General features: G+C 43.3%; 1 protein-coding gene across 3 annotated transcripts; it reads left to right on the plus strand.

Annotated features, from left to right (window-relative positions):
* The first annotated feature begins 2,007 nt into the window (after positions 1-2,007).
* On the plus strand, positions 2,008-110,028 carry LOC139547835 (immunoglobulin superfamily member 11-like). Of its 3 annotated transcripts, XM_071356958.1 has the most exons (8): positions 2,008-2,525; positions 26,823-26,852; positions 94,014-94,177; positions 99,484-99,691; positions 100,126-100,281; positions 101,441-101,563; positions 103,237-103,384; positions 104,670-110,028. In XM_071356958.1, the coding sequence occupies exons 1-8, from the start codon at positions 2,465-2,467 to the stop codon at positions 105,193-105,195; spliced, it is 1,416 nt and encodes a 471-aa protein (XP_071213059.1). In that variant the 5' UTR covers positions 2,008-2,464; the 3' UTR covers positions 105,196-110,028. The 3 variants fall into 3 exon arrangements, with proteins under 3 accessions (XP_071213059.1, XP_071213060.1, XP_071213061.1); XM_071356959.1 differs by lacking the exon at positions 26,823-26,852; XM_071356960.1 differs by lacking the exons at positions 2,008-2,525; positions 26,823-26,852 and adding an exon at positions 64,808-65,050.
* Positions 110,029-144,179: the final 34,151 nt, after the last annotated feature.

Here is a 144,179-nt window from a genome sequence, read left to right on the forward strand (position 1 = left end):
GTACATAGCCCATCCAACTACCTCATCCCTCATACTGTTATTTATTTTGCTCCTTTGCACCCCAGTATCTCTATTTGCACACTCATCTTCTGGGAATCTATCACTCCAGTGTTTAATTGCTATATTGTAATTATTTTGACACTATGGCCTATTTATTACCTTACCTCTCTTATCCTACCTCATTTGCACACATTGTATATAGACTTTTTCTATTGTATTATTGACCATGTTTGTTTATTCCATGTGTAACTCTGTGTTGTTTGTGTCGCACGGCTTTGATTTATCTTGGCCAGGTCGCAGTTGTAAATGAGAACTTGTTCTCAACTAGCCTACCGGGTTAAATAAAGGTGAAAAAAAAGTTAGAAATCATATATATATATACCCACCCAAAGGTTTGCTCAACAGGCGATAGTGTTCAAAGTGGGACATAGGTATGTTCAGTACGAACATATTGTACTCTGACTATGCAGTGTGAAGATTAGACAAGGAATGGACTCCTAACCTGAATTGACCTAGTGAGCAGGTGCACTGGCCTGGAGTAAATTCATCCTACAAAAACTAGGAAAAGCAAAGCTGCACAAGATGAGACTGGGGTGCACAAAATGCATGACACAGCAAAAGCCAGGCAGTGTTTCCTTAACATGGCATCAATATTCAAGTGGACGTGAACTCTAACAGGGGTTGTCAGGAAAGAAGAATTAAAACATTTAACGTACATATCTTGCTCACATTCTTAATCTTTTATATCGTGCGGAAAAAGAAAAATGGAGCGATTGCAAAATGTATCAATAATAAATCCGTGTCTTTGGATGCTGCCATTTCTGTATGGTAACTCCTCTATCACACTTGGCTGTATCCCTGTTGGGATGCATAGGAGGGGCGATGAACAGATGGACTGTATATCGTTCTAGTGAACTTGTCAGCAGAACTGTATGGTCGCTTTTCATTTATGCTTTCATGGTTTATGAAATGGTATGCTCATATGTACGGTGTCGGCTACTGTATACATTGTCACACTTGTATTTAAGAATAACTTGAGTGTTACTGCTTTCTCAAATCAGAAGGTAGTGACCAGGGGTGCTTTAAGATCTAGTATTCATAATATCTGATAACATACGCCAGGGTTCAATAAAATGGCGCCAGTATGTCAGAAATCAAACAATCTGAATGGCCTCCGGTACAAGTAGCTACTCCTTACGTTGCTCAAGTCAGGAGTGACAGACATATTCTTTGGAAACCCCTGCCAACAACCCCAGGCAGGACGGAAGAGCTGGTTGAAGCGCTGGGCCTTGTCACGCCTTCTCATCTCCTCTCATACATTTTTAATTACTCAACAGTCAGAACAGTTGAATAAGGGAAAAAGTTTTCATCAAATGTTTGTCTACAAAACCTTGACAGATAAAAAAAAAGCTGTTTTTATATCTAGATTTGGCCCAGGAGTGCTCAGGCTTTATGCCTGCAGTGTTTTTAGTGAAACACGGGGAGTATTTTGTGCTGAGCTGTGGTAAGATCACATTTTGTTCAAGAGAACACATTGACAGTTGCCTCCCTTTTGAGAGCTGCTGTTGTGTGTTGCTGGCTTTCTAATATGGGTGGTGGTGACAGAAAACTGTCAGCTTGAAAAACTGAACTGTGTTGGTTTGCTGTTACAGGCATGAAGAAAACACATTTTTTGAAATTGAATTGGGCTTGTACTTTCTGAAAATCTTGTCACTTCTACAGAATTAAGATGTGCATGAAAGCTGGAGCAATCAATCAACCAAAACTTTCAATAAACCAGATAAATGGTAACCTGGCAAGTCCATAGTCTTTATCTACTTGATATCAGCTTTTACTCAGCACGTGCATTGCATGCATAATGCAGTACATCCGTATACATTGGAGCTGGCTTCAACCGTGCACTGCGGGATGCAGTTGCCCACCAAGCACATACAGTGGCTTTTTTTGTCACCAGAGGGGGGCATTACTACCTCTAGTCTAGACTGGCGTCACTGGTCTCCTGGCAACAGTACGGGCGAGTTCTCGATCAAGGTTCCAAATAGAATGCAGTATAGAAAAGGAGTGCATGTTTAGCATTGAGAAGCATGGGCCTGCCTTGTACAAGAAGAAACAATTGCCCTCTAAGAAATGATAATGTTTCATGTCTTCTGTGAATTTGTAGCTACTACAGCAAGACTGGCGACAATTTTCAGAACGTGCGTAATTGATTAAATGGAAAATACCAAGTGCTGTCAGCTGACAACATAGTGCGAGTGTGCGACCAACAAAAAAACAACACTGAAACGAAAAGAAAGGACGTCCAAGAAGAAGCAACGGTTTAGTGTGGTGTTAGACTATGATGAGATGCAACTCTATTCATGTATGTTGTTTCGAGAGACCGTTACTTTCCATAAAATAAACGGTGAAATAACGATTTATTCAATCAAGAAGCCACACAAAACGACTTGCCAAGTACTTACGAACCATGATTAAATTCCATAATTCGGACCTATGGATTGCTTGGCTGGTTTTATTTTGCATGGAAGGTAAGACATTTATTACTTTAAAAAGTTTGTAGGCCTAGCTACTTGTGTGACATTAAACTGTCCCTCTCACCGTAACACCACGAAGAAGAAAAAATAATTGACCATAATTGATTATTTTTAACAAATAAGATTGGCTTACCCAACCATTTTTACATGATGTGTTTTATTATATCAATGTGATCACGAGGAAATGATTGGGATACAATATTTCATTTGTGTAATCTATGATTGTAATATTGGTGAATTTGTGCCATGGAAGCAACCTCGCCAAGAGCGCATGCCATGCTTGATCCTTCCCTTAATATTTGAATCTCTCTGTAAACCCCCTCCATTCCAGCACAATCTAAAGCAATGATTTAGAATTACTTTGTTTAAATATGTTTTCCTATATCGCATAAAAATCACTTTTGATTGCTTTCATATGCACACGATGGGCGTTTTTGGAACATCGGACAGGGAGCGCAAATCTGTATTCTATTTTATAGTCAATGCCGTGGAAACGGACTGAAACATGTAGTGGAACATTCAGTGTTGGTCTGAGATAGAAACGAAGGTCCATCCAGACGGCAAAGGGGTGCAACCGATAATCCGCGCGATTAGGAAGAGCACTCGATTCCCTGTGACGACGCACCGTGGCCGCCTTTTTGTTGTAGCTGTTCAAGTACAACCTCATAAGAAGTTTTCAGAATATAGATGGGAACTAGGTGAGGGTAGACGACAATAATATACAAAGCTAATGATTCATATTTAAGTCATCTTTATATTACAACAAAGTATGTCCAGAGCAAGTTGAAATGGCCAATGTTTGTGGAATATTTTCCCAACATGAACCTGCACCCTCTGGATTCTGTCTCACATGTTTGTGTATCACAGAGAAGTGTCACTGTGAATTCTTGTTTGATCCAATTGAGTGCTAGTTATTGAGCATAACTACTATACTTTGGTATGTTGTCTGTGATGTTGTGTGTGATGTCTGCTGTCATCCTTATTCAATAGTGGACTGACAGAGCATCCTTCTCCCCATCCCTTCTAAGTCTACTCGTGTAATCAGTGTCTCACTTTATCTGCTCTGTGATCCAGTGGAAAATGCAAGAGTTCAAAGGATGAGGTGCAGCAGTTCTCCCTTGTACTCCAAAGAGATGACTGCAAGTGGTTCATACTGTACAATGTATCCAAAGAAGACGCATAACTGAACATAAATTGTCGATTTACTTTTGAAATATGTTCTCTATCGATCTAGGTGTTTGTCTCTATAAATACTGTAAACTGGCAATAGATTTCTTCTCTGATGTCTTCTTGTTTCTGCTGTATATTGATATTGACCTTCCCTGGGTGCAATGTGCATCTCAGGAATCATCACTCATTGATGTGAATTGATCCGATCAACTCATGATCAATTTCCTGAGTTACATCTCTAGTGTGGTAAAGCTAGGTCTGTTGATATGGTACTACTGGTTTGTTGGAGTAAAGTGTTGGGGTGAAGAGGAGAGATACAGTGCACTCTATTGGCCCGTGTTACTTAAGCGTCAATTTACACTGGGCACAAACTGGTTGAATCAATATTGTTTCCATGTCATTTCAATGTTGAACCAATGTGGAATAGACATTGAATTGACGTCTGTGTCCAGTGGGTTGCCTCCCTGTGCTGTGCTGTGGTCTCTCTTTAGCTGACTGTGGCCGTTAGTTTTCGCTAGAACTCCCCTGTGTCTGGAAGAATGCGTGTCACAAGGGAACTCTCTTCACACAAGTGATGCCGGACAGTCCCCTTTACACTGTCGAGTTCACTGAACGTCCCTTCAAACTGTCAGCCTTAGTTGGAAAAAAAGCCTGTTTTCAAGCAAAGCCTTCATACATAATGTTGCATTCCTGTCAATTAGCTAAGGCCAGGCAGACCAAGTACAGACATTTAGATACATGCAAAGCATAAAGTTATGCAGAAAAAGTTTGATGTTAAAAAATACTTTCCCAGAGCTGGTTCAAGGGACTTTTAAAAGGACAGAATAAATGGCGGATTGGTTCTGCTTGTGAAATGATGCCCAGGGCAATACCCACAGTGTGTCTCTCCGTGGCCGGCTCTAAAGATTTCACCAGATAGCTGGAGGGCTGGAGAACCAATCCGGCATGCTGATCAATTCTGCAAATTTAATGTATCTGAAGTTGTGTCCCTGAACTTTTCAACTAGTTGCCTTTTAAATTGCCTGGTTCCACCAGTGCCCCAATGTAGTGGCTTCTCGTTTGAAGTTCTCCACACCCCATGAGTTAAATGCTGTGTTGGGAAGATGAGGAGTCGGCCTAGGCGAAACATGCAATGAAAAAACTCATAATAGCAGTAAGGTACTTTTATTTGCATCAATTTAAACCAGATTTCTTGGCAAAAAGAGTTTCTCTGCAGGTACTGTAAGCTTTAACCATCCAGATATCAACAGGCTTTCTAAAATACCAGAACCCAAGCAAAAGTAGGGGTGTTAACCGGGTGTCTTGTCTGAATTCCCTAAGCTGCCATGGCCAGTTTACTCTACACTGTGACTCTTACCCAAGTCGCTGTGGTAAATTAGAATAAGTTCAATCAACTTACCTGCCAAAATCAAGGTAAACAAATACAACAGACCTGAGCAGAGAAATACGACTGACACGGCAGAGGTATCCCTGACAAGAAAAGCACTCAGGGGAGAGAGCTGGGAAAGCAGTGCTCAGTGATGCAAAACAAACTGTCTCTGTAATCATCTGTGATCCTTCATGGTGAGTCTCCCTTCTAAATGATATTGAATATATGATTTCAATAATCAAGTACGATTTATACTTTAAATATGTGCTCACATAATTTGTGTTCCTTTTTCCCCACTAAAAAGGAGCAGCTGGAATGTGTGTAGGACAGATGGACGTTTCCACCTCGATTATTTTAAAGCTAAAAATAGCTTCTCAAAAATTTAAAAGACCTTTGGGACTGCTTGAAAAGTTCATGTGCATGAGCGACAGAGACGAGCTAGGAGGACGAGCCTTCAAAAGAATGCTGTGATAGCTGGTTCTGGGGAAATGTATGAATTAATGATGGAGATATTTGAGAGAGAGAGAGAAAGCACTGGCAGACAGTTGCCTACTTAGGACTTTACTAACAGTACCCAAAAGAGAAGCTTGCGGCGGTTGAGCCGAGTTCATGCCCAAACACCTCGGTCCAATGTGTGGTCATGGCTGTTTGGGATTCGGGGGTTTGGTAGCCTAGCTGTTAAGAGCATTGGGCAAGTAACCGAAAGGTCGCTGGTTTGAATCCCCAAGCCGACAAGGTTAAAAATCTGTCGATGTGCCCTTGAGCAAGGCACTTAACTCTAATTGCTCCTGTAAGTCTTTCTGGATAAGAGCGTCTGCTAAATAACCAAAATGTAAATCTCATTAATGTCATCAAACCGAGCTGAGATTAAGAATTCCACTTCTATTGGCCAGATATAGATAGGAGAGAGTTTGTGTCAGAAAGGCAGTGGAATCGAACCCTTTCCCGAGACGGCATGTGTGTTCTGAAGGTTGCGGCTCTAACCACTAGGCTGCATGCGTACGGTATGAGCGTCCGTCCACAACTTCCTGTTTGGACACTGTTTTGGGAGTGAGGTGAGGGACGCGTTTGTGGTTCACACACTAACCTGTCTTTTAATGTGGATTCCCTGTCCCCGTGCGTTGCTCCCAGGGGTTATACATCTTTTAGGCAGATGTTGTCGTCCTGTACTAGCATCCAGAGAATGCCCTCAACTTTCCGTTTTAGATTTTCAGCTTCAGTGGCTTGAAATTTGATGGCATTGCAGGGGAGTGTTCGAGAAATGTCCCGTGTTCATCTATCTGCAGTACAGAGACAGTCTTGTGGCGTGCTTTGTATAGATTGCTATTTTAGTGCTGTACCTTGGTTCATCATTTCTAACACCAACGTAAAATCTAAAGCTTACATGCCAAGCATTTAAAGGCTATCATGAAACTTCCCAGGTGCATTTCTTATTCAGAACATTTAAACCTACAACACCCATAAGACACCTTGCCTCCTTGTGCGTTAGCCTATCATAATCCTCCAACAGTGTCTGATAGAGGATTGTTATGTATCAGGGCATTAGCAAGGATTGTTTGTTTAGAAACCGAGGGGTCAGGGGAATCAATGGGTCAGAAGGTTGAGTAGTGTGTAGTGTGCTCTAATTCCCTTGGCATGGCAGTGAGTAAGCATCCCAGAGGTTCAATGCTCTCCTGCCCTGGTATGACCACATAGCTGCTGTAATCCACCTCACATAATGGCCACCAACCAGCATCACTTTCTAAATGCATAGTGTCTGCATGTGAGCTTTTTCTCAGGTACAAGGACTCATTCAAACTCAAACGTGAGTTTATTCGAATACACATTGCTACCATGACATCCAAATCATCATAACCCTATAGACTAGAGGGAATAGAGACATGACCTCTTGAACCTGGTAGAGCTGACGATTGGAGGTTATGCCCCTGACCATAGTAATGGCTTCCAATTCCGAGAGGGATTTTATGTGGTTGAAGGCTATTCTGTCTGTGATAAAACCACTCAATATTACACGGCTCGAGTGGAAACAGGAAGACCAAGAAAGTGTCTTGACCAGATAATTGCCATTCTCAATACATGGAGGATAATTCATATTCTTCTGAATGTAATTTAGAAAAATTGCACATAGTTGCACCCAGCGTGTCGTCTGGCGCTCTGTGATGGTGACTTCCGCGTTTCATCCCTCGAGGTATGGTTACGGACCTCCGTTAATAGCTTTCATGTGCCTGGGAAATCTACTTTCACTTTAGTATATTCAGTGTGCCAGCGTGAGGTGTGCAAAATTCAAATGCTTTGAAAAGGGTTTTCTGTTTTATTGGCATTTCAATGTTAGAAGCTTTTAAATGTTAAGGGAGGTGGTGTGCTCTCACTGATGGCTGTTTGGCTGTATGTGATGCAGCCAGCGGCTAGTGTATGTTGTCTTTTTTCTCCAGAAAACCCAACTCAGGGGACACTGTAGGTCAACGTCAGTCAAGTGCCACTGCACTACAAAATGCCTTGTTTGTCAAGATAAAAATCCCTTTTAAACCTCTGGAACCGGTCGTTCTATTGCAATTTCATGATGTTCCTCTGACATTAAACACAATGAATAGATATTTATAGATTTCAAATTCGTATTAGATTAGATGAAACATAACACCAGTATTTTTTTAATTTTTTTAAAATGTTGCTGTGATTTTCTGATGCTTAGTTTGAAAGGAAATCTGTAAAGGAATCATCCAGAGAGATCTTCAGAGAAGCAGCAGAATATAGAGGCACTCTACTGCATTAAACATGCCACCAGCCTTTCACAGCCATAGGTAATTCATAACCTGACTGGGTGTTATGCCTCTCTCTCTGCTTAGCCCCATATCTTATGATAAGCCTTACGAATCAATGCATTTGTCAAAATAAATGGTGTAGCTTTGATGTAGTGCTTCATAAAGCCATCGATTCGCATGCTTCCGCCTAAGAAGATGTATGTTTCCTAACCTAGAACTGAAGAATATATCTTCAAAAGATCTCAGAATATGTATACAGCACAGGTTCAGTGTAGTTCTTCAAATTCAAACTAAACATGAATTAGGTTGTAGCTAAGTGATAGACAGCGACTAGCAACGGTATATTTAGCATGCTGTAGAAGTTTATTACATGATATTTTACTTCTCCACCAGAGGACAGCCAGGTTAATGTGTGCTGAGTGTCTGAATTGATCCCTAATGGTGTGTTGTCTACACAAAGTTTTCACAAGTTCCCTTTCCTCACCCACTTAAACACGAGCCAAAATGGCTTCCCTAGGCTGAGCAACATTACTAGAGTAGGAATGAACACGTCAGGTCTGATACGTGTTAGAACAGCGGAGTGATGCTCGTTCGTCAAATTTCTGCCCTGCTACAGCTGCCCCGGTCAACTGTAAGGGCTGTTATTGTGAAGTGGTAGGCCACAAAAGCTCACAGAACGGGACCGCAGAGTGCTGAAGCACGTAGTGTGTAAAAAATAATCTGTCCTCGGTTGCTACACTCATTACCGAGTTCCAAACTGCCTCAGGAAGCAACGTCAGCACAAGAATTGTTCATTGGGAGCTTCATGAAATGGGTTTCCATGTCCGAGCAGCCGCACACATGCCTAAGATCACAATACGCAATGCCAAGCGTTGGCTGGAGTGGTGTAAAGCTCGCCGCCATTGGAATCTGGAGGAGTGGAAGCATGTTCTCTGGAATGATGAATCACTCTTCACCATCTGGCAGTTCGATGGACAAATCTGGGTTTGGCTGTTGCCAGGAGAACGCTACCTGCCCCAATGTATAGTGCCAACTGTAAAGTTTGGTGGAGGAGTAATAATGTTCTGGGGCTGTTTTTCATGGTTCTGGCTAGGCTGCTTCGTTCCAGTGAAGGGAAATCTTAACGCTACAGCTTACAATGACATTCTAGACGATTCTGTGCTTCCAACTTTGTGGCAGCAGTTTGGGAAAGGACCTTTCCTGTTTCAGCATGACAATGCCCCCGTGCACAAAGTGAGGTCCATACAGAAATAGTTTGTCGAGATCGGTGTGGAAGAATTTGACTGGCCTGCACAGAGCCCTGACCACAACCTCATCAAGCACCTTTGACATGAATTGTAACGCCGACTGCGAGCCAGGCCTAATCACCCAACATCAGTGCCCGACCTAACTAATGCTCTTGTGGCTGAATGGAAGAAATTCCCCGCAGCAATGTTCCAACATCTAGTGGAAAGCCTTCCCAGAAGAGTGTAGGCTGTTATAGCAGCAAAGGGGGGACCAACTCCATATTAATGCCAATGAGTTTGGTATGAGGTGTCCACATACTCATGGTCATGTAGTGTATCTATCAGCTGTAATATTAGTTGTGTCACAAATCCCTGGTCCAGCGGCGTGTTACCTATTAGTGTGTGTTATCCCACAGCAGAAAGGATTTATATTCAGGCTATTTGAGGGGCTTTAAGCTAACGTGGGGCGTAATGGAATAGCCGCGGTGCGCAAGTAACACATGGTCGCAAGACAATGTGTAAAATATTAAAGTGCTCCTCTGTTTATTTGCCTCAAATCGTTCGCTAAGACAGGCTTTTCGGCAGATTACAACCCTCAGTTCCCCATGCAGTGATTTATAGATTATAGATAGCTTTGGGTTTATGTATTCACGAGACTCAGTGGACAGTAAGCCTCTTTGGCCCTACCTCACGTGAACTAATTATCACCTCTCTCTACCTCCCTTCTTGTTCTCCTCTTTCCCTCCATCTCTCATCTTTTCTCTCCAGCCTCTCATCATCCCTCGGTCTGCTCTGCCCTCATCCCACCACCATCATTTCTCTTTTTCCTCCCTCTATTGTCACCCTTCCCTCTCCTCCCTCTGAGCCATAGTTCACTCCTCTTCTGTGAATCCAGGGCAAAAATGCATCACAATGTTATGGCCGTGGGAATGAGCTAATGACTAGAGTTGAAAAGGTCTTTGGTTTGAATCCCTGGTCCTGCGTGCTGTCTGTATAGGTCCTCTGTGGTTATTTTTCAGTTGTCCAATATGCAATACACAGTGTGAACAATGCAATTAACATCAATCTAGTCAATTGGGGTAATTAGCCATGCACAATTAAGACTATCCCTGCATGTTATCACAACTGTAATTATCCCAAACCAACAATAACCATGCAATTACAATGTTGTCCCATCTTGCAATGTCAACACGGAGAGTCATTCCTCTGTTGATAGATATCGGAGGGAGTGTGTGTATCCCATCATGCATCATAACTGAGATGTCCCCTCTCCTTTTTAAAAGAGAACGGGTGTGCCCCAGTAATCTCTCCTTCTTCCTAGTGTGCACTCATTCACTACTACCCACAAACGTAAAAGCATTGGATTGGTGTTGGAATGAATATTCATATACCTGTCATTTCCTTTCAAATCTACAAAGGGAATTTAGCAATTATTCTACTTCATATTCATCATCTCCAGCACCACCCCTACTAATTGGTTGATGATGTCATTGGAAATGTATCTTCCTCTATCTTTTTTTACCACAAAACATAGAAACGCACCATTGTCACATATGTTGATGTTGGGGTGGTGCTGGAGATGGCGAATATGAAGTTGAACAATTTTGAAAGGTCCCTTTAAGTGCACAAGAAAGTACAGATTATTGGAACACAACCAACATCCTCATTTAGTACCTAGAGAGGAAGGCCTGTTCAGGTTCGTGGCCCATAATCAGTGAGTGAATAACAAGTGATCAATCAACCTCCCATGTGCGTACAAGGCTGACATTTTCCCTTTAAAAATAACATGGGTATTTCATTACACTCTCCTGATGTAAAAAATAAAAACATTGTTGAGTCAGAGGTTGTTCTGAGCAGGGTTTTCAATACATTGGAAGTTTGCGTCAGCTGTCCTATTGCAATTGCCTATTGACTTTTAGCTGTGACTAAAGCTTCAGGAGAGTGGTGGGTGCAGAAAGCGATGGCTTCGCTATTAGAGGGAACATAATAGAAAATTGAGTTCAGTTGAAAACGGCAGAGAGCCCCATTGAGCCAACCGTCATTTTACTCCCACAGCCACAAGAGATGCTATTTTCAATTGTTAAAAATGGCGCCAGGATAAAAGGGTAAACGCTCGTTCAACCCAGCTATAACTGATTATATGGCTAATGCGTGGCAAAATTACTGCAATTTTAATGAATCCTTGTTTAACAGTCGGATGAAAAATGCATTACACATTGGTATGCAGATGAGCTCGTGTGATACCGTGTTATAGTCATAGTTAATAAACCGTTAAAGGGGAGTTGGTTTTAGCTCAGGAATAAACTCCATACTTCCCTTTTGTTGTCTGACAGACACTCCTCAGGAGAGACCAGTTGATTGTAGATAGAGGTCAAAGTGAATCCTTTAGAAATGCATACATGGTTGAGTCACCCACCGAAGCACATTTCACACACGACTGCACAGCATGGTAAGGGCTGTACTGCCTCTCTGCCTCTATCTTGAGGAGAGTCAGTCAGTCAGTGTACTGGCACAGTGCAGCAGGATTACAAAGGAAGGAACTACAACACTTTGCTTGAGCTTCCTCTACCCACTCTACTTTCCTCCTTTGTGGTAACAGACTTGGGTTGAAATACTATCTGAAATAACTTCAAATACTTTAGCTGGGTGTCATTGAGCTTGCCTTTTTGCAAAGGAACCAATATAATAGCTTCGAAATGGCAAGCTCTGTGCCCATCTGTTACTCCAGGCAGGCTAAAGCAAACTCGAAACGTATTTGAATTATTTCAAATGGTGTTTGAACCCAGTTCTGCCGTGGTATTGGAAAAACAACTCTAAGTAAACATCTGGAGCATACCACCATGTGTTAAATCCTCTGCTCTAAGACCATTACCTCTCGTTTGCATGCTGTCAGCCGCCTCTGTAATTTTGGGCAGAGAGTTCCAATCCAAATGCTTGATTATTTTCTTGGCCAGGGGAGCAGTGGTAAATAATGAAAAGGCTTCTTTGTATCGACCCTGCCTACAGTACCGAGGACTCAGGTGGACTGTGCGTGTAAAAATAGAAACGAACAGCCGTGACGTGTTTGGAGAAAATCACACATGCCACAGATGATATTCAAAACAGCATTCCAATACAGCCCTTTACAGTAGGAAATATACCAAGGGTAGCTGTGTGTTTTTCTTTGCTGAAAGACAGTCCTCTGGAAAGCCTCAGTTCGTTAGAGCTTTGTGAAATCCTTAATACCCTCGCTGTCCCTTGGCACTGTCAGGGTCCCGTTCCAACTGGTCTCCTTGGCGATGGGTCTTTGAGAGAGGGCTAGCTGGTGCCAGGACACTGGGGGTTTTGATTGTCCTGCTGCATGGCTCATTATCATCTGAATACATCACTTTTCCTGCCACCATGGCACAGGAACAAGAGGCCCCCTGTTCCACTGGACAGAGCCTGGGTGAAGCCTGGACCCAGTGTGGTTGGTTGGTTTCTTGGCTGCTTGGCACTTTTTACCACACGTTTGTGAGCTGCTGCTGTTTCCCGTCTCCTCCAATATTCCAACCTGTAGATCTGGTGCACAATATTAAAGGGATGGTTTGCTGTTTTGAAGTTTCAGCTTTTTCAACTTTCCTGAAGGGAACTATCCTTTTAACCTGGCTCGGTGGTGTTTCTCTGCCAAAGTGATGGTGTAAGTGCTAAAACACTACACAACCTTAACTTAACCTTATTAACTGAACCTGCCCAGGGCCGGCTCCAGGAATAAGGTTCCCCGGCCCAAAGCGAACACTGTCTTTTTTTTAGGAACTCAGTCGGGGTTTCAACTTACTGTTGAATAGTAGAATGTGCAAAATGTAAGTTAGAAATGTGGTTGTGCATCAGCAGTTTTTCTCTTATGTCAGTCACTGACAATCACTCAATTAGTCATGTAAGCTAACAATTTTTAGATTGGTAAGTTAGTCTAGCCAGTTATCTAAACTTGTAGTAATAAGGGCACGTGCTCAGGGCCCCCATTGATTTTGTTAGTCACTCTCACTTAGATATCATTAACATGGCATAAGACATAGCAAAATGGGTAGAAAATTGCAGAAAATTTGCTTTAAAACTGCAAAACAATTTACCACCCAGTGGCAAAATGGATATAATGCAGGAAATTGGCTTTAAAACGGCAAAAATGTCTCTCTGTCCCATGGCAAAATGAGTAGAATTGCATAAAATATAGAGCTGGCCCTGATCGTGTCAACAGTGACTAGTTCTCCTATACATAAGACAAACCGCAAAAGGGGCCCCTGGGTACTGTGTGCATTCCCAGCCTCCATAGCACTGTTCTATACATGAGGCTGTGGATTTGTAGCAGATTGAAATGTTACACATGTCTGTCTACCATGGTATACCAGGTTGGATAGTGGTGAAGACCGTCTATCTTGCATGCAAGGCATACAGAGTAGGCCTAAGTACCTGGATGTGTTCGGTTATGTCCATGATACCAGGCAGATTTACTTCAAAATATCTTGCAGCTTTAATGCGGCAGAAAAGTTGTAGGTTCCGTACACTTAGGGAGCAAGTGGGTGGGCTTCATGTATAATTGAAAATTGTGTAGAATCATTTTATATTAACTGCAGATCTAGCACACAAGAGAGATGGTGCTGAAACCCAGAGACATAGGAGAGCCAGCAGGCACTGTGCATAATCATGCAGCATACACCACCCTGTGGGTTCCCTCTTTAAGCTTCATCTCCTGTGTCTGTGTGTGAGTGTGTGTGTTTGTCTGTGTATGCACATGCGTAGTTAAGTGCGTAAGGTTGTGTGCGCGTGCTTGTGTGTGTGTACAGACAAGGGATTTAAAACCCAAGGCTCCCTCATGTTCTGATCTCATCCTGTAATTAATGTTAACCTCTGATTAAGGCAAATGTAATCAGTCAGTCTGACTGCTATTGTGGGCTCCTCATCACCAGTCTTGGCAGATTACTTGTATCCCGTGTTTTCAATATTGTCCTGGCTGTGTCCAAGTCGGGGTCTCATCATTGACCTTTTGACATCCTTTTCCTTTTAGAGTCCTTGTTGCTGATGATCAAATCAAATGTTAAAATCAAACCGTATTAGTCACATGTGCCGAATAGAACAGGTGTAGACCTTACAGTGAAATACTTACTTACGAGCCCCTAACCAACAATGCAGTTAAAAAAAATACGGATAAGAATAAGAAATAAAAGTAACAAGTAATTAAAGAGCAGCAGTAAAATAACAATAGCTAGACTTTTCTGTACCGGGGGTACCGAGTCAATGTGCGGGGGCACCGGTTATTTGAGGTAATATGTACATGTGGGTGGAGTTATTAAAGTGACTATGCATAGATGATAACAACAAAGAGTAGCAGCGGTGTAAGAGAGGGGGAGGGGGAAATGCAAATAGTCTGGGTAGCTATGTGATTAGGTATTCAGGTGTCTTATGGCTTGGGGGTAGAAGCTGTTTAGAAGCCTCTTGGACCTAGACTTGGCGCTCCAGTACCGCTTGCCGTGCGGTAGCAGAGAGAACAGTCTATGACTAGGGTGGCTGGAGTCTTTGACAATTTTTAGGGCCTTCCTCTGACACCGCCTGGTGTAGAGGTCCTGGATGGCAGGAAGCTTGGCCAAAGGGATGTACTGGGCCGTTCATACTATCCTCTGTAGTGCCTTGCGGTCAGAGGCCGAGCAGTTGCCATACCAGGCGGTGATGCAACCAGTCAGGATGCTCTCGATGGTGCAGCTGTAGAACCTTTTGACGATCTAAGGACCCATGCCAAATCTTTTCAGTCTACTGAGGGGGAATAGGTTTTGTCGTGCCCTCTTCACGACTGTCTTGGTGTGTTTGGACCATGATAGTTTGTTGGCGATGTGGACACCAAGGAACATGAAGCTCTCGACCTGCTCCACTGCAGCCCCGTTGATGAGAATGGGGGCGTGCTCTGTTATTTTTTTCTTATAGTCCACAATCATCTCCTTTGTCTTGATCACGTTGAGGGAGAGGTTGTTGTCCTGGAACCACACGGCCAGGTCTCTGACCTCCTCCCTATAGGCTGTCTCGTCGTTGTCGGTGATCTGGCCTACCACTGTTGTGTCATCGGCAAACTTAATGATGGTGTTGGAGTCGTGCCTGGCCGTGCAGTCATGGGTAAACAGGGAGTACAGGAGGGGACTGAGCACGCACTCCTGAGGGGCCCCTGTTTTGAGGATCAGCGTGGCAGATGTGTTGTTACCACCTGGGGGTGGCCCGTCAGGAAGTCCAGGATCCAGTTGCAGAGGGAGGTGTTTAGTCCCAGGGTCCTTAGCTTATTGATGAGCTTTGAGGGAACTATGGGGTTGAACGCTGAGCTGTAGTCAATGAATAGCATTCTCACATAGGTGCTCCTTTTGTCCAGCTGGGAAATGGCAGTGTGGAGTGCAATAGAGATGGCATCATCTGTGGATCTGTTGGGGTGGTACGCAAATTGGAGTGGGTCTAGGGTTTCTGAGATAATGGTATTGATGTGTGCCATGACCAGCTTTTCAAAGCACTTCATGGCTACAGGCGTGAGTGCTACAGGTCGGGAGTCATTTAGGGAGGTGGTCTGCTTAAAACATGTTGGTATTACAGACTCGGACAGGGAGAGGTTGAAAATGTGAGTGAAGACACTTGCCAGTTGGTCAGCGCATGCTCGGAGTACACGTCCTGGTAATCCGTCTGGCCCAGCGTCCTTGTGAATGCTGACCTGTTTAACTTCTCTGCGCTACGGATCCCTTTTACGGGATCACTTTCCTAAACCACTGCTAGAATTGCAGGGCGCCAAATGCAAAAATATTACTAAAAATGTTTATAATCATGCAATCACAAGTGAAATATGCCAAAACACAGCTTAGCTTGTTGTTAATCCACCTATCGTGTCAGATTTTGAAAATATATTTTACAGCGAAAAGAATCCAAGCTTTTGTGAGTGTAGCTTTCAATGCTACAACAGTTATCCCCAAATTAGCATGGTCACGAAAGTCAGAAAAGCAATAAAATTAATCACTTACCTTTGATAATCTTCGGATGTTTCCACTCACGAGACGCCCAGTTACACAAGAAATGTTATTTTTGTTCGATAAATATTACTTTTATCACAAAAAAACGCGATTTGGGTTGCGCATTATGTTGAGAACCAAAGCCGTGTTCCGTTCGACAAATTCCAAAAAGTATCCGTAATGTTTTTTATAATCAATCCTCAGGTTGTTTTTAACAAACATAATCGATAATATTTCACCCGGACCATAACCTGTTCATTAAGAGACAAAAGGAAAATGGGGTGCCCCTCTCTCGCGCAGGAAATATTCAGAGGACACCTGACTACTTTTGAAAAAACTCGCTAATTTTTCAAAATAAAAGCCTGAAACTATGTCTATGCCTGGTCACAGCCTGAGGAAGCCATTGGAAAAAAAATCTGGTTTATACTCCTTTAAATGGAGGTTAGACGGGCCAGGAAACACAGTTAAGAAAAATAATAATATAACTTCCGGGTTACATTTTCTCAGGGTTTCGCTTGCAGAATAAGTATTGTTATACTCACAGACAATATTTTGACAGTTTTGGAAACTTTGGAGTGTTTTCTATCATAATCTGTAAATTATATGCATATTCTACGATCTGGGCCAGAGAAAATGTCCGTTTACGTTGGGCACGTTATTAAAAAAAAATAATAATAATCTGACCCGTAGCGCTAAGAGGTTTTAAAGGTCTTACTCACGTCGGCTGCGGAGAGCGTGATCACACAGTCATCCGAAACAGTTGGTTTTCTCATCCATGTTTCAGTGCTATTTGCCTCAAAGCAAGCATAGAAGTAGTTTAGCTCTTCTGGTAGGCTTGTGTCACTGGGCAGCTCTCGGCTGTGCTTCCCTTTGTAGTCTGTAATGGTTTGCAAGCCCTGCCACATCCGACGAGCTTCTGAGCCAGTGTAGTATGATTCGATCTTAGTCCTGTATTGATGCTTTGCATGTTTGATGATTCTTCGGAGGGCAGAGCGGGATTTCTTATAAGCTCCCGGGTTAGAGTCCTGCTCCTTGAAAGCAACAGCTCTAGCCTTTAGTTCAATGTGGATGTTGCCTGTAATCCATGGCTTCTGGTTGGGGTATGTACGTACGGTCACTGTGGGGACGACGTCATCGATGCACTTATTGATGAAGCCAATGACTGATGTGGTGTACTCCTCAATGCCATCAGAGGAATCCCGGGAACATATTCCAGTCTGTGCTCGCAAAACAGTCCTGTAGATTAGCATCTGCTTCATTTGTCCACTTTTTTATTGATGTAGTCACTTGTGCTTTTTTGTTTGTAAGCAGGAATCAGAAGGATGGAATTATGGTCAGATTTGCCAATGGAGGGCGAGGGAGAGCTTTGTATGCGTCTCTGTGTGTGGAGTAAAGGTGGTCCAGAGTTTTTTCTCCCTCCGGTTGTACATTTAAAATGCTGATAGAAATTTGGTAAAACGGATTTAAGTTTCCCTGCGTTAAAGTCCCCGGCAACTAGGAGTGCCGCCATTTTCTTGTTTGCTTATGGCGGAATACAGCTCATTCAATGCTGTCTTAGTGCCAGCCTCTGACTGTGGTGGTATGTAAACATCTATGACAAATACAGATGAAAAGTCTCTAGGTAGATAGTGTGGTCTACAGCTTATCATGAGATACTTTACCTCAGGCGAGCAATAGCTTGAGACTTCCTTAGATATCGTGCACCAGCTGTTATTCACAAAAATACATAATCCGCCGCCCCTTGTCTTACCAGACACCGCTGTTCTATCTTGCTGGTACAGCGTATAACCAGCCAGCTGTATGTTGATAGTGTCGTCGTTCAGCCACGACTCCGCGAAGCATAAAATATTACAGTTTTGAATGTCTTGTTGGTAGTTTAATCTTGTGCGTAGGTCATCGATTTTATTCTCCAAAGATTGCACGTTTGCTAGCAGAATGGAAGGAAGTGGAGGTTTATTCGTTCGCCTACGAATTCTCAGAAGGCAGCCTGCTCTCTGGCCCATTTTTCTCCACCTCCTCTTCACGCAAATCACAGGGATCTGGGCCTGTTCCAGAGAAAGCAGTATATTGTTTGCGTCGGGTTCGTCAGACTCATTAAAGGAAAAAAAGGATTCTGACAGTCTGTGGTGAGTAATCGCAGTCCTGATGTCCAGAAGTTATTTTCAGTCATAAGAGACGGTAGCGGCAACATTATGTACAAAATAAGTAAAAAAATAAGTTACAAACAACGCAAATAAAATTTTAAAAGCACAATCGGTTGGGGACACGTAAAACGTCTGCCTTCTTCTCCGGCACCATTTTTCAGATCAATATCTTTTGACATTGGCAGACGATATACAGGTATTTAATGGCAGTGATAAGGGGTAACACATGCTGTACAGTGATTTGTGTGTCTTTTGGTAGGCCTATGGATTTACCATATTTTGCTATTTCGGATGCTTTTTATATACTGAAACATTGGCATTATGATTTTGCAGGGAATACTAGTCTGGGTGAAAGTTAATTTGGGGTGTGTTTTGGATTAAATTATTGGTGGTGCTGCCTGTCCACACAAAAACAAATGAAAAATTGCACAGCATATTTTTGTTAAATATGTATGTGTTCATTTAGGTGCAAATGTATTATATTTCAGCAATATTCAAAGGTCTGATCATCAATGATTAATAGTCGTTGTGCTGTAATCTAGGTTAGGCCCCAAGAGGGAGTGAAGATGAAAAATAAAACAAACAAATCATTGTGTACAAAGAAAACAACATGTTTTACTATCCGGCCCAGATCCTGTTAATTATAAATAATAACATCACAATAATAAATGTATATTTAAATGACGAAATGATCAATAACATGTTTACTGAGGGTTTCTGCATCAGACGACGTCATTATTATTGTAAGACATGCTCGCACGCCAACACACACACATACATACACACATACACGCGCACAATTAAACAGTTAATACTTACTCCTGAAATAAACAGCTTAAATTTTGACTCCTTAAAGAAAATCAGGTGCAAACACCTTGAGTCATGAATTCAAGTGTGAATCTACAATCAAGTTTTTCTAGTCTTTGAACGCTGTTGTTATTCTAAAAATATCTCCTAAGATTACAGGGAAACTTAACACGCAGGACTGTGTTTTACAGGATTCCGAACAGAACTTGAAAAGAACTGGATGAATTAATGGCAGCATCCTACACAGTAACTAGCGGAGCATGACCCAATAGCCACTCATGCTCGTGAGACGATAGCTTTATAAACCAAACAAATGGGACGTGGTCATGTGCACCATATGGGATGTGCTTGCAGATGAGGGATGTGTGATCAGATCGGTTCCATTGAGAATGGTCTGTTTTTAGAAATGAAGTGTTCATTAACGAAGGGCATCAGGACAGGGCTATCAATTCTGTGTTAATGACCCGCTTTAAGCTTGCAGGTTATTATACAATCTGGTCTGGAAAAGACTAAGGAACTGACCCGATAGCATCATACTGAATCTATTTATATTACTGTACCACCACACTGAATCCTGCCACTGCAGTTGTAACATGTTGATGTCCACTGTCAAGCTAAGATTTCATTTAACATGGTTTACCTGGCGAGTCGACCAACAAACACCAGTAACCTTTAAACCAACTACCAAAGTACACTAAAGCCAGTGGCGTTCTCTACCTCTCAAATTATGTCTTTCTGTGCTGTCATTTGTTTACATTGTCTTGATTCATATGTTTTAATCTCCTTTTAAAACTTTACCTTGAGTACCTCTGTGAACCAAACAATCAGCAAGGGATCATTTGCAAACTGATACTTGTGCTACTAATTACAGGGTTGTTAAACATGAAAACAGATGCTCGAAATCAAAACAAACAATATCATCAGTTTTGACATTTCTTAATTTTTCTCAGTGCTTCGTACTTGTAATGTGGCGAGGAAGTTAGAGCCAGGGTTCTAGCAGCTGTCTCCATGGTAACTGACATTCTCTTTAAGGTGCTTGGCTGTTAGCTGCAAATTGTTTGCCTGGGTAATGGTTTGAAATTCTCACAAGTGCTTCAAAGGTCGGAATTAAATTCAAAAGGGAACTCCAATGAAAATGGCCTTTTTCGGTTTCTATTTAGAAGGGCTTGTGTTTCAGCCTGTGATTGTCAACTGTTTTCAAATGTTCATGATTGCAACCCCGTTCTTTAATGTCATTTTGACCACCAGAAAAAAGCACTTTTAGACATTCTACAGTACATTCACATTAGGCATAAGACTGACACACCTGCAATAGAACAGGTCTGATGATGTAAATGCTGGAATGAGATTTTGTGATCTAATTCTGTGAGTCATACGATCACATCTCTAAATATCCATTGAAAGCGATTTCTTATGTTTCATTGCAGTTATCATTCATGGTAGAAGACAGCGTAGCTATTTGCTTGATTTGCACCCAGTAATCTACCGAGATTCCCTCTTTCCCCAGTAGCCAATGCTCTTGAAGATAACCTATTTCAGTCAGAGCACTCTGGCCCAGCATGACAGATGATGAAATGATTGCCCCTTCGTCTCTGAAATGAGAGCACTTTAGCGATACAGCAGGTACTATTAAAAGCAGTGGTGATAGCCTGTGAATGTTCTCAGTATACGAGAAGCGAGGCAAAACGTCAGCTTTACAATTCGTTGCAGAAAGTATAGAAGATTATTAAAGGAGCCTGCTGTGCTTTAGGTGAATGTTCCACTCCTGGAGCCATGGGGGTTTCAAAATGCTCATTTACATCATATGGGGAATCTCTGACAGGCATCAATTGAACACTTGAAGATGCCCATGTCCAGAATATGATGCTCCAATCTTTATCCAATGGTTGACTATATTTCATTTCACATTGGGTGTGTAATGGCATTTGAAGTGAGCAGGGAGCTTACCTTGCGTTGGAAAACAATAACATTATCTCAAAGGCAGTGTATTATTTACATTGATACTGATTTCTTTGGTTGTCGACGTGGAAAAGGGGGGATGCGGAAGTCGTTTGTATGATGCTCCCTCCGTTACACAATACAATAGCTGAGAGTGGAACATTTCCCTTAAAAACCCACAATGGTGCTCTTAGGGATCTAAAACATGCAGTGTTTAGATGGAATGCCTAATGCGCTCTAGTGCTGTTATTGGTATGATGGGGCTCATTCCAGTTTCTAACGATTCCACTCTAGGACTGTGCGTTTCAGCTCGGCAGAGAATCAAAGGTTCTGTATACTGTCCCACAGAGCAGGGTTCAGGAAAGCCAGTGTTTCACATGATTCCGTTCACTTAATCCAGGCTGCCTGGGTTAGAGCCAACCAATGTAGATGCTGTGTGTTCTCCTGGGCCGTTGGATCTATGGGCACTGCGTGTGGGAGGGCACTTAGAGAGGTCCATTTAACACCAGTGGAGAGAGCAGTGAAGACGTCACCATATTGCAGTCTCTAGTTAGAAACATTCGAGTGTATCAGAGGAGAAGAGCCTGTTATTAGCCAGATGTATCAAGCAGCATGCAACCCTTTATGAACCACATGAGAGCTTTATCTCTCTCTTCAGCAGTTCCTGTAACTACAAGTAATATGCTGTTTGTTATAATTGTAACGCTCGTCGTTAGGAGAAAGAGAGGAGGACCAAATCGCAGCGTGGTACATTTCTATATTTATTGGAACACTTAATAAACACGAACAAAAACAATAAACAGAATGAAACCAACGACGCTACAGACCTGAACATGTGAACCTAGTGAAAACAAAGAACGCAATGAACAGGAAGAATCACCCACAAACTAACAGTGAACACAGCCTACCTAAATATGGTTCCCAATCAGAGACAATGTAAAACACCTGCCTCTGATTGAGAACCATATCAGGCCAATCAGACACACCTAAACCAATGAGACACAAAACATAGAATATACCCACCCAGCTCACGTCCTGACCAACTAAATAAAGGAAATAAGGTCAGGAACGTGACAGTACCCCCCCCCCCCCCAAGGTGCAGACTCCGGCCGCAAAACCTGAACCTATAGGGGAGGGTCTGGGTGGGCATCTGTCCACGGTGGCGGCTCTGGCGCTGGACGTAGCCCCCACCCCACCATAGCTAATCCCCGCTTCCGTGGCCTCCTCCTATTGACGACCCACCAACATAACCCCACTGTACTGATGGGCGCCTCTGGACAGAGGGGCAGCTCCGGACTGAGGGGCAGCTCCGGACTGAGGGGCAGCTCCGGACTGAGTGGCAGCTCCGGATTGAGGGGCAGCTCCGGACTGAGAGGCAGCTCCGGACTGAGGAGTAATTCCGGCATCGCCGGCGTGACAGGCAGCTCTGGCAGCTCCTGGCTGACTGAAGACTCTGGCAGGTCCCGGCTGAATGACGGCTCTGGCAGGTCCCGGCTGACTGACGGCTCTGGCAGGTCCTGGCTGGCTGACGGCTTTGGCAGGTCCTGGCTGGCTGACGGCTCTGGCAGCTCCTGGCTGGCTGACGGCTCTGGCAGCTCCTGGCCGGCTGACGGCTCTGGCAGCTCCTGACCGGCTGACGGCTCTGGCAGCTCCTGTCTGGCGGGCGGCTCTGGCAGCTCCTGTCTGGCGGGCGGCTTTCTGGCAGCTCCTGACTTGCGGGCGGCTCTGGCAGCTCCTGACTGGTGGGCGGCTCTGGCAGCTCCTGACTGGTGGGCGGCTCTGGCAGCTCCTGACTGGTGGGCGGCTCTGGCAGCTCCTGACTGGTGGGCGGCTCTGGCAGCTCCTGACTGGTGGGCGGCTCTGGCAGCTCCTGACTGATGGGCGGCTCTGGCAGCTCCTGACTGGCGGACGGCCCTAGCGGCTCCTGACTGACGGACGGCTCTAGCGGCTCCTGACTGACGGACGGCTCTGAAGGCTCAGGACAGACGGACGGCTCAGATGGCGCTGGGCAGATGGGCAGCGCAGGCGGCGCTGGGCAGACGAACAGCTCAGACGGCGCTGGGCAGACGGGCAGCGCAGGCGGCTCTGGGCAGACGGGTAGCTCAGTCGGCGCTGGGCAGACGGCAGACTCTGGCCTGCTGAGGCGCACAGTAGGCCTGGTGCGTGGTGCCGGAACTGGTGGCTTTGCAGCTTTGCTGCTGGAGGGACTTGTGCACTTCACAAAATAAATGGCATCATGAGGCAGGAAAATTATGTGTATATATTGAAGCAAAATCTCAAGACATCAGTCAGGAAGTTAAAGTTTGGTCGCAAATGGGTCTTCCAAATGGACAATGACCCCAAGCATACTTCCAAAGTTGTGGCAAAATGGCTTAAGGACAACAAAGTCAAGGTATTGGAGTGGCCAACACAAAGCCCTGACCTCAATCCTATAGAAAATTTGTGGGCAGAACTGAAAAAGCGTGTACGAGCAAGGAGGCCTACAAACCTGACTCAGATACACCAGCTCTGTCAGGAGGAATGGGCCAAAATTCACCCAACTTACTGTGGGAAGCTTGTGGAAGGCTACCCGACACGTTTGACCCAAGTTAAACAATTCAAAGGCAATACTACCAAATACTAGTTGAGTGTATGTCACGCCCTGACCTTAGAGAGCCTTTTATGTCTCTATTTGGTTTGGTCAGGGTGTGATTTGGGGTGGGTATTCTATGTTCTTTAGTTCTATTATTTGTATTTCTATGTTTTGGCCAGGTAGGGTTCTCAATCAGGGACAGCTGTCTATCGTTGTCTCTGAGAACCATACTTTGGATAGCCCTTTTTCGCACCTCTCTTTGTGGCAGGTTAACTTTGTTTGTGGCACTATAGCCCTTTAGCTTCACGGTCGTTTTTGTATGGTTTATTGTTTTTGTCGGCGTCATTCTTAAATAAAGGAATATGTACGCCCACCACGCTGCACCTTGGTCCAGTTCTTTCGACGGCCGTGACAGAACCTCCCACCACAAAAGGACCAAGCAGCGTGGTAAGGGGGACTCATGGACTTGGGAGGAAATCCTGGACGGTAAAGGACCATGGAGGCAGGCTGGGGAATATCGTCGTCCCAAGGAGGAGCTGGAGGCAGCAAAGGCGGAGCGGCATCGTTACGAGGGAACACAGCTAGCAAGGAAGCCCGAGAGGCAGACCCAATAATTTTTTTGGGGGGGCACATGGGGAGATTGGCAGAGTCGGGTTATAGACCTGAGCCAACTCCCCGTGCTTACCGTGGCGAGCGTCGTACTGGTCAGGCACCGTGTTATGCGGTGGAGCGCACAGTGTCTCCAGTGCGTGTTCACAGCCCGGTGCGATACATCCCAGCTCCCCGCATCTGCCGGGTCTAGGGTGAGCATCCAGCCAGGAGGGGTTATGCCAGCCCTGCTCTCCAGACCTCCAGTGCGCCTCCTCAGCCCAGTATATCCTGCGCCGACTCTGCGCACTGTGTCTCCGGTACGTCTGCACAGCCCAGTGCGTCCTGTGCCAGCGTCCCGCATTTGCAGGGTGTAGATAACCACCCAGCCAGGACGGGTTGTGCAGGCTCTAAGCTCGAGACCTCCAGTGCGCCTCCACGGCCCAGTGTGTCCGGTGCCTCTGCCAAGGACAAGGCCTCCTGTATGTCTCTCCAGCCTGGTGAGTCCTGTGCCTGCGCCCAGAACTAAGCCTCCTGTATGTCTCCCCAGCCTGGTGAGTCCTGTGCCTGCTGCCAGAACTAGGCCTCCTGTATGTCTCCCCAGCCTGGTGAGTCCTGTGGTAGCTCCACGTACCAGACTGCCCATACGTCTCCTCACTCCAGTGATGATCCATGGCAAGAAGCCTCCAGTGATGATCCATGGCACGAAGCCTCCAGTGATGATCCATGGCACGAAGCCTCCAGTGATGATCCATGGCAAGAAGCCTCCTGTGATGATCCATGGCAAGAAGCCTCCTGTGATGATCCATGGCAAGAAGCCTCCAGTGATGATCCATGGCAAGAAGCCTCCAGTGATGATCCATGGCACGAAGCCTCCAGTGAGGAGTCATGGCACGAAGCCTCCAGCGACGGTCTCCAGTCCGGAGCCTCCAGCGATGTTCTCCAGTTCAGAGCCCCCAGCGACGTTCGCCAGTCCAGAGCCCCCAGCGACGTTCGCCAGTCCGGGGCCCCCAGCGACGGTCTCCAGTCCGGGGCCCCCAGCGACGGTCTCCAGTCCGGGGCCCGCAACGAGGGTCCCCAGTCCGCGGCCCTCAACGAGGGTCCCCAGTCCGGGGTTGGCGACGAGGGTCCCCGCACCAGAGGTGCCACCAAAGTGGGGTGAGCCAGTGGTGGAGCGGGGTCTGCGTCCCGCACCTGAGCCGCCACCGCGGATAGATGCCCACCCAGACCCTCCCCTATAGGTTCAGGTTTTGCGGCCGCGTCCGCACCTTTGGGGGGGGTACTGTCACGCCCTGACCTTAGAGACCCTTTTTATGTCTCTATTTGGTTGGGTCAGGGTGTGATTTGGGGTGGGTATTCTATGTTCTTTAGTTCTATTATTTGTATTTCTATGTTTTGGCTGGGTAGGGTTCTCAATCAGGGACAGCTGTCTATCGTTGTCTCTGATTGAGAACCATACTTTGGTAGCCCTTTTTCCCACCTGTCTTTGTGGGAGGTTAACTTTGTTTGTGGCACTATAGCCATTTAGCTTCACGGTCGTTTTTGTATGGTTTGTTTTTGTTGGCGTCATTCTTAAATAAAGGAATATGTACGCTCACCACGCTGCACCTTGGTCCAGTTCTTTCGACGGCCGTGACAGTGTATGTGAACTTCTGACCCACTGGGATGTGATGAAAGAAATAAAAGCTGAAATAAATCATTCTCTCTACTATTATTCTGACATTTCACATTCTTAAAATAAAGTGGTGATCCTAACTGACCTAAGACATGGAATTTTTACTAGGATTAAATGTCAGGAATTGTGAAAAACTGAGTTTAAATGTATTTGGCTAAGGTGTATGTAAACTTCCAACTTCAACTGTAGGTGGTATTGCATTAGCTTGCATTCCTCTGCGATGCATATTAAATATGAATGTTCTAATTCCTATAGCATACATTATTAAACACTTATCAAAATGCAGATGCAATGCATGTAATAAATATTTGTTATCATGCACTTTGTATACACAAGCTGTGGGGTAGATATATATCAATAAGTATTATTATGATTATGAAAGCCCTCCAGTACTTATAGAAACTAGACTTAATTTCCCTGTATCATGACGCCTGACTTATGCCTGTAAGGTTAACTCACAATGTGGTCAATTGCAGCCAATCGTAATGGTGATGACACTGGTCATTGTATTGGCACATTGTGGAAAACCAGTCAGTGGTGCCATCGAGTTATTTTGATCTGTTTGGCATACGATTCACTCAGTAGTGCTTTTTCCCCATTTGCAATGTGAGCTCTGGGGATAATGGGGGTGATGGGGGGCAGATCTATGAACTGTAATTACATTACCTACTGTACCGGGAGACGTTTTTAATTAAGTATCCCATGTCAAACAGCATATGGAAAATAAATCTATGTATTCTGACGGCAACAAATAGAGCAGTGTGCATTGAGTTTGCCATCAATTAGTGTCCCTTTCTTTTTCCAGGGCTCTAAAATCTGACTCCCTTGACTGCATGAGCTCAATAGAACAAGAACAATTACACTTGACAAGGTGCCCCACCAGGAATTCACTGCAGACAGGGTTGCATTGCCTTATGAAAACCAACATCTGTTCGTGTTCTTGAAATACATATTTGCATTACTTTATCTTTACAATGTAAAGGCCTGAGCTCTTTTACATGCATGCTTGGGTTTGCTTCAATACTCATTACGTTATTTTCTTGTTATCTTTTCTCAGGTTCAAGATTTGATCTGCACACAGGAACAGGTACCTTTTTCAACACAGTTTTAGATTATTCTTGAATAAATACCATATATGATCATTGATTGTGCAGAATCCTTCCACTAAGAGTAGGGTGAAGTGGTGGAGACGCATTGGAATGCCAAGATGAGAACGTCGCTCGAATGTTCAGGTGTGACACTAATACTGTCAAAAGCACTGTTTGAGTTAAACCCTTTTTTAGGAATGGTAACTCATTAATTTGATTCGAAATTAGTCACATTCTTCCCCTATGTACTGTTAAAGCATTACACTTTATATAGCCAGGTCTATAATTATTGGCACTAAAAACAAAGATCAGCAAAAAATATTTTATAAATAAATACAAATATTGAGCTATATTGTATGCTGAACATTTTTGGGAAATTATACGATTGCAATTGCTCAGAGAAAGATAATTTGTTTAATAAGAAGCAAAACAATATCTGTTCCTGGGGGCCTTTTTAAGGTAAACGGCATCACAAACTTGACCTAGTATTAGGACATTTTACCCAGAAACCCGACGCTTGGTCATAAGTGGATCTCTTCCAACAAGACAATAACTCACGCACTAATCAAAATCCACAAAGAAATGGTTAATTGACCACAAAATCTACATTTTGCAATGACCATCTCAGTCCCCATTGAAAAGCTGTGGTTTGAATTGAAGAAGGAAGTCCAGAAGAGCAGACAAAGGAAATCAAGGATCTGGAAAGATTCTGTATGGAGGAATGGTCCAAGATCCTTCCCAATGTGTTCTTTCAATCTCATAACACACTTTAGAAAAAGGCTCAGTGTTGTTATCCTCACAAGGGGAGGGTGCTAGAGTATTGAAAACAGGGGAGCCAATCATTTTGACCTATCTTTTTGAGATTTGTTTTTATTACTTGTTAAACAAAATATCTTTCTCTGAGCAATTGTATTAATATAATATAATTTCCCTATTTTTTTTGTTGCATATAATATATCTCAGTATTTGTATTTATTTTATACAATCTTTTTTGCTCATGTTTATCAAGGGTGCCAATAATAAAGGACCCGCCTGCACATATTCAGTATGTAAACAGCCATAACCAGTTAATTCATATTGACTACAGAGTGTGAATCATGATGATGTTGGCTTTAGTATAGAGCTGGTCCTAATCTCAGTAAATGAAGAGTGTGTTTGTGTGCTCTAACATTTTGTATGGACAGTCATAATGAACTGTTGGGAATTCCCTTCCCCTCTCTGCTCTTTAGTTCCCCTGGGCACGGCTGTTATTTTCATATTATTACTATTAGTATTTATTGTCGTTAATGCCTAACAATCGTACGATTTATGTAGGTAATGAGGCAGCATGGATGGTGTGAGGCAAATAAAAATAATAAACAACAGGAATATCTATAGACGCGGAGGCACGCTAGTCGATTTAACAGTTCGTCCTGCTTTTATGGGTATTTGTAGCAGATGGAGTCTTGTTGCGATTTATGTCTCTGGCCTCCCTCAGTGGATCCCAGAGTATTTTAGTCCCGAATAATCCCCACCATCTGCTGTCTCCTGTACTATGTTTTAGCACCCCTCTCTCTCTCCCTCTCTCTTTCTCTCTTTCTCTATATACAGTTGAAGCCGGAAGTTTACATACACCGTAGCCAAATACATTTAAACTCAGTTTTTCACAATTCCTGACATTTAATCCTGGTAAAAATTCCCTGTCTTAGGTCAGTTAGGATCGCCACTTTATTTTAAGAATGTGAAACATCAGAGGGATCACGTGACCCCTGAACGAGATGGCCGCATGAACTAGGAGCTCCGCACAAGTAGTTTCCAATTCCTAATCTTACCTCCACTTCAAGTTTAAACTCATTTAGCTTTAGTCAAAAAGTCATGGCGGCTACAAAAGGCGACACTACAGGTGACATTTTTACCCGGACTCGAGCACTAGCGACGGAAAAAGCCTCCAAGAAGCAGCTAGCTTCAGAAAAAGCTAGCGCCATTAGCCAGGAGCAAGAGGACCCGTTCCCCCCCGAGGCCCAACGAAGGCCAACCTCGCACTCTGTCGAAGACATCTTTTCTGAGCTGAGATCCCAACGTACAGAACTCAACACTAAACTAGATGCCATTAACGCTCAGCTCAGTGCGATAGGGGGCAAGGTGACAATCCTGGAAAATGCTTTGCCTGACATAAACAACAAGATAACCATAAACGCGGGGCGCCTGGACGAGGCAGAGGGGCGAATCCTATCCACGGAAAACTTATTGACAGACGCCATGGAAACAATAGCATATGCTAAAAAAAAAATAGAGCAGCTGGAAGAGAAAACAGAGGACCTGGAAAACAGGGGGCGAAGGAATAATTGTGTTCTATTAAATCTGGGCGAAAAAGAAGAGGGAAACATGCCACTGATCCGCTACCTGCAAGACAAACTTCCCGAGTGGCTCCACCTGTCCACCGACAGACCCATAGAACTCGAGAGAGCTCACCGAGCACTGAGGCCCCCACCAGCAGCCAGACAACCACCGCGCCCAATCACCATACGTTTCTTGAGATTCACCGACAAGGAACGAGTCCTACAGGCGGCGAAAACCAACACCATTACAGTGGGAAACGCCAAACTCATCTTACATCAGGACCTGTCAGCTGGAATACGCCGAAAGCGCCGAGAGTTTGACGAGGTGAAGAAATGCTCCATTGACCGAGGCATCTTTAGGGGATTCAAATACCCAAACGAGCTCAGGATTCTTTACCAAGGAGCCCTGCGACACTTCAAAACTCCCGAAGAGGCAAAACGTTTTTTGAAAGACAACCCCGGTCAATGAGAAATGGACCAATGACTAAATGCGATTACTATTATTACTAAAGGAGGTAAGACAACATATAGCCGATATCCAAAGACCCACCCGCCCTGCTAAATGTCATTATAGCCGTCTAATCTATATTTATGTTCCTTTAGCTGAGAGGGATAGGCTCCATATTATAACCTAGGCCTACTATATGTAGGCTGGGCTATTGATTTTATTTTCTCCCATTTTTAATGTTGTCTGGACGGGGGCTACGTTGTCATTTACCCAATGCGGGGCGGAGAGGATGAGGCATTTCTTTGGTGGGGAGGGGGAGACGTTGTGCGTTGCTAACTGTTCCCGTTTTTTGTTGTTGTTGTTGTTGGAACACAGAATTGTGACTGAGCGGGGAGGTAATAGATCCAACGGGATATGTCGAGTTGTTTGGGAACTCGGCTGGGGTGTTCAGAGACTGTTATTTTATGTAAACCATTTATTTTCCTTTTATGTGAACGCAGCTGTAACTACTATCCACCTTTACCCAGAGATGACTTGCACTAAAGTTCGATTACTGTTCGATGACGATGACTAGTACCTTAAATCTATTGACATGGAACTGCCATGGTCTAGGTCATGCAATAAAACGGAAAAAGATACTATGTGCTCTAAAAAAGGAAAAAGCAGACATCGCGCTATTGCAAGAGACACACCTCTGTGATGCTGAACATGCCAAACTCCGCAGAGCTTGGGTGGGACAGGTGTATTTCTCATCTTTCAAATCCAACAGTAGAGGCACAGCCATACTTATCCATAAGAATGTTCCATTCATAATTGACAAAAACATATCTGATCCGGAGGGGAGATTTATTTTGATAACTGGGTCACTGTATGGGCAACCAATTACTCTCTTAAACATATACGCCCCTAACACAGATACTCCTGCTTTTATGTCGAAAATGATAACCCTGTTCAATGAGCATTGTGTTTCCTTTGGAGTGTTGGCCGGAGATTTTAATTGTACCCTGAACCCAACCCTAGACAAATCATCTCAAGTCCCCACCACAAATCCTAGATCTGCAAAGATGTTGAACTCTCTTACTAAAGAGATGGGACTGATAGATATCTGGAGAGAGACTAATAGCTCATCTATGGACTATACATACTACTCTAATGTCCATAACACCTACTCCCGTATAGATTACATTTTTATCCCAAAGAGTTTCATAAATTCAGCCACGTGTAGAATCGGACCCATAGCGCTTTCAGATCACGCCTTTGTCCACCTCCGCTTTGACCTCTGCAAAAACATCCCGAGGTCAAAGAGCTGGAAATTCAACACCTCCATGCTATCAAACGAAGCATTCCATACATTGGTAACTACATGGATAGACAACTACACACAAGACAACAAAGATTCTCCTGTTTCTCCGGCCACAATGTGGGACGCTGCTAAAGCCACACTAAGAGGTCATCTAATTGCATATGCTTCCTCTAAGAAAAAAGCAATGGAAGCACACAGGCTAGATCTGGAGAGGGAGCTGGAACGCTGTGAAAAAGTACATAAACAATCCACAGACAGCACCTCCTGGAGTCAACTTAAAGCAGCCAAAGCCAACTGAATTTGGACTATACTCGGGAGATTAAAAAAAAAGTTTTCTTTACTAAACAGAAATACCATGAGTATAGCAATAGGCCTAGTAGATTGCTTGCTTATCAATTAAAAAAAGAGCAGTCAGAGGGTACAATTATGGCTATCCGAACAGCAGAGGACGAGGTCACATATGACCCAAAAAAGATCAATTTAACTTTTCATGATTTTTACTGCAAACTATATACCTCTGAGAGAAAACACACGGAAGCAGAACTCCACTCCTTCCTAGAGGGAATCTCGCTACCTAAACTATCAGAGACTGACCAAGAAGATCTCAACTCCCCCTTCACTCCTGAGGAGATCCTGGAGGCAATTACCTCCATGCCACCTAACAAGTCCCCAGGCCCAGATGGATTCCCCAGAGAGTTCTACAAAGCTTTTTGGCCCCAGCTTAGCCCTATTTTCATGCCAATGCTGGAGGATTTTTGCAAAAACGGAGTTCTCCCAGACTCAATGCGCACAGCTCGCATTACAGTGTTGCTCAAAAAAGACAAGGACCCCCTATCCTGCTCCTCCTTCCGGCCCATAAGCTTGTTGGATTTCGACTACAAAATAATTACCAAATTGCTGGCCAAAAGACTAAACACTCTTCTTCCCAAAATAATAAAAGCGGACCAAACTGGATTTATTAGAGACAGATACTCTTCTGATAACATTCGCCGTCTTTTTGATATTATTGATCAAGTAAACGCACAGAAGACCCCTGTCCTGCTGGCTTCACTGGATGCTGAGAAGGCGTTCGACAGGATGGAGTGGAGCTTTTTGTTCTCAGTCTTAGAAAAGTTCAATATGGGCCCAAACTTTATTAAATGGATCAAATCACTATACTCTCATCCAAATGCCATGGTGACTACTAACGGACTGAACTCTGACAGATTCCCTTTGGGACGGGGCACAAGACAAGGGTGCTCGCTATCCCCCCTGCTCTACTTGTTGGGGGCGGAGCCTCTGGCAGAGTTGATAAGGAGCAATTCAAGTATTACAGGTGTTCCTGCAGGCGGCCTGCAGCACAAGATTTCGCTTTACGCGGAGGATGTCTTGCTCTACATATCCAACCCTGAGAAATCCCTTCCTCCAATTTTAGACACAATTGCTCAGTATGGCACGTTTTCAGGTTATAAGATAAATTTTAACAAATCCACTGTCTGCCCTCTCAATATTACACTCACCAGTTCTATGAAGACACTATGCCCATTCCAATGGAAGACACAGGGGTTTCAATACCTTGGGATATTCATAACACCAGATCTGAATAGGCTTTTCAAGGAGAATTATCTTCCACTCCTGGATCGAATCAAAAACAACCTCCAAACCTGGATCTCCCTCCCAATTAGCTTAGTAGGAAGAATTAATGTAATCCGTATGAACATCCTCCCTAGACTGAACTATTTATTTCAGATGCTCCCATGCTATCTCCCAGCTTCCTTTTTCAAAACAATTAACCAAAGCATCACCAAATTTATATGGGGCAATAAAAAACCTAGGATCAAGCTCTCCACTCTATCGAAACCTGAATCTAAGGGCGGTCTTGCCCTTCCCTCCCTTCAATTGTACTACTGGTCTGCCCAAATCCGCAACATGCTAACATGGATCACAAACAGACAAGAGTCAACGTGGATCCAGATAGAAGCCCAATCCTGTGGTTCATTGCCACTAAGCTCAACTATATTCATTAATAACTTTAGTGAAGTGGGCAACATAGCCAAAACATTTGTGATTTACAGCACCCTACTAGCGTGGAGGGACTGTAAGAAATACCTGGGCATCTCCTCCCAAATATGCTCTCACTCGCCTATAGTAGGCAACCCAGACTTGCCAAAAGCCCTGAGGGATGCCAACTTTAATCTTTGGCATACTCTAGGAATCAGGACCTTTTCAGACCTATTTCATCAGAAGACCACTACACTGAAATCCTTTCAAGAGCTCTGCAGTGAATTCAATGTGCCAAGATCCCATTTTTTAAAATATCTTCAAATTAGACATGTCATCTCCTCATTTACTTCCAAGAGGAGGTTTAGAACTCAGTTGAACGAAGTTGAAACCCTTCTTGTCACAGCACAATCCATTAAAGGCAAAATATCCTATATCTATAGACTCCTTTCTGAGAAAGGAGGCTCCTCCTTTACTCCTTTGAAAATAATCTGGGAAAAGGACCTTGGTCTGACTATCAGTGATAAGTTATGGGCGGAGGTTTGCGACAGGGTATACTGCTCCTCTACTAATGTAAAAATGAAAGAATCGAATTACAAATTTTTGTAAAAATTTTATTACACTCCCTTGAGACTCCATAAAATGAAAACAGACATTTCTCCTAACTGTAAAAGATGTACCTCTGAAAGTGGAACCTATATGCATGTATTTTGGAGCTGTAGAGAGATTGCCAGATTTTGGCAATCTATACATACTGCTGCACAGAAAATACTAGATGTACAGTTTGATATGACCCCGTGTCTCTATCTTCTTAATGCCCAGCAGGACTTTGTTCTTGATCCTGACAGAGAAAATTTGCTCATGACCATTACATACTTTGCTAAGAAATGTATCAATCAATCAATCAATTTTATTTTATATAGCCCTTCGTACATCAGCTAATATCTCGAAGTGCTGTACAGACACCCAGCCTAAAACCCCAAACAGCTAGTAATGCAGGTGTAGAAGCACGGTGGCTAGGAAAAACTCCCTAGAAAGGCCAAAACCTAGGAAGAAACCTAGAGAGGAACCAGGCTATGAGGGGTGGCCAGTCCTCTTCTGGCTGTGCCGGGTGGAGATTATAACAGAACTATGCCAAGATGTTCAAAAATGTTCATAAGTGACAAGCATGGTCAAATAATAATCATGAATAATTTTCAGTTGGCTTTTCATAGCCGATCATCAAGAGTTGAAAAACAACAGGTCTGGGACAGGTGGCGGTTCCATAACCGCAGGCAGAACAGCTGAAACTGGAATAGCAGCAAGGCCAGGCGGACTGGGGACAGCAAGGAGTCACCACGGGCGGCAGTCCCGACGCATGGTCCTAGGGCCCAGGTCCTCCGAGAGAAAGAAAGAGAGAAGGAGAAAATTAGAGAGAGCCAAGATTTTCAAAATTTTCATAAATGACAAGCATGGTCAAATAATAATCAGGAATAAATCTCAGTTGGCTTTTCATAGCCGATCATTAAGAGTTGAAAACAGCAGGTCTGGGACATGTAGGGGTTCCATAACCGCAGGCAGAACAGTTGAAACTGGAATAGCAGCAAGGCCAGGCGGACTGGGGAGAGCAAGGAGTCACCACGGCCGGTAGTCCCGACGTATGGTCCTAGGGCTCAGGTCCTCCGAGAGAAAGAAAGAGAGAAGGAGAAAATTAGAGAGAGCCAAGATTTTCAAAATGTTCATAAATGACAAGCATGGTCAAATAATAATCAGGAATAAATCTCAGTTGGCTTTTCATAGCCGATCATTAAGAGTTGAAAACAGCAGGTCTGGGACAGGTAGGGGTTCCGTAACCGCAGGCAGAACAGTTGAAACTGGAATAGCAGCAAGGCCAGGCGGACTGGGGACAGCAAGGTGTCATCATGCCCGGTAGTCCTGACGTATGGTCCTAGGGCTCAGGTTCTCAGAGAGAAAGAGAGAACGAGAGAATTAGAGAGAGCATACTTAAATTCACACAGGACACTGGATAAGACAGGAGAAGTACTCCAGGTAACCAACTGACCCTAGCCCCCCGACACAAACTACTGCAGCATAAATACTGGAGGCTGAGACAGGAGCGGTCAGGAGACACTGTGGCCCCATCCGAAGAAACCCCCGGACAGGGCCAAATAGGAAGGATATAACCCCACCCACTTTGCCAAAGCACAGCCCCCGCACCACTAGAGGGAAATCCTCAACCACCAACTTATAATCCTGAGACAAGGCCGAGTATAGCCCACAAAGGTCTCCACCACAGCACAAACCAAGGGGGGGCGCCAACCCAGACAGGAAGATCACGTCAGTAACTCAACCCACTCAAGTGACGCACCCCTCCTAGGGACGGCATGAAAGAGCACCAGCAAGCCAGTGACTCAGCCCCTGTAACAGGGTTAGAGGCAGAGAATCCCAGTGGAGAGAGGGGAACCGGCCTGGCAGAGACAGCAAGGGCGGTTCGTTGCTCCAGAGCCTTTCCGTTCACCTTCACACTCCTGGGCCAGACTACACTCAATCATATGACCTACTGAAGAGATAATGTATCCTTCTATTGTGGGCCTCTAGTACCTCTCCTACATTTAAAATGTGGATTGACCAGATTGTTGACTTTCTCCCTCTTGAAAAGCTCACTTATGACCTCCACAAGAGACAGCCCAAGTTTGATAGACTCTGGTCTCCACTACTCCACTATATCTCAAATTGGACAGAGTGAATGGGGGGATCGGGGAGGTGAGCAGATGCGTGTTGTGTAAGGTGCTGTAAAATCTAAAAACTAATCATTGGCTCGTCATCTCAGCTAAGGCTGGAAATAGCAAATAAGAACCTTGATAGTGCTGCTGCAAGTTCTACATTTTAAATTTTGTTATAATTATTATTTGTGTGTATGTGTGTATGTATGTATATGTAGGTATGTATATATGTATATATATATATATAACATTTTATTTTATTTTATTATTATTATTATTATTATTATTTTTTTTAAGTCTGTCACATCTGTGAATGTGGAATGTGTTTGGTTGGTTGTTTGAAAACTTAATAAAACTTTAAATTGAAAAAAAAAGAATGTGAAACATCAGAATAATAGTAGAGAGAATGATTTATTTCAGCTTTTATTTCCTTCATCACATTCCCAGTGAGTCAGAAGTTTACATACACTCAATTAGTATTTGGTAGCATTGCCTTTAAATTGTTTATCTTGGGTCAAACAATTCGGGTAGCCTTTCACAAGCTTCCCACAATAAGTTGGGTGAATTTTGGCCCATTCCACAGAGCTGGTGACAGAGCTGGTGTAACTGAGTCAGGTTTGTAGGCCTCCTTGATCGAACACGCTTTTTCAGTTCTGCCCACAAATGTTCTATTAGATTGAGGTCAGGACTTTGTGATGGCCACTCCAATACAACTTTGGAAGTCTGCTTGGGGTCATTGTCCATTTGGAAGACCCATTTGCGACCAAGCTTTAACTTCCTGACTAATGTCTTGTGATGTTGCAGCAATATATACACTTACTTTTCCTCCCTCATGATGCCATCTATTTTGTGACGTGCACCAGTTCCTCCTGCAGCAAAGCACCCCCACAACATGATGCTGCCACCCCCATGCTTCACGGTTGGGATGGTGTTCTTCGGCTTGCAAGCCTCCCCCTTTTTCCTCCAAACATGATGATGGTCATTATGGCCAAACAGTTCTATTTTTGTTTCATCAGACCAGGACATTTCTCCAAAAAGTATGATCTTTGTCCCCATATGCAGTTGCAAATCGTAGTCTGGCTGTTTTTATGGCGGTTTTGGAGCAGTGGCTTCTTCCTTGCTGAGTGGCCTTTCAGGTTATGTCGATATATGACTTGTTTTACTGTGGATATAGATACTTTTGTACCTGTTTCCTCCAGCATCTTCACACGGTCATTTGCTGTTGTTCTGGGATTGATTTGCACTTTTCGCACCAAAGTACGTTCTCTAGGAGACAGAACGCGTATCCTTCCGGAGCTGTATGACAGCTGCGTGGTCCCATGGTGTTTATACTTGCGTACTATTGTTTGTACAGATTTACGTGGTACCTTCAGGCATTTGGAAATTGCTCCCAAGGATGAACCAGACTTGTGGATGTCACATGGAATGACGCTCGAGAGACGAAGCAGGTACGGGGAGTCAAACATTTAATAAGGAACGGACATGGAACGAGACAGGAACAGCGTCAGAAAACGAGTAACACAAACAAAAAACAATTAATGCAGAAGCGGGGAAAAGCTGGGGAACTGACAAATATAGGGAAGGTAATAACAGGTGATTAGTGAGTCCAGGTGAGTCCAATATCGCTGATGCGTGTGACGAGGGAAGGCAGGTGTGCGTAATGGATGATAGGAGTGCGTGATGCAGGGCAGCTTGGTGCCCTCAAGCGCCAGGGGGGTGAGCGAGGGAGCAGACGTGACAGTACCCCCCCCCCCCTTAGGGGCGCCACCCGGCGTCCCACCTTGGCGAACCGGCCGAGACATGGGTGCTGGGCAAGCCGGTTGGGGCGTGGAAGCTCAACGAACCAGCAGGAGCTTGAGAGCCTGGCGAACCGGCTGAGGCATGGAAGCCCGACGATCCCGCTGCAGAGAGGGAGCCCGAAGATCCGGTGGAGTGTGACGTGGTATGGGAAGCAAGGAAACCTCGTGAGCCCGACGAGCTTGCCTAGGCACCCCTGGTTCCATCGGCGGCGGAATCAACCCCGACATCACCAAAAAATTTAAATAAACCTCATGGACCGGCTGGGCGAACAAGAACTGATGATCCGGCTGAGGTCCGACGTGGGATGGGCGCCATCCGAGCCAACCGGGGCAAGGAAACCTCTCGAGCCAGCTAGGGCGTGGAAGCGCGACGAGCTGGCTAGGCACCCCCGGTTCCATCGGTGGCGACCCAGAGTCGATGCCACCATACCAACCGGAACGCCAGTACTCCCCGATGCTTCGTGTGATGGCGTCTGCATTCTGTCACATGGAATGACGCTGGAGAGACGAAGCAGGAACGGGGAGTCAAACATTTAATAAGGAACGGACATGTAACGAGACAGGAACAGTGTCAGCAAAAGAGTAACAAAAACAATTAATGCAGAAGCGGGGAACAGAGCTGGGGAACTGACAAATATAGGGGAGGTAATAACAGGTGATGAGTGAGTCCAGGTGAGTCCAATATCGCTGATGCACGTGACGAGGGAAGTCAGGTGTGCGTAATGGATGATAGGAGTGCATGATGCAGGGCAGCCTGGCGATCTCAAGCGCCGGGGAGGGGGGGAGAGCGGGAGTGACAGTGGAGGTCTACCATTTTTCTTTCTGAGGTCTTACCTGATTTCTTTTGATTTTCCCATGATGTCAAGCAAAGAGGCACTGAGGTTGAAGGTAGGTCTTGAAATACATCCACAGGTACACCTCCAATTGACTCAAATGATGTCAATTAGCCTATCAGAAGCTTCTAAAGCCATGACATCATTTTCTGGAATTTTCCAAGCTGTTTAAAGGCACAGTCAACCATGTGTATGTAAACTTCTGACCTACTAGAATTGTGATACAGTGAATTATAAGTGAAATAATCTGTCTGTAAACAATTGTTGGAAAAATTACTTGTGTCATGCACAAATTAGATGTCCTAACCGACTTGTGAAAACTATAGTTTGTTAACAAGACATTTGTGGAGTGGTTGAAAAACGAGTTTTAATGACTCCAACCTTAGTGTATGTAAACTTCCAACTTCAACTGTATAAATATATATCTCTCTCTCTCCCTCCACCCCCATCCCATCCCATACTATTGGAGATCCAGTCTGGAAATATAATCTGGACTCTGGTCTGAGTATGGTTTCCTCCTGCCAAACCTGTAGGCCCCTTACTCTGGGCTACTGACCAGTAGCATATTATTGGGCCTGGTGCTTAAGCCTAACTAATGTCTGATGTATGTTACTGTTTTATCCAGTAGCTACATTTCCTTTCAGAATTTAATTTAATGTTGGCTTAGTAAGCGTTATATTTGCTACATTATCAAGTAAACATTGTTATGGCTGTCAGGGAGAAACAAAACAGTCAACAATATGACCTTATGTGTACTGATGCAGTGCGGTTTACGTAGGCTCAACATATCAAGAGTCTGTAACAAACGCCAGACAGCACTCTAGCATGAACGTATCATAAACAATGGCTGACCATGCACAGGATTTAGTATTGTGGATTTCAAACGACCAGGGATCCAGGCCTACTGTATACACGCAATACCTTACATGTTTGTCCGCCACGTTCATGCTCTATGGATTACCAATGGTTTTGAATGGATTATGGAGGAACGATCAAATAAACTAGGGGTGACTCTGTCACGACTTCCGCCGCAGTTGGTGCCTCTCCTTGTTTGGGCGGCGTTCGGTGGTCGTCGTCACCGGCTTTCTAGCTGCCACCGATCCACGTTTCTTGTTCCATTTGTTATGTCTTGATTTTACACACCTGGTTCCCATTACGTTATTATTATTTCCCTATTTAACCCTCTGGTTCTCATTATGTTTTGTGCGTGATTGTTCCTTGTCTAGTGTTATTAGTCTTCTGTGTTATGGTGTGTTTTCCCTGCGTGGAATTTATGGTTGATTATTTTCCGAGTAAAGTACGTTATTTTACTCAGTTCTGTGTTCTGCGCCTGACTCCGTACTCACCTCGGCATACTGGTACATGACAGACTCCTAGGTTGGGGGCATGTGAGTACTTGATAAAGCCATCTATACCTCAACAGAGATAGACGTGTCATCATCAGACACAGCTCTGCTAATGATAGATATCCACTCACAGGGAACAGTCTCTTTGCTCCATATCACAAGGGCTTTTCTCCGTGTAATTTGCTTTTTCCTGAAATTATATGATAAACCAGAGACCGTCAAAGAAAAACATAAACAAAAGCCTATAAGCTTTTGCAGTGTGGTGTGGATTGTGGATTCCAACTGCCTACAGTAGCTAGCTATCCAGCGAACCCATTGCAGTTTAACAAAGGCCAATATCCAAATGACGTAATTCCGCTTGACATACAGCAACCACGAGTTAATTATCCTTACAGTGATTTGAATGTCGGATTATTGTAATAGTCATTGGTTATTGAAAAATTCGCTCCTTATTGAATGCTGAAAGGCACTTTTGAGTAATCCGCTTTCAGCTTGGATATATTATAATGTGGAGGTTCTTAGTACAAGGAACCCATTAAATCTTTATTAGGACTCAATTCAACCACATTTAATTGTGCTAATCTGCAGGGACAATGGGCACTGCTGCCAAAGTGAAGCAGTGTTGCAGTAATGAGGTGATGAATCCTCTATTCCCAAAATTGAAGTCGGAGGTGTCAGACAGCCGGCTCCGCTTAACACATTGTCTGTCTGAGATTGAAACACGGCTGCAATAAGTTGCAAATTCTCTCTGTTATACAGTGTGTATAAGCACATTGGTAGAGAACAGGGGAAAGCTCCGCACAGGAGGATTTGATGATGGAAAATAAACTGTAGAAATCAGATGCTTCAAATCTACTAATAGTTTTCAGAGGAACTGTATGATAAAGGTTAATATGGCAACATTCGTAAGGATTTGTTCCTTGGTAGCTGAAAGCCCCGTACCGTATCTAAATTCCTTAGCACACCATAGGTTTGTGCTACAGTATAGTGTATTTGCTGCCATCTCCGGATGTGTCATTGGTAGTCTAGCAGACTGTTAGCAGAGGTGCTACTTGGCCGTGTCTCATACCACTCATTCCTCACAACTCTGACCCAGACTCTGGAGAGAATAAATGTAGAGCAAGACCGCTTGACCCAACCCGCAACACACTGTAGATCACAGATAGACTCGGACTCCTGGGAGACACTAAACAAAACGAACATACCACTCAACCAACCCAGCGCCAGATCCTACTGGAAGAGGTTACATACAGTAGAGAACACAACCTACATAGACAACAATGCAGTTCACCACTTCCTTTTTGATTACTACTAGTGGATACAAAGATCAGATACAAAGTTCAGATACAAAGTTCAGAGAGAAAATTGATACAGGATGTATGGTGTATGTTTAAAGGAATCACTATGGTGCTTTGTTCTCCCGGATCAATCGGTCATAGATCTCTGTTCTCTGGAGTATATGTCTGACTGGGACTTTACAGTGCATACTTTTACATTTTGCTTCATTAAGCAGACGCTCTTATCCAGAGTGACTTACAATCAGTGCATTCAGCTAAAGTAGGTAAAACAACCACATATATCACAATATGTGAAATGCATACCACTCATGCCACTTACAATTCAAATATTGAAGTTGTCTGATATCCCATGAAACCATAAATTGGCATCGCTAGCTAGCCATAGACCCTCTAGGCAGTGCTAGTTAGCCATCCTCTAGGCAGTGCTAGCTAGCCATAGACCCTCTAGGCAGTGCTAGCTAGCCATTGACCCTCTAGGCCAGGGGTGTCAAACTCATTTCGCATCGTGGGCCACATACGGCCTAGGGAGATGTCAAGTGGGCCGGACCATTAAAATTATACCATACTCTGCTATAAATAACCAAAATATCATGTCTTTCCTTTGTTTTGGTGTAAAGAAGCACAAGAACATTAGGAAAATATTGAAATTTAATGAACTATCCTTTTACAAAACATTTCATGAAACACCTCATATTTCCTTAGACAAATGTGCAATTTACTTTTTTATGTGCAATAAAGCTTGTCGCTTCTCGGGACATACAAGTTCAGCCGCCTTCATCATGCATCGTTTAACAAAGTCACCGTCGGAATACGGCTTCGATGCTAATGCTATTTCGCTAGCAATTAGGTAGCTGGCTTTTTACCGCTGCTTCACTGACTTCTCGGCTCTGGATGAAAGTTGACTGCTGTTTCCTCAGACCCGCCAGCAATTCGTTAATCTTATCTCTTCTCAGTTGTCCTTGCAAGCCGTCATATTTTTCGCTGTGATGAGTCTCGTAGTGGCGTCGAATATTATATTCCTTCAATACCGAAACTTGTTGCAAACACACCAAGCACGAAGGTTTTCCGTGCATCTCTGTAAATAAATAGGACGTGGTCCATTTTTCTTTGAAAATTCTACACTCCTTATCTACTTTTCTCCGTTTGGATAACGACATTTTGGCTAATGAGGGTGTAGCGGAGAGGTAGAGACCAAGGTATTAACAACGTCGTAACAAGCAGCAGATGGCGCATTGATACCGTCTGCTGTTTTCAGTCTCTCTCAGTGATGCAGCTTGTCTTCTACTCTGATGGAAAGAGTGCGCCCCTTAGCGGATAATCCATGAATTGCAGCGAATTAAAAATATTAATTCCATGTCTTTTATGCATTTTTTCCACTTTCAAATTATCCTGCGGGCCTGATCGAACCTCCTTGGGGGCCGGTTCCGGCCCGCGGGCCGTATGTTTGACACCCCTGCTCTAGGCAGTGCTAGCTAGCCATAGACCCTCTAGGCAGTGCTAGCTAGCCATAGACCCTCTAGGCAGTGCTAGCTAGCCATTGACCCTCTAGGCAGCGCTAGCTAGCCATAGACCCTCTAGGCAGTGCTAGTTAGCCATCCTCTAGGCAGTGCTACTTAGACCCTCTAGGCAGTGCTAATTAGCCACAGACCCTCTAGGCAGTGCTAGCTAGCCATAGACCCTCTAGGCAGTGCTAGCTAGCAATAGACCTTCTAGGCAGTGCTAATTAGTCATATACCCTCTAGGCAGTGCTAGCTAGCCATAGACCCTCATAGCGTGCTAGCTAGCCATAGACCCTCTAGGCAGTACTAATTAGCACAGGCAGAGCAGAACAAAAAAAATACTGATTCTCGTGAATCATAACACCTAAGTGTGTGTACCCACCCGGGTCAAACCCAAAGACCCGGGCCCCACTCATTAATGAAGTGTCACAACACATAATGTGCACTAAACATCTGAAATAAACATCTGTCTTCTGATGATTAGATGAGCAGTGGCTTCTTAAAAATCCACCTTTGTATTTGTTTTTTAGAAAACCAAATAGCAAGTAGGCCTATAATTGTGCTGTTAGATTTATTATGTACACTATATATACAAAAGTATGTGGACACTCCTTCAAATTAGTGGATTCGATCATTTCAGCCACACCCGTTGCTGACGGGTGTATAAAATCGAGCACACAGCCATGCAATCTCCATAGACAAACATTGGCAGTAGAATGGCCTTACTGAAGAGCTCAGTGACTTTCAACGTAGCACCGTCATAGGATGCCACCTTTCCAACAAGTCAGTTCGTCAAATTCCTGCCCTGCTAGAGATGCCCCGGTCAACTGTAAGTGCTGTTATTGTGAAGTGGAAACGTCTAGGAGCATCAACGGCTCAGCCGCGAAGTGGTAGGCCACACAAGCTCACAGAATGGGACCATTGAGTGCTGATGCGCACAACGCATAAAAATTGTCTGTCCTCGATTGCAACACTCACTACTGAGTTCCAAACTGCCTCAGGAAGCAACGTCAGCAGGATAGCTGTTCGTTGGAAGCTTCATGAAATTGGTTTCCATGGCCCAGAAGCCACACACAAGCCTAATATCACCATGCGCAAAGCCAAGTGTCGGCTGGAGTCATGTAAATCTCGCCGCCATTGGACTCTGGAGCAGTGGAAACGTGTTCTCTGGAGTGATTACTCATCTGGCAGTACGACAGACAAATCTGGGTTTGGCGGATACCAGTAGAACGCTACCTACCCGAATGCATAGTGCCAACTGTAAAGTTTGGTGGAGGAGTAATAATGGTCTGGGGCTGTTTTTCATGGTTCAGGCCCCTTAGTTCCAGTGAAGGGAAATCTTAACGCTACAGCATACAATGACATTCTAGACGATTCTGTGCTTCCAGCTTTGTGGCAACAGTTTAGTGTAGGCCCATTCCTGTTTCAGCATGACAATGCCCCCGTGCACAAAGCGAAGTCCATACACAAATGGTTTGTCAATATCGGTATGGAAGAACTTGACTGGCCTGCACAGAGCCCTGATCTCAACCCCATCAAAACACCTTTGGGATGAATTGGGACACCGACTGCGAGCCAGGCCTCCCTAATGCTCTTGTGGCTGAATGGAAGCAAGTTCCCACAGCAATGTTCCACCATCTAGAGGAAAGCCTTCCCAGAAGAGTGGAGGCTGTTATAGCAGCAAAGAGGGGACCAATTCCACATTAATGCCCATGACTTTGGAAAGAGATGGCCGACGAGCAGGTCTCCACATACTTTTGGTCATGTAGTGTACATTAGTATCAAATGATGACATAATGATGACATTATCAAAGAACCGGAGATGGGGTTGTGTCTGGCGTTCACTGGGGTGAAGGTGTACAGCTAACCATCCTGCTTACCCTCGCCCTCTTCCCTCCCCGCCTTCTCCCCCCTTACCCCTCCCCATCCTTCCCTTCTCCCCGTGGGCCCCACCTGCTGCTGGTGCTGGCGGTGAGGCATAACCTCACAGCCAGAGCTCAGAGACGATTAGCGTCGCGCTAAGGGACAGCTAATTTAGAGCCTGCCGCGTCAGAGTAATAGGATCTGTAAACAAACTGCCTCCACACGTCCCCGGACGGCAGCATTTAACTGGAGCACCTCCCCCCTCCTATCCAGAGATCTGGAGGCGCTGTCTCTGGTGCCTCTGTGGAGAGGCCTGGTAAGGGTGTGCTGCAGATCACAGCTCCTTTAGGAAGTTCCTAAGCGCCTCTTCCCCCTCAGGAGGTTGAAAAAGTTTGGCATGGGCCCTCAAAACCTCAAAAAGTTCTACAGCTGCACCATTGAGAGCATCTTGACAGCTTGGTATGGCAACAGCTCCACCCTTGATTGCATGCTGTTCAGCGGGTGGTGTGGACAGCCCAGTACATCACTGTGGCCGAGCTCCCTGCCATCCAGAACTTCTATATCAAGCGGTGTGAAAAGAAGGCCCAGAAAATCTTTAAAGACTCCAGCCACCCAAGCCATAGACTGTTCGCTCTGCTTCCACACGGCAAGCGGTACCGATGCATGAAGTCTGACACCAACAGGCTCCTGAACAGCTTTTGTCCCCAAGCCGAAATGACTGCTAAATAGCTAACAAAATGGCTACACAGACTATCTGAGTTAACCCTTGTATTCAGTTTTTATTTTTGCACTGTTTCTATGCACACTCACAGGACTCTACACACGTACGCACACTGACACTCCAACACACACATAACATGCACACATACTAACTCTACACACACGCACACACACTCACATACAATCTTAATTTAATCTGCTGATACTGGGGCGGCAGGGTAGCCTAGTGGTTAGAGTGTTGGGCTAGTAACCGAAAGGTTGCAAGTTCAAATCCCTGAGCTGACAAGGTAGAAATCTGTCGTTCTGCCCCTGAACAAGGCATTGTTCCTAGGCCATCACTGAAAATAGGAATTTGTTCTTAACTGACTTGCCTAGTAAAATAAATTCTCTGTATCCTGATGCCTATTCACCTTACCCCTATATACAGTTGAAGTCAGAAGTTTACATACACCTTAGCCAAATACATTTAAACTCAGTCTTTCACAATTCCTGACATTTAATCCTAGTAAAAATTCCCTGTTTTAGGTCAGTTAGGATTACCACTTTATTTTAAGAATGTGAAATGTCAGAATAATAGTAGAGAGAATGATGTATTTCAGCTTGTATTTCTTTCATCACATTCCCAGTGGGTCAAAAGTTTACATACACTCAATAGGTATTTGGTAGTATTGCCTTTAAATTGTTTAACTTGGGTCAAACATTTCGGGTAGCCTTCCATAAGTTTCCCACAATAAGTTGAGTGAATTTTGGCCAATTCCTCCTGACAGAGCTGGTGTAACGGAGTCAGGTTTGTAGGCCTCCTTGCTCGCACATGCTTTTTCAGTTCTGCCCACAAATTTTCTATGAGATTGAGGTCAGGGCTTTGTGATGGCCACTCCAATAACTTGACTCTGTTGTCCTTAAGCCATTTTGCACCACTTTGGAAGTATGCTTGGGGTCATTGTCCATTTGGAAGACCCATTTGCGACCAAGCTTTAACTTCTTGACTGGTATCTTGAGATGTTGCTTCAATATATTCACATACTTTTCCTGCCTCATGATGCCATCTATTTTGTGAAGTGCACCAGTCCCTCCTGCAGCAAAGCACCCCCACAACATGATGCTGCCACCCCCGTGCTTCACGGTTGGGATGGTGTTCATCGGCTTGCAAGCCTCCCCCTTTTTCTTCCAAACGTAACGATGGACATTATGGCCAAACAGTTCTATTTTTGTTTCATCAGACCAGAGGACATTTCTCCAAAAAGTATGATCTTTGTCCCCATCTGCGGTTGCAAACCGTAGTCTGGCTTTTTTATGGTGGTTTTGGAGCAGTGGCTTTTCAAGTTATGTCGATATAGGACTCGTTTTACTGTGGATAATAGATACTTTTGTACCTGTTTCCTCCAGCATCTTCACAGGGTCCTTTGCTGTTGTTCTGGGATTGATTTGCACTTTCCGCACCAAAGTACGTTCATCTCTAGGAGACAGAACGCGTCTCCTTCCTGAGCGGTATGATGGCTGCGTGGTCCCATGGTGTTTATACTTGCGTACTGTTGTTTGTACAGATGAACGTGGTACCTTCAGGCGTTTGGAAATTGCTCCCAAGGATGAACCATTTTTACATTTACATTTAAGTCATTTAGCAGACGCTCTTATCCAGAGCGACTTACAAATTGGTGCATTCACCTTATGATATCCAGTGGAACAACCACTTTACAATAGTGCATCTAACTCTTTTAAGGGGGGAGGGGGGGGGGGGTTAGAAGGATTACTTTATCCTATCCTAGGTATTCCTTAAAGAGGTGGAGTTTCAGGTGTCTCCGGAAAGTGGTGATTGACTCCGCTGACCTGGCGTCGTGAGGGAGTTTGTTCCACCATTGGGGTGCCAGAGCAGTGAACAGTTTTGACTGGGCTGAGCGGGAACTGTACTTCCTCAGAGGTAGGGAGGCGAGCAGGCCAGAGGTGGATGAACGCAGTGCCCTTGTTTGGGTGTAGGGCCTGATCAGAGCCTGAAGGTACGGAGGTGCCGTTCCCCTCACAGCTCCGTAGGCAAGCACCATGGTCTTGTAGCGAATGCGAGCTTCAACTGGAAGCCAGTGGAGAGAGCACAACCAGACTTGTGGAGGTCTACAGTTTTTTTTATGAGGTCTTGGCTGATTTCTATTGATTTTCCCATGATGTCAAGCAAAGAGGCACTGAGTTTGAAGGTAGGCCTTGGAATACATCCACAGGTACACCTCCAATTGACTGAAATTATGTCTATTAGCCTATCAGAAGCTTCTAAAGCCATGACATCATTTTCTGGACATTTCCAAGCTGTTTAAAGGCACAGTCAACTTAGTGAATGTAAACTTCTGACCCACTGGAATTGTGATACAGTGAATTATAAGTGAAATAATCTGTCTGTAAACAATTGTTGGAAAAATTACTTGTGTCATGCACAAAGTAGATGTCCTAACCGACTTGCCAAAACTATAGTTTGTTAACAAGAAATTTGTGGAGTGGTTGAAAAACGAGTCTTAATGACTCCAACCTAAGTGTAAGTAAACTTCCGACTTCAACTGTATATATCTACCTCTATCACTCCAGTATCCCTGCACGTTGTAAATATGGAATTGTTGAGTTTAGAACTTGCAAGAAAGGCATTTCACTGTTCTTGTGCACGTGACATTGCAACTTGAAACCTTGAAATGTTGATCAAACCGTAAACCGTAGACCCTTCTGGAATCGGAGAGCAGTTAGTGGTAAGCTAATAGCTGTGTTCTGTTACTAGGCAGGTGGCTTAGTCCCTGGTTGTCAATATCCGCGTGTTGGGGATGGATGTGAATCATAGGCCACTTTACAGAGGCTTGCGGCTGGAGATTGCTGTCAGATCAATTACAGGTGAATGGGGTTTTGGTAAACCTTGGGCCATTAAGTAAGACTTGTTCTTGTGTCAGGAAGACTCACTCAGCCTTGCATCTGAGTCAGTAAACTCACTAAATGTGCTTACACACACATCCACACGCGCGCACACACAAACAGGCTGCTCAGCGGAAGTACAGGAATAACATTTTTGCACTCCAATACATTCCTACAAATGTTTCATAAATCATATTATTCCAATCATTTGTATGCTTCGTACATTAATGTACAGGCCCCGAAAGAAACTCTGTAGTGCCACAGCATAAGTAAAACACACAGAAAGGTGGTGGTGGTGGTGCTGGTGGTGGTTGTGGTCTAGCCTGTTAAGTGCCTTGCTGTAATTTCAGAAACCCAGCCAGTAGCTTTGAGCCGCCATGTGCTTTAAGCCTCAAGTCATGGTCTGTCATATCTTATCTGGGAGGGAATGAGTAATGTCAGGCAACACATTGATATACTAAGTAATTATGAAGCAATTTGTTTTGGGGATGATTTGGACCACGCCATGCCATAGTGGAATCTGTGAATAATGCATGTCCTCTGCAGCACAGCAGGAGAAAAGCAATAAACATTTGTATTGTCTATTATTCTTGGTGGGAAATTAAAAAATATTCCCTTTGAAGCACAGACCCATGGATCATGTTTTCCAGTCCTTGTTTTTGATAATAGCTAAACATTTGCGCGCTTTAATATCTGCTCAAGGCAGGGATTGCATTTGTCAAAGTCTCTGTATAGCGAGAAAGCAACATTCTGTTTTAAACAAGACTATCCTCCTGTGGAATACAAATTGTACAGGAATGTGTTTTTATGGATTAGTTTGGATGTCACGATATGTGGAAATTCTCATTACTCAGCAAGGTAGTTCATGTTACATAAAAGCTTTTGGTTTTTTAGGTAAAGGCTACTGGACATGTTTTATTTAGTCCCCATGCATTATTCAAGCATTATTTCTAGATGGAAGCTGCTACCATCTTTGAATGTTATTCTGATCTTTCTCCTCTCTATGTGTTAGCCATGTGCCTTCAGGCTTGAACATTTCCAGTAATCGCACAGGGAATGTATCGAGAAAGATGGTGTGATTTAGTCACTTTAGTGTAGAAGGCTGATTTGGCTCTGTTGCTTTTCCTTTCCAGCAAAGCCCGAGCGGTGCCTTGGCGTCGCCAGCCTCTCTCTGTCACTCTTTACTCCCAAGTGTATGTGAACATTATGCGTGCATGCTCTCTCTCTCTTTCTCTTTCTTTCTTTCTCTCTCTCGTTCTCTCGGTTGCACTCTATTCATTTCTCTTTTCATTTCTCTACCCTCTTACTCTCTTTTCTGGCTTACCCATATTGAAACAATCTATCTCTGTCTCTCTCTCTTGATCATATTTTTCTTATTCTGTCTCTCACTCTCTTTTTCATCTCTCAATCCCCTCTTTCACCCCTCCTCTCTCTCTCTCCCTCCATGTTTCTCTATCTCTTTGATACCTCTCTCCACATTTCATTTCACTGAAGGCATGCAGATCTGACCACAGGACAAGCATCTGTCGAAGAAAAAAAGCGTTTACTAAAGTTGAAGTGTCTCCTCACTATCTTTTTTTGAGATTTCTGTGGACAAGGGGGTATATTTTCTGATCTGTATGCACGTGGCACAAACCTGTCAAATGCCTGCACTCAGCAGTATCCTCTTGAAAGTCATCTGACAGTGAGACCTCATGCACCAATGAGATCTCGTAGAAGGGCTGGTTGCTAGTTGTCGAGTAAGTGCAATTTTGCATAGCAAGTCTTAATTCAACATTTGCGGTGTAGCGTGGATATCGGAGCAATAGAGTTTGCCAAACTCCCTTTTATTGTGATACTAAAAACTGCTGGGGAATGTTTCTTACCTTTTATTGCGACTATTGCGTTTGTTGAATTCTACTTGCTTCTAGATCAAGCAAATACATCTCTTATCATCAACACCTTAACCCCTTCAGACACTGAACTGGTATGATCTTCAGATGCAGTCTCTCCTCTTAATCAAACCCTCCTCCCTCTCTCCTCTCTTCTGCCTTATCCTCCCATTATCAAGCTCTGCATTCCTCAAACACTGAAAAAAGAAACATGACAGATTACCTGCTATTTTTAGGGAGTCTCATACAGTGGATCATGCCGTGCATCTCTCGGTGCCCCAAGCCACTGAACACGCTTTATGTTTGGATGCAATCTGTTTTTCCCAAATGCAAAACCCAGAAGCTTTCTGCTATTGCCTATCTGTCTGTAGGATTGCAAGGTCTCTTCACTCTTAACAGAGAAATACAGATAATGTGAGATTCATACCATATTTCTCAGAATGACACCCTTTTATAGATAATTTCATTATTGGTGATCTTGAAGGTGATTTTGTTTTATCATTATGGTAATACAGTATAGTATGTTAATGTATTTCAGTGCTTATGGCTTCTTTCCCCCTCCCATTTCTTCACATACAGGCTGGTTGCTGTAGATTTCCCTGGGACAACCTCACCTACTCATGTCATCACTTAGCCTGCTCCGTCATGATTAAGAGGGCTCGTACGAGTCTTATAAGGCGTGCTAAACATCATCCATGATATGTGCAGGACATCATCCGTGATATGTGCTAATCATCATCCATGACCGGGGTAGGCAGTCATTTTGCCTCGAGGGCCCCATTGGGATTTTAAAATTCAGCGGAGGGCCGTACAGATTATTTTCCATATCAAATGTTCATCAAAAGCATTTTGTGGACCAGAAAAAGTGCAGTTATTTTAAAACGTATAGATCCATTATAGTTTCTATGCACTCTATCTAGTTTTAGACGTTCAAGAGTGGCATGGAGTGATTTGTAACCCCAAATAATTCCCTAGATTATATGGGCTTTGCTTTATCTTGGCCAGGTCGCAGTTGTACATGAGAACTTGTTCTCAACTGCCCTACCTGGTTAAATAAAGGTGAAATAAAATAAAATAAAAAATAAATTACAAGGCAAATAGTTTAACAACATTTGTCCCCCCCCACCAGAACAATTCGGACAACAGGAGGGATCTACTCGGTCAAAAACTGCCTTTTTTTTAACTATCAAAAAGGTTTCACCAAGGAAAAATAGGAACATATGTTGGTAATAAAACAAAGTAATAATAAGATAAAAGCTTTATAAATGGAAAATGGGTCATTATGGCCTCATAAACGACTTAAATCTCCAAAGATATTGGAGTGACACAACTGTACACATCATCACATCTGTTTTTTCCTCTTTAGAGGAGGAGAGGACAGAGCTTTTAGGAAATGATTTGTCCTGATACATTTGTGTACATGCAGGCCATTTGGCAGCAAGCGCACTGCACAGCTTTTTCTGAATACGGATTATTACTTTACATTACAGACGACTTTACTGTAATGTCTGTTGTTTTACAGTCTCCCGTGTCTGTCCCCTATGGTCAGTCTATATTATGACAGTGAAGAGTCAGAGCTCGCTCATAACAGATGAGCGTACAGATGTAGGATCTTCATTTGATCACCCTGTTGCAAGAGAACTTTCCTGCAATACAGGAAAATGTCTAACTTGTAGTGTATCAAAGGTTTAAAAAGGCTTCTGAAGTTCATAATTTCCACTTTGAAATGTGTTTTTCCCTTACAAAAAATGTATCAACCCCTACAAAAATGTCCAAAATGCCCATTAATTATAATCAACATTTCCTGTTGTTTCAGTTTCATTTTCCTGCTGTAGCAAACTGTCTTGATTAAAGATCCTACATCTGTACTCATATTGCTCTCTATATGTACTTGTTAATGGTGAGGCTGCCTGTGATATTTTCTACCCTTATTTCTATTCAGCCCACATTTAGAAAATGGGTCTGGCTTGGATTTCAGAGTTATTCCCCTTTGTGTCTCAGAAGAAGTATCACTCTGCACATCATCTCTACGCATTGTAATCCTCAGAGGAGTGTGTTAGACTGAAATGGAGAAACTCCCCCGGGAGGTAATTGATGTTACCGCATACATTTTTATCAAACCAAGGTAAGGCACTGTATGCCACCTTTCTCTTGGAATCCTAGAGATTAATACAATTTCTACATTTCAAATTAGATTTTTGCTCTTTGCCAGAAGCAGGGTTTCTTTTTTTCGACAGAATTTTGTTCGAGTGCAAGAATATGCGATGGGCCAAGAGACAAATTGAAGGCATGAAACTATTCCTTTTCAGGCGACACAAGAAAGGAAGCTCTGTTAACCCTTGATATTCAACTTAATTTGATTCATCATGGGATGCCGCACATGCACGGTATTTCCAGCTGAATACCAGCACAGTCTACGTATCGAACAAGGTTCCTCAGTTCTCCATATAGGCTAGTGGTCAACACAGAGATGGTCAGCTGGGGATCCATATTCCAAATAACTGCATAGCATATTTCAGTAAATCTGTTCACTGTTGAATAGTACAGTCAGTTTCTATCCGAGGGTAGAATCAGTGTCATGGACAGTACTGATGGTACAGTACATTGGCACCAAACACAGTCTATTTTGTCTGCTTGCTGTCTCATGACTCATGAACACACTCGTTTGCATGCGGAGGCTGCCAAACCGTGTCAGTTCATTTACCAGGCTGTGAAAGATCTTAGGGAGGTCCATGCAGTGATATGAAATTGGATTGAGTGTGATTGAATTTGAAAATGAGATTTGGATATTCGCTCCCCTGACTTTGATGACAAGACAATCCGTGAAATGTACCTGTATATAAATGTCCTTCATATCAGTTGGAAGGAAGAACCAGAAATCAGACTGTCTTTAGGCCTCGTATTGGTCAGCAGTGTCAATGGAATCAATGTACAGGGGTATTCTCTGTCACTGATCAGACATTGACAAACGACCTGTAGTGGACAATGGAGAATACAGCTTTTCAGCAGCCAGTCCATTTTTCACTGTCAATATCAAACAACTTCCTGTCACTGTCATCCCAAAGAGTTAGGATGGAGAATTAGCAATTGTACTCCATGACAACACACAAGTCCATGTAATACTCAAACAGAGAAAATCGGAACTAGAACTTTAGTGTGACTCTGTCTACCCTGAACCTTGTTTTTCTCATTTTGTATGTTGCATGTTTCCCTCTGTGTAAATAGAGACATGGAGTAGGCTTTATTCAATCCCAGTGGGATCTCAAATCAAATCAAGTTGTATTAGTCACATGCACCGAATACAACCTTACAGTGAAATACTTACTTACAAGCCCCTAACCAACAGTGCAGTTGAAAAAATATGCATAAGAATAAGAAATAAAAGTATCTACCTGTAGGAAAGTGGCATGTTTTCAATTCAACCCCCTATGCTCATTTGTAGCATGGCAGGCTTCATATGGGCATCAAGGGCACTGGTGCACAATAGAAGCCTGTTGTCATGTCTTAATCAACTCTGATCCAATGACTCCTTGTGGATCTTGTGATCTTAGGAGGACATTCTCACATCATTTAACCTGTGTGTGTGTGTGTGTGTGTGTGTGTGTGTGTGTGTGTGTGTGTGTGTGTGTGTGTGTGTGTGTGTGTGTGTGTGTGTGTGTGTGTGTGTGTGTGTGTGTGTGTGTGTGTGTGTGTGTGAGAGAGAGGCGTGCATTAGCAGTACTCTGTTAGCCACTGAGCCAGACAGTGTATGGCCTTGTAAAGTAGGACTGTCTCTTTGCTGTACAGTTCATGATTTATCACCCATGTACACCAGCCAGTCAGTGCAACACATTTAATCACTGTGACTTGAGATATATGCTAGTTTTACCCTGTTGTTTTTTACTATTGACAAATTCATATTAGGTCATTGATATAGTACGAGCATTTCATTGTACATGAATAGCATACTGTACATGTTAACGAATGACAAATTTGCATCAATTTCACAACATAATCATATCACTCTTTTGACTGTATTTTGACGTTGTGATCTCTTGCATCCTTAACACATCTAAAGCAGGGTTCCCCAACTGGGGGCAGAATTTGGCCCGCAGTGGATTGTTGGACATGAAATCACTAAAAACACCTCTCAAGTGATTTCAAGTTTGGAAATCTGTTCCAAAGTATTCCCATGCATAATAGAGAGATACAGTTGAAGTCGGAAGTTTACATACACTTAGGTTGGAGTCATTGAAACTCGTTTTACAACCACTCCACAAATTTCTTGTTAACAAACTATAATTTTCTCAAGTCGGTTAGGACATCAACTTTGTAAATGACAAGTAATTTTACCAACAATTGTTTACAGACAGATTATTTCACTTATTACTCACTGTATCACAATTCCAGTGGGTCAGAAGTTTACATACACTAAGTTGACTGTGTCTTTAAACAGCTTGGAAAATCCAGAAAGCTTCTGATACGCTAATAGACATAATTTGAGTCAATTGGAGGTGTACCTGTGGATGTATTTCAAGGCCTACCTTCAAACTCAGTGCCTCTTTGCTTGGCATCATGGGAAAATCAAAAGAAATCAGCCAAGACCTCAGAAAAAAATTGGTTGGTTCAAGTCTGGTTCATCCTTAGGAGGAATTTCCAAATACCTGAAGGTACCACGTTCATCTGTACAAACAATAGTACGCAAGTATAAACACCATGGGACCACGCAGCCATCATACCGCTCAGGAAGGAGATGCATTCTGTCTCCTAGAGATGAACGTACTTTGGTGCGAAAAGAGCAAATCCCAGAACAACAGCAAAGGACCTTGTGAAGATCCTGGAGGAAACAGGTACAAACGTATCTCCACAGTAAAACTAGTCCTATATCGACATGACCTGCAAGGCCACTCAGCAAGGAAGAATCCACTGCTCCAAAACCGCCATAAAAAAGCCAGGCTACGGTTTGCAACGGCACATGGGGACAAAGATCGTACTTTTTGGAGAAATGTGCTCTGGTCTGATGAAACAAAAATATTACTTTTTGTCCATAATGACCATCGTTGTGTTTGGAAAAGGGGGAGGCTTGCAAGCCGAAGAACACCATCCCAACCGTGAAGCACGGGGGTGGAAGCATCATGTTGTGGGGGTGCTTTGCTGCAGGAGGGACTGGTGCACTTCACAAAATAGATGGTATCATGAGGGAGGAAAATTATGTGGATATATTGAAGCAACATTTCAAGACATCAGTCAGGAAGTTAAAGCTTGGTCACAAGTGGGTCTTCCAAATGGACAATGACCCCAAGCATACTTCCAAAGTTGTGGCAAAATGGCTTAAGGACAACAAAGTCAAGGTATTGGAGTGGCCATCACAAAGCCCTGACCTCAATCCCAACGTATTGTGGGAAGCTTGTGGAAGGCTACCCGAAACGTTTGACCCAAGTTAAACAATTTAAAGGTAATGCTACCAAATACTAAATTGAGTGTATGTAAACTTCTGACCCACTGGGAATGTGATGAAAGAAATAAAAGCTGAAATACATCATTCTCTCTACTATTATTCTGATGACCTAAGACAGGGAATTTTTACAACGATTAAATGTCAGGAATTGTGAAAAACTGAGTTTTAATGTAATTGGGTAAGGTGTTTGTAAACTTCCGACTTCAACTGTTTGAAATGATTGTGTTTGAGTCAAATGTTCTATTTGGGCTTCTTGCAGTCAATTTGCAGTCTACACATTTTTTAGTATACTGAACAAAAATATAAATGCAACATGCAACGATTTCAACGATTTTATTCATTTACAGTTCATATAAGGAAATCAGTCAATACATTAATTAGGCACTAATCTATGGATTTCACATGACTGGGCAGGGAGGCAGCCATGGGTGGGTCTGTGAGGGCATAGGCCCACCACTGGGGAGCCAGGCCCAGCCAATCAGAATGTTTTTCCCCACAAAAGGGCTTTATTACAGACTGAAATACTTGTCTGTTTCAGCAGTTGTCCGGCTGGCTGGTCTCAGACGATCATGCAGGTAAAGAGGCTGGATGTGGAGGTCCTGGGCTGGCGTGGTTACACGTGGTCTGCAGTTGTGAGGCTGGTTGGACGTCCTGCCAAGTTCTCTAAAATGACATTGAAGGCATGGTAGAGAAATGAACATTTTATTCTCTGGCAACGGTTCTGGTGGACATTCCTGCAGTCAGCATGCCAATTGCACGCTTTCTCAAAACGTGAGATATCTGTGGCATTGTGTTGTGTGAAAAAACTGCACATTTTAGAGTTGCCTTTTATTTTCCCCAGCACAAGGTAAACCTGTGTAATGATCATGCTGTTTTTATCAGCTTCTTGATATGCCACACCTGTCAGTTGGCTAGATTATCTTGGCAAAGGAGAAATACTCACTGACAGGGATGTAAAGACATTTGTGCTCGACATTTGAGAGAAATAAGCTTTTTGCGCATAGTATAGAACATTTCTGGGATCTTTTATTTCAACTCATGAAACATGAGACCAACACTTTACATGTTGCGTTTATATTTTTGTTCAGTATAATTAAATTCCGGGCCCCTAAACATCCTCAAGAAAAAATTGCCCCACAGCTGAATCTAGTTGATGATCCCTTATCTAAAAAGTTTCTCTCCCTCCTTTCACCTCCACTCAATCTTGATCTGTGCAGAGTGTGTATCTCCCACTAAGTGTATATCAGAGTCAGACAGTGGGAGTACAGACAGAAACAGCTTTCACAGTGCTATAATCATCACCTTGAAGTGTAATGAACCCAACAAGGAGGGAAAGTTATGAGAATAGCTCAGCTGTTGGTAGCTATGCAATCCCCACCATCTCCACAGAGGGTAATACAGTACCATTTTCACACTGAGCCTAGCCAAGCTGGTTATGCATCCAACGTAGTGGCTGAAGAGGGCATGAATAAAATAAAATATCTGAGCCAGCACAGTACAGTTCGGGTCAGCCCTGTAGTGGGAATCAAGCACAGGAGAGTGGATTTTAAAAATAAGCTGCAGCCTATTCTCTGTAATGGCGGGAGTTGAGGGTCAGGTGAGGACTCCAGCTGGTTCTTCAGTTCTAGATGAAAGGCGTCGTAGATGACAGGATATGCACAGCTGGTTAAGCCTCCATCTTTTTTTCTGTTGGTGTCAGCTTGACATCAGCTCACGCATGGCCTCCTCTCAACAAGTCCCCCAAACTGAAACACGGCACAAAGAGCAAAGTAAGTTCTTAAAAGCAGCCCTCCGTGAAGCTCTATTTGTTTTTAGTTTTTTTATCGCATTGTGTTTTTTAATTCGTTACATACAGTTGAAGTTGGAAGTTTACATACACCTTAGCCAAATACATTTAAACTCAGTTTTTCACAATTCCTGACATTTAATCCTAGTAAAAATCTGTCTTATCTGTCTTAGGTCAGTTAGGATCACCACTTATTGTAAGAATGTGAAATGTCACAATAATAGTAGAGAGAATGATTTATTTCAGCTTTTATTTCTTTCATCACATTCCCAGTGGGTCAGAAGTTTACATACACTCAATTTAGTATTTGGTAGCTATACCTTTAAATTGTTCAACTTGGGTCAAACGTTTCGGGTAGCCTTCCACATGCTTCCCACAATAAGTTGGGTGAATTTTGGCCCATTCCTCCTGACAGAGCTGGTGTAACTGAGTCAGGTTTGTATTGGCCTCCTTGCTCGCACACACTTTTTCAGTTCTGCCCATAAATTTCCTATAGGATTGAGGTCAGGGCTTTGTGATGGCCACTCCAATACCTTGACTTTGTTGTCCTTAAGCCATTTTGCCACAACTTTGGAAGTATGCTTGGGGTCATTGTCCATTTGGAAGACCCATTTCCGACCAAGCTTTAACTTCCTGACTGATGTCTTGAGATGTTGCTTCAATATATCCACACAATTTTCCTCCCTCATGATGCCATCTATTTTGTGAAGTGCACCAGTCCCTCCTGCAGCAAAGCACCCCCACAACATGATGCTGCCACCCCCGTGCTTCACGGTTGGGATGGTGTTCTTCGGGTTGCAAGCCTCCCCCTTTTTCCTCCAAACGTAAGGATGGTCATTATGGCCAAACAGTTCTATTTTTGTTTCATCAGACCAGAGGACATTTCTCCAAAAAGTATGATCTTTGTCCCCATATGCAGTTGCAAACCGTAGTCTGGCTGTTTTTATGGCAGTTTTGATGCAGTGGCTTCTTCCTTGCTGAGTGGTCTTTCAGGTTATGTCGATATAGGACTCGTTTTACTGTGGATAATAGATACTTTTGTACCTGTTTCCTCCAGCATCTTCACAGGGTCCTTTGCTGTTGTTCTGGGATTGATTTGCACTTTTCGCACCAAAGTACGTTCATCTCTAGGAAACAGAACACGTCTCCTTCCTGAGCGGTATGACAGCTGCGTGGTCCCATGGTGTTTATACTTGCATATTATTATTTGTACAGTTGAACGTGGTACCTACCTTCAGGCGTTTGGAAATTGCTCCCAAGGATGAACCATTTTTTTTCTGAGGTCTTGGCTGATTTCTTTTGATTTTCCCAAGATGTCAAGCAAAGAGGCACTGAGTTTGAAGGTAGTCCTTGAAATACATTCACAGGTACACCTCCAATTGACTGAAATTATGTCTATTAGCCTATCAGAAGCTTCTAAAGCCATGACATCATTTTCTGGAATTTTCCAAGCTGTTTCAAGGCACAGTCAACTTAGTGAATGTAAACTTCTGACCCACTGGAATTGTGATACAGTGAATTATAAGTGAAATAATCTGTCTGTAAACAATTGTTGGAAAAATTACTTGTGTCATGCACAAAGTAGATGTCCTAACTGACTTGCGAAAACTATAGTTTGTTAACAAGAAATTTGTGGAGTGGTTGAAAAACGAGTCTTAATGACTCCAGCCTAAGTGTATGTAAACTTCCTATTTCAACTGTATGTCTTGTTAATATCAACATTTTTTTATACACAGTAGGGATAGAAAGACACCACCCCTTTTCAAAATGTTCCCCTTTTTTTGTTTCCTTACAGCCTGAAATGAAAACACATCAAATCAGACTACACAAAGTAATCCACAATATCCAATTGAAAAAATGTATTAATTAACAAACTGAAAAATGTATTACAATTAAAACAGTGAACACCCCCTTGAGTTAATACTTGGTGGAACCACATTTTGCTTGAATTACAGCCATGAGTCTCTTTGAATACGACTCTACTAACTTTGCACAATATTTGCCCATTCTTCCTTGCCTAATTGTTCAGGCTCAGTCAAATGGTGACCGCTCATGGACTGCATTCTTGAAGTCTTTCCACAGATTCTCGATGGGATTTAGGTCGGACCTCTGACTAGGCCACTCAAGGACATTCACCTTCTTGTCCTTCAGCCACTGTACGGTTGCTTTGGCGGTGTGCTTTGGGTCATGTTGAAGCGTGAACCAGCTTCCCATTTTCAACTTCCTGGCAGAGGGCTGCAGGTTATCCTCAAGAATCCGTCGGCATTTTGCACTGTCCATTTTCCCTTCTATCCTGACAAGTGCTCCAGTACCTGTGGAAGTTAAACACCCCCACAACAGGATGCTGCTACCGCCTTATTTTACTGTAGGCATGGTGTTCTTTTGGTGGAAAGATGGTGTCGGGTTTTTGCCATACATATCGTTTTGCGTTCAGGCCAAAAAGTATTGTGGTTATATTGTGGTCACATGCAGACATTGACCAGTCTTTGCCATAAAGGCCTGATGCTCCTTCAAAGTCACCATTGGCTTCTTAATGGCCTCTCTGATCAGTCTCCTTACCCGGTCATCCAGTTTGGAGGGACGGCCTGATCTATGCAGGGTCTGGGTGGTGCCAAAGGCCTTCCACTTCTTAATAATGGTCTTAACTGTGCTCTGAGGGATAGACAAAGCCTTTGAAATCTTTTTATATCCATCCCCTAACTATATCTCGTAGATCTTTTGAAAGTACCTTTCCTACCCATAGTGGATTCTTTGCTTTGAATTGCACTACTAAACAGTGGAGTCCTCTATGAACAACATGTTTTTATTCTGAACTAATTAAAGTCACTACAGATGGAAGCCTATTAGCTTGATTTGTGATCTGGAAGGGGGTTTGTTATACTTGCAATTCTAAGAGGGGGTGGGGTGTTCACTTATCAAAATAGGGAATTTACTGTTTTATTTTAATATATTAATACAGTTTTTGAGATGTTATTTTTGCACTTGGATATTGTGGGTTACTGTGTGTAAATAAAGCAGGAAAAAGTCTACTTTTATGTGTTTTCAATTCAGACTGTAAGGCAACGAAAGGTGAACATTTTTGAAAGGGGGTGGTGACTTTCTATACCCACTGTATGTCTGTGGTTGCTCATGGCTTTTATTTAGTGGGCTATGGAATGAGTGATGCCCAGCTCTGTCAGGGTGTATTGGGCAATACACACACACACAGTCGTCTGTCTTGCTGGAGGCATTTCTTCTGCTTGGCTTGAAGTGCTTGTCCTCTAACTCGCTCGATGGAGAAATGTCGTTTTACAAATTCATTCTACAATAACCCTGTTTACTCTGCCTCTCCTTCAAGTGAGACAGACTCCAACCCAATCCCATACAGAACTCTAAATAGATCTGAACAAAGTCGTTCTCTCTCTGGTTGTCTGCACTGAGTCTGTTCTCTATTATACTTCATACCACTTTTACGCTTGATCAGAATTCTAAATGTAAAAATAGAAAATGAAAATGTAAAAATAGCTAATAGCTAGAGACGCATGCACACTCTCTCTCTCTCGTACACAGACACACACAGACACACACAGACACCTTGAATGACTGTTCTCTCCAATTACAATTGCACCCTTATTCCTTGCCTTGCTGTCGTGTGCCAGATAAATATCATTGAGAGTTTCACACTTGAGCATTTCATTACTTTTGCTCGACAAGTGGTTCTGTTTATAGCTAAATCCCCACTTGATCACACATGTATATATAGCCTAGTTGACACTATTTTGAAAGAGGTTCAGTCCAGCCAAGTTAATAACCAAGGCAGACTTTTACATATTTTGCCTGATGTTAGCGCACAATAATAAAGTGCCCTGAATTTCAACAAGTACATGTTAGATTGAAAATGAACTCCTATTTCCTGGGCGTGTTCTCCTGGGCTATTTCATACCCACGGGACAATTTCAAAGTTTGCACTTAAGCTGCAAGTTGTCATCACTTCATACTTAGTTTTTCCTAGACTCTATATACAGACTGTTTCTCATCAACCCTCAGATGCTAGACTCTATATACAGACTGTTTCTCATCAACCCTCAGATGCTAGACTCTATATACAGACTGTTTCTCATCAACCCTCAGATGCTAGACTCTATATACAGACTGTTTCTCATCAACCCTCAGATGCTAGACTCTATATACAGACTGTTTCTCATCAACCCTCAGATGCTAGACTCTATACACAGACTGTTTCTCATCAACCCTCAGATGCTAGACTCTATATACAGACTGTTTCTCATCAACCCTCAGATGCTAGACTCTATATACAGACTGTTTCTCATCAACCCTCAGATGCTAGACTCTATACACAGACTGTTTCTCATCAACCCTCAGATGCTAGACTCTATACACAGACTGTTTCTCATCAACCCTCAGATGCTAGACTCTATATACAGACTGTTTCTTATCAACCCTCAGATGCTAGACTCTATATACAGACTGTTTCTCATCAACCCTCAGATGCTAGACTCTATATACAAACTGTTTCTCATCAACCCTCGGATGCTAGACTCTGTTTGCTGACTGTTTCTCATCAACCCTCAGATGCTAGACTCTATATACAGACTGTTTCTCATCAACCCTCGGATGCTAGACTCTGTTTGCTGACTGTTTCTCTTCAATCATCAAGCTGGGAAGGCAGTGAATTCTGTATGTGGCACATGGAGCTCCAAAATGCATTTACAGCGGATAGTCTAAAACGGCTTGTTTGTACCGATGTGGCCCTCCAGCTATGAGACTAGTGTGTACGGTATTGTAGAGTACATCAGAAGTACAACTGAATCTTGCCCATGAAAAGCTTTTGTGGCTGTGTATAGCTCTGCCAAAGATGTCCGGGGAAGGGAGTGGAACAAATATTAATTAATTGGCAAGTGTTCCATTCCAACTTTAGAATGCACTTCAAAGACTAGGGCTCATGTGTTGAACAATTAGTGCCTAAAGTGAAATAGGTTGAGAGAGCACACACTTGAGGATGACTGCTGCGCTTGTCGGAGAAAGGCAGAACACACGCGGCTGTTGTTATTGTTGTTGGAAAAGCCTTCAGGAGGCATGAATTTGCTCGCTACATGGATCATTTAACGCCACTGAAGCGGCAGCGACTTACAGCGCTTATATTGAGTTATTGGTTAACTAAATATGCATGTGGGTAATAGAATGATTTGTTTTGGACATGACTGTTTTACATAGTTTTGTAATGGAATTTGAGAAGGAGGTCAAAGTTGAGGAAAGTTTGTATACTGGTATTACAGCTGCCCTATGCTATTTGACAAAGAACAACATTCCATACAGAATTAACCCAATTATACAAAATATTTAAAGGTCAAAACATTTAGGATACTAATGCATGTGATGATTTACATTGATTCCCTAGAATGTAGGGAGAAATGATCTACTTCACTGTATAGAGAGAATGGCTTAGCTGTAGCCTCTTTTTCAGCCAGAGCCAGTTCCGTCTTTCTGGCAGTCAAGAGGTTACTCCAATTTCCCTACCATTAGCCTACTGTTCCTGCTTCGTGTTTCCCTGCCTGTACCTCTGACCCAGCTGTCCCATGTCCCTGGCCTCTCTCTCTGGCTGTGGCTCAGAGTGGCTCTGTGCAACCATCACACCTGGGTTCAAATGCAATTTGAAATAATTTCAAATACTGTATCTGTGCTTGATTGAGCTTGCATGAGGCAATGGCACCAATAGAAAAGTCTCAAAGGTGCAAACCCCGCCCACATGGCATTCCAGGCAGGCTAAAGCAAATGCTCAAAGTATTTGAACGATTTTGAATAGTATTTGAACCCAGGTGTTGTTACCATAGAACTGCCAGGTCGCAATTGTAAATGAGAACGTGTTCTCAATTTGCCTACCTGGTTAAATAAAGGTTAAATAAAAAAATAAAAAAACTGTTTTAGCTGGGCGTTGGCACACATCTATTCCAGGGATCTGAAGAAAAAGGTCAGCCACGTAATCTACAGTCTGGGCAACTGACTGACGTGTGTCACATAATTGGTCACATGACCTTTGATCTCTCCTCGGTCCACTCCCTGTCCAGTGGTGCCAGCTGTCGCTTTAGTGTGAAATAGAAACAGGCCAAAACCAAACATCTCTCTCCCTCTCTCTCTGTCAATCCTCAGCACACGCTCTTCTTCATAACTCACTATAATTTCATTCTCTCTCTCTCTAAATCCTCAGTGCACGCTCTTCATCATAACTCACTCACTTCCCTCTTGCTCTCTATGTCTCTCTTTCTCTATGTCTCGATTCTCTTTCTTTCTTTCTCTCTCGCTCAGTATAGACTCTCCACTCTGGGGTCAATCTCCTCTTACGCCTGACAGACCCTTTCTAGACTTGTTGGCTTCTCAGATGACTATTGGTCTTCTCCCTTCTGCTCAATGAAAACTCTTTCCCTGAAACCTCATCAGAGCAGAGAGTGATTACTACTCTAGGGCTGGAGGGACTACTGCGAAACCTCACAACATTATTTATTTTTTAAATATATGAATATACATAAATCACTTTTGATTTGCCTAACATGTTTTAAGTGCATATGTTTTTAACAGTTTAATATTTAAGCCATAACTATATATTTTGGTGGTTTGTCGAGCTGGCAGATAAGCTCCAACTGATTTAGACAGCCTTCAGGAAATTAGCCAGATATATCTTCCACAATTCGTAATGGACATTCCAGGAGCGGTATTAGTATGTCAGGTTTTAGGTAGCCATTTGATTTAGTCCACATTTGTCAAACTCTGCATGTTTTCTCTCCTCCCTTGTATTTGATTGATGAATTAAGGTCACTGATTAGTAAGGAACTCCCCTCACCTGGTTGTCTAGGACTTAATTGAAAGGAAAAAACAAAAACAAGCAGACACTAGGTCCTCCATGGAATGAGTTTGACACCTCTGATTTAGTCCTACAACTATTCCAAAACAACTGGAACTGAGGATCATGAAGCATGTTGATCCATTCTGTTTCTACCCATTCTGTTTCTACACATTCTATTTCTACATGTTCAATGCTGGTGACCTCGATTGCCCTGTGGTGCATTTTGCTTGTCTTTTGGAATGCACAGAGTAACACTAACAGGTATAAGCTTGATATAACAGACAGGTTATCAACTGATTTCATACGAGTATACACTGCAAACACAACACACAGTGTAATGGAGAAAGCCAGTATGGTCCTGTGCATGTATTTTCATCCCGGCAAGCTAAGTTACCATGCGTAGCGTTGCCTTTCAACTGTAAGTCACATTGTAAGCTTCACAAGATAACAGAGAATGATGAAAGATGATCAAACGCATCTCATTTCAGCTAGCTACAAGCCGAAAAGAGATCAGATATATTTGGATTTTAACTATGCCCTCTCTATTTGTCTGTGGAGTTTCACCATAGAGTTTCCAGAAAATAAAATAGCATTCTATCATTGATCGTCTCCTTATGTGTGACTTAGCCTAACTTTTTTTTTCGAGACACCTCAAGACTGTTGTTTTTTTTTATCCCAACAGCTGTGCCATTTGAAAGATTGAGAAATTGTGTCAACAGTTATTTACAGGAAAGGCAACCAGGAAGGCAGGGATCAGACTTTGCAGGCCAAACCACTGGGGTAGGACCAGTGACTAGTGACTCCCCGGCCCGGCCTGTTATGTGAAGCCAGGGAAGATAGAGTGTCCCATGTCTCTGAGTGAGGGAGCTATTCCAAGAGCCCCACGATACGGTTTCATCTTTGTAATGTTCAAATACCAAGGCTGTCTCATGAACTGAGTTCTAATTCGGAGCCCCTTCTCAGACAGTGTTACATGCCAGTGGATGCGTGTTAAAAGGAGTTGTCTCTTTCCGGGAATTGCACTTTATGAGAGCGAGTACGAGTGGGGGAATTGAGGGCGTCAGTCATAGGGTGTCAAGGTGCTCTTGGTCGGTTCCTAATTGAAATGTAATCCGTGAATATCGCCTAGCTGTAGCCATTATATGTCCTGTTACATTTTGGATCTTGAGTGGCGCAGCGTTCTAGGGCACTGCATCGCAGTGCTAGAGGCATCACTACAGACCTGGGTTCGATCCCGGGCTGTATCACAACCGGCCGTGTTCGGGAGTCCTTATTGGTATGTAACTGTTATGAAAGTTGAATTGTCAATTTTGTTTTTTATATTTAAACGCCACTTTAAATGTGTACATGACACTGCAACAAAATTTCCCCATGGGGACAATAACGTCAGTTAAGTACGTATGTAAATATTGCAACTTAAAGCCCTGTATTTGTCAATTAATGGACAATTGCCTTGATAAAATCTGTCTTGTACTCAATAGGAGCCTTTTGACATGATCCATTCTGTTGATTGATGATTATGACAAAGCTGTGAATTGTTTTCTTGGATTGATCCTCTCTTTAGGTCTTTGAGAACTGCGGTGCATATGATACCATTTGCAAGCGAGCGCTTTTAACCATTTGCTCTGCATAGAGAGAGGTAGTATTATGCACCTCACGTCAGCGCCAATTAAGCCAGTGCATACTGGAGCCCCTTTAGTGTGATTTTTCACAGAGGGAGCGTGAAATCCCGAGGATTAGATCCAAATTACACCAAATCTATATTCAGACCCTAAACCTAGCAACTGCTCTTATACCTCCCCATGCCTATGAGTCAATATTCCCCACACGTCTTTCTTGAAGCCCCTCACTACCATACAAGTATATCTGCTCTGCTCTCTGGTGACACCCTGGATGAATGTTCTGACAGGTTCTATTGACAGCTTTCCAGCAGATTCACTGGATGGATATTCTCAAGTCTTTTCATATTGGTAACTCCGTGTGTATTGTGGTTAGCTACGGTGGAAACTGACAGTATTTTTAGACACTGTTTCTTCTCAGATATCTGATTGCACTAATGGTGTTCACACCAGTGGTATCACACCGAAGTGTGAATGTCTGAGCCAGGTGTGTGTACAGTACATGGTTCCAGAGCGAGACGGGACTCAACATGTGATTAGGAACTAAAGTGTCTTAAATGATTTCTGTACTGTTGTGAGTGATCGTAAAATGCTCGTTAAATTGTGAGGAGACACGTTTTCCTATTTGAAATAGTATTAATAGCAAACACCCTTTAATAGTTGACTTTTGCCTGAAATAAAAAATTGCCATTTGTCTTAATGTTCTGTCCGGTGTATAGGAGGTCATACAAGGTGAAGTCTTATCTTCTTCCTCTGCCCAGGGATGTATTCATTACAGCAAACCGTAGCAAAATGTTTAACAACGGAAAACATTTTGCAACGAAAACGAGAGTTTCGATTGGGAAAATTCCGACAGGTCCCTCCCCGTTTCATCCTGTTTGCGTTCCTTTGTCCCAGTGAATACATCCCAGGACTGTGTTCTTTAATAAGACAGCATAGCCCTGTCGAATAGACTGAATCATGGGACAGTCATGACCCAGTCTGGCTCCATGAATGAAAACAACAGAACTATTAAGCAAAGAGGACAGTGGGACTGTCATGTGGAAAGAGAAAAGGACTCTATGGGCTTTTGTGTTCATTCTTGGCTTGGATTTCAAACCAATGAATATGCTGTTGAGTGCTTGTCACAGACGTGTGTTATGATGGAGTATCCAATAAGCAACAGACACCCATGTAAAGATGAAGCTCTAGTCTGCCTTATGTTGATCAAGATAGGAGTGCAGCTGATGTGCTGTTTACATAAATTCATATTAAAACTGCTGATCCTTTGGTCTACCTCCTTCTCACGATGTGGTATGCGTTGGCCAGATTCATAATCCTCACTCTTAGTACCGTAACTGTGGCGTCCTTGAAATAACCCATGGGTCAATCATGTGAATTATCTTTCATTTAAGAAGAGTGGCCTCATTGTCTGACACCCACACATCCAAAATACATTAGTTACAGTCCACAGTTTCAACTACTTTTTTCTTAAAATACAAAAAACTCTCCAAACCTCTTCTCGTTATTTAAAATGGGTGGAGGACAGAATTGAAGAGAATCAGATTATGCTAATTGATATTCTAAATTTGCACATCCCATGCCATAGGCAAGGCCAATTTCTATTAAATTATTTAAGATAACCCAAACTTTTTTTTGTCTATCTAAGCATACTTTTAGATTGCACTACTTGAGTTCTTCTTAGCAGACTACCTCCAGAGGACAGAGTCCTTCACTTATTTCTCTCAACATTGTTTCCTAAAACTTGATGATAACTATCTTCAAAATAGTCACTCAACTGGCAAACAGGTTACCTTACAACTGGCAAAACCATGGCGAATTAAAAAAAAGCAACCTTTATTTAACTAGGCAAGTCAGTTAAGAACAAATTCTTATTTACAATGACAGCCTACCGGGGAACAGTGGGTTAACTGCCTTGTTCAGGGGCAGAATTACATTTTTACCTTGTCAGCTCAGGGATTCAATCCAGCAACCTTTTGGTTACTGGCCCAACGCTCTAACCACTAGGCTACCTGCCACCCCTAAATAGCCAGATAATAGCCAGTATTATAATATGAGTCCCAAGTTCACCTCAACATAGCCCACATTCAGTAAACAAGTTGCTGTAGTTGAAGAAAACAATAGATTTTCTTGTACTGTAATGTCGTTTCCTAAAGTCTGAGAAAGACCTTCTGGCATGTCCAGAATCTTGGCTGTAGCTGTGGGCCAATCTGTGCCATTATAGTGATTTCCAATGTGATCATTAGCATGGTAGAATAGATAGGTAGCTATTTTGGTAAGACATTAATGCCATATATACAGTATGTCTTATGTGCATTTTAGTGTAATTTCACTATGTGTGGATGGCCTTATCGCCTTCCCAAGCCCTCCCCAGCTGACTCTTTCTAGGACTGTCCCCAAGACAAGCCCTCTCCAGCTGACTCTTTCTAGGACTATCCCCAAGACAAGCCCTCTCCAGCTGACTCTTTCTAGGACTATCCCCAAGACAAGCCCTCTCCAGCTGACTCTTTCTAGGACTATCCCCAAGACAAGCCCTCTCCAGCTGACTCTTTCTAGGACTATCCCCAAGACAAGCCCTCTCCAGCTGACTCTTTCTAGGACTATCCCCAAGACAAGCCCTCTCCAGCTGACTCTTTCTAGGACTATCCCCAAGACAAGACCTCTCCAGCTGACTCTTTCTAGGACTATCCCCAAGACAAGCCCTCTCCAGCTGACTCTTTCTAGGACTATCCCCAAGACAAGCCCTCTCCAGCTGACTCTTTCTAGGACTATCCCCAAGACAAGCCCTCTCCAGCTGACTCTTTCTAGGACTATCCCCAAGACAAGACCTCTCCAGCTGACTCTTTCTAGGACTATCCCCAAGACAAGCCCTCTCCAGCTGACTCTTTCTAGGACTATCCCCAAGACAAGCCCTCTCCAGCTGACTCTTTCTAGGACTATCCCCAAGACAAGCCCTCTCCAGCTGACTCTTTCTAGGACTATCCCCAAGACAAGCCCTCTCCAGCTGACTCTTTCTAGGACTATCCCCAAGACAAGCCCTCTCTCACAACTGTTCCAAGGTCATCCATTTTCTTGCTGCCTTGACAGCTCTGTGGTAATGATATGGGTCAGGGTGTTAGAGCATGTGCACTCTACGCACTTTCTCTGACCTCACAAGTGCCACTGTAAAAAATCAGTGATTTCAACACTAGACTGTAGTGTTGCTTCGTCTTCTGTCTTACCACATAATAGACAGTCACGGTACCCATGAGTCCATTATTAGAGAGCAGTGAATGGAGACAATATACCCACACACATTCCAGCTTGCTTGTTTAGTCTATTTGTCATTGTACAAAGCCGTAGATACCCGTGTGTTCACAGTAACTCAGTGAATTGAATCAGTTTGTTTGTCTGTTTTTAACAAGTAGTGTACTTGGATGAATGTGAATACACTATTATGGTAGTCTATTGTATAACCATTGGGCTAAAAGGAAAGATTCATCCATTTTGAATGTTATATTGTTTTTGTCCATCTCTGAGCGATATTCTATCGATTCCCGGGGTCATTTCATGATTTCATGACGTTGCACTGTGATAAGTCTCTCTCACTACACTGGAAGTTAATAGGAATATGACTTTTAGATTGCGAAACAATTCTATCATACATGTCAGATTTCAGTACTGGCCAATGTCATAATGTTGGAGGTTGTCTTCTCTCGAATGAGCCATTGATCATTTTCTTTGCGAAATTCCTACCTCGGGAAATGTGTAATTTAACAGAGGGTTGACCACATCTGTCCTATTTGTCTACCTCTTCAGTCCAGGGTGCATTGCATGGTGCCGTTGCATGTCCATTGCGAATGTCAGACTTCACTCTGCGAGGCACATTGATCTGCAGGTTGAACATGGTGAGATTGTCGGCTCCTAAATTAGTGCAGTTTGTTTAGGCGATTTTACCTGCTGATATTGACTTTGGTATTTTTGTTTGTAGCTACGTTTGCTTGTTTGCTTGTTTGCGTACTTGCTTGCCAGCCAGCCAGCATTGCATTGTGGGTTTTGTAGTCGACTTTAGCTGCAACTGATTTCCACAACAATTTTCACGTTGCTACCAACCTTATTATAACGACAAAATGAAACATTTGCTCACAAAAATATTGTTTTCACGTTAAAGGAATAAGTGGTTTGGGGTGGATTCTTCCTTTTTAAGATTGGTCCTAATAAGTATAAACCGTCTTTTTAACAAACTCTGTTACAGTCTTATCATATCCATATACAGTGCATTATTTTAGGGTCCTCATTTGCATCACTAAGTAGAGGAATTTTTATATTTGCTTGAATTATGGTGAAATGTTTTGTCACATGGAGGGGGGTGTATCTGAAACAATTAATTTAAATATCTATGGATTATCTTAGAATATCATTAAAGGCACATGTGAATGATTCATTTCGGAGTCTCTCTGAACATAAATTCCATTCTTTCTCCATAGCCTCGGTTTCTATATTAAACCAGCATCTATCGATTCAATAGACTTGAGTATGGAATGGAAATTAAATCCTCATTGAGTAGCTAGCTGATTGTTATCATGCAGATGGATGGTGGGAAGATTGAATGGCAGATAATTGCTTGTTCCTGTGTGCATCTGGCTCTTAGGCCTGGGCCTATTCTCTGGTTCTCCAAGGGCAGATTTGTACGGTAGCCTCTTGTCCTGGTTCTGAAGTGACTCAGAGTGGTTCTTTGTGTTCTTAGGGTTTTTCAGAGGGAACCGAGTCTAATGGTGAGTCTAATATGTTCTTGTTTATTACCCTCTACGATCATGCAGCAAAACCCTATTAAGATCTTGGAGAGTGCCTTATCTTTCACATTCCTTGTTCTGCTCAGGATGGCCTATGTAAAGTATGTATGGATTGAATGCGATATGCTGAATAACCAAGTACGCAGTGTAGAAATGCTTGTAATATGTATTTTTTTGTAATTTAACTAGGCAAGTCAGTTAAGGACAAATTCTTATTTACAATGACGGCCTACCCCAGCCAAACCTGGACGACGCTGGGCCAATTGTGCACCACTCTACGGGACTCCCAATCATGGCCGGATGTGATACAGCCTGGATTCGAACTGTAGTTCGGACTGTAGTGACGCCTCTAGCACTGAAATGCAGTGCCTTAAACCGCTGCAACACTCGGGACCCCATGTTTGATTCAGATGTTGTCAGTGACATCTTTGAAGAAAGCATTTTATTTCACTGGAAGTGGGTTTGTGTATACTGAACAAAAATATAAATGCAACATGCAACAATTTCTAATATTTTACAGTTCATATAAGGAGTTACAGTTAATATGAGGACATTGAAGTCAATTGAAATAAATATATAAATTCATTAGGCCCTAATCTATGGATTTCAAATGACTGGGAATACAGATATGCATCTGTTGATCACAGATACCTTAAAAAAAGGTATGGGTGTGGATCAGAAAATACGTCAGTATCTGGTGTGACCACCATTTGGCTCATGCAGCGCAACACATCTCCTTTGCATGGAATTGATCCGGCTGTTGATTTTGTACTGTGGAATGTTGTCCCACTCCTCTTCAATGGCTGTGCAAAGTTGCTGAATATTGGCGGGAACTGGAACACACTGTCGTACACGTCGATCCAGAGCATCCCAAACATGCTCAATGGGTGACATGTCTGGTGAGTATGCAGGCCATGAAAGAACTGGGACATTTTCAGCTTCCAGGAATTGTGTATATATCCTTGTGACATGGGGTCGTGCATTATCATGCTGAAACATGAGGCGATGGCAGCGGATGAATGGCACGACAATGGGCCTCAGGATCTCGTCACGGTACCTCTGTGCACAACATTGGACGATAAAATGCAATTGTGTTTGTTGTCTGTAGCTTATGCCTGCCCATACCATAACCCCACTGCCACCATGGGGCACTCTGTTCACAACATTGACATCAGCCAACCGCTCGCCCACACGACGCAATACGCGTGGTCTGCGGTTGTGTGGCTGGTTGGACGTACTGCCAAATTCTCTAAAACGATGTTGGACGCGGCTTATGGTAGAGAAATTAAGATTCAATTCTCTGGCAACAGCTCTGGTGGACATTCCTGCAGTTAGCATGCCAATTGCACTTCCCTCAAAACTTGAGACTGTGGCATTGTGCTGTGTGACAACACTCTATATTTTAGTGGCCTTTTATTGTCCACAGCACAAGGTGCACCTGTGTAATGAGCATACTGTTTAATCAGCTTCTTGATATGCCACACCTGTCAGGTGGATGGATTATCTTGGCGAAGGAGAAATGCTCACTAACAGGGATGTGAACAAATGTGTGAAAAAAAATGTTGCTAAACTTTTTATGCATAAGGAACATTTCTGGGCACAAACATGGGACAAACACTTTGCATGTTGCGTATATATTTTTGTTCAGTGTATTTTGGCATTTTGAAAATGTATTTTGAAGTTTGAGGAGGCATATACATGCTTTTGTTCTTATCATATTGTTATCTGTCATCTATTTAGCCATATTTTATAGCATACTGCACTTTTATGCGATCCTAACTCAGAAAGCATGTTCCGAGTTACGTAACCTAGAGTTAACTTCACCATATCAATTTGCAACCTCATCCATAATCCAAAGGAAAAACATTAGCTAGCTCTCTCATGTCCAACTAGACTACGTTCAGACTCTCTGACTGCCTCTGCACTGTCCCAGGCAGTGGGGATCCAGAGGAGGAAACAGGAGTAGGATGGGATCTTCACTCAGTATCCAAAACATTAAGATGAAGGGGGAGACAGGTTAAACATGTTTTTTTTAATGCCTTGAGACAATTGAGACATGGATTGTGTATGTGTGTCATTGAGGGTGAATGGGCAAGACAAAACATTTAAGTGTCTTTGAACAGGGTATGGTAGTAAGTGCCAGACGCAAAGGTTTGTGTCAAGAATTGCAACGCTGCTGGGTTTTTCACGCTTAACAGTTCCCCGTGTGTTCCAAGACTGGTCCACCACCCAATGGACATCCAGCTAACTTGACACAACTGTGGGATGCATTGGCGTCAATGTGGGCCAGAATCCCTGTGGAATGCTTTCGACACCTTGTAGTTCATGTCCTGATGTATTGAGGCTGTTCTGAGGGCAAAGGGGGTGGGGGTAACTCAATATTAGGATGCTGTTCCTAATGTTTGGTGACCTCAGTGTAGGTGTTCACTATGTCAGTGATTAAACCTCTCTGTGTGTGTGTGCTGCTGTGGATCCGGGTTGGTAGGGCATCCCTCCCTACACACTCCAGGGTGACTGCACGTTCCCAGCTATGATGAGATTACGTAACAACAACGTTGCGGAACCTTAATAGTTGGTAAACCCAGCTTACCGTGGATTATTTTACGCAGCCCCCCCTCCCTCCCTACCCTCTCAGTGGTCCTCTGTATGGGGGGGGGGGGGCGGACCCGGGTGGTGAATGATGCCGTAAACACGAAAGCCAGATGGGACAGGCCTAAGCTGCTTAGAGTCACATTAATTATGGGGCTAAGTTGCCATCAACGGTCTGGCATCTCATGCTAGAAGGGGTACACAGTACTCACACTCCCATGTCAGTAAAATGCTAGAGAGAGGGGAAGGGAGCAGCGCAGAGTGGTGGTAGGTACAATCAAGATACTGTATTAGTGTGTGAAAGAGAGATAGAGAGGGACAAAAGAGACCGTATTACGCTCATCCTCATGCTACCAAGATATTAGACACAACAGTGTGGGAATTACATGGTGGGTGTCACGCTAGAAGGATGAAGACCTTAGGGAATGGACAAAATCAATAATGTTTTGTCAATAGCAATCTGTTCTGATTTTTGGTTGGAGATTGAACGTTGAAAAAAAATCCAATGAAATGTCCTGTGACTCCAGTCCTCCATCCATTCCACAAATAGACAGCAGACATGGGACATCAAATCACATCGTGTTTTTATGTACCGACTTCGTTGCATAAACACATGAGCTATACCCATGTTATGAAATGTTATCTTTAAAACGTGTTTTTTTTATATGTGCACACCTGCTCTGAGAGCTTTCGCCATGGAAAAGCTTCAATACCCACAAGAGTTCGTTGCATGAATGGATTTACCTACATCAATATTCAATAACGAGGCAGTAGCACTTCACAAAGGGAAGTAATCACGCATTTATTTATTTGTGTTTTTGACATGCCGTGCAATCACACATCCCTGTCGTCAAGCTTCCCAAAAGCAGTATAGGAAATACTGGGGTTCACAGTAAAACTGACACTTTTAATGGTCTGTGTTTATAGTGACTGAGCTGCCGGAGAGTATCGTAGTCTTTGAAGGTAGGGTGATGACAACCAGTCCCCTCTCCCCTCATTAAATATGCAGCTTGCTTTTGATGGTATTCATTTGAATACAAATGTCCTCCTGATGAAAAGCTCTCATTGCCTGGGTTAAAATGTTACCGCAGTAATAGTAACACACTCATTATCCTGGGTCTATTGGAGGTGGAATGTCCTCAAGCAGACATTTTGATTGAAAATCAACAATCTGTATTGGAATTAGTGAACACATTAACGCGCTAGTGTAATGGAATATCTTATCAGTCAATAGAATTAATCAATTAATTAATCAATAAATGTTTGAGTGTTATTTCTTAATTTTCTCTCATAAAGCCATAGGGTCTAGATGATATTTTGTGTGTATCAAAATCCCCCAGTGCTGCTGTTCAATGTTACATAGAATACCTATTGCTAGCTAGCTACATTGCTTGGTTGTTGTAAGTGAAAAGGTTGAAGTGTAAGGGGTGCGTATCTGGTGGCAGGGAAGTCAGATGCAGGAGAGCAGAACTTGATAATAGCCGCAGCAGTTTAATAGTAAAACCAACGGCATAAGAAATACAAAGTATGGGCACAATAACCCGACGCGCACCAGTCAAACATAATGTACACAAGCACTTACAATAAACAATACCACACAAAGACATGGGGGGAACAGAGGGTTAAATACACAACACATAATGAGGGAAATGAGAACCAGGTGTGTTCGAAAACGAGACATAACAAATGAAAAATGGATCGGCGATGGCTAGAAGACCGGCGACGTCGACCGCCGAACACCGCCCGAACAAGGAGAGGCATCGACTTCGGCAGAAGTCGTGACATGAAGTAGGTGTTGGTATGCTCTAAATGCAGTTACAGTGTTCAACATTTTATTAGTCAGTTCCCATTTCCTACCATTCTGTGTAAAACGACTACTGTACTCCTGGAGGTTTTATAAATCTTTCAGTTGGCTCCTGAATTCAAAGCTCTCAGGTGTTGTGTACTTTTCATCCTAAGGCTTTATCCCCCCTTCCCCACCTCCCTTCATGTCTTACCTAGCCCTCAGGAGTTCTGTCCCCTGTGTCGTCTTCTTCTTTTTTGCCCTCTTTCACACCCTCCTCAACTTGCTGCTTAGTAGAGCTCTTTTCTTATTGTGCTTAGGTTGCATGCTAACTTGCATTTCACCCCTTCCACTTCACCTATGTTATCTATCCTCCGCTCCCTCCCTTCTCTCACTCCCTCACTCTCTTGGGTCTCCTAGATTATATTGTGGTTATATCAAATTCGATCATATACAATTTATATTTGAAGTATTGTATCCTTCTATAACCACAATGAATCACTATGTATGTTCATTTGATTGTAGGAGTCATCCTTCCGACCTGCTGGTGATCCAGCCAACAGGATATAAGGACTCTCATATAGTCTGCTGCACCGCAGGCTTGTCTCTTACCTATATTGATTCCACCTATCATCAGGTGGTGAAAGCACTCCCCTATTCACCCCATCCTCATATATCACCTGGCATGTAGCCTTCACATCTCATATCTCCTCCGTTATGTCATCATATCTTCAGGATGATGGGCCCTTCACTTTTTACCTCCATATTTAATGTGAAAGTATCACACTTCCTGAATCTACCCTTTTTAATCCGTCCAAGAACGGAAGGTATTGAACATAACCCTTTTTTATATTCCAGTCAACATTATAAAGTCTTACATCTGTAGTTAATTTTTCATTTTCAACACTATGGATTTCCATTAGATTAATAAATGAGGGGAAATGGTCAATTAATGAATTTGGACTGAGTACTCAACGTTGATACTCAGACTTGCTACTGAAGAGGCTACGTCCTTGATATCCTATAGACCAGGGATCATCAACTAGATCATTATTTTGTTGAGCGGATGGTCGGGGGGACGGAACATCATTTGTAGACCGCACAAAGCCCAAACAGATATGATATTTAACTCAAACTTAATCATTTCAAACCTTGCTTACATTTGTATATGATCACGTGTCTCTCTATTAGGCGTGGGAATACTTGGGAACATATTTCCAAAACAGCTGATTTCCTGGTGTTTTTACAGTCTTGTATGTCCAACAATTAACATTAAAAAAAATATCCCCCAAAATTATTGGGCTCAGAAAACTTGGGGGGCCAAATAAAACCACCACCAGTTGGGCTACCCTGCTATATACATTTTTGAAGCGATTGCGTTTAATGTTCTGTCTGGCATACGAGACAGAAATAGAATGTGGAGAGTGACTGTGCGTATGGTAATTACAGTATGAATGCTTTCACTCCTGCAGGAGACAAGTGTGAATAGCTCAAGTGATTATTGAAGACTGTGTGATTTGAAAGAGATGAAAACAAAAGGATTTGTTGAGACTTGTTGAGAGCACAGTCAGCCACAGCAGTGTTAGCAGGCTAACAGCTAACACAGTAACTGTCTTGGGCATCTTACGGTCAACCATCAACGCTGTGCAGTTATAAAGTGTCATAGACATCTTATGAGTGGTCATAGAGCCCTCTCACTTTAATATCCCACCACAGTGCAGTTTATATCTATTGAAACAGATGCATGATTTGTAGCAGTACGGGTCTTGTACTTGTGTAAAAGGGTGTAACATATCACGCCTTCAACATTTAACCCCCAGATTGGATTGAAGCCACATTGATAATATCAGCATAGCTGCACGCTCACTATAGATTTTCCTTCAAAAGGTGGGTGAAATAGTAGCCTCAACTCTGGGTAAGGGCTTGGAGGGCTTGGTGCCTGGCCTAATAGGGGCCTATATAATGGGATTCTCTCTGCTCTGACAGGTGCGTTTGGCAGGTGATAAGCTAGCTACCTGTGGAGGCTATGAATGCTGGGTAGGGAGGTTTAAGAGCCAGATCCTGCTTTCTGGGACCCCCAGGGCCCTACGTCAGCATTCCTAGCACCCATCTCTCGTCTCCCTCATCCTCAACCCCCAAGCTCTCAGTCCAACAAGCTCTCACAGTCTCACTGCAGAATTAGACGTTTATCCACTTTTCTTTATCCACTTTTCTCCAGACCCTGGGTTGCGCCTGTTGCTCTGTATTGTTCCATTTCTCCAAACTCAAATTCTGAAGTTGAGGGTTAAGTTTAGGCTCTCATTACGCGTGGTTAAGGTTTGGGAAAGGGTAAAAACACTGGGATTGAATATGCAACCTTCTGATCCAAACTCATGGGATTACGCCCATCCACCATCCCCATCCACAATGCCCTAGCAAAAGCCAAGATGGTAATAGCGCTCACTGTTGCCCATAGTGGTGGGTTTTGAAGGCATTTTCCGACGTCAGTCTTGAATGATCTTCCTGCTCAGCCTCGTCTTTCTGCCTGTCAGTGAGATCCAAACCCTCAGTGGATCTGGATCCTCCATTCCTCACGCCGCTCATCCACCTTGGGGCGGATCGATGGAGATGGGCCTGCGTTTATCCAGCCCCCACTGCCCATCCTCGACAGCGGCGGCTGCTTATTGATCTCGGCAGCGTCTTCATCATGAGCCCTGGGGCTACAGAGGGAGGAAGGGTTACACACACCACCATTGATAGAACTGCACTTCAAAAAGATCGTCAAAATAAATGGCAAACATAAAGGTCGATACACACTCTGTTTTTTTTCTCCTTCTAAATAGATTGTTCTAATGTATGTGCATAGGTTCCTTTGAGGGGGGATGGTTGGTTGGGCAGGTGGGTACAGTAGATGGAATTTAGACCACCTTTGTGATTCATCTGGGCTACAAATTGCAGGAAATTGGAGGAGCGTTTGTCTCTTTCAAAGTGAATACAGGTTACTCAGGTTCCTGTTTCCTCTCTCTCATTCTCTCTTTCGCTCTCTCTTCACCCCCTTCTCCCCCTCTCTCTTCTACCCACCCCCTCTCTCTCTGTCTCTTACGTGGTCGAGGAGTGCTTGCCAGCCATATGGCTTTGCCACAGGCTCCGGAGCAGATGTGCTTGGCATAGGGCTCCGCAACCCTGTGCTGCACGCCTGTTACCGACTGCAGAGGTCACCCACTGACAAAAGCCCATACTACTCCACTGCACAACTTGTCATGTTCATGCCGAGCAGAGCACATAGAGCAGCGCACACTCATTAGCTAGCATCGTAACAGGAAGCATTTTCCTCCTCTAATAGAAGGCTATACACTGAACATAATAGACAGTCAGACGCAGGAAATTCACAAGTGTGCCAGTGAGTGAGTGGTTTATGATGTACCCGGGAAATGGAAGTCCACTTTCTGTGTTGTGCTCTATGGGGGCTCCATACAGTGTTTTATCATTCAGTTTGGGTTATAGGCTAACCCATTTCTGGTGGGTATGTTTTAAAAAATATCCAAAGAAAGTGTTGGTAGTTTCCCTGTACTTAGAGTAACAACCAGTGCAGTGAGAGAGATAGCCGAGTCAGCTTATTTGTGTTGATTTTCATCCCTGCGTATTGCTGAATACTGGAGGGGAAGGAATGCAAATTTTGACCAGCGTGCGGAATGAGAAAGTTTCCCTGAGCCGTTTGCTGAGGCAGCATTTGGCCTGCAGAACCCCAGAGCAGGTAGGGTGCTAAAAACCTTAAAAACCGCTTCATGGTAAACACTTAGACATGCAGAGTAGCAAAGGGAAAGCCAGGCCTCAATCTAACATCACTTGCTGTACATACACTATGCACGTTGTCATAGAAATATTGGTCCAATAATATTTCTCAGATACCGGAACTTGTGAGTTCAAAGTAGACTTTATTACAAGGTAACAAGCCGAGCTGGTCCATGGATCAACTGTTTTTCCCAGCGTAAGCACACTCCTTTTATACAGTTTCATCTTTACATCGCATACATAGTCACTCCTCTCTATGTAAATGATCAACTCTTTTTGGCTTCGCGCCACTATTGTTTCCCACCCTAATTTCTTTCTTTGAGGTGGGCTTTTTCCCGCCTCTACAAATCATTTAACACTCTACAAATCACTGAACAGATAATATTGGTGGTACAACTGTGACAGTTTGGTAAAAAAATGATAGGGGCCCCTACCAGGCTGCAGTCACAAGTACATTCATTATATAGATTATATCAGTACCCACCAGGCTATAGTCATAACTACATTCATTATATTGATTATGCCATTTCTTATCCAGGCATGCATCTGGATTACAATGTGTGTCTATTTCTTTTGTATATTGGCTTTTCTTATGCTATACAGGTGTGGTTACAGGTTCCTTTAAGGCTTTTAATGATTCTGTTTTATTTCATTATTTCATAATATGCTACTGAAGAATCCCCATAACTTCCATCAAGTAGCGATCATATACTGTACATTGCCCGTTATATGTACTATATACAGTGCATTCTGAAAGTATTCAGACCCCTTGACTTTTTCCACATTTTGTTACATTACATCCTTATTCTAAAATGGATAAAATATTTTTTCCCCCCCTCATCAATCTACACACAATACTCCATAATGACGAAGCTAAAACAGGGTGTTCGACATTACATTTACATACGTTTTCAGACCCTTTACTCAAGACTTTGTTGAAACACCTTGTCACGGATCCCTCTGGAACTTACATTGCGCACACCTGGCCCCTATTCTCACTGATTGTATTTGTATATACTGTATGTGCCCATTGTTCACCATGGTGCTGTCGATTATTGTTACTATGTCCGTTGGTGGGTGTGAGTACATGTGCTGTGTGTTTTTGGCTTTCGTACCCTTGTGGATTGCGCAGATGATTACGGGTCTCGTCTCGTGTGTTAACCACTGTGCACGTGTGAATTTATTCGAGGTACTCCTCGTTCGTTTGTTTGTGTTTTAACCCTGTGTTCTGTGTACGTGTTTGGGTTTTTATTAAGCCCAAATTACGGCGTGCCGTGTAAAGGCACGGGAACGAAGACCAAACAAACACGTAACAAAACACAGGGTAGAAACCCAAAACAAAAGAGCGAGGAGTTCCTCAAATAAATAACACACTCGCACAATGATTAACACACGGTACGAGATCTGTCTCCCGAATCATTTATACCAGCGTGACACACCTTTGGCAGTGATTACAGCCTTGAGTCTTTTTGGGTATGACACTACAAGCTTGGCACACCTGTATTTGGGGAGTTTCTCCCAGTCTTCTCTGCATATGCTCTCAAGCTCTGTCAGGTTCTATGGGGAGCGTCGCTGCACAGCTATTTTCAGGTCTCTCCAGAGATGTTCGATCGTGTTCAAGTCCGGGCTCTGGCTGGGCCAATCAAGGACATTCAGAGACTTGTTCCAAAGCCACTCCCGCACTGTCTTGGCTATGTGCTTAGGGTCATTGTCCTGTTGGAAGGTGAACCTTCACCCCAGTCTGAGGTCCTGAGTGCTCTGGAGCAGGTTTTCATCAAGGAACTCTGTACTTTGGTCCATTCATCTTTCCCTCAATCCTGACTAGTCTCCCAGTCCGTGCCGCTGAAAATCATCCCCACAGCATAATGCTGCCACCACCATGCTTCACCGTGGGGATGGTGCCAGGTTTCCTCCAGACGTGACGCTTGGCATTCAGGCCAAAGAGTTCAATCTTGGTTTCATCAGACCAGAGAATCTTGTTTCTCATGGTCTGAGAGTCCTTTTGGTGCCTCTTGGCAAACTTCAAGCGGGCTGTTGTGCCTTTTACTGAGGAGTGGCTTCCGTCTGGCCACTCTACCATAAAGGCCTGATTGGTGGAGTGCTGCAGAGATAGTTGTCCTTCTGAAAGGTTCTCCCATGTCCACAGAGGAACTCTGGAGCTCTGTCAGAGTGACCATCAGGTTCTTGGTCACCTCCCTGACAAAGGGTCTTCTCCCCCAATTGCTCAGTTTAGCCGGGCGGCCAGCTCTAGTCTTGGTGGTTCCAAACTTCTTCCATTTAAGAATGATGGAGGCCACAGTGTTTTTAGGGACCTTCAATGCTGCAGAAATGTTTTGGTAACCTTCCCCAGATCTGTGCCTCGACACAATCCTGTATCTGAGCTCTACGGACAATTCCTTTGACCTCATGGCTTGGTTTTTGCTCTGACATGCACTGTCAACTGTGGGACCTTATATAGACAGGTGTGTGCCTTTCCAAATCATGTCCAATCAATTGAATTTACCACAGGTGGACTCCAAGTAGTAGACACATCTCAAGGATGATGAATGTAAACAGGATGCAACTGAGCTCAATTTCTCATAGCAAAGGGTCTGAATACTTATGTAAATACGGTATTTCTGTTTTAAATTTTTACTAAACTAAAGAAAAACCTGTTTTCACTTTGTCATTATGGGGTATTGTGAGGGGAAAAAAAATATTTAATCCATTTTAGAATAAGGCTGTAACATAACAAAATGTGGAAAAAGTCAAGGAGTCTGAATACTTTCCAAATGCACTGTATATAATATACACTGGCGATTAGTCTAACACCCAAGAAAACGCTTATTACTCACATAACTATGGGCTCGTTTTCTTCCTTTCTGCTGTAGTAAGTTCAGAATAAGGCAAATAAACCTGGAACCTTGATGCTTAATTTAGAACATCTAATTCTTCATTTCCGGATTTCGTAAGAACTACTGCCCATCGATATCTACAATTTTTGGGAGTTTATTTTCATTTAAAAAAAAAATCCGACAAAACCGTATCACATCCATTGTCTGATAGCACAATACTAGCATAGCACAATCTAAATGACATTATTAAAATAGCTTTATAGGAAATCAATATTTTTCTCTCCAAACAATATTATTGCATTGCATGGTTATTTATCATCAGGATTTCTGTATTCAATGGCACCAGTTGTCCATAGGGTCTCATGAGGAAAACACTACCGAAGATCTATCAACACATTGACTGTAGTACCCACTTAGGGAAAACACTAAATCACTGCTATTCGCCTTTTCGAAATGCCTACAAGGCTCTCCCCCGCCCTCCCTTCGGCAAATCAGATCCCAACTCCATTTAGCGCCTCTTTTCCTATAGGCAGAAACTCAAACAGGAAGTACCCGTGCTAAGGTCTATTCAACGCTGGTCTGACGAATCGGAATCCATGCTTCAAGATGATTTTGATCACGCAGACTGGGATGTGTTCCGGGTAGCCTCTGAGAATAACATTGACGCTTACACGGACCTGGTGACTGAGTTCATTAGGAAGTGTATAAGGGATATTGTTCCCATGGTGACTATTAAAACCTACCAAAACCAGAAACCATGGATAGATGGCAGCATTTGCGCAAAACAGAAAGCGCGAACCACTGCATTTAACTACGACAAGGTGACTGGGAATATGGTTGAATACAAACAGTGTAGTTATTCCCTCCGTAAGGCAATCAAACTGGCAAAACATCAGTACAGAGTCAAAGTGGAGTCGCAATTCAACGGCTCAGACACAAGATGTATGTGGCAGGGTCTACAGACAATCATGGATTACAAAGGGAAACCAGCCAAATCGCGGTCTCTGACGTTTTACTCCCAGACAAGCTAAACACCTTCTTTGCCCGCTTTGAGGATAACACAGTGCCACCGATGCGGCCCGCTCGCAACGACTGTGGGATCTCATTCTCCGTGGCCAACGTGAGTAAGACATTTAAGCATGTTAACCCTCACAAGGCTGCCGGCCCAGATGGCATTCCTAGCCGCGTCCTCAGAGCATGCGCAGACCATCTGGGTGGAGTGTTTACGGACATATTCAATCTCTCCCTATCCCAGTCTGCTGTCCCCACTTGCTTCAAGATGTCCATCATTGTTCCTGTACCCAAGAAAGCAAAGCTAACTGAACTAAATTACTCTCGCCCCATAGCTTTGAGAGGCTGTTTAAGGATCATATCACCACTACGTTACCTGACGCCCTAGACCCACTTCAATTTGTTTACCGCCACAATAGATTCACAGACGATGCAATCGCCATCGCACTGCACACTGCCCTATCCCATCTGGACAAGAAGAATACATACGTCAGATTGCTGTTCATTGACTATAGCTCAGCCTTCAACACCATAGTACCCTCCAAGCTCATCATTAAGCTCGGGGCCCTGGGTCTGAACCCCGCCCTGTGCAACTGGGTCCTGGACTTCCTGACGGTTTGCCCCCAGGTGGTGAAGGTAGGAAACAACACCTCCACTATGCTGATCCTCGACACAGGGTCCCCACAAGGGTGCGTGCTCAGCCCCCTCCTGTACTTCCTGTTCACCCATAACTGCCTGGCCACGCACACCTCCAACTCAATCATCAAGTTTGCAGCCGACACAACAGTAGTAGGCCTGATTACCAACAATAACGAGACAGCCTACAGGGAGGAGGTGAGGGCCCTGGCGGAGTGGTGCCAGGAAAATAACCTCTCCCTCAACGTCAACAAAATAAAGGACCTAATTGTGGAAACAACAGAGGGAGCACGCCCCTATCCACATCAACTGGACCGCAGTGGAGAAGGTGGAGAGTTTCAAGTTCCTCGGCGTACACATCACTGACAATCTGAATTGGTCCACCCACACAGACAGTGTGGTGAAGAAGGCGCAACAGTGCCTCTTCAACCTCAAGAGGCTGAAAAAATTGGTCTAAGACCCTCAGAAACTTTTACAGATGCACAATTGAGAGCATACTGTCGGGCTGTATCAGTGCCTGGTACGGCAACTGCACCACCCGCAAGCGCAGGGCTCTCCAGAGGGTGGTACGGTCTGCCCAATGCATCACCGGGGGCACACTGCCTGCCCTCCAGGACACCTACGGGAAGGCCAAAAAGATCATCAAGGACATCAACCACCCAAGCCACGGCCTGTTCACCCCGCTATCATCCAGATGGCTAGGTCTGTACAGGTGCATCAAAGCTGGGACCGAGAGACTGAAAAACAGCTTATATCTTAAATAGCCATCGCTAGCCGGCTACCACCCTGCTACTCAACCCTGCACCTTAGTGGCTGCTGCCCTATAAACATAGACATGGAATCAATGGACATTTTAATAATGGAACACTAGTCACTTTAATAATGTTTATATACTGTATTCTACTCTATTTAGTCAATGCCACTCCGACATTGATCGTCCTAATATTTATATAATTCTTAATTCCATTATATACTTTTAGATTTGTGTGTATTGTTGTGAATTGTTAGATACTACTGCACTGTTGGAGCTAGGAACACAATCATTTCACTACACCCGCAATAACTTCTGTTAAATACTTGTATGTGACCAATTCATTTGATTTGATGACCTTTGCACTCTGTACATTTAATCAGAGGACTAGATGGCAGTCAGAGATGCAGTCAGCCTTCTGCTTTCCCTGCTACCTACCTTGAAATGACCACTGATCTGACCTAATTGAGCGAGGTTACTACAATACCAAATTACTTTGACTAGTTCAGTCAAGTCAGATGAGTGGTTGTTACCTCAATGAATGAATGAAGGGAGAAGGCATTGTACTAGTATCTGAACAGGGCCGGTGATTTCCTTTCTGGGGTTGAATAGTGATGACCGTTGGGGTTAAATGGTCATGTCCATTGTCAGATTCTTTGGTTGGTGGCGTTGCCCTTGTCTGACCAACAGTCCCTGTGCACTTTTCAGTCCTCTGACTCTCTTCTGATCTTGTCCTGTAAAGTACACTCTCAGACTCCTTTCCATTCTCTCAGTCAATTTCTCTGTCACCCTGTCAATTTATTTTTCTCTGAAAACAATAAAAAGCTGCAACCTTCATTACAGGCATTTTCTCCCCCACGTCCCCCCTCTGTCCTGCTTTTGACATCCAGTGCATTCAGAGGCTCTGTCTAACAATCACTTCCGTTTCCCCCCCCGTTTGACAGAGCGTGGGGATCAGATAGCTACTCCTCCTGACTTATACAGTATTTTCCTCTTGTCTTACTCATGTATCTTATGCCATTGTTTCAGGTGTCCAGTAGCTAGATCACTAGCAGTTTACCAGTCATGGAAGTGAAGAGAAACAACGTTGTCATGCATGCTAGGCTTGACTAGTCCATGAATGTGCTGTTACAATGCAGAAAATAAGCAGGAGTTGAGATTGAGTTCATCGAAGGGTTAATGTAAGACGCCGGTCAATTCTGTTGGCTCTAACAACTTGAGCACTACTGATCAACTCACCTGCAGACAGACAGCCAGTGCTGTGCCAGCCCAGGCAGGCAGTGAGAGGGAGAGACGAGAGGTCTCTTAACAAGAGGGGCTATTATCTTCAGGCAGTATGGAGGCCAGCCAGAAAGGGAGGGAGGATTTACCTGCAGGTCAGGCAGCAATGAAGGAATAGCCCCTTATCTGCAGGTGGTGTGAGGGCATGCCAGGCCGAGAGACGAGAAGAAGTGGCTTACCTGTCCTGTCCTGCAGACCGACAGTGTGGAGGGGAGGCCCTATCAGTTACCAATGGCAGAAGCCCCAGTCCTGGAGTGGTTGGCTTGGCAGTGATACTGTCTGTCTGTCTTTGTAGCAGTACAAAGAATAGGAAAGTCCCTATACCGACCAGCCATTGGAGGAGGAGACGGAGCTACTTTAGTCACGTCACAGATGACGCAAAAGCTGGTCTGACGTGCTGACCGCTGCTAGGATAATGCTGTGCTTGTTCAAGGCATGGCCTCTCTAGAGACCCAGGACCGCAAGACACCAACACCTTTGTTTTTCTGTTGTTGGGTTGCATCACTGTTCTGATACAGTGGTTGTATGAAGGCCTATTGTTTTATATGTTGTATGTATTAGCTGTATTACTGTATGTACTACTCTACCCTGTTTGCCTTCTGTAGGTGCGACTGAAGCTTGGTGACAAATGTGGTGGTCCTATAGTGGTAAAACCTGTACACTGTACTACTGCACAAAAGCAACGCAGTCAAGGCAATAATGCTCATGCACACAGACAATTTGTGGCTGTGCTCTGTCCAAGCTGTGTCAACAGTAGTGCTAAGTAGCACTGGCCTACTGCTGTGTGTGTAAAGCCGCAGACACTCTCTGGCCAGGCTGCATCTGCGGGTGACCGAGCCATCTGTCTGCAGCTTCAGCCTTCTTCTCTTCCAGCGCTAGCTAGCTGGGGTTAATCCGGCCATGAGGGGCCCTGGCCTACTTAAACGTTCTGCTCACACACTGTCGCTGGTCACTCACTGTCCCTCGCTGCAAGGCTCTTGTGTTCACAGTCACAACGGCCTGGAGTGCTGAGAAAGACCAGGACAGAGTGGATGGCTGGATGCAGTCCCCTGGGAGAGACTGTACAGTTTGGAGAGAGCTCTGTCTCGTTCCACCCGGGCTTGTGTTTACACATAAACAACATTGCTCACAAAAGCCCCTCTTGTCACTGATTGTCAATAATATCAGTGAAAGGGGACATCATGGTCGACTCCTGCACTAGTAGGCTACGTTTAACTGCAGTGATGCTTCAGTGCCATCCTGTGCATGGCTACCAGCACTTTCTCACCAACCACCACTGCCTGTTTTCTCTGACCTGTGTGGAGACTGGGGAAGATAGCCTTCTCAGTCCTGTGAGGGCTAGCACAGTGGTGTGTATTAGCGTGTGGGCTACTGTGGGGCGGGCTACTTTCAGTGTAGGTAGAGCGGAGTGTCTGTGTTAGGGACTGGTTGGTCATTTGGTCTTACTGCTGAGTAGTAGTAGTAGTAGTACTGCAGTGTAATGTGCGGCAGTGACAGTGTTTACAGTAGCAGTGTAGAGCAGTATTACCCTAAGCTATGTTAAGCAGGCTGCTTCAGCATGGAGCAGGATAGGGCAGGCAGTGTGTGGGCTGGTAAGGGGGATGGCTGTGGCTGGGGTTCACGTGGGCCAGGGCCGGGCGGGGGAGGGTGGAGAGGGTTTATGGTTCTTTCATTGGGCTGGGCTCAGCGGGAAGAGCGGGGCAGCTGGATTAGGCCTGGACAGTCATGTGAAAAGTTCTGGCAGACACCTGACATCATCCGGTGATCAGCTGAATTCCCCAGCCAATCAGCATTGATGTTTTGCAGGGCAGACTGAAGACACTAAGCTAGGCTAAGCTGTTTTGCTCCAATCTAGCCGAGGTTGTGTGCAGAAGCAATGGGGACACCTTGTTAAAATATGAATTTGTCTCTTTAATGTAGTCCCTCAGGTGGCTTCAGAGCTTGAGTCTCATCCCGACACTGTTCTGTTCTCCACATCATGCAAGGAGCTGCATGTTCCTCAGAAACAGCCTCAAAACAGCTTCTAGAACACTGTTTTTCATGTCAAACATTTATGCCACTTTACTGTGGAGGGATTCTATGATGAGGAATTAACAGGTTTCAAAATCAGGGACAAGATGGGTAGTCAATGGAGAAGTTCCTTTATATAGAGGACATCTTAAAGGTTAGCCAGAAAAGGGCCAGTGAAAAAGTTTGAAGACTAAAGCAGAGACGAAGCAAACAGTGTTGCTTGTTAGAAGAGTGCAATTTCAGAGAAGTTCTTTTTGCCTCTCTGCAATGCTTTGAGCGGAGTCATTTTGTAAGTTGCCAAGAAGCAGCTGGGCCCAGCTACCACCTGAGTTTCACATGGTAGGGCCTTGCGGGGCTCTCACAGATCACAGGCCCTCTGTGTGAAAGCACCACGCTGTGAAGCCCCTGGGCCCCAACAAAGCCAGGGACAAATAACCCTCTGTTTGTGTGTGGCTCCATATTTCTGTCTCATACTGACTTTTTTTGTCTTTAGGAATGCTTTGGTCTGGTTCCTGTCGTTCTGTTGCTGTCCAGAGGTTCAACAGTCATGGCAAGGCCACGGAGTGTGTATGAATTCAGAATTGGTGTACTTGTGAGAAAGTATTGGGAAGGCAGGGATGTACCCTACACAAGCTTCTACACCTGCATTGCTTGCTGTTTGGGGTTTTAGGCTGGGTTTCTGTACAGCACTTTGACATATCAGCTGATGTAAGAAGCTATATAAATATAAATACATTTGATTTGATTTGACAAGCAACGTGCTGCCATTCACATACACTTATGCACATCTCTCCTTCCTTTCAGGAGAATTAGAATAGCACTCATTTTTGCCATGCTGGTAGTAAGAAATCCCAAAAGGGACTATGTTTCATAAATGAATCAAAAAGGGACTATGTTTCCCAGCTGTGTGATGAGGTCAGATCTTTCCTCCATCCTCGAGTGCAGTGTTTGTTTTAGCCTCAGGCCACCCAGTGATGTTACAGCAGCAGTGTCTGCCAGCCCAGCAGCAGTAGATCAGAGCATCAGGGCATCTGTTTGAAACAGAAATAAAAGTAGCGACATGAATAAAAGAAAGCCATGAATAAAAGCACGGGCCTGTGATGCAAATGAGCCGGCTGGGAGTAGGGGAATTTAGAGTGAGGCTGGCTCGCCCAGACAGAGGTGCTACTGTGATGGCATGGAGAGCTGCACACAGAGAGAGAAAATGACATGTTTTCAATTCAACCCCCAATGTTCATTTGTAGCATGGCAGGCTTCCTATAGGCACAATAGAAGCCTGTTGTCATGTCTTAATCAACTCTGATCCAATGACTCCTTGTGGACGTGTGATCCTAGGAGGACATTCTCACATCATTTAACCACTGTGTGTGTAAGAGAGAGAGAGAGAGACAGATCTCCTCTCAGTGGTATGGTTCCCATGCATTAATAAACAGGAACTTTTAACACTCGGCTCCTGGATGAAAGGAGAAAGCTGTTTTAAGCGAGCTGCTCGCTGCTCGCTGCTCGCTGCTCGCTGCAGGCTCTTTTAGGACTGCCTAAGGTGCCTTTTTCCATTAGAGTTCCCTAGGAATACAAACACAGCCTCCCTCCCACTGTCACTGAATGGACATATATACAGTACAGTACAGTCGGCCTCCAGAGAAGAGGGATAGTGCATAGTAAAGGCCAGTTAACGATAGTAGTGGTGTACTCCACATCCTTCCAGGCTGGAGCTGGGGCTTTAGTTGTAGAATGGAAGACAGGATGTCTATTAAAAAGTCATGGGACGAGTGGGGTAAACAAAATGGGTGTGACATTTAGCTCATTAGCATTACACACTGTCCTACACAAGCCGAGAGAGGGGGAGCACATCGATGTAAAGTACTTAGGACTCAAGCGTGAGTGGTTCAACTCCAAACTACAAGACTCGGTTGAACAATTCAACATGTACACCAATGCTTTTTCATAAAAGGACGGTTCCTTTACTCTTTCTGTGGACAATTTATTTATGCATGAGCATTTCTTTCCGAGCCTTTCGGAGCTTCCCCACTGGGCACTGACATCAACTAACGTGAATTCAAAGTGAAATCAACAACAAATGTCACCATGTCAGTAGATTTAGGTTAAAAGTTGTGTAAAAAAAAAAAAATCTTACGACGAGAACTTTTTGCAGATCCAATCAGTTTTCCACATGGATTCAATGTCAAATGACGTGGAAACAGTAGGTCTGGTGCAGCTCTCTCTCACAGAAAAGAGATGCATAAAAAACAAAAACATGTGAAGTGGTCAACTGATTATTCATGTAGTTTTTGAAACAAACATTCACATACATTTTCACATGAGGGCTTAATAAAATGGGCCTACAGGATCCATTTCCAAACCATAAAATTAAATTTTTTGTTGGTGGTACTTTACATTTTTCCTTATCTAAGGATGGTCTCTTATCTAAGGATGGCGGGGGAATGGGTGTGGGGGTGGATTCTGGCTGGTATGCTGGGGCTGTTCTGACTCATCATCAGCCCATTACATTTTAAGACACACCACTAAGTACTTTTAGTAGTCCATTATCCACCATTAAGTACTCACAAGTTTTGGTGTACCATTTTACAGTCCTGGATATGACCATTTTCACTTTTCCACCAACAGGTTAAGCACTGCAACACTATCAGGCATGCCAGCCCATCACTTTGCCTTCCTTTGGCGAGAGATAATGGCTATCATAAACTCATATCACTCAATTTCCCCCATGCTTTGTCTGTCCCCAAGGGATGGTCAGGCCATGTGTATACATCACTCCAGGCAGTAAGATTTGAGTATGGTGCATTCTGCAGTCACAAAGGCTTAGGCTCTTGAGCACTTGTCCCATAATCCAGTGTTTTGAAAAGGAGACTCCAGCTGTTCAGGGCAGAAAGCTGCAGCCTTGGAGGAGTTTGGGGAGATAAGCGCTTGTGCCTTCCATTTTGCCTCAAGGGCCTTTTTCTTCTGGCGCGACTGGCTTCCTTTCTTTGCACTGCTATAGCTACGATATAGAGTTGAGAAAGTATTTCAAAAAGTACGTACATCATGTCGTTTGGGTTCAGAACAGACCTGGGTTCAGATATTATTTGAAATCGTTATTTGAAATCGTTGAGCATTTGATTGAGGCTGCCTGGAGTGCAAGATGGGTGGGGTTTGCACTTTTGCTACAATTTTGTTGGCTCCTTTGCACCAGGCTAGCTCACTAAGTGCAGCTAAAGTATTTGAAAGAAAACAAATTCTACTAGAATCCAGATTTGGTTGTTTGGGTTCAGAGGTTTGTTGTTCCATTGGAATGGGACCTCCATGGCTTTGAACAAGTCTCCAATAATAGCCTGACAACCACATTGTAAAGTAGAAGCAAAGCTTGAGAGCAATTGAGTGGCAGTAGCCACAACATCTTAATATAGCTTATATCATCGCAGAGAAGTGTTTCATTACACACCCATTGGATTTAAAGGCCCAATGCAGACGTTTTTATCTAAATATCAAATCATTTTTGGGTAACAATTTAGTACCTTACTGTAATAGTTTTCCATTCAAATGGTCAAAAATAAACAAAAATAGCTTTTTAGCAAAAAAAAAATTCTTAAGCAATAATTTCACTAGGACTGTCTGGGATTGGTCTGAGTGGGGAGAGGAAAACTGAAAAAAAGTTATTATTGGCAAAGAGGTTTGGAACTCTCTTTGTTATTGGTCTATTCAAACCTATATCGAAGCAAAACTCCCTCATGCAAAACCTGCTGATAATAACATCTTGTGTAGATTGTATTTTTAACCAACAACTATCAGGAAATAACACTGATATAATTTTTTCACACTTTCAAAGTGTTAGTTTCAGCAGATGTACAATATGATTCAAAACCAAGGAAAAACACTTTTGACTGCACTGGGCCTTTAAAACTCTGTTGCTAGCCTGTGTGGTACACTATCTCTCAAGACGTGCTCACTGAGATTCTCCTGTTTCTCTCCTTCTGGAGCTTGGGCTGCGGGCTGAAGTGTGCTTGCCAGCGGAACAACGCGTAGGAAGTGGTTTTAGTCAGACAAGGAAGGAGCAACCAGCAATGTGTCAGTGATAATAACGTGACAGCTGGCTACATGCATACTCCTACCTATATCATTGGTTTATGTCAGCAGCATCATCATCCTGCGTTATGGCAGACAGGGACTCAGGACATGCCCAATTTCTTTAAGTTGATTATGGGCATTGTGTTCCTCACTATGTTCAGATAAGATTACTCCCACTGGGCCTTGAACATAGATGGATGCATTTTACGGTAGGGTGTAACCCAATTGAGGCTTAAATATGTTTAGTGGCTCCAGAAATAGGTTGTTGTACATCCTTACCCCCCCCCCCCCCTCCCATCTATCTATTTCATGACATCCACACAGGATACCGATTGGTTCATTTGGGATGATAGCACCTTATCAATATCAGACATATTCTTCCAAATCAATCCTACTGTTAGTATAGATAGAAAGATCAAATCAAATTGTATTTGTCACGTGCCGAATACAACAGGTGTAGACGTTACAGTGAAATGCTGAATACAACAGATGTAGACGTTACAGTGAAATGCTGACTTACAAGCCCTTAACCAACAATGCAGTTTTAAGAAAAAAAGTGTTAAGAAAGTATTTACTAAAATAAACTGAAATAAAATTAAATAAAATTAAAATTAAAAAATAACAAATAATTAAGGAGCAACAATAAAATAACAGTAGTGAGGCTAAATACAGGGGGTACCAGTACAGAGTCAATGTGGAGGCTATATACAGGGGGTTCCGGTACAGAGTCAATGTGGAGGCTATATACAGGGGGTTCCGGTACAGAGACAATGTGCTGGGGCACTCGTTAGTTGAGGTAATTAAGGTAATATGTACATGTAGGTAGAGGTAAAGTGACTATGCAGGGATACTAAACAGAGAGTAGCAGCAGTGTAAAATGGGGGGTGGGGTGGAGACAATGCAAATAGTCCGGGTAGCCATTTGATTAGCTGTTCAGTCTAATGGCTTAGGGGTAGAAGCTGTTAAGAAGCCTTTTGGACCTAGACTTGGCACTCCGGTACCGCTTGCTGGTAGCAGAGAGAACAGTCTATGACTAGGGTGGCTGGAGTCTTTGGCAATTTTTGGGGGCCTTCCTCTGACACCACCTGGTATAGGGGTCCTGGATGGCAGGAAGCTTGGCCCCAGTGATGTACTGGGCCGTACACACTACCCCCTGTAGTGCCTTGCGGTCGGAGGCCGAGCAGTTGCCATACCAGGCGGTGATGCAAACAGTCAGCATGCTCTCGATGGTGCAGCTGTAGAACCTTTTGAGGATCTGTGGACCCATGCCATATCTTTTCAGTCTCCTGAGGGGGAATAGGCTTTGTCTTGGTGTGTTTGGACCATGATAGTTTGTTGGTGATGTGGACACCAAGGAACTTGAAGCTCTCATCCTGCTCCACTACAGCCTCTTCGATGAGAATGGGTGCGTGCTCGGTCCTCCTTTTTCTGTAGTCTACAATCATCTCCTTTGTCTTGATCATGTGGAGGGGGAGGTTATCCTGGCACCACATTGACAGTAGTCCACACAGTGAACAGGCCTATTGGAGTCGTGCTTGGCCATGCAGTCATGGGTGAACAGGGAGTACAGGAGGGGACTGAGCACGTACCCCTGAGGGGTCCCTGTGTTGAGGATCAGCGTGGCAGATGTGTTGTTACCTACCCTTACCACCTGGGGGTGGCCCGTCAGAAGGTCCAGGATCCATTTGCAGAGGGAGGTGTATAGTTCCAGGGTCCTTAGCTTAGTGATGAGCTTTATATATATATATATATATATATATATATATAATATGGTGTTGAATGCTGAGCTGTAGTCAATGAATAGCATTCTCACATAGGTGTTCCTTTTGTCCAGGTGGGAAGGGCATTGTGGAGTGCAATAGAGATTGCATCGTCTGTGGATCTGTTGGGGCGGTATGCAAATTGTCTAAGGTCTAAGGTTTCTGGGATAATGGTGTTGATGTGAGCCATAACCAGCCTTTCAAAGCACTTCATGGCTACAGACGTGAGTGCTACGGGTCGGTAGTTATTTCGGCAGATTACCTTGGTGTTCTTGGGCACAGGGACTATGATGGTCTGCTTGAAACATGTTGGTATTACAGACTCAGTCAGGGACAGGTTGAAATTGTCAGTGAAGACACTTGCCAGTTGGTCAGTGCATGCTCGGAGTACACGTCCTGGTAATCCGCCTTGTGAATGTTGGCCTGTTTAAAGGTCTTACGCACATCAAATGAAATCAAATCAAATGTTATTTGTCACATGCTCCGAATACAACAGGTGTAGACCTTACAGTGAAATGCTTACTTACAAGCCTGGCTACGGAGAGCGTGATCACACAGTCGTCCGGAACAGCTGATGCTCTCATGCATGCTTCAGTGTTGCTTGCCTCGAAGCGAGCATAGAAGTTGTTTAGCTCGTCTGGTAGGCTCGTATGACTGGGCAGCTCGTGGCTGTGCTTCCCTTTGAATTCCGTAATAATTTGCAAGCCCTGCCGCATCGGAGCTGGTGTAGTACGATTCAATCTGAGTCCTGTATTGACGCTTTGTTGGCCTATAGAGGGATGGGAACAGTACACATGATGTAGTCATTAGTATTCTTGCTTTTCTTGTATGTATTTAGTTAGTAAATATTTTAATGTGATATTTCAAATTAGGATGTTTAGCTGCGGAGAACAGTTCAAAAGAGTAGCTTCGATATTACTTTGTGTTTATTTTGCTGTGCAGATGGAAATGTTGAGATGGGGTTGGGTATGACTTTGTACCATTAGATTAAACGTGACCTTTTGGTTTGAAATATACTGCATATCCATTTAGAGGTACAATATGCTGGAACTCTACTCTTCAACCATAGTAGATTTGAGAAACAATTTCTTGAAGGGAGAGTGGAGAACATCATGCAGCATACTTTCTGCCCACGATTCACCAATAACTCCAAGAGCAGGGATTTCAGAGATAATTTAGTCTAAACGAGTTAGCCTTACTTTTAGGCTATATCAAAAGCATTTAAATGCTTTCGAGTATGACTTTCTGTTAAATATTTCTGATACAGAAAATGTCTCTATCCACAGTAAATGTTTACGGGAAATTTACGGGAAATGTTTCTATCCACCCACTAAATCTCTCTGTATGTTTTTCTCTGTAGTGAGCGTGAGGGCGTTGGATGTCACAGTGACCCAGAGCAGCATCCAGGTAGCCCGCGGCCAGGCGGCCATCTTGCCCTGCTCCTTCTCCACCAGCGCTGCCCTCAACAACCTCAACATTATCTGGATGGTCATCCCGCTGTCCAATGCCAACCAGCCCGAACAGGTAACCCTCCTCTAAACATGTGTATCTGATCTGTGTAGTCTGTGTGCCTCAAAACCGTGTTAACCCTCTGAGATAAAGCCTAGGCATTAGCTGTTGAAAGTCTATAGGTCTCAGGCAAGGTTGCCGGCCCATACACCACCATCACATCCCTCTCCACAGTTCCATACACCTACGCCCCCTCCCTAACCAACAAAATCTCTCAACACAACTTTATTGACGGGCCAGACTGGTCACCTCAATGAGGATTTGTGAATATACTGTACTGTAATCCCATGTGACCCACATCAGTCGCACTCGGACAATAATCACACCGCACACATCTGTGCCAGGTCCCCTGGGTATTGTAGTGGTTTCAGCGTGGCGTACGGCACATACAACACACGCCTGGCCCACCAGACTAATCCGTGTGAACATGACGCATGTGCAGACTTTATCTATAGCCGAGCCAGAACCGGAGGTAAGCGGCTGCTCTTGTATGCCCAAAGAAGGTCGCTGTTGTGTTGTAAGGCCATGAAACAAAGCACGCAGGTTTCTCCTGGCTCTTTGATTCGGTCTGATTCCCTCTCATCTGCAGCTGCAGGCGTCACAACCTCACCTGCCTCCAACACGTTTAACCTCATCCACATAACGTAATAATCTTCTGCACTAATTAACCTGGAGCAGCTGTTCACACCACACACACACACAGGCATACACACACAATCAGGCAGACAAGCACACATATGAGTGAAAACACACACACACACACACACACACACATACATACATACATACATACATAGAGAAGTAATAAACACACTTACATGACACACACACAGTAACCACACTCAGGAAAACATACATAGAGGTGCATGAAACTGATAAATATCCAATCTTATCCAAATGTGCACACACACACACCATGCTCACACACCACACCTACACACAAGGTTGCATTGCACAGGTATGTACACAGAGGCTGTTTTGACACAGTCAAACGCACAGATGGAGAGTGATTTGCTAACGTAGAGCCATCGGCTGTCTTAACCTCCTTCACGCCTGTCTGAGCACCCTTTTGGTGTAAACGACGAAGCTCGGGAAACATTGTGTCTGGATGATTCCAGCAGGAAGGAATTATTCCACCACATTCATTTGGTGACGTAGTCTCAGCGGAGTACAGATGTGCTGTGTGTGTGTGTGCGCCACCTCCGGCTTTCAGGCACCACTACAACAGGAAGAAGACACAGTCAGCTCTAGGCTAGCACGGCAACACCTCATCAGAGCTACAGTATAGGTACAGTAAAGTATTGAAGACAGCTACACTCATCAACTTGGGTAAAGTAGTTTGTGTGCAGCACAAGCATGTGAAATTGGCCACACGTTGCAATAGATACTGTAACGGTTTTCTTCCAGGGGTGAAGGAGAGGACCAAAGTGCAGCGCGGCTAGTGTTAAACATGTTTAATAAAGAACAAGTAAAACACTACAAACAACAATACAAAATAACAAATGTGCAAAAACCGAGACAGACCTATCTGGTGCAGACAATCACAGAGACAGGAAACAAACACCCACAAAATCCCAACACAAAACAAGCCTCCTATATATGATTCTCAATCAGGGACAACGATTACCATCTGCCTCTGATTGAGAACCATATTAGGCTGGACATAGAAACAGACAAACTAGACACACAACATAGAATTCCCACCCAGCTCACGTCCTGACCAACACTAAACAAGCAAAACACATAATAACTCTGGTCAGGACGTTACAGATACAGTATGTTTTGAGTCAATACCAGTAGAATATTTACCCGGTAACAAGTTAGTAAATACATACAATTATGACCTAATATGCTTACCTCTTAACTCTAACTTAAGCTATAACTTTTTTTGTATTTTCTTGCAAATCAGAATTAACATCGGTAAGAACTGTGTCATTGTCTGTAGTTGCTATGCTTATTAAAGGTTAGTTACAGAAGTTGTTCCCTAAGAGATATATTGGAATAGTACCAGTAATATAAGGTATTGCCGTAATCCATACCAGCATTTTGTGCCTGTGCAAGAGTTCAGTAAATGTTTGTAACACGGAGAAACTTCTATCACAAGCGTGCTAGTACTGCTTCTTCATGTTGTCTGGCGGGCTGTCTGAAAAGTTCACTGTGGTTTGAATGTACACCGCTGCCAGTGTTGCGACAGCACAAGGTCACTGTAGGAAATGGCTGTCATGAATGATTATGGTTCGAGCCATACACCATGCATAATTTCTGAAATGATCTCATAAATGTAATTTTGTGACACATATATTATTCTTTGTAGGAAACAGACTACAATGAAAAGCATACAGTCATTTAAAGTCCTATGTTTTGTCACAGTATTCCATTCCATAATTTTTAGATTATATAAAAATGATATGATTTATATTCATTTATAGGATTTGTCTTTCTAAAAGAACCACGGGAGTCTTTTGGACGTCAACATTCTTATGTTGGGACTATGGAATGAATGGCAGCCGTTACAATGCACACTAACTCTTCCTCACGTACCAGACATAGGCCTATGCATACTTGTTTGTTTACTAGTGCAGACTCTCTCTGACTGCTTCGTGTATTTGGTATCTTTTAGACCCTCCCTGAGGTTATGAATAAGATATAAATAAGATGTTGACAGAGTTTAGTTCCCCCAGCTCTAGATCAAACGTGAGAACATCAGTGATGCTCCTAAAACACTCAACACTCATAAACCATCGGTCCGATGCCTCTGCTCACTTCGCAAAGAGAGCTCTTCTAATTCTTCTGTTTGTTTACTCTAATCTTCCATGTTTAGCCTCAGATTAAAGGGGCAATGTGTAGTAGCTACATACATTGTTGGACTGATATGTACCCATTTGATTCTTGAAGAATATTACTTATTAATGCCTCATGAGCTTAGTTCAACTGTCGTACCCCATCAGGACCCAAAAGAGAAGTCTTTTTTATTCCAATGTTTATAAAACAAAGTAAATGTAAACTAAACCAGTATAGCCTCAAAATATGGTTTAAACTATACATTTGATAGCATTGATGGTCAGTACTTGCGTCCATAGCTCTGTCTATGAGTTTCAGAGTGGTTACATTTCTTCGACCCCGTCCCTCAGCTTTTTAACGAAGCAGTGGTGGGGAGAACGCTTTGCTGTTGTTTCAACTGCTGATTGATGCTTTAAGGCAGAAAGCGTGCAGATGGTGAGGCCTGGTGTGCAGAGCCTTGGAAATGAATCTGTCCATTCTTCTTGACTTCCTAATAAAACACTGCTGTATCCTGATGGTAGGTGTTACAGGAAGTATAGGAGGTGATCCAGACCAGGGTCCTATTCACTAGGCATGAAACTCAAAAACACGGTCCGAAACTATCTGAACTTGCCCAATAAGAAACGCTTGTTTTTAACTTTTTGCAATGTTTTGCTTTACTTTGTGCGCAAATAAATACAACCCATGTCATGGCTGATGAGTGTTGAGAGGGGGGTTGTTCATTGGTTTACAGGTTGGTAGACGGGATGGGAAGGCAGAGGGATATGGCAGTGGACATGGTCTTTGGGGCCAGGCCAGTTCTTACTAGGGATCACCGCCATCTGCACACTGTCCATGACCTCTTTTCCCAGCTACGCGTTAGGTCACCAATGAGGTCACACGAGAGTGAGGGGTGATCTCACGCACGCACACACACATACATACACAGTGGCTGCTGCGGTTGCGGGTGCGTTTGGGTCTCATCACAGCTGAAGGGCTGCCTATTCATCTGCATATAAGAGGACAAAGTGTACAGCGCTCAGGAAATTGCGGTGCCGCAATTTACATGCAGTAAAGCAGCAGTGTGGAGGGAGAGATGGAGGGAGGAAGGGAGAGGGGAGAACATCAGCCCTACTGAGACGGTTCTGTGGCTCCCTGGGTCCTTTGAACAGAACAGTTCAATGGGGTTTCTTTCAAACACCGCTGAATAGCCTCCCTGATTCCCTAGCATGCTTCTGTGTGCCTGGCTGAAGGGTTAGGTGTTTTTGTTATTTAGAAGGTGCGCACAAATGGCTGCTTCTATCAGAGTTCAAAGCAACAAAAATCTTTTGAACCTCCCCCGACTCGGAAGAGCTCAAATCAACACGAGGTTTCATTTCAATAGTACTTATATTTTTCGGGATGTTTTTCCACTTTGGCATCACTCTTCTGAAGAGAAATTGCATTGCTGATGAATTGATCATGTCAATGGCGTTAGGCTTCTTCATATTATTACCATAGTTACCATCATTTGGTGTTTTAGTTCGTTGTTGTGTGTCATTGTAACAGTATGTTGACCACTGAGCTGTGCATGGAAGTTGCTCTTAAATTCATGCTTGTTGTAATGTAAAATACATGTATAGTTCAGGACATTTTGAAATGATCATTCTGTATATTATTATTCAAGAACAACCATGTTATATTATACATGGATGGACCACCTTCCATCCTTTCAGTTGTCAAATGATGCTTCCGTTTATACTGCAACACAACGTCGCCCTCTTGTGAAAGTTTGTTGCACCTGCACTCTTTAGTGTGCAGAATCCTCATGCACTCACTTGCCTGGCTGTTGATTCTCTGTTGTTTGGTTTCTATTTAACCCTGGGATGAAGTATTGCATTTTAATTAACTTAATCCAACATTACTTGTTGACTTCTCTCTAGTGTGTACCAGAGAAAGGCTTTTTAAAAACTTTATATGATTACATTACTGAGGCTCCCGAGTGGAGCAGCGGTCTAAGGCACTTCATCTCAGTGCTAGAGGCGTCACTACAGACACCCTGGTTCCATTCCAGGCTGTATCACAACCGGCCGGGATTGGGAGTCCCATAAGGAGGAACGTAATTGTCCCAGGTTTGGCCGGTGTAGGCCGTCATTGTAAATAAGAATTTGTTCTTAACTGACTTGCCTAGTTAAATAAAAAAGCAGTGATTGTTTTCCCATTCAGATTTAAGATACTGTCATACCCTTTATTTCCTCAAGATTCAACAATTCAGACATTATGTTTGTGCATCAATTGACATCAAGGTAATGCATTTTCCGCTGCTGACCCAGGATGGACACAGTTGGCCACAGTTTCCTAAAGTCACACCTGGATGTACAGTGACAGGAAACGACTGATGTTCCATAGAAGGTAGGTCTTTGGCACATCCTAGAAAAAGAACGGAAAGACCTGCACACTGTACGTTCCTAATGACCACCTAATGACCAACATATCGATCCATAGGGCTCTTCGTTAGATCAAACTAATGATATTCCATAGAAACGGCGTGAGTGAATCTCTGCCTTTTTGTCTCATCTCAGGTGATCATCTACCAAGGTGGCCAAGTGTTCAGTCTCGCCAACCACTTAAATGGCCGGGTGGGTTTCGTGGCCACCATGCCCAGCACAAGTGCCTCTATCTTCATCAACAACACCCAGCTGTCAGACACGGGGACATACCAGTGCCTGGTCAACAACCTCCCCGACAGAGGGGGGCGCAACATCGGGGTCATCGGCCTCACCGTGCTGGGTAAAACACTCACTGCTGCATTAGAATTACAATTAAGGAGTTGCATACTATGCATATATAGCCTGGCCACTATAACTTGACTATTGACCAGGCTACGGTGCATAGCCTACTGTGATACAAATGGATGCATTAAAACTAGGAAGTGTAAACGCATTGCATATTGTAAGAATTCTGTTGTATGTCATGAGCTTTTTTTTTTTACCAATGAGTCTCCTAAGCTGGTTTTAAAGATGACTCTTACAGCATGTTGGGACACCACAGTTCTGTATGTGTATGCTATAAAAACAAGACCTGCTTTGGATAAGATAATCTATTACATTTCTCAAATGTAACGTAAAATGTAAGACCCGGTGCCTCTTCGGGAGGCTAGGATCTGTCTGTGCTGATCGATAAGGTACTAACCATACCCCCCTCTCTCCCTCCTGTCTCTCCAGTGCCCCCCTCGGTGCCTGCATGCCGTATCCAGGGCACACTGGACGTGGGCGCTGACATCATGCTGATGTGCAGCAGCGAGGAGGGGATCCCCACGCCCACCTACGCCTGGGAGAAGCTGGAGTCGCTGCCCAAGCTGCCCCACACCGCCATGCAAGGTATTAAACCCCTGGCTGTGGGCGTGCCCTTTTGCCCCACCTTCGCTGGTAAATCAACAAGTATCTTTGGTAACGTCACCGTGGCTCAGCCCGTCCGCCCCCAACTCTGCCCCTCAGGGTGCCACCACCCACCCTGGTCCAGTTCAGGGCCTGCATTCACAAAGCATCTCAGAGCAGGAGCTGGTCACGAGTTCCTGTCATTTTATTCATTATGATCTACAAGGCAACTGATCCTAGATCAGCACTCCTACTCTGAGAAGTTTTATTTAATGCGGACCCAGTTTTGTGTGTGTGTGTGTGTGTGTGTGTGTGTGTGTGAGCCGTGCAGTGCAGTGGCCTCTCCTCTCTCTCTCCAGCTGTGTCATCACAGCACAGTGTGATTCTTACCGTACTACACTACTGCTCACTTCAACACAAGGCTACCCTCGACAAGGACCAATCGGCTTAGGTTTCCTTCATTACTCCTCCTCCTGTCAGTCTTTGTTGTTTTACATAGTAGATATCAACTGAACCAACACTGCCACCATGATATCTGTCTGCAAAACAGCCCATGTTGCAGAGAAGAGGGTACTGGTGAAATCTAGGCCAGTAATCTGGATTTAGTGCTTGTGTGGTTTGTTCCATGCTCTTGTGGTAGCCTTTTCTTAAAGGCAGTAGTGTAATATAACGTAATACTCCATAAAGTATCAGACGTATGAACAATGGCACTGTAACTGGGTTTATATCAGCAAGGTACTATATAATGTACAAAATATACACTAGCCGTTTTACGGTAAGCGATTTGGCACCCTCTATTGGGTTTTTGCCAGTAGTCCCAGTTACAGTACCATATCCTAAAGCGAGTTGAATAATACTGTTACTTGAAGTAACATATCTGCATAATGCTGAATAAGCTTTGCTCAACAATTATTTCAACTGCCTAAATGATTTGAAATCATTTTGGTTATTTCAATTATGCAAGTAATGTATGAATGTTTTGGAACACTTTACAAGCAAATATTTACATGAATCATAGTCCTAAAGGGATTTCATGCATATTTAATCCCAATGCATTTTAATGAGATGTTTTTGTGTCTTGTCTATTTGTTCTGGGGTTGTGGATGGTGTTCCCCAGTGATGTTTTAACCCCAGACTGGCATGGTTTGTGTTTAAACCCCAGACCAGATGCAAGGGACCGTAACACTGAGGAACATCAGTACCAGTACCTCTGGTCTGTACCAGTGTACAGCCTCCAACGCCATCGCCAAGAGCACCTGTCTACTCAACCTGCAGGTTGTGGCACGTATGTACCCAACATAATGATGACATAAGTACCATTCTGAATAAAATAGAATAAACACTCTTGGAACGTATCAATGTTAAATCCTTTGAATACACATGTTATTGTTAAAAATGATTTCACTCTGGAAATACTCTGGATATTTTTGTTTTAAGAGGTAGATCAGCTTTAATATTGCAGATAGATTGTGGCTTCTATCAATGCAATTGTCTGCATCATTTCCAATAACCAATATACATTTTTTGTAAATAGACAAATTATTTTAAATATATATTTTCCTTCTTTATTTTCCTCTAACCCTACATCCCTCCCCTAATAGGAATAAACTAATGGACGACAATAAAATGGCTTCTACTTCCAGCTTATACATACTACATACATTTCACCGACAGTATATTTTATATTAGTTATGTTTTGTTTGTTTTTAGTCCCAGCCTTCAGCTACTCTGGAAAACGTTGTTCCCACGCTCCCCCTCTCCCAATACTACCTACTGGCAGCGGTGGAAACACTATCACCTGAGTTAGTATGCTGCTACTGCACTCGCCTGACCCTGCCTTAGAGTAGACAGTCACTGACACCAGTGACTACTTTAGCGAGTGGCTCGTTTGGGGTTTATGATTGTTCAAAGGAGTAAATGGCATGTCACCGGTTGTCACTGGCGGGGCGACTGTGGCTGTCGTGAGTGCTCTGACAGACGCTCGGGGGCTGTCTGTTTGTCAGGGAGGGGATCCACTGTTAGATCAGGAGGGTGATCCTATAAAATCTTCATCGCCACTCAGCCATCTGTTCAGCCTTAAACAATGAAAGCATCATTCTCTCAGTGTATGTTGCAGCATGTATGATTAAACACCTGCCACTGTACTATTCTCTCTGAGTTGTAGGACAACAGACTGACCAAAACGGCCCTCATAGTGGAAATAGCTAGTATTAATACACGTTTCTGTTGTGGTTTTTAAAACTCACAATCAAATCATTTTCTGATAAAAGCACAATGGTACAGGTATCATAGGTTTTATGGTACAGATATTATGGTCAAATTCAAACATCGTAATAGACATACAGCCAAATTAAATCACACTTCAGTCCACTTGAATCTTTCCCCCAATTCACTATGGTAGCATAATAGAACCATTTGCATCCATGGATATATTCAATGTACTGTATTTTCATAATGTACTGTATTATCAAGTAACTTTGATGATGCAGATGAAAGGCTACCAGATCAAATAGACAGTGGCCACTGTGTGTATTTAACTCATTATGAAAAATGCAGACAGTACAAACACAGCTTTTCCTCCCCCTCCATCTCTCTTCAAAGTGTTTACCTGGGGGGGGTACATCATTACTTCCTGGATGTGTGGTTGGCATTCAACCAAAGCTCCTCTATGTTTTATTCATGTCATAATGCAGGCCTTACTAGAGTGGCTTCATTCCACGGATGAATAGGTGTTTGTGCTGTGGTTCAGTAGCTAGCAGTATTGAAAGTAGCTGTTGTAGAGGCATGACCGGTCGTTTGTGGGCCCCGTTCATCAGTGCACACCGTAGCAAAACGTTTTGTATTGGAAAACAAGTCTTTCATATTGGAGAAGTTCATCCCTGTTTGTCAATTTTCTTCTGTGTTGCACTTAATGAACATGATTTAGTCTTTCTCTCTCTTTCTCCCCTGGTCCTTTAGCCCAGCCCCAGAGTGTGGGTCTTATAGCTGGCACCATCGCCACGGGCGTGTTGGCTGTCATCATCTGCTCCCTACTGGTGCTGGTGACACTCTTCTACTGGAAGAACAAGAACACATACGAGGAGGAGGAGATACCCAACGAGATCAGGTGGGTCTTTCATTGGATTCCTGCTTTCTTCCGTTTCCCACACATCTCTGTCAACACACTAGTCTAAACATTAGAACCTGAACTCACCATAACTGTTCTGGTGCCGTGCATTTGATAAGCTACATAGAGTGTGTAATAGATACGTCTTGAGAACGGAGATATACTGTATCCTTGAAATTGTACGATTACCCTTTTGTAGTCAGTTTTATCCATTTGTTCAAGGTGTTCAAACTTCAAAACTCACCAACTTTTCTTCATCGTACCCCAATTTTTCATTTCAAAACACTGTGTGAATTCTCTGTCGCTTGTTTAAATGGCCTGCTATTCTTCCCCTAAATGAGTTCATAAATCAATTTGAAGATAAATCATTGTTGAAATGTTTCAGCTCTGAGCTAGTGGGATAACATCTGCCTCATTTGGGTGTTGATAATGTCCCTGAATTGAAATGTGGTCCCGCGTCACGTATACCACTGACATTTAACATGTTCTCTAACTCTAGTGATCAGGACCAAGCTGTGGAAGTGAACGTTACACCTCTTAGAGTGATACCAATTTGAAGAATGGACCTCCGAAACCGTTTTTTGTTTTTGTCATTCCAGTTTTAACCGCTTGTCTTTGTTTTGTCATTTAGGCCACCCGAATCATTGCAAGCACTATTCCGGCTAGATGATACCATGCATTTATAATACAAGTGAACACTAGTTGTGGTTGTTGATCAAACACAACAGGCCACTGTGGCTCATCTGAAGCCAGAAGTAAATCTTAGCTCTCTGGCTAATGTAGGTTTTCCAAAAGGTGCCCCCTAGCTGTTTAACTATTAATTTCTAAGTCCTAAATAAGATAAGTCACGCATATTTCACGCTAATTTCACTTACATCCCTTTTTATATCTCCGTCGCTATCAGGTCCACTAAATTTCATCTGCGAAGAGAGAGCGTTCCAAACACTGTTAGTGGAGATCAAACACAAAATCTTCTTAAATGTTTTTCCATGAAACATTCACAGTAAGGAACACTGACTGCTCAGACTGGTGTTACAAATAGATTGAATTTCCTATTTAAAAACATCGCTTTTTAAACCGATCCCAATATTTCCAATTATGAGTCCATTTTGAGTCCATCTTCATTTGCAGTTCAGTCAAACATGAAGAAGAAGTAAACCCAGTGGAATTTAAGCAGCAGATTACATCATAGGGCATTGACGAAAACCTGTCAACACTGAATTTTAACCTCCTGTAATTTCTGTAGTCCCTATAGTGACCTCCCCTTGCCCTTTGTGCTTTACAGAGAGGACGACCTGCCCCCGAAGAGGTCGTCGTCAGTGAAAGCGTTTCACGCCGACGCCTCATCCTCGGAGAACGACACCCTGACGTCCACCAACACCTACAACAGCCGCTATTGGCACAACCCCAAGCCCAACTACGACACCAACTCCTACACCCGCTGCAACGGCGACACGCGCCAGACGTTCCCTACGGGGCAGGTGGGTCGCACAGGTCAAACAGGGGGACATGCAGCTCACACAGGACACGGGACACTGGCGCCGCCGGGCTCCGCCCCCCTGGCATGTCAGGCCTACTCTAATGGTAGCCACACCCTCCCCCCGCCCAAGACTCTGGTGGTCACCACCAACTCCGCCCCCTCCCCGCCCACCATGGTGCGCAGCAATGGCTCGGTCAGCCTGAAGCCCGTGACGGTGGCATCGCACGGCGGGTACACGCACTCGTACGCCGTAAGCCAGGCCACGCTGGAGCGCATGGGCGCCGTGCCCGTCTTGGTGCCAGCCCAGAGCAGAGGAGGCTCTCTGGTCTAAAGTAAACTGTTACTGGGTTGAACCAGCCTGCCTCCCCACTTCGTCTCTGTTTCTCTCTCTCTCTGTTTCTCCCTTTTTTACTCATAAACGGGATTTTACATTACCGACTTCATCTAATGCCAACGTCTCCAAGTACAGGATCCCGTTTGAAAGCAGCACCAGGTGTTCTATTCCTATTGGTTGGTTTTGTATCTCTTCTTGGGTATGGTTTTCTCTCACTGGTTCCTTGCATTAAATGGCTGTAACCAGTGGGATTATCGTACAAAAGTCACACAATCATCTGACGTTTCAGGTGATTGTGACTGTGGGTTTTGGACTCATCAAGACAGTGAGCATTAACCGTTTAATCTCTGTGTTTTAACCACATCTAGACGCTCCGAACCCTGCAAGTCCCATAAAGAAGCATCCGAACGTGCATGTACTGTATATTCCATTGAAAACGAACAACCAGATTCTTGCTATTATTTTATATCACTCAGCTATTGCGGTGATAATAATTGTTTTGTATCTTTAAAACATTTTAAGAGATGTTCTTTGATTCACTGCAGTGGTCTTACATGAACAGAACCATAGTGGTGGAAATGGCCTTAGAAGAGCAGAAAGTTACGGGGATTTCTGGTGAAGTACCAAATGGCAAAGACAACAGAATGGCACAACACAGTAGGCTGGTCCTGTGACTGGACAGGGGGTTTCTGATTCTGTCCATTAGCTCCGACTTCAACATGTTCATTCATTTTTGCACGGTAACACACTTTCATCAAAAACTCCTCTGAAGTAATGCCATTACAAACAGTACAGTCAATATATTTCTATGTCTTTATTATAGAACGGTCTTACTTATGCACCCCCTTACCTCTACAGTGTTACAAATGGGAGAGATGGAGCCTCTCCAGCACAAACTGGTAAGGGTTCAGCATTTACATTGATTAGGGCTCAGCATTTACATTGATTAGGTTTACTACTGATAACTATGGTCTTACCTCAAGATTCCATTATGTTAAAACACCTTTCCCTGAAACTTGAATTTTTTAGTTTGAGACGTACTGACAGTGTTTATGGAAGTACGTGCTATTGTAAACATGCTATTGAGACATAGTGACAGTGTTTATGGAAGTACGTGCTATTGTAAACATGCTATTGAGACATAGTGACAGTGTTTATGGAAGTACGTGCTATTGTAAACATGCTATTGAGACATAGTGACAGTGTTTATGGAAGTACGTGCTATTGTAAACATGCTATTGAGACATAGTGACAGTGTTTATGGAAGTACGTGCTATTGTAAACATGCTATTGAGACATAGTGACAGTGTTTATGGAAGTACGTGCTATTGTAAACATGCTATTGAGACATAGTGACAGTGTTTATGGAAGTACGTGCTATTGTAAACATGCTATTGAGACATAGTGACAGTGTTTATGGAAGTACGTGCTATTGTAAACATGCTGCTGATTTGTTTTAACAAAATCCAATCTCACAACAGTGCTGTTGGACAAGAAAACATGGGGGACATCTTATTTCATACATCCTTTTTAAGAAAATGTATATTTAAAGGGGATTTCCCTTGAGAATGCTAACAATTACTGTTTTGTACCTACTGGAATTATTGTAACTACTGGTAGGCTAGGTTGTGAATTTAAGAAAAATACTTTTATTTCCAATGGATGCATATTTTATTACTCATGTGTCTTAATTTTAGAGGTCCATTCATTTCTGTTAACAGACACTGAACTGAGTTTTTGCAAATAGGTGTCCTCTGTGGGTGAAGCTGCATGTTTGGGCAGTGCAATTCATACAAAATGTATCACAGAAACCCGTATACTAAAATGACTGTCTGCATCTGTTGATTGTAATAATGATTGAACATACATTTAATACATACTCTACCAATTGTTTTCCAGGGCACTTAGATTTTTTTCACAGCTACAAATTCCAGCATTAAAATAAGTTACTTAAGTATCCCCAATGATAGTTGAAAATGAAATGAATACCACCTGTAATGAAAAATCTAGGTTTGTTCCAGCAGTGTTGTAAAGTGTTGCTATTGAGGTAAGAATCAGAGCGTTTTGAGGGCCATATTTTTTTATACCTGAAACTAACTGCTGATTTAGGTTTTTATATTAATTTTACAAAATGATGTATCCTGCTCTTTGCATTTAAAGTCTTATTAATATTCAACTTAATCTTTCACTTGAAAGACAAATTGTTTTGATATTGTGTGATATTACATTAAAAAATTGTACTACTCATTTTAACCCAAAAAAACTTCACTCATGAGAAAAAAAAACATCTCCTGTATTTGGTGTCAGGATCGTTCTCATTCTCAGTCTCTACATATACTGTACCCAATGATAGCTGTGGTCTCCACAGTATGCATTTGGCCATTCAATGTGCTCAAGTTAAGTGTTATTGAAGTTCATTGAAATATGCTCCAGTAAGAATCCATTAGACGTATTCAATTAAACCTCCTCAAGTAAAGCAATATGGATGGTGAGCAGAACTTTCTGTCCTGAAGCAATAAAGACCAACCAGGTGAAGCACATTAGGAGGACTGTTGATGTACAAGATAGACCTTTATCAAACTGTTCCTTTTCTGTCACTCACTCAGCTCATTGGCTTATGTGTTGTCTCATTCCCTCCATCAGGGAACCAAGATTATATTCATAACTTAATACTTTAAAAAAATGTGCTTAAATGCAGCCATGAGACTAAAACACTGTTCAGTATTATCACGTAATACTCACAACTTGAGAGTATTCTTTGAGTTTGTTTGGTGTTCAGAGACTTGTTTCAACATCAGAGTGCATCCATATGATTTATGTATGAACTCTTTTATGTACAGTGGCTTCAGAAAGTATGCATACTCCTCGACTTATTACACATGTTGTGTTTCAGCCTGAATTTAATGAAAATGAAATACAGAAATATCTATTTACATAAGTATCCACACCCCTGTGTCAATACATGTTAGAATCACCTTTGGCAGTGATTACAGCTGTCAGTCTTCAAGAGCTTTGCACAGCTGGATTGTTCAATATTTGCCCATTATTCTTTTGAAAATTCTTCAAGGTCTGTCAAGTTGGTTATTGATCATTGCTACACAGCCATGTTCAAGTATTGCCATAGATTTTCAAGCAGATTTAAGTCAGAACTGTAACTCGACCACTCAGGAACATTCACTGTCTTCTTGGTAAGCAACTCCAGTGTAGATTTCTGGCCTTGTGTTTTAAGTTATTGTCCTGCTGAAAGGTGAATTATTCTCCCAGTGTCTGGTGGAAAGCAGACTGAACCAGGTTTTCCTCTAGAATTTTGCCTGTGCTCGGCTCCATTCCATTACTTTTTTATCCTGAAAAACTCCTTAGCCCGTAATGATTACAAGCATACCCATAACATGATGCAGCCACCACTATGCTTGGAAATAATGTGTTGTATTGGATTTGCCCCAAACATAGCACTTTGTATTCAGGATAAAAAGTTAATTGCTTTGCCATGTTGCAGTATTACTTTAGTGCTTTGTTGCAAACAGGATGCATGTTTGGAATATTTGTATTCTGTACAGGCTTCCTTCTTTTCACTCTGCCAATTAGATTAGTATTGTGGAGTAACTACAATGTTGTTGATCCATCCTCAGTTTTCTCCTATCACAGCCATTAAACTCTGTAACTGGTTTCAAGTCACCATTGGCCTCATTGGGAAATCCCTGAGCGGTTTCCTTCCTCTCCGGCAACCGAGTTAGGAAGGACACATGTATCTTTGCTGTGACTGGGGTGTAATTGATACACCATCCAATGTGTAATTAATAACTTGAATATCCCTTTGAGCATAGTGAAGGTCAGCTTCTTTTTTTTACCCATTTACCAATAGGTGCCCTTCTTTGCGAGGCATTGGAAAACCTCCCTGGTCTTTGTGGTTGAATCTTTTTGAAATTTACTGCTCCACTGAGGGACCTTACAGATAATTGTATGTGTGTGGAACAGAGATGAGGTAGTCATTAAAAAATCATGTTAAACACTATTATTGCACACAGAGTGAGTCCATGCAACTTATGTGACTTGTTGAGCACATTTTTTCTCCTGAACTTATTTAGGCTTGCCATAACAAAGGGGTTGAATACTTATTGACTCAAGACATTTCAGCTATTCAGTTATAAATCATTTGTAAAAATGTTGAAAAACATAATTCCACTTTGTGGGGTATTGTGTGTAGGCCAATACCAAAATAATACATTTTAAATTCAGGCTGTAACACAACAAAATGTGGAAAAAGTCAAGGGGTGTGAATACTTTCTGAAGGCAATGTGTATATATGTGTATGTATATGTGTATGTACTCTGCTGATAACCCCGGGGCTGTTCACTAGCTTGTTGTGTCTGGTCACAGACAAGCACTCAACTGATCTTTAACATTAACATTATTAAAGAGCCACAGGTTCAGGTCAGATGAGGTGAGGGCATCTGTTTCCTCGGTTACACATCTCTTGGGGCGAATCCTAACTTCCACTTACATGTTTACTTTGTCATGCATTGATGTCAATGGGAGACAAAGTGAGAATTCAACTTAAAAGTTAGGATTTGTCCCATAATGACCCTGGCCCGAAACGCAACTGCTTGAACTAGAAATGGAGAGGAGGGATAACCACAAACCCCAGACAAGTGGTGGTGCATTGTCTACTGTGGCCATAAGTTCATCAGGTTGTGTTTATATAGATATTATATTGCCAATAGTAAACATTGTAAATATGTAAAATATGTATTGTACTTAACAGTTTGATTGATATGAAATATGACATTAACACTGGAAGTTGTAGTGAATAAATATTGTTAATACATTCTACATTCTAACTGTAGTTGTGCTCATTGACTTATTATTTTATGAGTACAGATGATCTTATTGGTAATAAACATTAGGAACTCCTTCCTAATATTGAGTTGCAACCCCCGCTGGATTCCCCTGGTCAGTCTGTCCTGGAAAGAGTAGATGTTCCTAATGTTTTGTACACTCAGTGTGTATCATTCTGTACAGCTGACAAGTGTCACGGACATTTTCAACCTATCCCTGACCTGGTCTGTAATACCAACTTGTGTCAAGCAGACCACCATAGTCACTGTGCCCAAGAACACATTTACATTACATTTAAGTCATTTAGCAGACGCTCTTATCCAGAGCGACTTACAAATTGGTGCATTCACCTTATGATATCCAGTGGAACAACCACTTTACAATAGTGCATCTAACTCTTTTAAGGGGGGGGGGGGGTTAGAAGGATTACTTTATCCTATCCTAGGTATTCCTTAAAGAGGTGGGGTTTCAGGTGTCTCCGGAAGGTGGTGATTGACTCCGCTGACCTGGCGTCGTGAGGGAGTTTGTTCCACCATTGGGGTGCCAGAGCAGCGAACAGTTTTGACTGGGCTGAGCGGGAACTGTACTTCCTCAGAGGTAGGGAGGCGAGCAGGCCAGAGGTGGATGAACGCAGTGCCCTTGTTTGGGTGTAGGGCCTGATCAGAGCCTGAAGGTACGGAGGTGCCGTTCCCCTCACAGCTCCGTAGGCAAGCACCATGGTCTTGTAGCGGATGCGAGCTTCAACTGGAAGCCAGTGGAGAGAGCGGAGGAGCGGGGTGACGTGAGAGAACTTGGGAAAGTTGAACACCAGACGGGCTGCGGCGTTCTGGATGAGTTGTAGGGGTTTAATGGCACAGGCAGGGAGCCCAGCCAACAGCGAGTTGCAGTAATCCAGACGGGAGATGACAAGTGCCTGGATTAGGACCTGCGCCGCTTCCTGCGTGAGGCAGGGTCGTACTCTGCGAATGTTGTAGAGCATGAACCTACAGGAACGGGTCACCGCCTTGATATTAGTTGAGAACGACAGGGTGTTGTCCAGGATCACGCCAAGGTTCTTAGCACTCTGGGAGGAGGACACAATGGAGTTGTCAACCGTGATGGCGAGATCATGGAACGGGCAGTCCTTCCCCGGGAGGAAGAGCAGCTCCGTCTTGCCGAGGTTCAGCTTGAGGTGGTGATCCGTCATCCACACTGATATGTCTGCCAGACATGCAGAGATGCGATTCACCACCTGGTTATCAGAGGGGGGAAAGGAGAAGATTAATTGTGTGTCGTCTGCATAGCAATGATAGGAGAGACCATGTGAGGATATGACAGAGCCAAGTGACTTGGTGTATAGCGAGAATAGGAGAGGGCCTAGAACAGAGCCCTGGGGGACACCAGTGGTGAGAGCACGTGGTGCGGAGACAGATTCTCGCCACGCCACCTGGTAGGAGCGACCTGTCAGGTAGGACGCAATCCAAGCGTGGGCCGCGCCGGAGATGCCCAGCTCGGAGAGGGTGGAGAGGAGGATCTGATGGTTCACAGTATCAAAGGCAGCCGATAGGTCTAGAAGGATGAGAGCAGAGGAGAGAGAGTTAGCTTTAGCAGTGCGGAGCGCCTCCGTGACACAGAGAAGAGCAGTCTCAGTTGAATGACTAGTCTTGAAACCTGACTGATTTGGATCAAGAAGGTCATTCTGAGAGAGATAGCAGGAGAGCTGGCCAAGGACGGCACGTTCAAGAGTTTTGGAGAGAAAAGAAAGGGATACTGGTCTGTAGTTGTTGACATCGGAGGGATCGAGTGTAGGTTTTTTCAGAAGGGGTGCAACTCTCGCTCTCTTGAAGACGGAAGGGACGTAGCCAGCGGTCAAGGATGAGTTGATGAGCGAGGTGAGGTAAGGGAGAAGGTCTCCGGAAATGGTCTGGAGAAGAGAGGAGGGGATAGGGTCAAGCGGGCAGGTTGTTGGGCGGCCGGCCGTCACAAGACGCGAGATTTCATCTGGAGAGAGAGGGGAGAAAGAGGTCAAAGCACAGGGTAGGGCAGTGTGAGCAGAACCAGCGGTGTCGTTTGACTTAGCAAACGAGGATCGGATGTCGTCGACCTTCTTTTCAAAATGGTTGACGAAGTCATCAGCAGAGAGGGAGGAGGGGGGAGGAGGGGGAGGAGGATTCAGGAGGGAGGAGAAGGTGGCAAAGAGCTTCCTAGGGTTAGAGGCAGATGCTTGGAATTTAGAGTGGTAGAAATTGGCTTTAGCAGCAGAGACAGAAGAGGAGAATGTAGAGAGGAGGGAGTGAAAGGATGCCAGGTCCGCAGGGAGGCGAGTTTTCCTCCATTTCCGCTCGGCTGCCCGGAGCCCTGTTCTGTGAGCTCGCAATGAGTCGTCGAGCCACGGAGCAGGAGGGGAGGACCGAGCCGGCCTGGAGGATAGGGGACATAGAGAGTCAAAGGATGCAGAAAGGGAGGAGAGGAGGGTTGAGGAGGCAGAATCAGGAGATAGGTTGGAGAAGGTTTGAGCAGAGGGAAGAGATGATAGGATGGAAGAGGAGAGAGTAGCGGGGGAGAGAGAGCGAAGGTTGGGACGGCGCGATACCATCCGAGTAGGGGCAGTGTGGGAAGTGTTGGATGAGAGCGAGAGGGAAAAGGATACAAGGTAGTGGTCGGAGACTTGGAGGGGAGTTGCAATGAGATTAGTGGAAGAACAGCATCTAGTAAAGATGAGGTCAAGCGTATTGCCTGCCTTGTGAGTAGGGGGGGAAGGTGAGAGGGTGAGGTCAAAAGAGGAGAGGAGTGGAAAGAAGGAGGCAGAGAGGAATGAGTCAAAGGTAGACGTGGGGAGGTTAAAGTCACCCAGAACTGTGAGAGGTGAGCCATCCTCAGGAAAGGAACTTATCAGGGCGTCAAGCTCATTGATGAACTCTCCAAGGGAACCTGGAGGGCGATAAATGATAAGGATGTTAAGCTTGAAAGGGCTGGTAACTGTGACAGCATGGAATTCAAAGGAGGCGATAGACAGATGGGTCAGGGGAGAAAGAGAGAATGTCCACTTGGGAGAGATGAGGATCCCAGTGCCACCACCCCGCTGACCAGAAGCTCTCGGGGTGTGCGAGAACACGTGGGCAGACGAGGAGAGAGCAGTAGGAGTAGCAGTGTTATCAGTGGTAATCCATGTTTCCGTCAGTGCCAAGAAGTCGAGGGACTGGAGGGAAGCATAGGCTGAGATGAACTCTGCCTTGTTGGCCGCAGATCGGCAGTTCCAGAGGCTGCCTGAGACCTGGAACTCCACGTGGGTCGTGCGCGCTGGGACCACCAGGTTAGAGTAGCAGCGGCCACGCGGTGTGAAGCGTTTGTATGGTCTGTGCAGAGAGGAGAGAACAGGGATAGACAGACACATAGTTGACAGGCTACAGAAGAGTCTACGCTAATGCAAAGGAGATTGGAATGACAAGTGGACTACACGTCTCGAATGTTCAGAAAGTTAAGCTTACGTTGCAAAAAATCTTATTGACTAAAATGATATAGTACTGCTGGCTGGTGAAATAGGCTAGCTAGCAGTGGCTGCGTTGTTGACTTTGTTTGAAAGTGTAGCTGGCTAGGTAACCTCAACTGGCTAGGTAACCTCGACAATTACTCTAGACTACACAATTATCTTGGATACAAAGACGGCTATGTAGCCAGCTAAGATCAAACAAATCAAACTGTTGTACTGTAATGAAATGAAATGTAATACTACCTGTAATACTACCTGTGGAGCAAAGCGGAATGCAACTACTCGCTCCAAACCAAACCGGAAGTGCGTATCGTAGAGGGAGAGGCAATAGAAGTGTTGTTTCTTGTATTATTGTCTTTTGTGTCTTTAGAGGACTGCTTCACCTTAATGTCCCCTTTCCCTTTTCTTCTGTCCTTATTTTGTCCCACTTTGTCCCTTCTTTGTCCCTTCTTCTCTTCTGCCAACTAGACACTCCTTGTTAGCTAGCTAGCTTCTTTTAGGAATGTCCCTAGCAACTGCCTAGCAACAGGTAAACAACTTAGCTAGCTAAGAAAACGGTATAATTTTATGAAAAATTGTTACTTTTTCAAAAGCCTTTCTTCTTTGTTTGCTGCTTGTTTGGTCTCCTATTCAGTTTGCAGTTTTCTTTTGATTTTTTTTCGATGTACTTTACTCTAAAAAAACATTTAAATTTCAATATTTGTAGGAGCTCATCTTTTCAGCTGCTGCTGCTTAATTTGGAACTCCGGAACGGAATACACCAAGGTAACCTGCCTTAATGACTATCGCTCCGTAGCACTCACATCTATAGTCATAATGCTTTGAAAGGCTGGACATGGCTCACATCAACACCATCACCACAGACACCCTGGACTCACTCCAATTTGCATACCGCCCCAACACGTTCACAGAGGACGCAGTCTCTATTGCACTCCATACCTTTGTGGGAATGCTGTTCATTGACGACAGCTTAACACCATAGTCCCCTCCCAGGCGGTGAGGGTAAGCAACAACACAGCTGCCACGCTGACCCCAAGATGTGAATACGGCCCAGTACATCACTGGGGCCAAACTCCCTGCCATCCAGGACCTCTATACCAGGCGGTGTCAGAAGAAGGCCCCCAAGATTGTCAAAGACTCCAGACACACAAGCCATAGACTGTTCGCTCTGCTACCGCACGGCAACCGGTACCGGCCTGGAACCAGCAGGATCCTGGACAGCTTCTACACCGAAGCCATAAGACTGCTTAATATCATTTCAAAAGGCTACCCCTGACTACCTACGTTGACCCTTTTTTGCACTGACTCTATGCACACACACTGGACTCTGCTCACACATACAGTACCAGTCAAAAGTTTGGACACACATACTCATTCAATTTTTTGGTATACAGAAGATAGCCGTATTTGGTAAAAGACCTAGTCCATATTATGGCAAGAACAGCTCAAATAAGCAAAGAGAAACGACTGTCCATCTTTACTTTAAGTCATGAAGGTCAGTCAATCTTGAACATTTCAAGAACTTTGAAAGTTTCTTCAAGTGCAGTCGCAAAAACCATCAAGCACTATGATGAAACTGACTCTCATGAGGACCGCCACAGGAAAGGAAGAGCCAGAGTTACCTCTGCTGAGGAGGATAAGTTCATTAGAGTTACCAACCTCAGATTGCAGCCCAAATAAATGCTTCACATTTATTAAAGTAACAGACACATCTCAACATCAACTGTTCAGAGGAGACTGTGTGAATCAGGCCTTCATGGTCAAATTGATGCAAAGAAACCACTACTAAAGGACACCAATAAGAAGAAGAGACTTGTTTGGGCCAAGAAACACGAGCAATGGACATTAGACCAGTGGAAATCTGCATTTGGTCTGATGAGTCCAAATTTGAGATTTTGGTTCCAACCGCTGTCTCTTTCTGAGACACAGAGTAGGTGAACAAATTACCTCCACATGTGTGGTTCCCACCATGACGCCAACAAAACAACAAACGCGAAAACAACCGTGAAGCTAAAGGCTATAGTGCCAACAAACAAAGACAGGTGGAAAAAAGGGCTACCTAAATATGTTTCTCAATCAGAGACAACGATAGACAGCTGTCCCTGATTGAGAACCCTACCCGGCCAAAACATAGAAATACAAATAATAGAAAATAGAATACCCACCCCAACTCACACCCTGACCAAACCAAAATAGAGACATAAACAGGATCTCTAAGGTCAGGGCGTGACCGGTACTGTACTAACACTGACACCCCAACACACCACATAACATGTGCACACATGCATACAGATGACACACACACAAACTTTCACACTCACCACATGCGCTGCTGTCTATTATCATTTCTGTTGCCTAGTCACTTTAACCCTACCTATATGGACATTGCTACCTCATTTACACAGGTTTCTGGCCCCTTAATTGTGGAGGACAGGCTGGTAGTAATGGCTAGAGCGGAATATGTGGAATGGTATCAAATACGTCAAACGCATGGTTTCTATGTGTTTGATGCCATTCCATTCGCTCCATTCCAGCCATTGCTATTAGGCGTCCTCTCAGCAGCCTCCTGTGCTCAATTACCTCAACTTAATATTAGGAAGGTGTTCCTAATGTTTGGTATAGTCAGTGTATAGCTGTGCTACCTGTCCCAGACCTGCTGTTTTCAACTCTCTAGAGACAGCAGGAGCGGTAGAGATATTCTTAATGATCGGCTATGAAAAGCCAACTGACATTTACTCCTGAGGTGCTGACTCGCTGCACCCTCGACAACTACTGTGATTATTATTATTTGACCATGCTGGTCATTTATGAACATTTGAACATCTTGGCCATGTTCTGTTATAATCTCCACCCGGCACAGCCAGAAGAGGACTGGCCACCCCTCAGAGCCTGGTTCCTCTCTAGGTTTCTTCCTAGGTTTTGGCCTTTCTAGGGAGTTTTTCCTAGCCACTGTGCTTCTACATCTGCATTGTTTGCTTTTTGGGGTTTTAGGCTGGGTTTCTGTACAGCACTGAGATATCAGCTGATGTAAGAAGGGCTATATAAATAAATTTGATAGCGAGGTTATTTTTACTTGTTATTCACTGTGTATTTATTAACCGTGTCACAATTTTAATTTCATTTTTTATCTTTATCTCTGCATTGTTGGAAAAGTACCCGTAAGCAAGCATTTACTGTTAGTCTACACCTGTTGTTTATGAAGCATGACAAAGAGCGTTTCATTTTAAATGTAATACTTCAACAACCCATTGGGAGGCAGGGCCGACTCACTGATCAATGCCCCATCCAAACTCCTTGGAGAGGTGAGCTATGTTTTTCCTCCTCAGCAAAGCTGATCTTCCAAAATAAGAAAATATAGTCATGATCCAATGAGCCGGTTGGACAAAAAAACAACAACGAATACATAAACAAATAATTACAAATTAATCTTGAGCTGCAATAACTCTGAATAGTTAAGTTAGACTTAAACAGTGAAATTGGTAATTTAAATGGACCAATACGCTTATTTGATGTTAAAGGCCTTTTGGGTTTGAATGGTTGTTGCTGATGGATTGAGATTAGATAAATACTCTGCAGTTTGAATAATCAACTATTTATCTATTGGTGCAATGTTCAATTAGCATATTTTAAATCACAATAATCCTCAAGGTGTTGCTCGCCATATACTATGTCCTTAGTGTTTTTCTACTTCCCTCCTCCAAAGGAATCCTATGAGGAATGGTTTGTAACAGAGGCACTTGCTCTGTTGTGTTAAGATAAATAGAATTTGGTATTAGAGATCGCTCAATTAGTGAATTTGCACTTGAGACAAGTGGTGTGAGCTTTTTTTTGGGGGGGGGGGGGTTGTACCAAAAATATTGGGGACTTGGATAGCATGAAGCACTACATATTGTCAACCTCCACATTGGGCCATGGCTCTAAAAGGTTGGCTATGACTGTGTTTTTATCCTTGGTCTCCCTGCTCTCTCCTTCTAAACCCTGATAAATGTCTTTACAGCCAGGAATGACAATCTGGAGTATATCTTTTCTGCGCCTGTTGATCACTGCAGAAACCTTTTAACTTCCTGAAACGGTCAGAGTACTGCCATGCTTTATGCCTGGCCATGGACATAGTGTTTTACATGAGATGCCATACATTTGGCCGTATACCGCTGCTATAAATGAGACACTTCATATGGGGCTTTCTACATTGGCTGGATAAGACGCATTTTCTGTAGGTCTCATAGTGTATCATATCTTTTAAATATAGAACTCAGGATTTACAAGTGAATGACAGACTTTCTTGATATTTTCATAAAGGCACAAAATATGTTTTGCTTACCAATGTTGATATTTAACAGCTTTCCTGATGTTGAATGAACGTTTACATGACATTCTCAAAACTCTAAAGGCCACATTGAACAGCATTTCCATGTATTCCTTTTTCCTGGAGAAAAGTGTTTACGTTTGATTTGGGTTAAATATATATATTTCTTCCATCCTGAGGACATTGGAGAGCGATGGCTGAATTCAAACAAAATGGCAAACTCTTTCATCTGTTCTCCCAAATTCATTCCAACATTTCTTGAATAACTTTCTATTTAATGGGCATATTTTGTATTGTAATACTGTGCATTACCATTTGGGAAGTCAAAATATGCCCAACTCCTAATGCCTTCCTACAGTAAGGTAGTTGATGCTAATTTGAATGTGGAACATTGTAATATTCCCAAAACTCTTGCCCAAAAGTAAATCATATCAATTTTAATCAAAATACAGCTGTAGACAAAAATCAAGGATCAAACATACAAATGATGTCTCTGCAAAATAGGAAAAGTACAAGTTGCTTTTAATATGCTTGCAGTCAACCCCAAGTGATGTAACTGCCTACGTCAACACCTTCTACACATGAGACCAAGCCCATGCATATACAGTTATACAAACTTGCAGGCGAGAACAATAGTTCCAGTGTTTTCTAAGGGCTCAGCAGTAATTGTCCACTCCCGTGTGGCTTTATAGTGGTATGTCTGACTTGTCTCATCTCTTTCACTTCCCTGCAGGGTTCTGTGTCTATGAATCTCTTTTAGCCTTGAGACGCTTTCTCACAGACACCCTGTTTTGACTGCAATAACTCACACATTTCTAAGACCATTTCTTATAAGAGGCAGAGACTAGAAAAGAACTGGGGAACAATATTAAACCTTATAATGCATATATACACTGCTCAAAAAAATAAAGGGAACACTTAACTTCTTGCAACTATAGGGGGTGCTGTTCCGCATTAGCATTTTTTGGTCTCCAAATTAAACTGCCTCGTGCTCAATTCTTGATCGTACAATATGCATATTATTGTTATTATTGGATAGAAAACACTTTCTAGTTTCTATAGCCGTTGGAATTTTGTCTCTGAGTGGTACAGAACTACTTCTACATCACTTTTCCTGACAGGGAGTCAGATTTCAGAAATTTTTACCCCTGATCTGGGATCGGTTTTAAGGTGCCAGTAGATGCTATAGAGAAACCGACACTGCCTACGTCTTCCTCTGGGTGTCAGTACGTCATCACGTTTTGAATGGATTCGATTGCGCAATCAGAGCCACTATAAAACACGAAAACGTAGAAGTACCGCTCTCTTCCTGCATGCGTCATGCGCAAAATGGACATCAGACCTGCCTCCTTCCAAATCGTTGTTTAGAGAGTGATATTTCTCCGGTCATGTTTTTAGTCGTTATAGTTGTTAAAAACATCATAATGTAGTTAATTTGAACCGTTTTATAGCAATTTATATCCGTTTAGTGCGATTTTGAGGAATTTCTTTGTCGTGCACTCTGAAACTTTGGACACGTTTCGGGGTCCCGTTCGATCGTTAGTGGATATTTCGAAGGACAGAGGACATCTATCGACCAAAAGAAGATTCGACCCAAGAAAGGATTCTTTGCCCAAGATTCTGATGGAAGAACAGCTCACAGTAAGAACAATTTATGATGATAAATCGTGTTTCTGTCGATAAATGTTAAACGTTTATGTCGCCATCTTGTTTGCTATAGCTTCGCTTGGCGCAACCTGTATTGAAAAGTAAGGATAATTTAAAAAATGTAAATCAGCGATTGCATTAAGAACTAATTTGTCTTTCGATTCCTGTCAACCCTGTATTTTTTAGTCAAGTATATGATTAGCTTTCAATTAAACTAGATCACTCTGAAAGATGACGTCAGACATTTTGAGGCTTGATTTCCTAGTATTTTCATTGTGTAACCACGGTTTTGTATGGCTAAATATGCACATTTTCGAACAAACTGTATATGTATGTTGTAAAATGATGTTACAGGAGTGTCATCGGAAGAATTCTGAGAAGGTTAGTGAAAAAATTAATATATTTTGGCGGTGATTACGTTATAGCGCTCTTTGGCTGGAATCGATGCTCTGGTAACGTTTTCACATGTGGTATGCTAACTTATCGATTTATTGTGTTTTCGCTGTAAAACGCTTAGAAAATCTGAAATATTGTCTGGAATCACAAGATCTGGGTCTTTCCATTGCTATGCTTTGTCTATTCTTATGAAATGTTTTATTAAGAGTAAATTGGTCATACACGTTGCTCTCTATAGTAATTCTAGTCGTCTTGTGATGGTCGGTGCAATTGTAAACTGTGATTTCTACCTGAAATATGCACTTTTTTCTAACAAAACCTATCCTATACCATAAATATGTTATCAGACTGTCATCTGAAGAGGTTTTTTCTTGGTTAGTGGCTATCAATATCTTAGTTTAGCCGAATTGGTGATAGCACCTGAAGTAGTAAGAAACTGATGGAGTTAGAAAAGTGGTGTATTTTGCTAACGTGTTTAGCTAATAGATTTACATATTTTGTCTTCCCTGTAAAACATTTTAAAAATCTGAAATGGTGGCTTTATTCACAAGATCTGTATCTTTCATCTGGTGTCTTGGACTTGTGATTTAATGATATTTAGATGCTACTATCTACTTGTGAAGCTATGCTAGCTATGCTAATCAGTGTGTGGGGGGGTGGGGGGTGATCCCGGACCCGGGGTAGAGGCTCGTTAGAGGTTAAACAACACAATGTAACTCCAAGTCAATCACACTTCTGGGAAATCAAACTGTCCACTTAGGAAGCAACACTGATTGACAATAAATGTCACATGCTGTTGTGCAAATGGAATAGACAACAGGTGGAAATTATAGGCAATTAGCAAGACACCGCCAATAAAGGAGTGGTTCTGCAGGGGGTGACCACAGACCACTTCTCAGTTTCTATGCTTCCTGGCTGATGTTTTGGTCACTTTTGAATGCTGGCGGTGCTTTCACTCTAGTGGTAGCATGAGACGGAGTCTACAACCCACACAAGTGTCTCAGGTAGTGCAGCTCATCCAGGATGGCACATCAATGCGAGCTGTGGCAAGAAGGTTTGCTGTGTCTGTCAGCGTAGTGTCCAGAGCATGGAGGCACTACCAGGAGACAGGCCAGTACATCAGGAGACGTGGAGGAGGCCGTAGGAGGGCAACAACCCAGCAGCAGGACCGCTACCTCCGCCTTTGTGCAAGGAGGATTAGGAGGAGCACTGCCAGAGCCCTGCAAAATGACCTCCAGCAGGCCACAATGGTGCATGTGTCTGCTCAAACGGTCAGAAACAGACTCCATGAGGGTGGTATGAGGGCCCGACGTCCACAGGTGGGGGTTGTGCTTACAGCCCAACACCGTGCAGGCCGTTTGGCATTTGCCGGAGAACACCAAGATTGGCAAATTCGCCACTGGTGCCCTGTGCTCTTCACAGATGAAAGCAGGTTCACACTGAGCACATGTGACCGAGTCTGGAGACGCCGTGGAGAACGTTTTGCTGCCTGCAACATCCTCCAGCATGACCGGTTTGGCGGTGGGTCAGTCATGGTGTGGGGTGGCATTTCTTTGGGGGGCCACACAGCCCTCCATGTGCTCGCCAGAGGTAGCCTGACTGCCATTAGGTACCGAGATGAGATCCTCAGACCCCTTGTGAGACCATATGCTGGTGCGGTTGGCCCTGGGTTCCTCCTAATGCAAGACAATGCTAGACCTCATGTGGCTGGAGTGTGTCAGCAGTTCCTGCAAGAGGAAGGCATTGATGCTATGGACTGGCCCGCCCGTTCCCCAGACCTGAATCCAATTGAGCACATCTGGGACATCATGTCTCGCTCCATCCACCAACGCCACAGACTGTCCAGGAGTTGGCGGATGCTTTAGTCCAGGTCTGGGAGGAGATCCCTCAGGAGACCATCCGCCACCTCATCAGGAGCATGCCCAGGTGTTGTAGGGAGGTCATACAGGCACGTGGAGGCCACACACACTACTGAGCCTCATTTTGACTTGTTTTAAGGACATTACATCAATGTTGGATCAGCCTGTAGTGTGGTTTTCCACTTTAATTTTGTGTGTGACTCCAAATCCAGACCTCCATGGGTTGATAAATTTGATTTCCATTGATAATTTTTGTGTGATTTTGTTGTCAGCACATTCAACTATGTAAAGAAAAAAGTATTTAATAAGAATATTTAATTCATTCAGATCTAGGATGTGTTATTTTAGTGTTCCCTTTATTTTTTTGAGCAGTGTATATTGCTAATCTGTAGTCCAGGACCCTATAAATATAGTGTATTCTATTAATACAACACAAGCATAATCAATTATTATAATAAATCAAACATTTGGTGCAGCCCCTATCACGACCCCAAGGTGACCCCATCACACCCCATCTTCATCCATCACACAATCTCAAAGACAAAAATGGGTAACCATGGAAAAGTGGGGGGTGGGAAAAAGAGCCAATCAGAGGGCCTCTGGTTTCAATTTGAATGCCAGTGGTTCTCTCAGAAAAGCACTTGGACATCCATTACATGCCCAAATCCGAATTGATTTCTGTTAGCAGCATTGGTGTGACTACAGAACACCCAGCACATAATAGCCTGCCCAGAGCTAGGGTTCCATTTGTATTCTCCTGGCTGGCTGGGTGTCTACTTTGGACCCATTTAGGCCTTTGTTATTCATGACATGGGGATGCTGACAGAGGAAGCCCGGTGCTTGGTGATGCAGGGACAAAATACTTGGCCTCTAAATTAAATGGTCATATAAGAATAAACTCTGAATACCTCCTCAAGCCAGGGTGTAACCCACATACATTTAACAGTAAGGTGGTTTGCTTGGGGGATTTTACACAAAGTGGTTTGCTTGGGGGAAAAAAATATTTATTCAGTATTTGTCTTAGCTGGCATGTCATAATGTGATAATACAATGCTTTATACAAATGTGACTAGTTACAAGATCCTATTGTAATTTTTTACAAAAGCTGTTCTTTACAGTTTGTAAAAGTCCAGACTCATAACTTCAAAATGGAATATCATACGCTACATTTGGAAAAAAGTCATAGGAATGTTCTGCTGCTATGAAAGAAGGTGGGGGCAGTACAGGTGAATCAAAGCTGGGACCGAGACACTGAAAAAACAGCTTCTAAATCAAGGCCATCAGACTGTTAAATAGCTATCACTAGCTGTCCTCCACCCAGTAACCTGCCCTGAACTTAGTCACTGTCACTAGCCGGCTACCACCCGATGACTCCACCCTTCACCTTAGAGGCTGCTGCCCTATATACATAGAAATGGAATCACTGTTCATTTTAATAACTTTAATCATGTTTACATACTGTTTTACTCATTTAATATGTATTTACTGTATTCTAGTCAATGCCATCCTATTCAACTATTTCTGTGTATATCTATCTATATCTATATATAACACACACATACACTATTCTATTCTATCCTATGTATTCTACAGATATAGTACCTGTAACGGATCTCCTCTTTGTCTGAGGAGGAGTAGGAAGGATCGGACCAATGTGCAGCGTGGTAAGTGTTCTTCATTTTATTAAAATGCACTGAACACTAAAATACAAAATAAACAAACAAAGAACAACCAAAACAGTTCCGTCTGGTAACTAATACAAAGACAGAAAACAACTACCCACAAATCATAGTGGGAAAACAGGCAATCTAAGTATGGCTCTCAATTAGAGACAACGATAGACAGCTGCCTCTGATTGAGAACCATACCAGGCCAAACAAATAGAAACAGAAAACCTAGACCTACAACATAGAATATAAACACACAGAACAAAACATAGAATGCCCACCCCAACTCACGCCCTGACCAAACTAAAATAGAGACTTAAAAGGAACTAAGGTCAGGACGTGACAGTACCAGTCAAAAGTTTGGACACACCTACTCATTCAAGGGTTTTAATTTATTTTTTACTATTTTCTACATTGTAAAATAATTGTGAAGACATCAAAACTATGAAATAACATATGGAATCATGTAGTATTCAAAAAAAGTGTTCAACAAATCAAAATATATTTTATATTTGAGATTCTTCGAAGTAGCCACCCTTTGTCTTGATGACAGCTTTGCACACTCTTGGCATTCTCTCAACCAGCTTCATGAGGTAGTCACCTGGAATGCATTTTAATTAACAGGTGTGCCTTGTTAAAAGTTAATTGGTGGAATTTCTTTCCTTCTTAATGCGTTTGAGCCAATCAGTTGTGTTGTGACAAGGTTGGGGTGATATACAGAAGATAGCCCTATTTGGTAAAAGACAAATCCATAGTATGGCAAGAACAGCTCAAATAAGTAAAGAAAAACTACAGTACATCATTACTTTAAGACATGAAGGTCAGTGAATACGGAAACCTTCAAGTGCAGTCGCAAAAACCATCAAGCACTATGATGAAACTGGCTCTCACGAGGACTGCCACAGGAAAGGAAGACCCTGAGTTACCTCTGCTGCAGAGGATAAGTTCATTAGAGTTACCGGCCACAGAAATTGCAGCCCAAATAAATGCTTCAGAGTTCAAGTAACAGACACATCTCAATGTCAACTTTTCAGAGGAGACTGCGTGAATCAGGCCTTCATGGTCGAATTGCTGCAAAGAAACCACTACTAAAGGACACCAATAATAAGAAGAGACTTGCTTGGGCCAAGAAACACGAGCAATGGATATTAGACCGGTGGATATCTGTCCTTTGGTCTGATGAGTCCAAATTAGAGATTTTTGGTTCCAACCGCTGTGTCTTTTTGAGACGCAGAATGGGTGAACAGATGATCTCCGCATGTGTGGTTCCCACCGTGAAGCATGGAGGAGGTGTGATGGTGTCGGGGTGCTTTGCTGGTGACACTGTCAGTGATTTATTTCGAATTCAAGGCACACTTAACCAGCATGGCTACCACAGCCTTCTGCAGTGATACGCCCCCCAACACACCTCAAGGCTGTGTAAGGGCTATTTGACCAAGAAGGTAAGTGATGGAGTGCTGCATCAGATGACCTGGCTTCCCAATTGAGATGGTCTGAGATAAGTTGGACTGCAGAGTGAAGGAAAAGCAGTCAACAAGTGCTCTGCATCTCAAGGGATTTCTTTAAAGGCAGCATCGGGAGAACCACTCTTCTATATACAGTATGCAATATATGCATTCCGAGTATCCTGGGTAGAGACATCACAGCCTACTCATCTTTAACTCACAACTGATCAACTGTTCATTACCTTGTGCCTGCTCTATGAATATGGATTCTAGCTGCAAATATTAATTGAAATGTAAAACTATTCTGTTTTGAAAAACCAGTGGAGCAGAATAGAGCTCTTTGGAGTTACTCTTCTTAAACTAACTTTTAATTCTGGCTTGTTTCTTCCGCCTTATAGCCTGATTTCTCCCGCATGGACTGAAGCAGAGCAGACAAACCCCTATAGTCTAAAGCACGGTGACAGGTAACACAGCACTGTGACTTCAATTGAAACGGAGCCGAAATGGCCGCCTAAACCCTCTGGAGAGCCGTGCGAAACTGTCTAACTGTTGGAGCTGCTGCATGCGGCCGTCGCTGAGACCAGAGGCGATGTGGTGGAAGGTGTCCAAGTATAACAAGAGCAAAACATGAATTAATCAAATGCTCTCAACGGAGTCTGAAATAATCAACTGCGGGGGGCATGTGACCGAGCCCACAGGGTAGCGTCACTGAAAGTAGACAAAGGAATGCTTTATGGAGGACATAGAATAAGAGTTGCAACTGAAACTGGAGCTCCAACACTCAAGTCGCATGTAAGTGTCAAGTGTAGACACAGCATTAGTGTTATGCTCTAACTACTGTGTGTCTCTGAGAGGAACATGCAAAGTTTCCACTTTGGTCATAAATTACACATTTTCAGGGTCAGCACATACAGTGGCAAGAAAAATAATGCGAACCCTTTGGAATTACCTGGATTTCTGCATAAATTGGTCATAAAATGTGATCTGATCTTCATCTAAGTTACAACAATACACAAACACAGTCTGCTTAAACTAATAACACACAAACAATGATGCATTTTCATGTCTTTATTAAACTCACCGTGTAAACATTCACAGTGCAGGGTGGAAAAAGTATGTGAACCCTTAGATTTAATAGCTGGTTGACCCTCCTTTGGTAGCAATAACCTCAACCAAATGTTTTCTGTAGTTGCGGATCAGACATGCATAACAGTCAGGATGAATGCTGGACCATTTCTCTTTAAAAAACTGTTTCAGTTCAGCAATAATTATTGGGATGTCTGGTGTGACCTGCTCTCGAGGTCATGTCACAGCATCTCAAATCGGGTTGAGGTCAGGACTCTGACTGGGCCACTCCAGAAGGTGTATTTTCTTCTGTTGAAGCCAGTCTGTTGTTGATTTACTTCTGTGTTTTGGGTCGTTGTCCTGTCGCACCACCCAACTTCTGTTGAGCTTCAATTGGCGAACAGATAGCCATACATTCTCCTGCAAAATGTCTTGATAAACTTGCAAATTCATTTTTCTGTCGATGATAGCAAGCTACCCAGGCCCTGAGGCAGCAAAGCAGCACCAAACCATGATGCTCCCTCCACCATACTTTACAGTTTGGATGAGGTTTTGATGTTGGTGTGCTGTGCCTTTCTTCACACAGTGTTGTGTGTTCCTTCCAAACAACTCAACTTTAGTTTAATCTGTCCACAGAATATTTTGCCAGTAGCGCTGTGGAACATCCAGGGGCTCTTTTGCGAACTTCAGATGTGCAGCAATGTTTTTTTGGACAGCAGTGGCTTCTTCCGTGGTGTACTCCCATGAACACCATTCTTGTTTAGTGTTTTACGTATTGTAGACTCGTCAACAGAGATGTTAGCATGTTCCAGAGATTTCTGTAAGTCTTTAGCACTCTTAACCTCATTGAGCATTCTGCGCTGTGCTCTTGCATTAATCTCTACAGGACAGCCACTTCTAGGGAGAGTAGCAACAGTGTTGAACTTTCTTCATTTATAGACAATTTGTCTTACCGTGGACTGATGGAACATCAAGGCTTTTAGAGATAGTTTTGTAACCCTTTCCAGCTTTATGCAAGTCAACAATTCTTTATCATAGGTCTTCTGATATCTTGTTTATTCAAGGCAAGGTTCACATCAGGCAATGCGTCTTGTGAATAGCAAACTCAAATTTTGTGAGTATTTTTTTATAGGGCAGGGCAGCTCTAACCAACATCACCCATCTTGTCTCATTGATTGGACTCCAGGTTAGCTGACTCCTGACTCCAATTCGTTTTTGGCGAAGTCATTAACCTAGGGGTTCACATACATTTTCCAACCTACACTGTGAATACATGTACAAATTACCCCCGCACATTGACTCTGTACCGATACCCCCCTGTATATAGTCTCGCTATTGTTATTTTACTGCTGCACTTTAATTACTTGTTACTTTTATTTCTTATCTGTATTTTTTTTAACTGCATTGTTGTTTCGGGGGTCGTAAGTAAGCATTTCACTGTAAGGTCTACACCTGGCGCATGTGACTAAATGATGTATTCAATATAGACAAGAAAAATACAATAATTTGTGTGTTATTAGTTGAAGCAGACAGGTTGTCTATTGTTGTGACTTAGATGAAGATCAGATCAAATTGTATGACCAATTTATGCATAAGTCCGGGTAATTCTAAAGGGTTCACATACTTTTTCTTGCCACTGTATGTTGAATGTATAAGTACGAATCTAGGTCATGTGTTTCTCAGGCTTTAAAAGTTCCTAGTTATTCTAAAGCACATTTGTTTAACCTGTGATACAATTGAATGACGACTTTTGTGTTTATTGATGAGGTTGCTATAGCAATGCAATTCAGACGCGGTATGTAAATCAAAGTCGAGCCGTACAATGACGAAGAGGAGGATCTAGAGATCCATCAGCTAGACAAGAGACATACAGCCAATGTCAAACCGAATGCAGCAGAAAACTACTTTCAGGGCATCGAGGTAAAGCATTTTACGTTGCCTTTCAAGTCTGACTGACAAAATGAATAAATTGATTTAATATCAATTTACTAGCGTTGTTTACATGAGGGCATGCACCACCAATCTGTATTCTTAATTGCAAACGGGAAGTGGAAGACAGACATCTTTAAATGAGGAAATATATTAGTTGAATTTGTTTTTTCATTAATAGCGGGGGAAAGTTGCAACGAAAAAAATGTGGGATAAATACAATTTAAAAAAGCAACAACCAGTCTTCCAGCGAGCTTTCGCATGAGGTGGCAAAAAAAGGAGTTTGTCTTTTCCTACTTGCACTGATAAATGCGTTGTTGAGGGAAATGTACTTTGTACGATTGTGATGTGTTGTAATCTAACCTAGCCATCTTAAGATGAATGCACCAATTGTAAGTCGCTCTGGTTAAGAGCATCTGCTAAATGACTAAAATGTAAAAAAAATAAAAAAAATATTAACAACCATGAAGTCTTCAGCGAGCCTTCAGTTGAGGTGGATGATGTGTTGAGAGAGTAAAATAATCACATTTACAGCAGGAGCAACAGAAGTCAGTGAGATAAAAGAGATTCTCCTGGCTGTTTTTAAAATGGCAGGCCCATGAAAGCCTTGTCACTCAAAACAGACTGGGTATAAAGCATGCACAATGATATAGACTTGATAACACAAAAAAAGTAGTGATTTTTCAGTGATTGGATTGTAGGGTTTTGAGCAGGGGACAGAGGAGTGTCAGGTACACGTCTATTTGAAGGCGGTGGAAAAGCTATGGCGTTTCATGTTTTTGATTTGGAAACTGAGTAGAAACCCCACTGGGCATTACAGTCAATCAGAGTTAGGCAGCCAAACAATGTTCCTATAATGCAGACATACAGTAGAAAGGAATGTTACATCAACCAACAGCACAAGCAGCCCGACATAAGGCCCATACCCACTCAAGTTGTACATCTGATGTACAACGCATTTGGCACAATGGTTGTGATAGAGTTTTTCTGCAGAAAAATGACTACACAAACATTCTGGAGACACCGGCCAATAGTTAAACATGTTTGTGCAGACAAACTCCAAACTCTCCATTACAAAATATCAGTTGTAGCACAACCATTGTGTCAGATGCATTGTACATCAGTTGAACAACCTGAGTGTGTACGGTGGCACAGTGTAGAACTCCTTTCAGTGCCATTTTATTATGTATAAAGTCCTGTTTCCTTGATACATGTGCATAAATGGGAAGTAGATTCATAAATGGACAGCAGTTCATCCCAGCGTTGTATTGAAGGCCTACTTGTATGACTAAAATATATTCTAATAGCTATTCAAGATGTCTGTGGGTTTTATGAGTTTCTGCACATCTGTGACGTTTGAATACATCGCAACTCACAAGTGGTCTGCTCTGGCTTGATTTTAGCAAGCTACTGGAACACACGAGTGCCAAGGAGAGGTGCTTCATTATACACTGTCTGCTCCAGAATTTTTAAAGCCCAGTAATAAATGAATAACTTATTTCAAAGACAGCGGCTGACCTATTGATGAATCAGTATCGTTTCATCTTGCCACGAGTCTTGCCTCAAAACATCTTGCCTCAACACACCAGTCTCAACGTCAACAGGCGACTCCAGGATGCTGGCCTTCAAGGCAGAGTTGCAAAGAAAAAGCCATATCTCAGACTGGCCAATAAAAAGAAAAGATTAAGATGGGCAAAAGAACAGACACTGGACAGAGAACTCTGCCAGTGTCTGTCGCCTCTTCACTGTTGATGTAGAGACTGGTGTTTTGTGGGTACTATTTAATGAAGCTGCCAGTTGAGGACTTGTGAGGCGTCTGTTTCTCAAACTAGACACTAATGTAGTTGTCCTTTTGCTCAGATGTGCACCGTGGCCTCCCACTCCTCTTTCTATTCTGGTTAGAGCCAATTTGCGCTGTTCTGTGAAGGGAGTAGTACCCAGCGTTGTACGAGATCTTCAGTTTCTTGCCAATTTCTTGCATGGAATAGCCTTCATTTCTCAGATCAAGAATAGACTGATGAGTTTCAGAAGAAAGTTTTTTGTTTCTGGCCATTTTGAGCCTGTAATCGAACCCACAAATGCTGATGCTCCAGATACTTAACTAGTCTAAAGGCCAGTTTTATTGCTTCTTTAATCAGAACAACGGTTTTCAGCTGTGCTAACATAATTGTAGAAGGGTTTTCTAATGATCAATTAGCCTTTTAAAATGATCAACTTGGATTAACTAACAACGTTCCGTTGGAACACAGGAATGATGGTTACTGATAATGGGCCTCTGTACACCTATGTAGATATTCCATTTAAAAAAATTAAAAAGCCGTTTACTGCTACAATAGTCATTTACAACATTAACAATGTCTACACTGTATTTCTGATCAATTTGATGTTATTTTAAATGGACAAAAAAATGTGCTTTTCTTTCAAAAACAAGGACATGTCTAAGTGACCCCAAGCTTTTGAACGGTAGTGTACATAAAAAACTAACTTGGTTACACATGTCTTTCTCTAAAAAAGGTGCAAAAATAGAAATAAGCAGAACTATACAAATGGCATTCGTGTTCATTTTATATCCCAGGTGTAGATGACTAGATTTCACTTTCACCATAGCTTGTGCATATCGGGATAAAAGCGAACTGGCATTACGGACAGAAGATCTGGCATTTCACCCCCCCCTCCCTGTGTTTTGTGCAATGATTGCAATTCTCTTTTTGTCGTTTGGCATGTGTGTTGGATAGTGGCGCTCACCTTGAGTGGGGGGGTCTTGTGATTGTTGTGAGTTTGCTTTGGGCCCCCAATTCAGCCATTTCCAACAAACTGCTCTCCGAAGGCCAACTGGGAGAGAGGGGTTTGACCTTTTGCTTTGGCCATCTGTTTGCGGAGAATGAAAGCATTTACTGTAGCAATGTCCACAAAGTGGTGAAAAATTCTTATACCACTTCCTGGTCTTGTGGAGGACCTGGTAGTAGCCTATCAGAGCATCAGATAGGTCGACACCCCCCATGCTGGCATTGTAGTCCTTCACAGAATCAGGAATGGGGACATTCTTCCTCACCCATGCCCCAATGGCATTTTCCACCCTCCTTGAGACATGGTCATTATTGAATGCCTTATGCTGTGTGGTGAACATGGTTACTTCCATAGTGTCCTTCCATTTCACAAAAAGCAGCTTGTTAGTCCTGATCCAACGTATGGTCCCCCTCTCCGCTACCTTTGTCATGTCGTTTACTTTGGTCTTGGGGAAACCGATTCAGTTAGGATGAATGGTGCACAAGCCCCTATTTTATTTTTTAAGAGGTCTGTGTACCCACTGCCAAGTAAGGGGAAGTCCCATCAGCTGCATGACAGAGTCATAACTAAGGCTCTTCCAAGTGGGTGTGCCTTGCCTTCATAGATAAAACATATCCATGTGTAGGCAGAGGCTGAATCGGCCCAAAGAGCTTGTAGCCCCATTTGGTGGTTCAAGCCAATTCGAGCATTTGAGGCAACCATGCGCTCATCTATACATAGATTTTGAGCCGGTTGGAAGTAAATGTTGTATGCCTCCACCATGTCATGATAAAGGGGCTTGACTCTTGCAAGACGATCATACCCTGCAGTCCCCTTCTTCTGGTCATTTTACTGATCCTTTTGTGGGTCACTCATGTGAAGAGTACGGTTGATGGCCAAGAATTGGTTTGCACTCATAATGGAGGTGAGGAACTCGAACTGATAGAGTGGGGACTTGCTCCAGTTGTCAGCTAGTCTTTATACCTTTACCAGTCCCATGTAAATCACCAAGGAAATGTAGTTGAGCATGTCACCCATGGTATCTTCCTCCCCCCCTGCTGCTTCTTGTCCCCATACTTGTTGGTTTTACTAATTAGTGTTCCCAGTACAGAGGTGGTAAAGTAGAGCTGAAACAGCTGTAAGGGGGTGCATGTTTCATCACTAACCAACTGTGGGCCTTCAGGTCATTTGGATTTACACCTAAATTGTTCTGGCTCCTCATCATCTTCAAGGATGTATGCCACCTGTCCTCAGTTTGATCTCCCTCTGTTGTGCTGCGTCCACTGCCTCTCCTCCTGCCTCTCCCACTGTTGAGGACTAGATCTCCTCCCCGCACCTCCAGATTAACTTGCAGAGAGGGGAGTGGTGCCAGGGCTTGCAGTGGGTGTGGTTGAAGAGGAGTGGGGCCTTTGTCGAGTGGGAGATGTAGAACTATCAGACGGGGTGATTGACACAGCAGTGGGGGGTGAAGACCTTGACTGGCAGGGGCGCTTGCTGGGGAGGGGTGGCTCCCAAACATCACCCAAATCCTCTGCATCCTCCCTACTGTGGTGAATAAAATAAAGGGATATATTGTTGTAAGACACGTAGAATTACACTTGGTTAAATTTCCAAAGCGACATTACTGTAAAGTAAAAACACCAAGCATAAACTTTGATAAAGTAATGAAAATAATTTACTTCTAGAAAGCAATCTTCGTCGGCCGAGTGAAAATCCTCGTTGTCCAAATCATTCCCCTGATTCGAATCCTACTCCAGTATTTTATTCAAAGCTTCTATGTCGGGATACTTATTCATAGTTGCCTTCTTTTTAGGTCCTGTTTAATATTCTTAGTTTTTCCCTTTTTTCCCCCTAGAGGAGCCATCTTTTATGCTAAAGAGATTACATTTTATGCTAAAGAGATTAAATTGGCTCAGGCTGCCCTTATAAATGTGTATTCCCATATACAGTTGAAGTAGGAAGTTTACATACGCCTTAGCCAAATACAGTGGGGAGAACAAGTATTTGATACACTGACAATTTTGCAGGTTTTCCTACTTACAAAGCATGTAGAGGTCTGTAATTTTTATCATAGGTACACTTCAACTGTGAGAGAAGGAATCTAAAACAAAAATCCAGAAAATCACATTGTATGATTTTTAAGTAATTAATTTGCATTTTATTGCATGACATAAGTATTTGATACATCAGAAAAGCAGAACTGAATATTTGGTACAGAAACCTTAGTTTGCAATTACAGAGATCATACGTTTCCTGTAGTTCTTGACCAGGTTTGCACACACTGCAGCAGGGATTTTGGCCCACTCCTCCATACAGACCTTCTCCAGATCCTTCAGGTTTCGGGGCTGTCGCTGGGCAATACGGACTTTCGGCTCCCTCCAAAGATTTTCTATTGGGTTCAGGTCTGGAGACTGGCTAGGCCACTCCAGGACCTTGAGATGCTTCTTACGGAGCCACTCCTTAGTTGCCCTGGCTGTGTGTTTCGGGTCGTTGTCATGCTGGAAGACCCAGCCACGACCCATCTTCAATGCTCTTACTGAGGGAAGGAGGTTGTTGGTCAAGATCTCGCGATACATGGCCCCATCCATCCTCCCCTCAATACGGTGCAGTCGTCCTGTCCCCTTTGCAGAAAAGCATCCCCAAAGAATGATGTTTCCACCTCCATGCTTCACGGTTGGGATGGTGTTCTTGGGGTTGTACTCATCCTTCTATTCCTCCAAACACGGCGAGTGGAGTTTAGAGCAAAAAGCTCTATTTTTGTCTCATCAGACCACATGACCTTCTCCCATTCCTCCTCTGGATCATCCAGATGGTCATTGGCAAACTTCAGACGGGCCTGGACATGCGCTGGCTTGAGCAGGGGGACCTTGCGTGCGCTGCAGGATTTTAATCCATGACGGCGTAGTGTGTTACTAATGGTTTTCTTTGAGACTGTGGTCCCAGCTCTCTTCAGGTCATTGACCAGGTCCTGCCGTGTAGTTCTGGGCTGATCCCTCACATTCCTCATGATCATTGATGCCCCACGAGGTGAGATCTTGCATGGAGCCCCAGACCGAGGGTGATTGACCGTCATCTTGAACTTCTTCCATTTTCTAATAATTGTGCCAACAGTTGTTGCCTTCTCACCAAGCTGCTTGGCTATTGTCCTGTAGCCCATCCCAGCCTTGTACAGGTCTACAATTTATCCCTGATGTCCTTACACAGCTCTCTGGTCTTGGCCATTGTGGAGAAGTTGGAGTCTGTTTGATTGAGTGTGTGGACAGGTGTCTTTTATACAGGTAACGAGTTCAAACAGGTGCAGTTAATACAGGTAATGAGTGGAGAACAGGAGGGCTTCTTAAAGAAAAACTAACAGGTCTGTGAGAGCCGGAATTCTTACTGGTTGGTAGGTGATCAAATACTTATGTCATGCAATAAAATGCAAATTAATTACTTAAAAATCATACAATGTGATTTTCTGGATTTTTGTTTTAGATTCCGTCTCTCACAGTTGAAGTGTACCTATGATAAAAATGACAGACCTCTACATACTTTGTAAGTAGGAAAACCTGCAAAATCGGCAGTGTATCAAATACTTGTTCTCCCCACTGTATATTTAACATTTCCTGACATTTAATCCTAGTAAAAATTCCCCGTCTTAGGTCAGTTAGGATCACCACTTTATTTTAAGAATGTGAAATGTCAGAATAATAGAAGAGAGAATGATTTATTTCAGCTTTTATTTCCTTCATCACATTCCCAGTGGGTCAGAAGTTTACATACACTCAATTAGTATTTGGTAGCATTGCTTTTAAATTGTTTAACTTGGGTCAAATGTTTCAGGTAGCCTTCCACAAGCTTCCCACAATAAGTTGTGAATTTTGGCCCATTCCTCCTGACAGAGCTGGTGTAACTGAGTCAGGATTGTAGGTCTCCTTGCTCGCACACGCTTTTTCAGTTCTGCCCACACATTTTCTATAGGATTGAGGTCAGGACTTTGTGATGGCCACTCCAATAACTTGACTTTGTTAAGCCATTTTGCCACAACTTTGGAAGTATTCTTGGGGTCACTGTCCATTTGGAAGACCCATTTGCGACCCAGCTTTAACTTCCTGACTGATGTCTTGAGATGTTGCTTCAGTATATCCACATACTTTTCCTCCCTCATGATGCCATCTATTTTGTGAAGTGCACCAATCCTTCCTACAGCAAAGCACCCCCACAATATGATGCTGCCACCCCCGTGCTTCACGGTTGGGATGGTGTTCCTCGGCTTACAAGCCTCCCCCTTTTTCCTCTAAACATAACGATAGTCATTATGGCCAAACAGTTCTATTTTTGTTCCATCAGACCAGAGGACATTTCTCCAAAAAGTACAATCTTTGTCCTCATGTGCAGTTGCAAACCGTAGTCTGGCTTTTTTATGGCGGTTTTGGAGCAGTGGCTTCCTCCTTGCTGAGCGGCCTTTCAGGTCATGTCAATATAGGACTCGTTTTACTGTGGATATAGATACTTTTGTACTTGTTTCCTCCAGCATCTTCACAAGGTCCTCTGCTGTTGTTCTGGGATTGATTTGCACTTTTCGCACCGAAGTACGTTCATCTCTAGGAGATAGAACGTGTCTCCTTCCTGAGCGGTAGGACAGCCATGGTGTTTATACTTGCGTACCATTGTTTGTACAGATGAACGTGGTACCTTCAGGCGTATGGAAATTGCTCCCAAGGATGAACCAGACATGTGGAGGTCTGAATTTTTTTTCTGAGGTCTTGGCTGATATATTTAGATTTTTCCCATGATGTCAAGCAAAGAGGCACTGAGTTTGAAGGTAGGCCTTGAAATACATCCACAGGTACACCTCCAACTGACTCCAATGATGTCAATTAGCCTTTCAGAAGCTTCTAAAGCCATGACATAATTTTCTGGAATTTTCCAAGCTGTTTAAAGGCAGTCAACTTAGTGCATGTAAACTTCTGACCCACTGGAATTGTGATACAGTGAGTTAAAAGTGAAATAATCTGTCTGTAAACAATTGTTGGGAAAATTACTTGTGTCATGCACAAAGTAGATGTTCTAACCGACAAGCCAAAACTATAGTTTGTTAACAAAACATTTGTGGAGTGGTTGAAAAACGAGTTTTAATGACTAAGTGTATGTAAACTTCCGACTTCAACTGTATCATAGTAAGTCACACCAAAGATCTGAAGGCACCAATCAATAGCCAAGATACTCAGCTTTCCGCAGACTCTCTGCTTAGGGGCTACCAGATAGGGGCTACCATTCTCATACCAGAATGAATTGAATAAAACAAATCTAATAGGGTCCCCAATGGGGACTTTAAATATCAGGAGGTTAAGAAACTCAACATTCGCCTCTCCCGAGCACGTTGGGGAGTTGCAGCGATGAGACAAGGTCGTAATTGGATCGCAATTGGAGAGAATCTTTAGTTCTTTAGTTATTTATGGGTGTGTTCTTGTAGTAAGGCTAACTTACTGCACTCGCTAAGCCGGTGAGTGAAGTCAATCAAATGTGTTTATAAAGCCCTTTTTACATCAGCAGATGCCACATAGTGCATACACAGAAACACAGCCTAAAACCCCAAAGAGCAAGCAATGCAGATGTAGAAGCACGGTGGCTAGGAAAAACTCGACCAGCCTCATTAGTGCAATAATTAAATCGATATTAAATAAAGATGATTGTTTGAAGAAATGACCATCTCTGAGCACTGAATTTCTACGACACACACCATCCGCAACTTGAAATGTATTGACGAATTAACTATTCCTTATCTAATTCAATATGCCCTTAACCTGCCAGTGATCGTTATCCCCCCCCCCTCCCAACCTCTCAAGATGAAATACTATAGACACATGGTTAGTATTGACTTAGGAGTACTTGCATGTTGCAGAATCAATAAACCTCAGAGGCCACACACATTATGTTACAAACCTTACTGTGTGGTGAACCAAAGCTAATTAACTTGAGTAGAATTGCGATACTCCTTCTGGGATGAGGATTTATGGAGCGCTCTGCCAATTGATTACTTTTGATTATTGATTAACAACCAAAGTATTCCCATCATCAAGAGAATAATATATACGGTGACAGAATACACAGTGACAAAATTAAGGAAGACGCATGGACCAATATTTGACAATATGGTCCCGGTCAGTCATTTACATAACCTTTCATATTAACAGGCTGTTGTTAGTCAGCATACGGAGTGAAGGAATGTCCATACCCGTCCGACATATCAGACAGCCTGAGAGTAAAACAGCAGGAGAGCAGAGATGTTGAAGGTGAACAAATGTGCTGGTGCAGGGGCTGGTAATCATGGCAGAGCATCTGAGGAACACGACAGGCTCCAGAGTAAACCTGGTGACAAGCGCCATCCCCAGTTAGTCCCCATAGACAGCCTGCTAATTAAAGCTAGCTCGTGTGTGTGTGTAAATCCTAGAGTGGATGATGTGGGCTAGCCACCTCAGAGACGCTGATAAATTGTGACACCAGAATAGCGCTCCCCCACCTGACAGGGCCACATCTGCCACGGCCCCCTCTGACAGTGCTAAGCACTCCATTTTTCATACATACACATACACTCTGACATGCACACACTCATGCACCTGCAAATACACACGCATAGACACACACACACTCACACTTTTGTACTCAACCCAGTATCTCCCATAATCTAACAGCCTATACATCCTTTCAGTCCTATACCTTCCCTCATGTACACTGCCATGACCCAAACACATGTATGCTCAATCTCCCCTGCACTCACTGACAAACACACAAAAGCCTCACACATCTGTCACTCTGGGATCTATCACCATCGGTCAGCCTTGACACTTTTGTTTACTGAGAGATCTGAAACAAACCTGTCAGGATCCCAGGGAGGATTTTAACAGCCATCCGTCTTAACCAGGAGTCTTCCAGAAGAGAGAGAGACAGGCGATTAAAACGTCAGACGGTGCCCAGGCATGGCTGTTGACACTGTCAGAAGAGAGGTACTCGGCGGTGACTGGCGGCGGGTGGCATTCCTTCTGTATGTGGTCAAAGTAGGCAGGTTTCAGAAAGTCACACTGACCGCTTAACTATGTAGGCAGTGACACGGCCGGCCTGCATCAATATGGGTGACTTGAGGAAGGGCCTGGTGATGTGCTTGTCTGTTATCATTAGTCACTTGACTCTGTTGGCTCCTCTCCCATACAGAGGGAGACTGACGTCTGGCCTGTCTCTTTGAGGCTCACTGTGTGTCTGTGATAAACACACAGCTAGCATCAACACAAAGAATCAACCTTGTCATTGACAGGAGGACCAAGCCCCGGGGCTTGTGTTTACATCCTTACAAACTCAAACACATACACTACATGACCAAAAGAATGTGGACACCTTCCCGTCAAACATCTCATTCTAAAATCATGGGCATTAAAATGGCGTTGGTCCTCCCCTTTGCTGCTATAACAGCCTCCACTCTTCTGGGAAGGCTGTTCACTAGATATCGGAACCTTGCTACGAGGCCTGGCTCTCGGTCGGCGTTCCAATTCATACCAAAGGTGTTCGATGGGGTTGAAGAGGACCATGTTTACATCCTTACAAACTCAAACATATCTGGATACATACACACGCATGCATAAAACGCATACACACATGCAAACAAACACACACACACACACACATACTGCTTAGGTGTCTGCCCTCTAGATGTTCTTCACTTTCACCTCGTTACTCTGCTCGTGATAATTCAGTTTGTCTCCTCAACAAGGTGAAATGAAAAGCATTAACAGTAAAGCGTCAGCCTAGCAACAGATGCCTATCGGCAACCTCCATAAATATATTGTAGTTGAACTATAAGTCATACCTTTAGTCACACGGTGCTTATTGTAGAAGGTTTTACAGTATTTTACACCTCACTAATACTGCCCCATTATCTTATTGCCCGCAGCCAAAAATGACCATGGCTAATGTCACCGTGGCAGTGTGGGAAGACTGGAGAGAGGTGACAATCTCTCTCCTCTCTTTGAGCAGCCCATGGTTTATGAGGTGTGACAAGAGGCAGACTGGGTCATTGTTAGGGCCACTGTCAGCTACCAAGATCTGGGGCCGAATAGCATGAAGACACCCCGGGGTCTGTCACGGCAGCGGCCTAATGGCCCCTCAACAGCCATGCACAGGGTAACTAGTTCAATCATGGACATATGCTGTCTGCCAGAGCAGCCGCCTGCACCAATCAACATGGGCAGGAATGTTGCTCAGGCTATTTCAGCCCCACACAATAGTCATAAATTCAACCTGCTTGCTGTGGCATGTTGCAGAGTTAAGCTGTATCATCCAGTCCATGATATACTGCTTCTCTGACAAATGGCGATGATGGAGCTGGTTCAGGCCAGATGCGCTGACTGGCTGCATAAGTCCTTGTCATAATATGACAGGGATGAAATGTGAGGAGGACTGTGTTCGGGAGTTTATTCAGGGGGTGTCTGAATAGCATGGGTCAGTATGTATACAGGACACAATGACTGGGCAGCCTTGATGTGCCAACCATGGTCGAATTATAAATAGCCAATGAGATATCGGATAGAAATAGTTCTGGGTACATTTTTTATCTATGATTCAGTCAATGTATGACAGCTCTTTTGTCATCCAGCAAAAGCAAATTAAATTGATTGATGAAAACTTGGAAAGGCCAACTCTCTGGCTGTGGAATTTAGTGCCATTTTCCCGTAGCGTATTGTCATAATCTACCATTTTTACACCATTTAAGTAGTCCCCTTTGACTTGGGGGGGTGGGGGGGGCAGATTTATTTGGGAAAGGTGGTTTAAGGCAAGCTCTGCATAATGCAAGCTGAAATGAGTAAGGAGCTGACTGCATAGATTACACAGATGGTTCGTTGTTCTTGCCATAAAATATCTAATTGGAAATCTTGACTGTTGGTGTGACACCCTGAGACACAATGGAGCTGTTTGAAATTGGATTGCAGACTTCTAGCGCTTGCTTTGTCATGCAGGATTGGATTCCACTTTAAGCTGCGGGGTAAAATACACTGAAAGGTACACGGAGGACTGTACTTAAAAAATTCTCGAGGCGGTTGAACAACCGCTTCATCAATGCATTTAGAAGTTCTCTCCATTGGAGCAGGCAGACACACTTTCACTATATGACCCGACAAGGGTGCCCGTTGCCTCAGTGATTGTAATCATTTTGTGTAAACATAAAAACTAGTAAGGAATAATAATATTGATGACAATATCTCGCCTTTAAAACGAGTGGGTAAGCCTAACAATGACAACAACGCACTGAAGTGTCTGATTCAGCATCATTCCTAGACCCTCTGGTATCTAACAGTGCTTTTAATAGCTGCTGCATTCGTTGAACCACTTCAGCAATTCAGTGAAATTCAGTCTGACTACTTCCAACTCGGTCAACAACGACCTTTGTGCCTATCAGAATGAGCTGAAGTCCTTAAGGTATCAGTCATAGTGTAACAGTCTAACTTTAGTCCGTCCTCTCGCCCCGAACCGGGCGTGAACCAGGGACCCTCTGCACACATCAACAACAGTCACCCACGAAGCATCGTTACCCATCGCTCCACAAAAGCCGCGGCCCTTGCAAAGCAAGAGGAACCACTACTTCAAGGTCTCAAAGCGAGTGACGTCACCGATTGAAACGCTATTAGCGCGCACCACCGCTAACTAGCTAGCCATTTCACCTCGGTTACAATAGCACTACCCTGGATGCGTCGAGACTAGAACAATTTGGAATATTTTGGACAGATGTTTTTTTGGCCACCATACGATGGCACTGTTGTCTCCAGGTTCCCCTTCTGTAGAGTGTCGAACAGGTTAACTTGAGAACAGAGGTCGAGAAAGTCCATCTGAAGCCTGAGATTAAATGGAATAAAATTTGATGGGATAAACAAATGCAGCGCAGGAATGAACAAGACAATAGTGTCGGAGAGATTGCCTCTATAAGATATAACTATTCCAAACTGTGCAAAAAGGATCTTTGGAATAATTCTATCGTTGCTGTTCACAGATTTGAATTGCAGATGACCATTCCATGGGAGACTAGTTACTCAATAATTCATATATCTACCACTGCTGACTACAGAGTGACCTAATAAAACACTTGCTGCATCTGAAATGGCATCTTTTCCCTATATATTGTACTACTTTTGACCATTAGTATTGGGAATACGGTGCCATTTAGACAGTGTGCAGTGATTTCCAGAGCTGCATGATTACGGTCTGTGTACATCAAGGGCAGCAGCTCTGTTGCTTTTAGCTATGCAGGGAAAGAGAAATGTGGGAATGTCTTTTGTCTTGAATAGACACAGTGAAAGGGTTGACTGAGTTTATTATGGACATTTACAAGATCAGTGACGAGGTTAATTTGCCTTTTACCTTTCTTAGCGAAACGGAAGAATGTGACACGCAATCATATTGCAGATTAAGATATCACCACAAGAACGGTAACTCTTAGCCAACATGGTTTTATTAGAATGTCAAAATAGTAACATTTAACCATTGTAGTTATCACCTGCGTTGACATTACTTATAGTGAGATCTTACATTATGCCTCAAGCTACACAGTGTACAAAACATTAGGAACACCTGCTCTTTCCATGAGACTGACCAGGTGAATGCTATGATCTCTTGTCACCTGCTAAATCCACTTCAATCAGTGCAGATTAAGGGGAGGAGACAGGTTAAGGATTTAAGCCTTGAGACACGGATTGTGTCTGATGCCAGCCAAATCTTAGAGAGGAGTTAATTACTAGTTGCTAATTACGGTAGTCTGTGATGTAGTGTGTGTGTGTCCACCATCTCCGAACACTTTTTGCTTATTATAAATAATATTATTGCCAAGCTTCTCTGTTGAGCTATTTGCCTGGTGACAATAGGGCTGTTCAAGCTCAAAGTCTATGTCAAGGTTCCCCAACTGGTGGCCAGGCCCACAGTAATTTTATTTGGCACCCCAAGTTCAGCAAAAACAAAAAGTTTAATTTTTTATTGTTGGACTTAAGAACACCAGCAAATCAGCTCCAAGTGATTTTAATAGAATGATATGTAAACATATACAAATGTAAGCAAGGTATGAAATTGTTTTAGTCAAATATTATATCCGTTTGGGCTTCTTACGGTCAATTTGCAGTCTCCAAATGCAGTGTAATTACAAATCATTTGCAAAGTGTTTAGACCCCTTGACCATTTTTACAGTACAGCCCTATTCTAAAACTGATTAACATTTTTTTTTATCCATCTACACACAATACCCCATAATGACAAAGTGAAAAAAGGTAGATTTTTTTGCAAATTTATTAAATAAACTGAAATACCTTATTGATGTAAGAATTCAGACCCTTTTCTCTGAGACTCGAAATTGAGCTCAGGTGCATTCTGTTTCCATTGATCATCCTTGAGATGTTTCTACAACTTGATTGGAGTCCACCTGTGGTAAATTCACTTGATTGGACATGATTTGGAAAGGCACACACCTGTCTATATCAGGTCCCACAGTTGACAGTGCATGCCAGAGCAAAAACCAAACCATGAGGAAAAGTCTGTAGTGCTCCAAGACAGGATTGTGTCGAGGAACAGATCTGGGGAAGGGTACCAAAACAAATGTCTGCAGCATTGAAGGTCCACAAGAACAGTGGCCTCCGTCAATCTTAAAATGGAAGAAGTTTGGAACCACTAAGATTTTTCCTAGAGCTGAGCAATTGGGGGAGAAGGGCCTTGGTCAGGGAGGTGACCAAGAACCCAATGGTCACTCTGACAGAGCTTCTCTGTGGAGATCTCTGCAGCACTCTACCAATCAGGCCTTTATGGTAGAGTGGCCAGATGGAAGCCACTCCTCAGTAAAAGGCACATGACAGCCCGCTTGGAGTTTTCCCAAAAGGGACCTAAATGACTCTGACAATGAGAACCAAGATAGAACCCTTTGGCCTGAATGCCAAGCGTCATGTCTGGAGGAAACCTGGCACCATCCTTACGGTGAAGCATGGTGGCAGCATCATCATGCTGTGGAGATGTTTTTCAGCAACTGGGAGACTAGTCAGGATCGAGGGAAATAGGAACGGAGCAAAGTACAAAAAGATCCTTGATGAAAGGCTGCTCCAGAGCACTCAGGACCTCAGACTGGGGCGACGGTTCTCCTTCCAACAGGACAACGACCCTAAGCACACAGCCAAGACAAAGCAGGAGTGGCTTCAGGACAAGTCTCTGAATGTCCTTGAGTGGCCCAACTAGAGTCCGGATTTGAACATCTCTGGAGAGACCTGAAAAATCGCTGTGCAACAACACTCCCCATCTAACTTGACAGAGCTTTGAGAGGATCTGCAGAGAATAATGGGAGAAACTTCCTAAATACAAGCTTGCAGCTTCATACCCAAGAAGACGTTAGGCTGTAATCGCTGCAAAAGGTGCTTCAACAAAGCACTGAGGGTCTGAATACTTGTATAAAAATGAACAGATTTCACATTTACATATTTGCTACATTTTGCCCAAATTTCTTTTGCTTTGTCATTGTGGGGTATTGTGCAAGAAAATATTTTTTAATCCATTTTAGAATAAGGCTGTAACGTAACAAAATGTTGAAAGTCAAGGGGTCTGAAAACATTCCAAATGCACTGTATGTTCAGGTCTCCTGACCAGCCGCTCAAAATAAAATGGGCATGTGGCTGAATCTAGTTGATGATCCCTGGCCTATATCCTAGAAGTCCACACTTCTAATAAAGTCTTATGCTATGCAAATCATTTAAAAAATCAGCCCAATATTGGGCTATTGTCCTTCCTAGCGATAGGAAAGGAAGATAGCATAAATATGACTGACGAATGGCTCTTGAAAATAGACATTTCCACTTAGACTATGATAAAAGTAGTGTCATCCACGTTTGTCAGTGTAGTTTAGATGTTAGCCCAGTATATGCTATGACTCATTGACTTACGTCTTGCTTTGAGTAAAAACTTTCCAACCAAACTGCAAATCTGTTTAGAAGTTTTCCATGAACACATGCACTTCATAATATCTCATCATTTTATGAAAAATGTAATATTTCATAATTTAGGACATGCAATCTGGAAAATAAACCCTCCAAATGCGAGGTAATATTATTGAAGCTTTATGGGTTTAAATCATAGCATTTGAGTTATGCTCGTTAAATGAAGTGTTCACAACAGTATTATAGTGCCCTGGATGAGACTCCCTGTACAAAATCATAAAGATCCTAACTGAGTTTCAGTGTTGTTTATCACTGAGGGGCAGACATGTAGTTATTGTAAATTGCTGAATTTAATGGCTTTCGCATTCAAATGGCATATTTTCAGAATGGTTTGTTTAGAATCCAGACACAAGGTCTTTACTTTTCACTGTAAAAACAACACAGACCACATGGAGTCTTTTTACCACCACATTTTCATCAGAAATAGTCAACTACTATACTTGTAATACCTACTGACTCAATCAATTGAATTGTCCAAGTTGTGGCAGTATAAGACAGCACATTCACATTCAGCCCAATGGAAATGACAGACATTCAGAGGGTACACAATTGATGTTGGGAAGCTTTCCCCCCGAGGAAAATAATTATAACTTACATTAACTTCCTAATGTCT

This window comes from Salvelinus alpinus, chromosome 21 (genome assembly GCF_045679555.1).
Source record: "Salvelinus alpinus chromosome 21, SLU_Salpinus.1, whole genome shotgun sequence".
Lineage (NCBI taxonomy): Eukaryota > Metazoa > Chordata > Actinopteri > Salmoniformes > Salmonidae > Salvelinus > Salvelinus alpinus.

Bases quoted from the DNA above. Each gene is read 5' to 3' on its own strand.
- LOC139547835 (XM_071356958.1), top strand. From the start codon at position 2,465: ATGATTAAATTCCATAATTCGGACCTATGGATTGCTTGGCTGGTTTTA. The intron at 26,853-94,013 runs GTACCTTTTTCA...TTTTCTCTGTAG, and splicing joins TGATCTGCACACAGGAACAG to TGAGCGTGAGGGCGTTGGAT. The intron at 99,692-100,125 runs GTAAAACACTCA...CTGTCTCTCCAG, and splicing joins CATCGGCCTCACCGTGCTGG to TGCCCCCCTCGGTGCCTGCA.